This window comes from Saccopteryx leptura, chromosome 5, assembly GCF_036850995.1.
Source record: "Saccopteryx leptura isolate mSacLep1 chromosome 5, mSacLep1_pri_phased_curated, whole genome shotgun sequence".
NCBI classification, from domain to species: Eukaryota; Metazoa; Chordata; class Mammalia; order Chiroptera; family Emballonuridae; genus Saccopteryx; species Saccopteryx leptura.
The window spans coordinates 53,046,488-53,190,666 of NC_089507.1; the positions used below are offsets into that span (position 1 = coordinate 53,046,488).

At 39.2% G+C, this 144,179-nt stretch overlaps 2 protein-coding genes and 1 non-coding gene across 4 annotated transcripts; 2 read left to right on the forward strand and 1 right to left on the reverse strand.

Annotated features, from left to right (window-relative positions):
• Positions 1-20,163: 20,163 nt before the first annotated feature.
• Positions 20,164-79,820, forward strand: MOB1B (MOB kinase activator 1B). The gene is made up of 6 exons (XM_066387427.1): positions 20,164-20,495; positions 58,486-58,652; positions 63,157-63,250; positions 66,732-66,865; positions 69,458-69,621; positions 74,092-79,820. Exons 1-6 carry the CDS (start codon positions 20,482-20,484, stop codon positions 74,167-74,169), a joined length of 651 nt encoding a protein of 216 aa, XP_066243524.1. The 5' UTR covers positions 20,164-20,481; the 3' UTR covers positions 74,170-79,820.
• A 6,882-nt stretch (positions 79,821-86,702) lies between these two features.
• DCK (deoxycytidine kinase) lies at positions 86,703-115,745 on the forward strand. 2 transcript variants are annotated; one of them, XM_066385820.1, is made up of 7 exons: positions 86,703-87,066; positions 92,733-92,848; positions 107,172-107,365; positions 108,684-108,831; positions 110,672-110,787; positions 111,285-111,375; positions 114,324-115,745. In XM_066385820.1, the coding sequence occupies exons 1-7, from the start codon at positions 86,976-86,978 to the stop codon at positions 114,348-114,350; spliced, it is 783 nt and encodes a 260-aa protein (XP_066241917.1). In that variant the 5' UTR covers positions 86,703-86,975; the 3' UTR covers positions 114,351-115,745. The 2 variants fall into 2 exon arrangements, with proteins under 2 accessions (XP_066241917.1, XP_066241918.1); XM_066385821.1 differs by having other exon boundaries at positions 107,256-107,365.
• Positions 115,746-138,233: 22,488 nt separating this feature from the next.
• On the reverse strand, positions 138,234-138,342 carry LOC136407327 (U6 spliceosomal RNA). The gene has a single exon (XR_010751875.1). It is a non-coding gene; the product is annotated as a U6 spliceosomal RNA (small nuclear RNA).
• Positions 138,343-144,179: the final 5,837 nt, after the last annotated feature.

A 144,179-nucleotide genomic window follows, 5' to 3' on the forward strand; every position in this document is an offset into this window, starting at 1 on the left:
CCTAATACCCAGCATAGACAAGAAGTAGTAAATTAGTAGTAGCAAGGTGGCACTGCATGCTAACAAGAAAAACAGCACACACAAAAATGCTATAAGCACCATAAAGCATGGCCGTTAGAACCAGCAGGTTACAATGAAATTACCAGTGTAGCATAACAATTGCCCTTTTGAAGGGTTTGTTCTTTCATTGGAACACTGAGTCCATTTCAATAAACTGGTTCAAATATCAGCTTCAGCTTTACTAAATGGTGATCTGTTTCCCCACTGACACAAGGGAGAGAATAGTACTTATCACATAGTGGAAAGGATCAAATTAGATAAAGCAAGTAAGACAAAATTAAAAAAAAACATGCTTGATATTATTGCCAATTTATCTCTACAGGCAAGTGAATTAAAGGACAAAATAAACAAATGGGACTATATCAAACTAAAAAGCTTTTACACAGTAGAAGACACCACTAACAAAATAAAAAGACAACCTACACAATAAAAGAACATATTCACCAATATGTCTGATAAGGGGTTAATAACCAAAATTTATAAAGAACTTCTAAAACTCCACACCAGGAAGGTAAACAATCCAATAAAAACAAAAAAAAACAAAAAAACAACAACAAAAAAAAACAACGGGCAAAAGAACTGAATAGACAGTTCTCCAAAGAGGACATACAGATAGCCAATAGGCATATGAAAAAATGTTCAACGTCACTAATCATCAGAAAAATTCAAATTAAAACTACAATGAAATACCACCTCACACCTGTCAGAATGGGGCTCATTAACAAATCAATACAGAATAAGTGTTGGCGAGGGTGTGGAGAAAAGGGAACCCTCCTGCACTGCTGGTGGGAATGCAGACTGGTGCAGTCACTGTGTAAAACAGTATAGAGTTTCCTCAAAAAAGTAAAAATGGAAGTGCCTTTTGACTAAACTATTCCACTTTTAGGAATATATCCTAAGAATACCAAATCACTGATTCAAAAGAAAAAATGCACCCCCATGTTTATTGCAGCATTGTTTCCAACAATCTGGAAACAGCCCAAGTATCTGTCAGTGGACGAGTGGATTAAAAAGCTGTGGTACATATACACAATGGAATACTACGTGGCCATGAAAAAGAAGAAACTCTTACCTTTTGTGATGGCATGGATGGACCTGGAGATGATTATTCTAAGTGAAATAAGCCAGGCAGAGAAAGACAAATATCATATGATTTCACTTATCTGTGGAATCTAATGAACACAGTGAACTGAGGAACAGAATAGAGGCAGAGGCTGGGCCACAGGGAGCAGAGGGACAGCTGTCAGAGGGAAGGGGGATGAGGGGATGGGATCAGAGAAGGTGAAGGGATTAGTGAAATTATATATACATAACACATACATACAGATAACAGGACAGCAAATCTCGGCGTAGGGGGAAGAGAGTTATGGGGAGGGGGGTAAGGGAGTTATATTGAGTGGGACACTTGAATCCATGTTAACACAATAAATTAAAATTAATAAAAAAAATTTAAATTAGCTAAATTAAAAAAAACTATTGCTTGGATATAATAAATATTAGTTCTTTTATTAAATTTATTATTATTACCATTTATAAGTAATGTATTTATTAATTTTAGAGAGAGAGGATAGGGGAGAGAGACAGACAGAAATATCAATCTGTTCCTGTATGGGCTTTGACTAGATATTGAACCTTACATATTAGGATGACACTCTAACCAACCATGCTCTCTGGCCAGAGTTGTAGAAGCTATTTTAAAAAATATTTTATTTATTCATTTTAGAGAGAAGAGACAGAGAAAGAGGGAGGGAGAGAACAAAAGGGTGGGGGAGGAGCAGGAAGCATGGACTCGTAGTTGCTTCTTGTATCTGCCTTGACCAGGCAAGCTCCAGGTTTCAAACTGGCAACCTCAGCGTTCCTGGTCAACTCTATCCACTGTACCACCATAGGTCAGGCCTGTAGAGACTACTTTAAGCTGCCAAATATTAATTATATTTTTACAGGAACAAATCATCCTATTCCCTTTTGTAACCTCAAAGAGTTGTAGTGAAATAGACAAACAAAAAAAAAACTTGGTGGTTTTAATAATCTTGAATCATTAAAAACGCATTTAACTAATTTTATGAATTTAGTCAACTAATATTTATAAAGAAGATCTGATATTCCCTAGGACTTCCCTGTCTGATACAAAATAGTTCAAATACTTCAAACATAGTCTAATAGACCATGGAAGTAGGAAAGAAAGTACTTTGAGGAGATGAATCAGAGAAATTATAGTTGAATTAAGTGGATGTTAAAAGCTTGGAGTCATTGCCTCTCTAGATGGGGGAGAAAGCATTCTAGATGTGAGTGGAGGGGTAAATAGGCATGTCAGATCTGGGATACTGTGAGCACTCCAACCACGTGTTGGGGATTAAGTGAACAACAGAGAAGCCTACAAAAAAAAGACGGGACCCTGTGTGACTGTCTAATATTTGGAATCAGGGATTTTTTGTTGCAAGAAATAAGAAAAAAACTCATTATTATTACACAGTTTGTGGGACTCACGAAATCAGCAGGAGGCTGAAGACAAGATCTGGAAAAAAAAAGAAAACAAAAAAACAACCACAAGGAGCTCCTGCAGGTCTAAAAACACAAAGTACAGTACCTGTTTTTTAATTAGAGCAGACTAGCTGGGAGGCCGCCTCCACCCCTGTGGCACGTTTCTGCTGGTTCCTCTGGGGCCAGATCGAAGTGTCCATGGCTTTGGTGTAACCACCTCCCGAGGCAGTACCCCGGCCGGGAGGATTTCATTTCTCCTCGCTTCAGTTTCCATAGTAAAAGATGGGGCTCTGGAGCCTACCAAAACTAAACGCAGTAACAGATTCTCCCAAAATAGGAAAAGAGAGTCAGACAGGGGGAAAAAAAGCAAAAATAAGAACAAAAGCATACCAAAAAACAAATTTTTAAGCAGCAGCAAAACACACACACACACACACACACACACACACATAGAGGATATTAAACAGGCCGTCACAAGTTCAGATTCACATGTTCAATAGAATATGGCTATAAAACGACTTGCATAATGCATCAAAAAATAATTCTTCTTACTTCTGATCCCCAGGTTGCTGTTTTCCCTCCCCAGTGACGTTTCTGGTCTTTTCTTAAATCATCAAGAACGGATATATTTCTATTTATTTTATCATTTCAGTTACTAGATGGATGGGATATTGCTTTTTATGTATTAATTTTATACGCACCTACTATTCTTTTAATGCTTATATTTTTCTGTTGACTCTCTTTAGTTGATCATCCATTTGCCTGGTATGGTAGGAAGACTAATGGCTCCCCACACATGACCCTATATCACCCCTGGAACCTGTGATATTGACCAAACTTTAGCCAGGTCCCTCTAAGCCATCTTATCAACTAGCCTTTGACCTTTGGGCTTCCATGTTTGTCTTTGCACTGCCCAGTTCCAGCAACAATCCTGCTAAGTCAGTGTAGCCACAAACCCCACCCTTGATATCTAATTACTCTTAATATCTGATCAAATTCCTCAACCTCCACTATTCTCCAGGTGATATCTGATCGCCCTGGCCTGTCTTGAGCAAGAATCTTGTCAAGTCAGTTTAGCCAGAAATCCCCTTTTACGCTTGATGTTTCTTTCCTATTAGTAATTTTCCATCCACTGGCCTTCATCCTGCTCCTTGGCTGTAAATCCCCATTGTCCATGTTGTATTCAGAAGTGAGTCCAACTTTTTACTAAGGCCTCTTTTCCTCTCTTGTAACAGTCCTGAGTAAAATCTGATTTTACCTCTTCAACACAGCTCTGGTTTTTCTTTGAAATTATGTTGTTACTTTACATGGCAAAAAGGATTTTGCAGATATTATTAAATTAAGGATTTGGAATGGAGAGAGATGAGAAGCATCAATTATCAGTTTTTCACTGCAACCAACACCTTAGTTATTCATTGATTGCTTTCTCATATGTGCCTTTGCCATGGGCTACAGCAGACCGAGTAACCCCTTGCTCGAGCTAGCGACCTTGAGTCCAAGCTGGTGAGCTTTGCTCAAACCAGATGAGCCCGTGCCCAAGCTGGCGATCTCGGGGATCTGGAACCTGGGTCCTCCGCATCCCAGTCCGATGCTCTATCCACTGCACCACTGCCTGGTCAGGCAAATTAAGGATCTTGAGAAAGGAAGATTATCCTGGATTATCTGGGTGGGCCAATGTAATCACAAAGGTCCTTAAAAGGTGGAAGAGAGAGGTAGAAAAGTCAGAGAATGAGATGTGATGATAGAAGCTAAAGTGGGTGTGATACAGGGCCACTAGCCAAGGACTGTGAGTAACCCCGAAAAGCTGGAAAGGCCAGGAAATGAATTCTCCCCTACAGCCTTAGAAAAGAATGAAGCCCTGGAAACACCTTGATTTTAGCCCAGAGAAATCCATTTTGAACTTCTGAACTCCAGAACTGTAAAGTAATAAATTTGTGTTAATTTCTTAATAGCAACAATTAAAAATTAATAATCTAGTCTTTCCCTCCCCTCTTATTTTTTTTTACTAAGTTATATATTGGTTTTTTTATCTTTACTTTTATCTCTAATATAGCTGAAAGATTATTTAAAATAATTTCCTACAGATCTGCTTTAACAGCTGTAGAAAATTCTGTTTATGGCCTGACCCATGGTGGCATAGTGGATAAAGCATTGTTCTGGATGGAATGCTGAGGTCACTGGTTTGAAACCCCAGGCTTCCTTGTCAAGGCACATATGGGAGTTGATGCTTCCAGTTCCTCCAGCCCCCCATAAAATAAAGTCTTAAAAAAATATTTTAAAAAAGAAAAAAAGAAAATTCTGCTCATGTACATTTTTTTTCCTTTTTAACAAAAGCGTGCTATGGTTTTAGTGACTTACAAGAGCTATTTATAAACCAAAAAAATAAGCACTACATCTATAATATGTTCTAAATATTTCTTTCAATTTGTCAATTTTTAAATTTTATTATTAATATTTTTCATTATTGGCAATGTTTTTTATTTATCAAATTTATCAAAATCTGCTATGCATATCTGTATGGATTTGGATTCTGGAGTTATGTCACGTTTCGAAAGGCTTTGTCCCTGATAAGATTCTGAAAAAAATTCTTCAATGTTTTTTCTAAATTCAATTTTCACGTTTAGATCTTTGATACACCTGGCATTTAATTTGGTATAAGAAACTAAGGTAGGGATTCTAGATTTTTCAGATAGCTATCCAGTTGTCCCATCTTCATTTCCTAAATATGTTTTCCTTGCATTGACTTTCTTTAGATATTTTTTATCTATATCTGTTCTTTCTATTCTCTTCCATTGATCTAGCTTTCTATTCAAGCTTTTAAACCTTGTAACTTTATAATGTTTTACCATCAAGTGGGCTATTTCCCATTCACTACATTTCAGCTTCCGTGAAAAGTCTGTCTTATTTTAAAATTTCTATCCTATGGGTAATTTTACTGGGTAGAGAATTACCCAGTAAAATTAAATTTATAGTTTCATTAGGGAGCACTGATGTTTTCATAAATAGTGGTATCTTGCCATTTATTTAAGTCAACTTCTTTTTTTTGGATTTTTTTCCTGAAGTTGGAAACGGGGAGGCAGTCAGACAGACTCCCGCATGTGCCTGACCGGGATCCACCCGGCATGCCCACCAGGGGGCGATGCTCTGCCCCTCTGGGGCGTCGCTCTGTTGCAACCAAAGCCATTCTAGCGCCTGAGGCAGAGGCCACAGAGCCATCCTCAGCGCCTGGGCAAACTTTGCTCCAATGGAGCCTCCACGGTGGGAGGGGAAGAGACAGAGAGGAAGGAGAGGGGGAGGGGTGGAGAAGCAGGTGGGCGCTTCTCCTGTGTGCCCTGGCCAGGAATCGAACCCGGGACTCCTGCACACCAGGCCGACGCTCTACCACTGAGCCAACCGGCCAGGGCCTTAAGTCAACTTCTTAATTTGTGCAAGAACACATTATTTAGTGTGAAATGGCATTCATTTAGGCTTTCAAAGACATTATTAATCATGAAACTAAGAGCCTTCTTTCCACAAGCTGGTCAGTGGCATGGGTAAAAGGTTTAGTCCAAAAAATTGAGTTATTGGCTCAATCAGCATCCCCATCCTGGCAATCTGAATTACAAATGCAGAAATCATTTGCCAGTTGGGGACAGGACAAAAGAAAGTGGAAACATTTTTTATAGTCAGGCCATATCACTGCAGAATACTATAAAAGTCCATGAATTGTACTGCTATGCACTCTAATGCTGTCTTGAGTCTAGGATCACTCATCAGGTCTCCTAGAGACCTATTTGGCCCTATTAAGGTACCAGTTGGGGTTCCTTTGACATTCACTCCTCATTGTTCTATGTGTGTTTGTACAATAAACTCTACTATGAACAAACTAATTGAGTAGAACTAGCACTCTTTAGAAAAAAGAGCCTACCCAGAAAAGCTATCTTACGATTACATTTCAGTTTACAAAGTGCTGTCATTAATATTTCCATTTAATCTATCAACATCAACAACCCAGTAAACTAATGAACTTCAGAGTTGAGTTTTTCAGGCATCTAATCATTAAAAGCAAATAACTTACAAGACTGAATAACAACCTGAGGCTAAATTTTTATTAAAGGCATTTCAGAGACAAATTTCTTTCAGTGTCCTCTGAACATGTCAGATGTAAATGTCAGGTCCTGAACTGCCGTGGCCACTTCACCACCAAGGGGAGGATGAAGCTGGCACACGGAGAAAGGCAGAGTCGAGGGAACTGTAGGGAAAAGGTGATGAAGCCACTAAATAAACACCAACCTGACACCTTCACAAACTCTGAACTTCATTTCTGTGAACCATTAAATTTCCTCGTTATTTCAACCTCTGAAGAGTGTGGTTTTCTGCTATTACTAAAAATATACATATATGAACTCATAAAGCATCATTTATATTTTTATATGCATTCAAAAGAGTAGGGAATGGGGCCTTGGGGAAGAGGAGTGCACCCTGATCGGTGAGAGAGGGGTCTGAGAAGTCTGGACAAGGGATGCTGCCCAGTCAGTTTATGGGTATGTGTGCAGAGGAGAGTGCTGGGTGGCAAACTGATTGGAAGAGAAGGCATGATAAATTTCTTGTACTTACTAGCTCAGCCTCTACTAAGTTGTTTGAATAGTTTTAGCATTGATAGGGAACTTAGAACATAGTCATAAATTGCAAATTAAAATAGTAATTTCTGATTTTTAGAATTAGATTTCAAATAGCACTATTTTAGGGCAGTTATTTCCCAAACTTTAGTTTTTCTTCATAACATGTTTAGATGTTTGTCATCTCTAAGCATGGTTTTTACCTAATACTTTCCTTTAAATCAGTGATTCTCAACTAGGGGTAATTTCCCCCGGGAGGACATTTGTCAATGTCTGGAGACATTTTTGTTTGTCATAAATGGGTACTACTGGCATCTAGTGGATAGAGACAGAGATACTGGCAAACATCCTACACTATACAGCACAACCTCCCACAACAAAGAATTATCTGGCCCACAGTGTCAGTAGTGCCAGAGATAAGAAATCCTGATTTAAACCAGCCCATTTTCTTTTAAACTTCATAATAACTAAAATTTATTGAGCAACGGTGTATTATAAATATTGTCCTACATGCTTGACATGCAACATCTCACTGAATCCACACATCAACGTTTGTGGTAGATACTACCATTAAGCCTATTTTACAAGTGAGGAAACTGACGGTTAACTCACCCAAGCTCATACAGCTAGTAAGTAGCTAAATCTGGATAATATCATGCTAGAGATCTTGAGCTTAACCAAGAGGCTTGACTTTGTATCACTATTATAAATGAAAACCAATAACACATGCCTATGTCAATAAGAGAAAAATGATAGTTCATCTATTGTTGCCTGCTGAAGTCTCTGAGTCTAAAGTCTGTTCTCTCTTAAAAAAGGAGGTTGCGTTAAAGAGGTGCTAAAGACACATCAGCATCCAACAAAGACTTTCTCCTTGAAACAATCAGAAATGAGAGTGAATTTAAAAGGAAATAACTTTACTAACATGTGATTTATTATTATTATATAATGCTGTGTTTGTTAAAATCCCAACTGTTCCATAATACATAACCCTGGGATGAGCCTGCTTCTACATGAATTAGATAGACCTGCGTTCAGATCCAGGATCTTACTAGTGTTACATTAGATGTGATTTAATATCCACATCAATAGCACTGGGACAATAACATCTGCCTCATAGGGCTGTGGTGAGAATTACTATATAAGACATAAAGAGTCTTGCAACATTCCTGGCAGAAAATTACACAGCAGAAAATAAATATTAGTTCCCCTCATTTCCTGAAGATTCTGTTGTCTCTTTCCAACACTGGCTTAACTTCTCATGTGCTTTCATGATAATACAAGTGCTCTCAGAGCCATGGCAGAACAGGCAGCCAGAGTTGGCAACCGAGTATCACAGGGAACAAAGAGCTGCTTTTAGTCCTGTCCAGAGAAACCACTGAGGCCTCCTGGGAGGAACTGGCCTTTGGAGCCATGCTGTGTAGCCACCTCCCCCACCCGCACTCCCTGTGAGGTTTTTTGATGATCCAGGGAAGATTTATGGAAATTGCAAGCTAACAGCCTTGTGACAGTGACACTGATAGATGAAGCAGGTCCCTGGAGCTTGCCAGAGGGAGGAAAAGGCAGGGGAGAAAGGGAAGGCTTTCTTCCTACAGAGTTGTGGATCCATCTTAATTTCTTTACACACGCACATATACTTGCTTCAATTTTAGACCTGCCATTTGGCCATGCAGTGTTTGAGTTCATGGCTAAAGGCTGTATTTTAAATGTCCCAAGAACCTCCTATATTTTGAATATATGATTCTGTGGTATCAACGGAAGTGCATTCACAAATGAGCATTGCAACTATTGCCTGTCAGAAGACCTTTAGTCTTTATTCTGTGGTTCCAGAATTTCTTCCCTACTTGATACTTCTGTTATTTTAAAATAGCCCTTTAATAGGTTTGAGATTTCATGCCAAAATTAGGGATAATTAAAATGCAAATACAACCACAGAATTAATACACTGACTTAAACTCAGAATATCTTCTCCCTACTAGAATGTAAACTTCTTGGGGTCCACAACTGTGTCTGCTTTGAACCTTTCCTTTGCCTATACATGTATTTTTGCCATGCCTCTGGGCTTTCTCACATGCTTCACCATCTTTCTGCAATGCTTTCTCTCTGCCTCTTACTCTTCTACCCTAACTGCTAATAACCCTTTAACACTTTCTGCAATGCCTTCTCTCTGCCTCTTACTCTTCTACCCTAACTGCTAATAACCCTTTAATACTTTCTGCAATGCCTTCTCTCTGCCTCTTACTCTTCCATCCTAACTTCTAACCCTTTAATACTCACTTTTTGGATAAAACTCTTTGTCTTTTTTTTGTTCCTCAAATTAAGTGACATTCTTTCAGCTGCTGAGCTCCTGTAGCCCTCTGCATATAATCTATTATAAGAGGAAGCATTTTATACTGTAATTATTGGTTTATATGTCTCTGCCACTAGAAATGAGCTCCTTGAGGGCTGTGATGTTGAATGTCTTTTGTATCCTCACTTTTAGTGCGATAACTGGTTTGTGGTAGATCTTTCATAAATGTTACTGACTGAATTTTGCAAGTGGTCCTTTATCTTGCAGGGTTCCAAAAAGGTCTCAGATACCTTACAAGGAGTGCATTAAAGATCACTGCCTTTAAAAGCTCCATTTTGGATAGAAATTCTTCCTGCACACCATGGTTTTATTTTACTATATCCCTTTATCCTATACTCAAATGGAATGACTGGTGTGGAAATACAAAATTCAGTCTATAAATAAGGGATTTGGAAATAGCTAGTAAAATTTCATGGAAGAACTGATTATCTTGGTTGTGTCTATAATGCTCCCTGGTTGCCCTGATGGTATGCAGGCCTTAAGGACAAGTGATATTTTGGGAGGGTTGGAATAGTTCTCCAGAGGGAAAACAAATGGTTTGACTATCTGGAACCAGATTCCAGTTGGTACAGGACAGGGGAATTATACCGTGTAAAGCTGTATCTCATGTCTCTAGCTATAAGAGGATTGTAGCCTGCTCAGGTTGCTATGACTGTGACTATGACAACTATGGAAAACATGAGAAGAAGCCAAGAAGAGGGTGGGGTAATGGTCATGAGCAAGAAAGAACAAATGGCCAAGATTAGGGACTGCCTAGGGTCCCTGCCGTCCAGGACTGTATAGGCAGAGATTCAAGACCATATTAGAAGATCTGACTTCCACATTTCATTACTGACATTGAAGCAAACCCCCAACTGCTCAAATCTGCTCTCTTTCATTTATGCAATCTGCTTTAGGTTACTCTGAGGAAGGGAATGGGGAAAGCAGCAGGAGTACTTAGGGCACAGCCCAAGGGCTACAGCTCTTGAGAACAAGCACTGTTTAATTAAGCCAACTGTGATTTTGTGTGGGTGAAAGTAACAGCTGCTGAGTCTTAGGATATTTTTAAGGTGCTGCCAGTTGGGATGCTCTTTCTGTCTATATATGGTCCTTCACGCTAAAGGACCTCCCGGGAGAGGATTGGGCTAAAAACAGAATCCTTGAAACTACATCCTCATCTCTTGGTCTTTGACAGCACATCAGCAGCAAGGTTAAAAGTCAAGCTGCTCATCTGACATAATCAGTCACTCCTCCATCCTCCACCCCACTCTCCACATTGTTGCCAGGCTTTCTTGAGATTAATGGAGACTTTATTTAGTCCCCATGTACTTTCAAGCTGCTTAGTTACCACGTCTTTATGCATAACCTGCACTCCAGGCAAACAAACTTTCAAGAACACAGCAGACTGAAGCAGCAAGCAAGCCTAGTAGATTAAGCCCCGTGAGCCAGGCTATATGAAGCAAACCAAAACACAGCTGGTGGAGTTAATTTTAGGCTTGCTGACCTTGGCAGTGTCCTATCAATTTGAGAAAAGCAGCTTTGAATAGGTTCCAAAAGGACCCCGCCTCCTCCTCCTCTTCCCCTGGCAGCTGACTGGAAAAGTGGCTACATGGTTTAAGTTTTTTGGGAAAAACAAATAATTGTGGGCAATGGTAAACTTCATAGATCAAGAAATTTAACATTTACTGAGCAAGTTAAAAGGCCATGCAAGAAATATTTTATGATTTTTGTCCTATGGACTAAAAGCCTCAAAATTACATTGCAAGTAGCACCTTCTTAAAAGTTCTAGAAAACTGGCTTCTCACAAACAAACAAAAATCACTATGACATAGTGCTTCAAAACACCGCAAGTGGGTTGGTATGATGACTGGGGAAGGAGAAGTTTTATTAAGTTATGCAGTGTATAAATACAGTGTGTCTGTAAAGTCATGGTGCACTTTTGACTGGTCACAGGAAAGCAACAAAAGACAGAAATGTGAAATCTGCACCAAATAAAAGGAAAACCCTCCCAGTTTCTGTAGGATAATGTGGCAGCATGTGCGCATGCGCAGATGATGACGTAACACCGTGTATACAGCGGAGCAGCCCACGGCCATGCCAGTCGAGATGTGGACGGTACAGAGGAAAGTTCAGTGTGTTCTGTGGCTCGCTAAATTCGAATCCGTGACCAAAGTGCAACGTGAATATTGGCGCGTTTATAACGAAGCGCCACCACATAGGAATAACATTACTCGGTGGGATAAGCAGTTGAAGGAAACCGGCAGTTTGATGGAGAAACCCTGTTCTGGTAGGCCATCAGTCAGTGATGAGTCTGTAGAGGCTATATGGGATAGCTACCTAAGGAGCCCTAAAAAATCTGTGCGTGAGCCCACATTGAACTGCACTAAATAGGTATGAAACTGGGAGAGTTTTCCTTTTATTTGGTGCAGATTTCACATTTCTACCGTCTTTTGTTGCTTTCCTGTGACTGGTCAAAAGTGCACCATGACTTTACGGACACACTGTATAACAGAACTTTAAATGCAAGGAATAATTATATATTATTTACTTCTGAACGCACAGGATCCAATTCTCTGACCCCCAAATTCAGTGAGGTTCCTGTAATATACAATCATGGACACTGACTCTGATACAATTTCTAATTTTGCTTTTGTTTGGTTGCCTATATTTCCCAATAACCTATAGGATTTATTATGACAGGGACTATATCCTTGTATTTTGATCACAGAGACTCACAGTAGATAATACTTGAGTGAATATATAAATGAACAATTTGCACCTCATTCCCTTAAATTTAGCATTCTATTAAATGAACCTTGCCTTCAAAAGAATAAACAGCTTGAAGGGAGGGTACTGGGTTATGTTTGGGACCAATGGAAAATTCCTTCTTCCATTGTAATATGTTAAATAAGAAGCTTTGTGTATTGATGCTTTACCACTTTAGTGATAAATGACAGCATTGAGAGACAAGCTTCATGAATTAACCTTTTATTACACTTCTATTGTTTTCTATTGTGTCAAAATAATATGTTCTTGAGAAGCACTTATAACCATACATAGGCTTGTTTTTAATGAAGTAAGGGGTAGAATTCAAATCTAAAGAGCATCAACAAAGGTCAGATTGAATTGCTAGCTATATTAAGTAGGATTGTACAGTATGCCAAAATTAATTTAGAATATATTCATTCTAACTTAGGTCATCCCAGGAAGTGGGGAAGGGAAATGGACTTTACTGAATTTAGACTGTATTTACTAGGTACGTGATCTTGAACAAATTACATCTATAACCTTTCAGCATTAGCTTCCTTATCTATGAAAGGGAAAAAAATAACATCTAATATCAACCCCATGGGGCAGTATAAGGAATAAATGAAATAGAAATAAAATATATGAACAACTTACCAAAGTGACTCTGTTGGGTAAATGAGTTTGTAAAATTTATATTTTCTGGTTTTGCTCACTTTTATTGTTAAAATATGGCTGCTGACCACGTGATTGTGTTGCCCAGGTGATACGGCCAATTACCTTTCATGCTTGGGAAGGGAATTGGTTATGCTAATGTGTGCTGGAGGAGAGGTCTGTGTGGGCCCGGGCAGTTTTTAAAAAGTTTGTGAAGAAGGAGGAGCGAGGAAGCAATTTTTGTAGAGTGGACCACGTTGTTGCAAAGAAGGCAGGCAGCCAAGATGGCGGGGTGCTGAGGTGAAGCCAGTCTGTGCAGAGAGAAGGAGATGGGGAACAGAGGTGAATAAGACTGGTGGGGACCTTTGATTCTAAGAAAACTGGAAGAAAGTCAGTGGCTTTGGGAGCCCTGAATGGAAAGGGAAGTGTTTTCCTGCTGTGTGTACTTACTTGCCTGCCGGTGTGAGGCTAGAATAAAAGATGGCTCACCAGTTTTTGGCTCCACTGTTTCATTACTGTCTATCAGAATCTAATTTAAAACTGCTTGAGCCAGGCGGCTGTGATGGCTGCTACTACTGGCTCTACAAACTCCCATCAGAAATACCCAATAAATAGTAGCTATAAAAATAATCTTATGTAACAAACTAATTGGGTGGAATAAGTATATCAGTCTAGGTATTATATAACCAAAACACCCTGCACAGCAGAATGCATTTTATCAGGTTACTAAGGATGTGTTGCCCTGGTATACTTTTTTTCTAGCATTTGTTATTCAGAGTTAGATCACATTTCTAAATCAGAAGAGAGAAACTACTCAAGAAATTCTGAGGCCCAGAGTTAGCCACAGAGTTTTAATTCAGCATTTACCTTGCTGGCATTAATAGCATTTGCTTTTAGTTTTATAGGTACAAGAACATTTTTATACGTAGACAGAAAAAGCTAGCTGGCTAATGTGAAGGCAAGGGAAGAACTCTCTAGTCCAAAAAAATCATCTTCTTTATCAGCAGATTTTCAGTTCTCTTCATTAATAACACTTATAGGCCTTTTCAAAAGGAGATCTGCTATTTGTTTGTTTTTCTTTGTATTATGGAATATTTCAAAGCTAGCTAGCATGATATAATGATCCTCATGTACTCATCACCTGCCTTCAACAATTATCAACTCATGGCCAATCTTGTTTCGTCGGCACTCCTCCTCCCTTCCACATTATTCTGAGGCAAATCCCAGGCATATTATTTTATCTGTAAATAATTCACTTAATATTTTTTAAAAAACAAAAGCTTTTAAAAAAAATGTAATCGTGACATCATCATCTCAACTAATAATTGGTCTGTAGAATCATCAACTCCAGTGTTCAAAGTTTTCAGTTGTCTATGAAGGACATAAACACTTGTTATTGTTCTTTTTCAGATTGCTTGTTTGAACCAGATGCAAATGCGTGCACACATTACAATTGTTTGATATGTCCCTTATGTTTCTTTTCACCTCTAGATTTTCCCTTCAGATCCAGTTCTTCTTTGCAATTCGTTTCTTGAAGAAATTGGGTTCTGCATAGTTGCCCCTGATTGCATCTCTTGCTGTGATACTAGCAGCCGCTGGTGATCAGTGCCTAGCTACATCAATCTATTAGGAGTTGCAAACATGGTGAGATTTCTAATAATAGTTCAACCATTCCTACTTCATTAAAAAAATTATTAATTTTTTTAGAGAGAGGAAGGGAAGAGCAAGACAGAAACAGGAACATCAATCTGTTCCTGTATGTGCCCTGACCAGGGATCGAACCAGCAACCTCTGAACTTCAGGATGAAGCTCTAACCAACACCTGGCCAGGGCCCTACTTCATTTATTAACTAAAATACGCAGTAAAAAAAAATTTCTCTCATCTACAATTTGGAAACTTGGCTTTAGATGGTGTTATTTTATCTGGGAGGGGAATATATTAACAGGTTGGAAGTGATTAATTTATCTGATAAAAAGGTATGATGATTTTCTTTAAGGTTGTAGAAACCCTCACCTTGAGAATATAAACACAACTGAGGGAGAGGTGGTAAATGGTGACCAGAAACCTATGCTATCTGGGAAGAGAAGTAAAGGAAGAAGAAACACAGATGCATGAAGGTAACACTTTGCTAAGTCTATTCTTATTTGGCATAAAAATTCCAATATGGCCCTGGCCAGTTGGCTCAGTGGTAGAACGTCGGCCTGGTGTGTAGAAGTCCCGGGTTCGATTCCCAGCCAGGGCACACAGGAGAAGCGCCCATCTGCTTCTCCACCCCTCCCCCTCTCTTTCCTCTCTGTCTCTCTCTTCCCCTCCCGCAGCCAAGGCTCCATTGGAGCAAGGATGGCCTGGGCGCTGGGGATGGCTCCTTGGCCTCTGCCCCACGTGCTGGAGTGGCTCTGGTGCGACAGAGCTACGCCCCCTGGTGGGCAGAGCGTCGCCCCCTGGTGGGCGTGCCAGGTGGATCCCAGTCGGGCGCATGCGGGAGTCTGTCTGACTGTCTCTCCCGGTTTCCAGCTTCAGAAAAATACAAAAAAAAAAAAAAAATCCAATATGGAAGCCCATCTTATGGCTCCAAATACTATGTACTTACCCAGGACTCCTGCATTCAAACTAGTTCAGATCTCTCCCCATGCTCTTCACAGTATCAAAACTCTACCTGACATCACTATTTTGATGTTTAAAAAACATCTCAAAGTTAACATCACTAAAACGGAACTTTTATTTTTACCCCCAAATTGTGACTCCTATCTTCCCTGTTTCAATAAAATGGCAGCACCATCCACCAGTTGCTAAAGCCTCCCAAAAAACAATCAAACAAATAAACCAGGAGTAATCAATCACCAAGTACCATTGATTTTTTTCCCTTAGTATTATTATTTTTTTCTATTATTTATGACATTACCCCAAACCAAATCACAACTGTTGAGAAACACTGGATGATTACAATAATCTTCTGGCTTACCTTCTGACATGTTGGTCCCCTCTAGTCCATTTTCCACTAAGAAGAGAAGTGATCTTTCTAAAATGTTAATGTGGAATCATGAGCTGATAATCATGGAAACTGTGATGGATTCATTTAATTCATTTCTTTCCCATTGTATATTTGAATTTCTCAAATTAAAAAATGTTATTCCAATTATTTTATCTTATCCTCTTATTCCACTTCTCTAACTTTTCAATGTTCTTTAGCTTTTTAAAAAATTTATTGATTTGAGCCTGACCAGGCGGTGGTGCAGTGGATAGAGCGTTGGACTGGGATGAGGAAGGACCCAGGTTCGAGACCCCAAGGTCGCCAGCTTGAGCGCAGGCTCATCTGGCTTGAGCAAAAAGCTCACCAGCTTGGACCCAAGGTTGCTGGCTCGAGCAAGGGGTTACTTGGTCTGCTGAAGGCCCACGGTCAAGGCACATATGAGAAAGCAATCAATGAACAACTAAGGTGTCGCAACGAAAAACTGATGATTGATGCTTCTCATCTCTCCGTTCCTGTCTGTCTGTCCCTGTCCCTATCTATCCCTCTCTCTGACTCTCTCTCTCTGTCCCTGTTAAAAAAAAAAAATTATTGATTTGAGAGAAAGAGAAATCCATTTTTTGTTTCACTTAGTTGTGCATTCATTGGTTGCCTCTTGTATGTGCTTCTCTAGGAATTGAACCAGCAACTGTGGTGTAGTGGGATGATGGTCTTGAATTACTTGGCCAGGGGTCAGAGTTCGTAGAATAAAAATCAAATGTACTGCCTAGGCTGGTGAGTCCCTACATGTCCTCTGGCTACATGTCCATCCTCATCTGATGTTACTCTTCTTGCTCACTCTGCCCAGGTCATAACCTGTTGGTTCTACGAACACTATAAGCTCTCTCTTACCTTATAGCATCTGTACTTGTTATTCTCTCTACCAGAAAGTGCTCGTTCCCTAGCACTCTGCAAGGCTGGTTCTTTCTACAGGTCTCAGCAAAAGTTTTACCTCCTTAGAAAGGCCTTTCTTCTTCTTTTTTTTTTTTTTTTACAGAGATAGAGAGAGTCAGAGAGAGATGAGAAGCATCAATTATCAGCCTTTCATTGCAACACCCTAGTTGTTCATTGATTGCTTTCTCATATGTGCCCTGACCATGGGCCCTGTGCTCAAGCTGACGACCTCGGGGTCTCCAACCTGGGTCCTTCCGCATCCCAGTCCGACGCTCCATCCACTGTGCCACCGCCTGGTCAGGCAGAAAGGCCTTTCTTTTTTTTTTTTTTTAATTTTTATTTATTCATTTTAGAGAAGAGAGAGAGAGAGAAAGAAAGGGGGGAGGAGCAGGAAGCATCAACTCCCATATATGCCTTGACCAGGCAGGCCCAGGGTTTTGAACCGGCAACCTCAGCATTCCAGGTCGACGCTTTATCCACTGTGCTACCACAGGTCAGGCAGAAAGGCCTTTCTTAACCAATCTAGATTAGATCCTCTTGAGGAAACGAGCCACAAAGATGCCCCTTAAAGGGCAAAGAAATATTAAAATAAAAAATAAATTAGATCCTCTTCCGTCACCATTACTCTCTATCACATTATTGTTTTGTATCTTATCACAACTTATAATTATCTTTTTTTTTTACATTTATATAAACATACCTACTTGTTATGACAAAAAAGTAAGTCAAATGAATATTTATAGATACTTGAGAACATATACTTACTCATATTTTATTATAGTCTATTCATGTATAATTCCAATTCTTTGAAAAATTGGTGGATAGAATACAAATTTTAAGAATCCAGTCTAACCAGGCAGTGGTGCAGTGGATAGAGCATCGGACTGGGACATGGAGGGCCCAGATTAGAAACCCTGAGGTTGCGGCTTGAGCACGGGCTCACCAGCTTGAGTGTGGGGGCGTTGGGTTGAGCGTGGGATGATACACATGACCCTATGGTCGCTGGCTTGAGCCCAAGGTCATTGGCTTGAGCAAGGGGTCACTTGCTCTGTTGCAGCCCTCCTCCCCCACCCAAGGCACATATGAGAAAGCAGTCAATAACAACAACTAAGGTGCTGCAAGGAAGGATTGATGCTTCTCATCACTCCCTTCCTGTCTGTCTGCCCCTATCTGCCTCCCCCTCTGATACACACACACACACACACACACAGGAATCCTGCTTCGTAAAGATTTATAAACAAAAATATTTTTATCTTAAGATTAATTTCTAATATTGAAATTTTAGGGAGTGGTATGAAATACAGGGTGGGGCAAAAGTAGGTTTACATTTGTAAATGAAACGAGCTTATTCTTGTACCATTTATTATTGTATTACTCTTCATATGAACTGTCAACCTACTTTTGCCCTACCTTGTATAAAGTGGTAAAGGAGAAATTGGAATTAGAAATGTGTATTTAAATATACTCTCTGATTCTAGATATCACAATGTTTTTGAAATGCTAAATAATTTTAAGTGACAGCTGTTGTTTAAGTGACTAATTTCTGGAATTATATTATGTATTATTAACATGATACTGCTCTCATTTTTAAGGCCACTATATTTACGCTTATCTGCTGTTAATCTTAGGCAAACTCTCCTAATTGAAGAGCTCATCAGGCATTTTTGCAGATTTTCTCTTCTGCCAATTGTTTTGTTTGTTTGTTTTTTTTACTACAGGGACAGAGAGAGAGTCAGAGAGAGGGATAGATACGGACAGACAGGAGCGGAGAGAGATGAGAAGCATCAATCATCAGTTTTTTGTTGTGACACCTTAGTTGTTCATTGATTGCTTTCTCATATGTGCCTTGACCATGCGGGCCTTCAGCAAACTGGGTAACCCCTTGCTGGGGCCAGCGACCTTGGGTCCAAGCTGGTGAGTTTTGTTTTTTTTCTTCTCAAGCCACACTCAAGCTGGCGACCTCGGGGTCTCGAACCTGGGTTCTCCGCATCCCAGTTGGATGCTCTATCCACTGCACCACTGCCTGGTCAGGGTCCTCTGCCAATTGTTAACAATATAGTGTCATAGGATACATCTAAATCAGTGGTAGTCAACCTGGTCCCTATCACCCACTAGTGGGCATTCCAGCTTTCATGGTGGGCGGTAGCGGAGCAACCAAAGTATAAATAAAAAGATAGATTTAACTATAGTAAGTTGTTTTATAAAGATACATTCTGCCAAACTTAGTGGAAATCCGACATAAAGTACTTGGTAAGTAATTATTATTATATGCTTTAACTTGCTGTAACTCTGCTTTATAAATTTTATAAAGTAAAGTTACTTCCCTACTTTATAAATCACCATTACTGTGGAACCAGTGGGCGGTTAGAAAATCTTACTACTAACAGAGATACAAAAGTGGGTGGTAGGTATAAAAAGGTTGACTACCCCTGATCAAACCCCTGTTAGAACAAAAAGCAAGGCTACATAAGCCACCATACCAAATCAGGGAACAGATGGGAACTATCTGCCCCACAAATTCAGATTCTTTGAAAACTTACTTGTGAGTTTGAAGGGTGTTGAGCAGAGAATATGGACATCTCATATAAAATAAATAGGTACCCAAATTGATAATGCTGTGGTAGTCTGGTCGTCAGTGGCTCAATGATTAAGAATTTATGGGGCCCAAGTCTGTTGTAACCACTAGGCACTCTGATGCACCAATCATTCTAGAATCTAGAAAGGATTCAGCTCCTCTTATAGAGGCATCTGCATTTCACACAGTTTAAGGGACCAGGAGAAGTCTTGATCTGTTCAAGAATGCTCCACATACCTCATTGTGTCACCACAGCAGTTTCCACCTTTCCCCAGATGCTGCTGACAGCCTAGCTAGCCAGTTCAGACAGTGATGGATCTTGACCATCTCCTAGTTCAGGGTTTTAAAATATATACTCATAAAACGACAGGGACCTTGAAAACCCATTTCGACCCTTTCCTCTCTTCTGGCAGAACCACACCCAAATCATTCCAACCAGATGAAATTTCCACCTGTGTTTATGTAGTAGCAGGTAGACGCCATAACCTTTCATTATCGTTTGCTGAGCACTCCCAGTGAGCAAAATTCAGGCAGCAATTTCATCCCTCACTGCAGAACCCTGATATCCTCAGAGTCCAAGCCCATTCTTCCTGACGGATGAAACGCACCGAAGCCTCTCGGGGCACTCTGCCACAACCCACTAACGCGGTAGACAGGCCTCGACCTGCCTGGCCGGCGGCTTCAGCGCACTGGCCGGCCACGCTGCGAGCCAGCAAAGGAGGGGTGGGGGGGTCCAGAACAGGAAGGACCCAGACCGCACGCTGCCCGCGGGCTGGAGTGGGCGCGCGTCGCTCTCGCGAGAGTTCAAAGGGTGGGAGCAACTAGGGGCCGGGCAGGCGGAGGCCAGGGGTGGCACTTCAGCGGTCGCAGTGGCTGTTCTCCAGGGACAGGCGGGCGGCCCTTTCCCCGCCTCCCTTTCCTTCCCCTCCCATTGAGGGAGTCAAGCCGTGCGCTTCCCACTTCCGCCCCCTCTGCCTGCCGTAGGAACTAGCGAAGCCGAGCAAGTTGCGGCTGAACAGCCGGCCCTGCTCCGCTCCAGCTCTCCTCGTCCTTGTCTTCCTTCCTCTCCTTCCCCGGCCGCCGCTGCCGCCGCCCCGAGGCCTCACGACCGCCGAGCCCGCAGCCCACGCCGTGGCCGACATGAGCTTCTTGTTGTGAGTAGCCAGGCCCCCGCGCGCGCCGGCTTTGTTCGGGCGCCCTGGGCCCCGGGCCCCCGCCCGCCTCGCCCGCCTCGCCCCGCGCCGCACGCCCGGATCGCGCGGGTCTCCGGGACCTGCCCCCGGCACTGGCGCTGCCCGAGCACCGCCGCCGCCCCGGCACGCGTGGCACCCGCCAGCCCCCGGGAGCTCGGTCCCCGGACCCCAGTCCCAGCACACTCCGGTGCCTGCCTTCGCGTTTCCGTCACCCGGCCTCTCCCTTCGCGCTGCTCTCGGGTTTGTTTGCACGCTCGGGATAAATACCTCCCACTCTCCGCGTGACCCTCGTCCGACGCGTTAGTCGGTCGCCCAGCTCAGGCGCTCCTCTTCTTTGCTTTTTTAGGGGGGCTCCCAAGCACGGATGGTAGAGCGTCTCACTTTCCCTCCCAGTCACCCCAGGACCCTTTTAACTTTCCTCTTAGGTTTTAGGAGTGGGCATTTGTGTTGACAAGTCCTGTGCTTGTAACACAATTAACGAGGCTGTTTACGGGTCAGGATTCCCTGCTGACAGCCTGAAACAGCTCCTTGCTTCTCTCGGGCATGATTTCTTGGGGAATATGGGCTTTATCTTTTCAGACAACCACCAAATGGGCCTGGGTTGTGTACCCTGGGTTGATTAGGTCCACTGGGGAGTTGAAATGACAACGTCAGGCTTAGGGCTCCTTGTCATTTCCCCTACTTATCGTTCATTGCAGACGTGTTGAGGGGGTGTGTGTAGTATGGGCAGAAAGATGGGGTGGCCAAATGGGTGTATGGAGGCAACAGACAAGCCTCACGTCCTGGGAAAGGAAGATCTTGCACCCTGCAGAATTAGTCTTTTGAGGGCTTCGTTGTGATTCACCTATGCATATAATAATTTTCTGTTCTGGTGCTTGTTTTACCCCACCTCACATAATTTTTAGTCACCCTGATACCTGAATCCTGAGAATTTAACTCTTATTTTCACATACACTTATGGAGTGTATTAATCCATTTTACAAGCAAAACTGAGGGATCACAGAAGGCTAACCTGTGGGCAGACTTGCTAATATTTCTAACATGCATAGGGGGCCTGGCTTTTGTCATCCTGCCTAACACATTTGAGGTTGTGAAGCCTTTTTTTTAGGCTCATCCTAGACGTTGAGTTTGTCAGATAGGTGGTGATAAAAGCTTCATGAAAAGTATAATTTTATATGTTTTCTATTTTAGTTTGAGTCAACATATGGAAGCATCTCAGTTTGAAGCTTCTCATCTTTGAGTCTGTTTTTTTATTGATTGCTTTGAGAGAGAGAGAGAGAGAGAGAGAGAGACATTAATTTATTGTCCCACTTAGTTGTGTATTCATTAGTTGCTTTCCATTTTTGCCCTGACCCAGGATCAAGCTCACAACTTTGTTGTTTCTGAACGACGCTCTAACCAGCTGAACTAATGTTTGATTTAAGAACTTAAAAGCTGTCTTCAAAACAGTAGTGTAGATGATGTCCATGACTACTGCTGATGGATTTGAGTACCTTAGAACTCACTGTTAAACTGGTTGAAGCAGGGAAGAACCATATTTGGTGGAAACTAGGGAATGGACAAGATTTGGTGGTACTTTCTGAATACAAATACAAATCATTTTTACATGATTCAGTATTTAATAGTTACAGAAATGCAATGGATAAGTTAATTTCTCCTGAAGCATATTACCTACCGAACAAAATCCTGCCATAACTAATGTGTGTGTGTGTGTGTGTGTGTGTGTGTGTGTGTGTGTGTATATATAGCATATTAGAGGGTTTATACTATTTGGTGCACAATTTTCTAAGTTTAAATATCCTCAACATCTTTAGCCTGTGTGCTTAACAATCCAAAAAAGTAATCCAACATTTTTGGTTTTGCTTTTTGTTCATCATTAGTTTAAAATCTGAAGTGAAGACCTTGTGGATAGAAGTAATTATCAGAAGGTAAAGAATAAGGTTTTGGTCATTTCATCTGTTTGTTATTTGGTAGAATTCCCTGAATATTATTTCTGTACCAGGAGGTGAGGAGAGAAAATGAGTTGCAATTTAGGGTTTAAATAACAGATATTTACCTCCAGTTCTTAGAAGCTTCTTTGTAAGGCAACTAACTGTAAGTGGATGGACCAAGGAAATAAGGGCGATTCGATAAAGGTGGTGACTCATAACTCACGAGGGTTTTAAGATGGGAGCAGAGATTTTTAGTTAAAGAAAGAACATCATTATGCCAGACATTGATGTAGGCATTGGGGATCATTCATGAACAAAATGAGTAAAAATTCCTTCATTAGTGGAGTTTTTGTTAAGCAACCATAAAACATTAGTAAAGTAGATAGTATGGTAGGAGGTCTTAAATGCCATGGAACAAAATAGAGCAGGGTGAAGAGGTTTTTTTGGATAGGGAGGTGAGGTAGATTGGGTAATCCCCAGAGGGTGTTCAGATAATCTGCAGCAGTGGTGCCTTTTTGTAGCTTTTGTACAAATGCTTAGAATAAATTGGCACTGCATATGTGGATCTGACTGGGACAAAGCTTTGGTTGTGTTGCAAATTGGCCTCTATGTATCTTCAAATTAAGCTAAACTACCAGATGGTGCATAGGGAAACTTCATAGGAATCTAATTTAACTTTGTAAACTCAAATTTTTTAAACACAGCCTCATCATGTGCTAGGCATTGTGTAAGATACGAGACTCCAGAGATGATAGTTTATCAGTAGTCATCTGTAATAGATGCAGTACAGTCCTGAGGGCTCCAAAGAACATGAAGGAATTTGTTCTGTTTGGCCTGGGGGGAAGGTTTCGGGAAAGAAGTGATGGATATTTAATGGAAGGTGTAACAAGAGTTCTCTAAAAGGGGAGAGGGTACTGGAGATTTCCGTCAAAGGCAACATGGAGGAATTTTAAAATTGTAAGACTCTTCTGACTGATGGAATTCTACAGAAACACTTAACTTGGAACAGAGTTAAAACAAATACTGTATATTAAGTTAAAATGCAAGTCTGTAGGAAACGTGGTTTAGAGATGTGAATGAATATAAACCAGGTCTATTTCTGTATTTGAAGAAACAAAGAGGTAGGCTGAGAAGAGAAGGAAATATTGAGCATTATGCTGTATAATTTCCATTTGTCTTTTCCACAGAATAGCAGTTTAGGAAAGGAGATCCAGGATTTTGTTGTCTGTATGTGTCTGTCTCTTATGTTTCTGTCTGCTCCCCCTTCTACCTCTCTTTTTCTCTCCTTCCTATATCTTATTACCCCCATCCTATTCCCCACCCCACCCCTTCTCAGCATCTTTGTTTTTTGGCAAATGATTTTAGGACTTCAGCATCTTCACCTATAAAAGAGGATAATGATGATGATGATACTAAATAGTGAGCTAAGTACTATGTGCCAGGCACAGAGGATACCTCATTTTACAGATGAAGAAACTGGCAAAGAAAGGTTAAATAGTTTGCCCAAAATTATGTAGCTAGTCAGTGGTATAGCTGGGATTTGAATCCTGGCAATCTAAAGCCACAGATCTTGCCTCATACTGCCTCTTCTATAATTGGTAAAATTATATAAAAAGGTGATACTCAGGTGTTATTTTTGACAGAAGTGTTATGTTACTAGGTATTAATTCTCAGCCTGCTGGGACCATTTTATAAGAGTCACCAAGAATATAATGTAGAAGAGAAAATAGAAACCTTTAAATTTAAGTAATACTTTAAAATTATTTTTCACTTCCATTTTTAGTGTAAAAGTGATACACATGTTGGAGAAATGAAATACCGATAAAAAGTGAAGAAAATAAAAAATCACTCATAAACCTTCAGAGATAACTTTTTTTTTTTTTTTTTTTTTTTGGCGTGAGGGAGACAGATAGGAATGGAAGAGATGAGAATCAACTCATAGTTGTAGCAATTGATTTGTTCATTGATTGCTTCTCATATGTGCCTTGTCCAGGGGAATCCCGCTGAGCCAGTGACCCCTTGCTCAAGCCAGTGACCATGGGCTCAAGTCAGTGACCTTGGGCTTCAGATCAGGGACCTTGAGCTCAAGCCAGCAACCACGGGGTCCTGTCTATGACCCTATCCTCAAGCCAGTGCTGCTGCACTCATGTGGTGAGCTGGTGCTCTAGCCAGCGACCTTGGGGTTTTGAACCTGGGTCCTCAATGTCCCAGATCAACACTCTACCACGGTGCTACCACTTGGTCAGGCTGTTGTGTTTTTTTGATATGACTTCCTAATCTTTTCTGTTGTATTTTTGTTTGTATGTACAGTATTTAAAAATATAAAATGGACCCTTATTGTACATAGGTAAGGTTTTTCACTTGTAAATTTTTTATGTCAGTAGATAAACTTCTGCCACATTATTTTGAATGACTGTCGACCAAGTATTATCTTAATAGTTTTGTTATCTGATAGCCTGGCTTAATATATTACGCTTTTTGTGGAAAGGGTGGATGGAAGTAAGTGTGGTCATCTTTTCTGAACTATAGTTTTGGCAGTTGCAGATTCTTGGCTGCCCTTAGTTTTTCTTTTCCCATCTGGTATAGGATTGCTTTTGTTTTACGTTAATGAGTGCAAAACAATTGGTACGTGATTACTTTTATCTTTATTGACTTTTTTTTCCTTGATTTAGTTGCAGAGTTTTTGTACTTTGAGGTTTCTGATACATGAAAGCACATGTAATACTTCTCTTCAATTGTATATTTGATTAGGAGTATGGAGGCAAGATATCCATCTATGTGTTACTTCTTGAAAAATATGAAAAATGATATCTGTTAGGAATGTTAAATTAAATCCTACAGAATTTTTTTAAACTTTCCTTTTCTTCTCACATTTCTATTTTTAAATTAATTTATATATATGGAAATATATTTTACACACACACACACACACACACACACACACATTTAAGTCAGAGGAGGGGAGATAGAGGGACGGTCTCCTGCCTGTGACCCTACTGGGATCCACCCAGCAACCCCCATCTCGGGCTGATGCTTGAATCAACCAGCTATCCTTAGTGTCTGGGGCTGACACATGAACCAGTTGAGCCACTGGGTGAATGAGGTGAAGAGAGAGAGAAGCAGGAGAGGGAGGGGGAAGAGGCAGATGAAGCAGATGGTCGCTTCTCCTGTGTGCCCTGACCAGAGATGGAACCTGGGACGTCCGTGCTCCAGTCCGACGCTCTATCCACTGAGCTAACTGGCCAGGGCTTCTATTTTTAAAAATTTTTAGATGTAATTCGTGTAACATTGTATTAGTTTTAGGTGTATAACTTTCATTTTTGTGTTTTGTATCAAAACAAGGCCATATTTTACAGCATGTTTGATTAAATTTTAAGTGTAGCTGTGAAACTTCATTTGTAGAATGATATTCAAATTTTATTTTAAACATTTTCAAATACTTAGAAATTTGCAGAGAATAGTACAAAGAACTCCTACTTATACTTTATCCAGAGGCCCCATTTAGTTTTATTAGTTACTCTAATGACGTCACATCAGCAAAAGGATCCAGTCATGAATCATGTATAGCATGTAACCAGTTTTGTGCCTGTAGCTTTCTTCAAACTGAAATATTTATATTTCTAGTGTTTCAGGACCTTTACATTTTTGAGAAATATAGGCCAGACATTTTGTAGATTATCCTTCAGTTTGAGTTTGTGTGACACTTCCTTGTGGTTAGACCTGATTATATATTTGCAGTAGAAATGTCACAGAGGTGATGTATGCTTTTCTTATATTATATTATTAAGGTGCATATAATGTATGCTTCTTAATCCTGGAGGTTGTCCTTTGATTAAAGTATCTACCAAGATTCCCCAGTGTAAAGTTATATCTTTTTTTTTTTTGTAATTAATATTTTGTGGGGAGGTATTTTGGACCTACATTACTATCTCATTTCTCATGTCATTTTGTGTGTGTGTGTGTGTGTGAGAGAGAGAGATAGAGAGACAGACAGACAGATAGGGGCAGACAGACAAGAAGGGTGAGCGATGAGAAGCATCAGTTCTTCGTTGCAGCACCTTAGTTGTTCATTGATTGCTTTCTCATATGTGCCTTGACTGGGGGACTATAGCAGACTGAGTAACCCCCTTGCTCAAGCCAGCGACCTTGGGTCCAAGCTGGTGAGCTTGGCTCAAACTAGATGAGCCCGCGCTCAAGCTGGCGGCCTCAGGATTTCGAACCTGGGTCCTCCGCATCCCAGTCCGAAGCTCTATCCACTGTGCCACCGCCTGGTCAGGCTCTTGTCATTTTTACCCACTGGTTTTAGTGCCCATTGATGTTTTTTGTTTAAATTATGTGGTGGTTGCCAGTGCCCTGATTCTGTCATTGCTTTCGCATTTGTCATTTGACGTTTTGTATGGAAAAACTTCCTCTTCCTATTTATTTGTTTATAATTTATATCAATGTGGGCACATGTATTTCTATTTTATTTAATGAATTATCATCTATACCTACCATTAGTTATTTTGGTGCTCAAATTGTCTGTTTTGGCTAGTGGGAGTACTATTCAGTTTGGCTTCTGTGTCCCTTTGACTTGTTCCTGTCTTTGAGTACTTACTGACACAACCAGATGTTCCAGGTTTATCTTATACTTTCTCTGCCCCAGTCCTGGAACTAACCATTTCTTTAAGTGCTTTCGATCTGTTCGGTGAAGAAGAGTATCTGGAAACAATGCAGGTGATAGATGTGCTCAGTACCTAGATGTGTTGTTGCTTCTGGGCCCTCTCACTGGACAGTGCTAGAAAATGCATATCCACATATATTATATATCGTGTATACTGTGTGTTTTCACCAAACTGCACTTCTGAGCCAGTAGCAGCACAGGAGTCATTCTAGCCTTCTTCCTGTGCATGTTTTTTACTTCCTTCTTTGTCAATGAGACACCTGGTTTCTATTATCCTCAATATACTTAATTAGCCCAGACCTTTGTGTATAGCCATTGTTCTAACCTACTTGGCTGCCCTCCTAGTGGCTCTAGAACAGCAGCCACTGTTATCCTGCAGAACTTGTCTGGGCCCCGGCTTCCGCCATAGTAAGGATGAAACAGCCTGTAACTTCACTGGGTATGAAGTTGTGTGTGACACTAATCTAATTGTTTTCCTGTTAATTCTATTAATTCAGAGATATTGAGAGAATTAGAGATAGGGAATATAAAAGACTTAATTCAGTACATTGTAATTATGTGTAGCAGTGGTGGTATCTAGTTCATGGTCAATATCTCAACAGTGTGATGATTGATTATAGCTGTTAATTTTTATAAACATTCATCATTTCTGATTACTTAACCCTTTGAGTAGTAAGTTTTTTTCATGCTCATTGACCCCTGGGAGTATTTTTTTCAAAAAATGAAATTAATTCCAGTTCCAGTTTTATTAACTTAAAATCATGTTTGTTTGATAACCAATTTATGGAAACAAGAAGAACATGCATTTGCCTTTTTTAAATGTTGCCTTACACATGTAAAGTTGTACTCTGGATGGTCAGGAGGTACATGAACGTTCGTACTACTCAAAGGGTTAATCAAAGACAATTTCTGTGCGTTGATTATCATGTATCAGTGCTACTTTGATTCTCTGAGATTTTGAAGCAAAAATGCCCCAAACAAGCAGGAGTTTGAAGTTAAGCAAATATTATTTGGGTAGTAGTTTAAGAACCTCATAGCCAAGTAGCCTGCTATTTTTATTTGTAATGAAAGGTTGAATTTTATTCTTATTGCTACTATTGTTGTATTTTTCTGCCTAAGTCCTTTTATTGTTCTCAAAATAAAATTTGATGAGAATAGTTCAATAGTTGTACTGAGTATTAGAATATTTTTTGTGTGTTTTTTTGTAGAAAGAGATAATAGTACGATTTAAATACTTTCTTAGTAGTCAGTGTAAACATAGAATAATGAAGTAGAAGCACTGGGGGTGAAAGTCTTCGGTGGCAACTTTTCTGGTATCTTGGTGCCCAGATCATGTTCCAGACACAGAGCCACAGTATGACTTTCCTGCTCTTCAGAGAATCCTTTGCTAGCACCCTGCAGCATTAGATTTAACTACTGAAGTAGCTCTTTGTTTAAATACTCCCTGAGGGTAAGACTTTTACCCCATAAACCTGATTCCAATCTCCCTAACGTTTCCCGCACCCTGCCAAGTATTCAACTGGCTTTCTTATCTTTAACTCTTAAAAATTTGCACTTTTGAGTCAGGTGAACGACAAACCATTTTGTCCATTATAAAGTCTCCTAACCAGAGCACAGAATCATTTTGAGGATGGATGCTTGTGTCTCCACACTCTTGTTAAAGACTCCCAAAGAAGTTTTATTAGTCAGATCCTTTAATCCTTTGTCATCATTGTCAGTTTTTAATTTGGGAAATGGCAAGTTATCAAGAATCAAAATAAACTATTTTTCAAATTATAGTTAGAGCCAAAGTATGCCACATTGTCTAGTTCTAAGTGGTTAGACATATGGGAACCAAAATTTGCCTCAGTTGAAGAGTATTTATTGTATCTTTTGCTCAAGTAGGAAGATATTTGTAAGGTGTCAGAACTCTATTGTCTAGTGATAACTATAGGTTCTAGAGGTATCTTTACCTTTCACTATTTTTTTGTCACTCAACATTTAGGAAAAAGTACCACTGCCTGACCAGGCAGTAGCGCAGTGGATAGAGAGTCGGACTGAGACGTGGAGGACCCAGGTTCTAAACCCCAAGGTTGCCGGCTTGTGTGTGTGCTCATCTGGTTTGAGTGTGGGGTCGCTGGCTTGAGTGTGGGATCACAGAAATGACCCTGTGGTCGCTGGCTTGAGCCCAAAAGTAGCTGGCTTGAAGCCCAAGTCACTGGCTTGAAGCCCAAGGTCGCTGGCTTGAGTCCAGGGTCACTGGCTTGAGCAAGGAGTCACTCGCTTTGCTGTAAACACCCCCTCCCCCCATCAAGGCACATATGAGAAAGCAATCAATAAACAACTAAGGTGCTGCAAGGAAGAATTGATGCTTCTCATCTCCCGTCCTGTCTGTCCCTTTCTCTCCCTCTCTCTGACTCTCTCTCTCTGTCTCTGTCAAAAAAAAAAAAAAAAAAAAAAAGAATAAAGAAAAAAAAGTACCACTAGCATTTTATCTAGCACCATTGGGAAAGAAGGCCACTCATGGTCCTCTGGTGATGGCCAACCTTAGGACTGAGAGAAAGTCAATATCTGTACATGACCATAATTTTTTTTTTTTTTTTGTGGCAGAGACAGAGGGAGTCAAAGAGAGGGACAGATAGGAACAGACAGGAAGGGAGAGAGATGAGAAACATCAACTCTTCGTTGCGGTTCCTTAGTTATTCATTGATTGATTTCTCATATGTGCCTTGATGGGAGGGGGGCTACAGCAGACCAAATGACCCCTTGCTCGAGCCAGCGACCTTGGACCTTGAGCCTTGCTCAAACCAGGTCCTCCACATCCTAGTCCAACGCTCTATCCACTGCGCTACCGCCTGGTCAGGCACATGACCATAACTTTTGAGAAGTCCGCTTTAGCACCTTAAAGTGTAGAATTTCGTCCTCACCTAGGAGCATGTAAAGCCTCAATCTTTGAATTAGAATGCATTTCACATCCCTATGTGAAAAGCACCTCCAAGTCTGAGAAACTTTAGACAATAGTAAGTAGAAGATGTCTGCATGTTGAGTTAAATGATTAAAAATAAGATAAAAAAGAAAAATCCTTGGAATTCAGCATAATACTACCTTTGTCCTTAAGAAACTCTGGGAGGCCCCAAGATTCTTTGCTTTACCAAACTTAAGTCAGGCTCTTAGGACCTTGTAGGCCTACCTGTGCACTTCCTTGTAAAGTCTAGTTTTAGCAAGAACCATGTTAAGTCAGTGTAAAGCCAGCAGGCAGGGCTATCAGGGCTGCCATCATAGCCGCCCAGCCCATGCAGGTTCGCATTGGATTCGGACAGTCGGTAAAGAAACCATGGAGCCAAAAACTGGTGGGCCATAACCTTTAATCCTACCTTGCACCCGGCGGGCAAGTAAAAATACACACTGGGCTCCAAAACCCAGTCACACTCAGTGCTCACAAAGCCACTGACTTATCCGAGTTTCCTAGAATCAAAGGTTTCTAGCTCACCAACCTTATTCTCCTCAGTTCCCCATCTCCTTCCTTATCCCAGATACAAACTCTACACAGACTGGCATCTCACTCAGTACTCCGCCATCTTGGCTGCTTCTCCTGGCCTCCTCCACGTGGCCTCCTTCCGCTGCTGGCTCTACTTTCTCTGCTCTCTCATGCTAACCTCAGGAACCAAGAGCACAAGCTCCCGCTCCATCCCATTTTATAGTGTAGATTCAAACCCTTAATCCAATATACAAAACAGGGAAGTCTCTAATACAAAGTCACTTCTCTGAGGCATGATTGGATTGTACCACCCCACATCAAACAGGGTGGGAAAGGCTTAATCCCAAAACCAAGCCCCAGGCTAAAGGATTCTGCCTGCCTTCAGCCCACCCCAACACACATTAATATCACCTGGGCGACGGCCTCCTCCTGTTATCTTTAACAAAGTGAGCATAATACATTTTATCTGCCCAACAGTCAGTTTGTCCAGAAGTCTCCCACCCTTAATATCTGAGCAGCGTCTTCTTCCTCCACCCTCCCCTCAGGTGACTGATGTCTGATCACCCTGGCCTGTCTTCAGTGAGAATCCTGTTAGGCCAGTTTAGCCAGAATCCCCCTTATCCTCATGGTTTCCTCTTAGAGAATTTTAATCACTCACCCCTCACTCTTCTCCTTGGCTGTGAATCCCCACTTTCCCCTGATGTTTTTGGAGTTGACCCCAGTTTCTCTCCCCTTCACTGTAAAATGCCACTGCAGTGGTACCTATAGCTGTCTTAATTGTTCCTGAATAAAGTGTGCCTTTGCCATTTATAATCATATGGCAGTGAATATATTTTGTTAACAGCCCTGAAGGAGGTTAGGTGACCTGATTGTCTTTGCATACTTGTAATTATTTATAATTATTATTTATTATTCGCTCTCTTTCTGTACTGTAAATTTCATAGATTTTGTTCACAATTTTATTTACTAGCATGTTAGTATATTGTTGGGCAAGTATGTCCTCAGTGTATGTGTGTATTTTTTAATTCAGTGAGAGAAGGGGAGGCAGAGAGACAGTCTCCTGTGTGCATCTTGACCGGATCCACCCAGCAAACCCCCTGTGGAGTGATGCTCTACCCATCTGGGGGCTGCTCTGTTGCTCAGCAACCAGGCTCTTAGCTTCTGAGGCGGAGGCCATGGAGCCATCCTCAGCGCCTGGGGCCAACTCACGTGGCCAACTTGCTCCAGTCTAACCATGACTGCAGGAGGGGAAGAAAGAGAGAGAAAAGTGAGAGGAGGAGGGGTGGAGAAGCAGATGGGCGCTTCTCCTTTGGGCCCTGACTGGTCAGGAACCGTACCCGGGACATCCACATGCCCGGCTGATTCTCTGCCAGTGAGTCAACCAGCCAGGCCTAGATATATTTTTGATTGAAGGTTATTATAGAAATGACAGTGGCCTATGAGTGAGGAGACCTGGATTTCAGAGTCTTTCCTGTCACAACCATGCGACCTTAGTTGGGCACATCACTTAATTTCTTAGCTTCTGTTTTCTTTGCCTACTGGGGGAAAGGAATGCCTCTTTCATTGGGTCCGTTTATGAATTGAAGGGCCAAATGGTGATGGAAATTTTCATGAACCAGACAGGTCTGTGCAAACACTGTTACGGTCTTTCCACATGTGATTTCAAGCCCAGTATATAAACTCTTTCTACATTCCATATTGTGCTTAGTTGTCTTATAAATACATGATATTAATGAATAATGCAATAAATACTTATCTCTCCTGTGTATAAAGTGTTAGGTGCTGGTGGTGGGAGGAGAAAAGTGGGGTTTGGAAATAAATAAGATGTGATGATATATACAGACAGCAGGGTAGCAATAGCCAGAGGGAAAGGAGGGATGCAGTAGGTGGAGGGAGAAATGGGAGTGGAAAGAGACTGAATGAGGGGCAAGTGGGTCACAATGCAGAGTGTAGATGGTGTTATATTGAGAGGGATGCTTAAACCATGTCAACACAATATATTAAAAAAGAAATAAGACGTGGTCCTGCCTTCAAGACTGTTAAAATTAGAGACTAGTGTGTGACATGAATATGCTCCTTAATAATTGCTTTTAATTCATTAGTTTGGGCTAATGAAGATTATTATGTTGTATTATATACAAACTACTTTGGGTGTAGGTATGAAATAGTCTCATGAAGATTATTATGTTGTATTATATACAAACTACTTTGGGTGTAGGTATGAAATAGTCTCATTTGGCATTTATAGAAGTTATAAAGCATACCTAGTATGTTCATGTATTCGAAACAGCAGGAATTTTGCAGATGTGTGCCTCTGTCTTTTTCTGCAGGGGCTGCTTCTATTGGATGGATTTGTGGGCCTGCCGTGCTTGGTTTTGGCACTGCTTACCACTATCTCTCCACTTAGCTCTGCGTTGTTGTTTTTTGTTTGTTTTTTTTTAAACTTTAATTTCTTTTAATTTTTTTAAATCTATTCATTCATTTTAGAGGGGGCGGGAGAGAAAGAGAGAGAGAAGGGGGAGGAGCAGGAAGCATCAACTCCCATATGTGCCTTGACCAGGCAAGCCAGGGTTTTGAACTGGCAACCTCAGTGTTCCAGGTTGACGCTTTATCCACTGCACCACCACAGGTCAGGCCAGCTCTGCGTTTTTAAATAGGGAAAGGAAGCAGCTGGAATCCTTTGGTCCACTTTCTTCCTGCAGTGCACTTTGGCTTTTTAGGTACAGATTGGAATGGGTTGGAAGTGGATGGCAAAGTCCTAAGACATAGGAAGCCTCCATGATACGGTATTTGCTTACCATTCCAACCTCATCTGCCCCTCCTGCCTTGTCTTTTTATCTGTATTTCTTTCAACATGGATTTCACCCACATGTCTCCTTTTGTAAATGCTGTTCTTGTTATTCTGGCTGGACTGCCATTCTCTTCCCCACCTCTGTTTCTTTAGTTCTGGAGCCAACTCCTTCCCTGACTGGTGCCCTCTTTCCGGTTTGTTATATATCATTTCACTGTCCTCTGTAATCTTTATAGCCCTTATTGAGAGATACTGTATTTGTCAGTTTTCAGGCCTTTCTTCCTCATCAGAGTCTGTCACCTCTTTGAAGATAGATGCAGCTGTTTCAAAAACGGTTTTAAAATCTCTACCACCTAGTATAGTGCCTAGTATATATTACACACAATTTTTAAAAAAACAAATCAATGAGATTTTCAAGTGTTTTCACAGTGATAGGTGGAGGTCTGAGGGATTCTTTTTATCCTGCTCTAATTTTCCTTTTCCAAAGACATCTGGGGAAGTATAAATGGGTGGTTCTGTGTGCAGAAAGGTTTGGGACACCTGTTTATTGCATCTCTATTTCACGATTTTGTAGAAACCTCGTTTACCCTTCTTTCAAGGATGCCACGTGCCTGGCATGTGTTCGTTTCTGCCTGTCATTGTGAACTGTATACCAGTAAAGGAGAGTGACATTTCCCTGCCCTCCCCCCCCCCCCCAGTACTAGTAAGAATAACAATCATGAAAGCTTCTTGGCTTCTTGGACTTTTGGTATTAACACCAATTAAACAGTTAACAATAAGAATTCTTCCAGAGAATTTCTGTCCTTTGGCATAGTTAGGCTGCTCGCTTTCGTTGCCATCAACCCTTTTTTCTCTAATGTTCTCTAGAATGGTGCTTTTTGTTAATAAATTAAATTTAAAAATTAACAGCTGATAAGTAATGGTAGAATATAATTTAAAAATTCTTTGGGAATAAATATGTTTACAGTTACAGTTTTAAAATACTAATAACTTACTAGGAAAATATTTTTCTGCAAGATGAGAACAGATTGTAGTCAGTAAAGGGGGATTTTACAAAATGAGATTTTGTAACTCCAATCAAAATTTTTGTTTCTTAGTTATCTGTCTGAATTTTAATTCAGATATCAATGTGGTAAATTAATGCAAATAATAAAACACACAGTATTTGGGAAGCATCTGGCACACATGGAGCTGTCAAGATGACGTATAGATTCTGAAGGTAGATTTAAAGCTGCATTTTACTTATTACTCTTAATGAATTTATTGCTTTTCTCATGAAGATTGAGAACTATGTAGAAAGGATTTTTTCTTGTTTTAATCCTATTTTTATTGATTGATTTTAGAGAGACAGAACGGAAGGAGAGAGAGAGGGAGAGAGAAGCATTCATCTGTTGTTCCACTTAGTTGTGCGTTCATTGGTCTCTTCTCGTGTGTGCCGTGACTAGGGATTGAACCCACAACCTTGGTGTTTTGGGATGACATGCTAACCAACTGAGCGGACCAGCCAGGGCTCAGAAAGGGGTTTTTCTTTCTGGATTATTTCAAGGTGGAGAGTTTTTCCCAAAGTAAGTGTAAATAGTAGAGTACAAATGCTAGTGAATCTGAAGAATATGCCTTTATGATATGGTCATTGTTTTTGAGCATTTATAGGTCAAACTGTTGTAAGCATGAGTAAGGTATATGCTACGATAATGCAGAACATTCTTTATCATTTTATCAGTGACTACTTTGTATAATTGTATGTGTGAGAAGCCCTGCTAACCTTAATGACTGTATTCCCTTTTTTTAATGGCATTTCTGATACTTACATTTCACTTTGTTTAAAAAGAAAGTGGGGTGAGAAGGGGAGGATTTTTGCATTAATATATGCATTTTTCTTTTATTTCTTCTCTTTGATGTTTTTCACTCATTTGTGTTACTCTTAGTTTTTTGCAGATTTTTATTTTTTATTACTATTTTAAAATTTCCTTTTATTTGAACAAAATTGTTTTTATTTATTGAGTTGAGAGAGGAAGAAAAGAGAGAGAAATATTGCCTGACCAGATGGTGGGCGCAGTGGATAGAGCATCAACCTGAGCCGCTGAGGACGCTCAGGTTCGAAACCCTGAGGTCGCCAGCTTGAGCATGGGCTCATCTGGCTTGAGCGTGGAATCATAGACTTGACCCTATGGTTGCTTTCTTGAGCCCAGAGGTCACTGGCTTGAGCAAGGGGTTACTAGCTTGGCTGGAGCCCCCAGGTCAAGGCACATATGAGAAGCAATCGGTGAACAACTAAGAGTGCTGTAACTACGAGCTGATGCTTCTCATCTTCTCATCTCTCTCCCTTCCTGTATGTCTCTGTCTCTCTTGGTAAGAAAAAAATATATAGAGAGAGAAACACTGATTTGTTGTTTCACATAGTTGTTGCATTCATTGGGTTGGTTCTTACATGTATCCTGATCAGTGATTGAACCTGTGACCTTGGTGTATAGGGACGACACTCTAACCAACTAAGCAAACCACCCAAGGCCTTATTTTTCAATTAGAGTTGACATACATTATTATATATTTCAGGTTTACAATACAGTGATTAGACATTACATAACTTACTAAGTGATCTTCCCAATAAATCTTGTACCCATCTGACAACATACAGAGTTATCAGAATATTATTGACTATATCCCCTATGCTGTATTTTATATCCCCATGACTACTCTGTAACTACCAATTTGTACTTCTTAATCCCTTTGCATTTTTCTTTCATCCCCTAATCCCCCTCCCATTTGACAACTGTCAAATGTTCTCTGTATCTGAGTCTCTTTCTGTTCTGCTTGTTTGTTCATTTTGTTTTTCAGAGTATTTATTGCCATTTTATTTTTCATATTTTTGATCTTTTTTTTTTCTTGAAGACCGTTTCATACAATACTGGTTTGGTGATGATGAACTTCTTTAGCTTTTTCTTGTCTGGGAAGCTCTTGATCTGTCTTTCACTTCTAAATGATAGCTTTGCCTAGGTAACGTGATCTTGGTTGTAGGCCCTTGCTTTTTATCACTTTGAATATGTCTTGCCATTCAAAGTTTCTGTTGAGAATTCAGATGACAGTTTTATGGGAGCTCCCATAGAGGTAACTAACTGCTTTTCTCCTGCTGCTTTTAAGATTCTCTTTGTCTTTAACCTTTTGCCTTTTAATTATGATATGTCTTGGTGTAGGCCTCTTTGGGTTCACCTTGTTTGGGACTCTTTATACTTCCTGGACTTGTATGTCTTATTTCCTTCACTAAATTAGGGAAGTTTCTTGTCATTTTTTCAAGTAGGTTTTCAATTTATTGCTCTCTTTTCTTCTTCTGACACTTCCATGTTGTGAATTATAGTATGCTTGATGCCACTTACACTATCCAAATTTTTTTGGATTCTTTTTTATTTTTGCTGTACTGATTGGGTGTTTTTTGCTTCCTATCTTCCAAATCTCTGATTTGATTTTTTGCTTCGTCTACTCTGCTACCTGTAATGTATTTTTTTTAGAGAGAGAGAGAGACAGAGTCACAGACAGGGACAGACAGACAAGAAGGGAGAGAGATGAGAAGCATCAACTCATAGTTGCAACTCTTAGTTAGTTGTTCACTGATTGTTTTTCCCATATGTGCCATGACCAGGGGGAGCTCCAGCTGAGCCAGTGACCCCTTGTGTAAGCAGGTGACCTTGGGCTTCAAGCCAGCAACCTTGGGCTTCAAGCCAGCGACCGTTGGGCTCAAGGCAGTGATCTTGGGCTTCAAGCCAGTGACCTTTGGGCTCAAGCCAGCTACCATAGGGTAATGTCTGTGATCCCGTGCTCAAGGTGGTGACCCTGCACTTAAGCTGGATGAGCTCATGCTCAAACCCATGACCTTGGGGTTTCAAACCTGGGTCCTCAGTGTCCCAGGCTGCTTCTCTATCCACTGTGACACTGCCTGGTCAGGCTAGTTGTAATTTTTGATGTGGTTGTGGGAAGAGGCTAGTACCCCATTTATCTATGCTGCCATCTTGAATGGAAAAGCTACTCATTCTTAGTTTTAAATGGTTTGATCCAGGTATTGGGGAGTATTGCTGAATCCCAGGTAATGTGAAATGTCACTTTTGCAATTCATTGTAGTTGATTGTATTAGAATTAAAGGGGCTTTATTTTTATCTTTTAACTGAACCTCTCCTGGAGTTTTATATATCCCTTCCACTGCCTTGTATTCTCAGGTTTGACTTCATCTCTGTATTTTCACAGGGTCTTTGATGACATCACACTGATAACCACAAGCTGTTCTTGTTAGCCCTTCATTTGCAGGAATGATGATAGTCCTTTGCTTGGGTAGCATAGGCTCATGGTTAGATTAAACCATTGGTGAACTGAGAGAACCTTTGCTTCTAAACAGAAAGGGAGAATGGGAAAAGGAAGCAAACTTGAATCAAAGAAGTATTTTGTCTTAATTTCTCTATAGAAGAATTCATTGTTCTTGTGATCTGCAGTTGTCCTCTAAAAGAGTAAGTCTGTAACATATTTTGGCCCCTGGAAGTCAGGCTTAAAGAGGTGGGACTTCGAATTTCAGTGGTGATTGTACAGAATTTAGGTAAATTGGGTAAAATTATATGTTTGTGCCTCTTTTTCATATGTAAGAGCAGTTTGGTATTTGACAGCATGTCTTTCTTTTAATGGAGTTTGAGAAGATTTATGGTGACTTGTGGAATTGGTAACAATGAAACCAAATCTCTGGATAAATAATTTACATTTAGAGATTTTTTTTTTTTAGGATTGAAAAAGATTTTAGTCAAAACTTATTTTTAGGTGAACCAGTTGAGACTCTTACACTTCATCAGTTATATAAACAAATTCTAATGAGACAAATCTTGATTATACTAAGAATTCCAAGTGTCTTACTATTTTAGTTGTATTTTTGGACAGTACATGTTCCATTCTTTTTATAGTTGCTTATTTAAATGTACAATGTGTATGTATAACTCAGCTTATGTCTATGGACAGGCCTTCATTACAAAGGATAGAGAGATGGTACAAATATATTTAACTGGTATCAATTATTGAGTACTGACTCTGCACGAAGTGGTGCTTTATATTTCTGTACATATCATTTGGCTTTCAGAACCATCCTACATGGAGCAGGTTTGTGTGTGTGTATGTGTGTGTTTTTTTTAAGTTAGAGAAACAGAGGGATAGGTAGGGACAGTCAGGAAGGGAAAGAGATGAGAAGCATCAATTCTTGTTGCAACACCTTAGTTGTTCATTGATTGCTTTCTCATGTGTGCCTTGACTGTGGTGGGGGGACTTCAGCTGGGCCGGTGACCCCTTGCTCAAGCAAGCGACCATGGGGTCATGTCTTGGATCCCATGCTCAAGCCAGAGACCCTGCACTCAAGGCGACCTGGGGTTTCGAACCTGGGTCCTCTGCATCCCATCTTGTCACACTATCCACTGCGCCATCACCTGGCCTGGTGAGGAGGCTGTGTGTGTGTGTGTGTGTGTGTATTTTTTTGCTATCAGAATGATTAAGTAGCTTGCCTGAAATCCATAATTTATAGAACGCAAATCAGGGATTCCAGCCCAGAATACCCCACTGCAAAAACCAAGTTTTCATTTCATATGAAGTAGATAAAGCCTGAGTTAAATAATAACAGTAACTGGCTTTCATTGGTTGTTGTGCCAGCCATTGCATCAGTATTTTACTTTTTAGTTTCTAATCCTTGAAGCTACTCTGTAGCATACTGCTTTCCCCATTTTGTACCTGAGGTAAATAAGGCTCTGGAGAGGCTAGGAAACGAAGTCAAGGTCTCTAAGTAACGGAGGTGCAGTGTGAATCCAGGGCCATAGGATTGGTCAGCAGCAGTCAGCATTTCCCCATTACTGCATATTGCTTTTACAAATTTCAATTTGGTTTATATTTAATTGATATCTTCTGTTTTCCTTGGGAGCTATAGGTATATCAGATTGGTTGAATCTGACAGTTGCTAGATGAATGAATGTTTTTGAAACAGGTTTTTTCTTTTTATAAGAGAGAGATAGGAAGGGAGAGAGATGAAAAGCATCAATCAACCTTAGTTGTTCATTGATTGATTGATTTTTTTTTTTTACAAAAACAGAGTCAGAGAGAGGGATAGACAGGGACAGATACACAGGAATGGAGAGAGATGAGAAGCATCAGTCATCAGTTTTTCGTTGTGGCACTTTAGTTGTTCATTGATTGCTTTCTCATAAGTGCCTTAACTGGGGGGCTACAGCAGACCAAGTAACCCCTTGCTCAAGCGAGTGACCTTGGGTCCAAGCTAATGAGCTTTTTGCTCAAACCAGATGAGCCCGCACTCAAGCTGGCGACCTCGGGGTCTCGAACCTGGTCTTCCGCATCCCAGTCTGATGCTCTATCCACTGCGCCACCGCCTGGTCAGGTGATTGCTTTCTAATATGTGCCTTGACCCAGAGGATACAGCTGAGTCAGTGACCCCTTGCTCAAGTCCTCAGCATTCCAGGTTGACGCTCTATACTGCGTCATCATCTGGTCAGATGGAACAGATTTGATAATAGAGATATGAAGATAGCAGTACAAGCTACCAGGTAATAAACCATTAGGATAAGAAGTCTTCCTATACAGGGTGGGACAAAAGTAGGTTCACAGCTGTTGTATGGAAAATAATGCAATAATTAATAAAAAATAATAGAAGAATAAACTGTTTCATGTGCTCATGATTGTAAACTACTTTTGCCCTACCTTGTATATTTAGTTGATTTTGGCTTATCTATGGTGGTACTATAAATATGCTGGGTCATAAGTGTATTGTACAACATGGTTAAATTTTAAAGTTAGAGCAGTTTATTAACATTTCTGTAAATAATCCATTTTATTACCATGTTTTGATAAGCATTCAAACTGTATTTTTATTAAGTTTTCAAGCTTTTTTAAACTTAGTTTTTATTTTTGTCAGATTTATGCATGTGCATGGTTTAGAGTCTAATAGTTCTATAAGGCTTGCCATAAAAAAACCAAAAATACTTCCTTTCCTGTTTTTAAATACAGCTACTTGAACTCTTACCTGATTGTTTTGATTTTTAATTTCTTATCTCTAATTTTTTATTGTTACTCATTAATTTTTTTCATTGGTAGGCATGAACTATTGAATTCTTGTTATGGAAGAAGAGGATATCACGTCCTCTCCTCGTTCTTAGCATCCCTCCAACTTCTGAGTATAGTTAATATTACTTAAACACGGTTGAGTTGAGCCAAATACATACTATAGTTTTATATTTCTTTTCCTGAACAACTTTATGCTGTCTCTGGACAGCATTTTCTATGTACTCATTATTCTTTTATCCCCAAACACTCCCCCGGTTAACTTCAAATACATTCAGATTCTTTCACTTCACCTTTTTGAATAAGTGTCTACATTGGTGTTATTTTTGGAATCTCCCTTCACCTTCATTCTAGGGGATTCCCTTTGCATGGCTCTTGGGTTGGATTTCTTGTTTCTGGGATCTCATGTTTTTCTCTTGGTTTAGTTCCTTATTTTGGTGGGGCAGAGATTCTCTAAATGATCCCAAGAAACAGTATGAGGAGTGTAAAGATTTTGAGAGCTTATGTATCTTGAAATATATTGTCTTCATCTTGATTGTTGTTATGTTAGAGTAGAGTTCTAGGTTGTAAATAACTTCCCACAGAATTTTAATTTCAGTTTATAGGGGTTCCAAGCTCTAGTTGTTGAGAAGTCCCAGTGTCTTTTTGATTCCTAATTCTTTGAATGAAACCTGTTCTTCCCCCTCCCCAGACTATTTGTGTGTATTGTTCTGGAATTCCTTAATGACAGCTTTTGGTGTGGGCCTGTTTTCATTCACTGAGTTGGTGGTCTCTCTTTCTAAAAAGATTTCGATTCTGGGAAAATGTCCATATTTTTCTATTGTCTGTTGTATCTTTTTGGAATTCCTTTTACTTGGATATTGGACCTTAGCTAAACTGGATATGGATTGGTCCTTAACTTTCTTTTTGTCCTTGTCCATCTCTTTGTTTTTTTATGCTTTGTGTTCTAAGAGATTACTTCTGTTTTATTTTCTATTCTTTCTACTATGTTTTTCATTTCTGGGAAATTTAAAAATTTTTATTTTTATTTTTAAATTTAAAATTTAAATTTATTTTAAGAGTCCTGTTTAGTGTTTAGTTTACTTTTTTATGTAGTGTCTTGTTCTTTTTTCATGAAACAATATTTTTCCCCATCACTGAAAACATTAATAGTTTTGCATTATTTATCCTCTATGTTTTTTTTTTCTCCAATTTTAGTGTTTTCTTTCATGTTAGAGGCTTTCCTCATGTGCCTGATGATCCTTTGCTTTCTGCTTTTATTTACAAAAGGACAGCTGAAAAGCTAATTGTAATCTCTGTGCATATGTGTGGAGGGCATGTCACCCGTGGTTTTGCTGAAGGGTGATTATGACTAGGCTGTTTACTTGAAGAACTCCTGGAATAAGTATCTTTCTAGGTCTTTAAATATGGTGTTGTCAGATGTGCCTGAAAAAACTGTTCTGGATTTTGCTTGGAGATATTTTTCTGACTGCAGGGTTTTGGGATCCTGCTGGGGGGAAAAGGCGAGGAGTCTCAAAGTCATTTAATCTAAAGTGTTAAGTAATCTGTTTGCAACTGTGCCTGGATCTGCCGATTAGCCACCCTTTCTGTTTTGCTCTCTTCGTAGAATAAACCTTCACCTTCTAATCGTTTCTTAGGCTGGACTACTACAGGAGCCCTTTGTTGGGGTGTATATCTCTTAAATACACTAGGAAAGTTCTGTGTTCACCCCCACTCCATAGTATGCTACTTCGATGAATCCTGAACCTCTGTGTGATCTGTGGTGTAAATGGGGTTGCTGTAGGAGTAGGTTTCTGTAGGTATGTTATTATTCAGTTATTTATTTACTTCCTAGTGTATTTACTTCCTAATTTTCAAAATTTTGTTATTGTCTCCTCTTCATTCTCTTTGTCCTTTAGAGATTTTTTTTTAAGTTCACCTTGAGTAGGAAGTGAAAGCTAATGTGTATTTTCAGCTCACCATCTCAATTACCACTCTTTAAAATAGTCTTGTAAGTACTAATCTATTTTATTGCCTTTCTCTTAAACATCCACAGTTGTGTAGTGCTCTTAGTGAAAGGAAATGATGTTACTGGTTAAGCTACCCTATTTCCCATGTATAAGATGCTCTCTTGTATAAGACGTACCTTAAAATAAATATTACATAAAGTTATTGAACTCAAGTTTTGTTCATCATAAAATTCATACAACTCCTCATCGTGTGAAAAAAAGCGGGAAATGCAAGTAAAAAAAACTACAGCCACTGTATTAGATGTACCTAGTTTTTAGACCCCAAATTTTTCGAAAAAGCATGTGTCTTTTACAAGGGGAAATACGGTACTTTATGTTTTTTGAGTTGTCTTTGTTACTGCAACATGTTAGTATATAGTGAGTCCAAAAGTTCTTTTCCAGTGAGTTCAATAACTCATTTTTACAAGGAAACAGATTAATCCAAATTTAAGCTGCAGGAACTCTTATTCATTGTTTATTATGAGTTTTTACTGATATTCCAGATTATTCAGTTTATGGTTCTGATACTTTAGCAGATCTCATTTAAATCTTTAATGTCTTTGACCTTAATTAGTATTAGTAAAATTCCTCTAAATCAAGAATTATTTTTGTTTTATTAAGAAAAAAGGTACATTTGAAATTAGATTTGTAGGAGAAAAAGATTAACTTTTATATTTATGTTTCTAATCTTTTTATCTGATTCTAAATAAAGACATTAAGGCTTTCTCATTTTCCAGGACATTTTATAGGCATCAACATGGACTTTTTTATTTTCTTAAAGAATATTAATTTAACTCATTGACTTTCTTACAAATGTCATGGTTTTGAACTTTAGTGTAAAGTATTCTACAAATACGATCAAAGCTTTCTCTTAGAGTCACTGTTTAATAGAAAAGAATAAACCATAGAGTGTAGTCAATAGATCTTTTTTAATTGAATAAAAGACCTGTACTTATTCATCTTAAATGTCTGTGTGGTTTTATCCAAAAGAATACATCTGTAGGATTAGAAAGTAAATGTGGGGCTCAGAAGATTTTAGAAAGGGAATGTTGCCATGCCAGCTTGAGAGAAAGGAGACAGAGGGGGCAGGAGCTCTTTATCTGGGTTTATGAACAGGTTACAACACCTCCCTGAATTTCTGCATGTAAAATATTATGTCTCTAAACAGAAGGTTATTAGAGGCTCAAAATAGATTAAGAACTAGAGGCAAAAAGTTAAAAATTGTATAAATGTTTAAGAACTTCATGGGAGGTATTTCCATACTATATAGCTCAGAGATAAAGCTTAGTAGACTTAATTGCTTTATTTTTGTTCTTGTTTTATTGAAGTATGATTTGCAAACAGTGAAATGCCCAGATTGTAAGTATATAGTTAAATTATTTTAGACAAATGTGCACATACTTGAGTAATCCACACTCCTTTCGACACCCAAAACATTTTCATCATCACAGAAGCTACTATAACTTCTTAAAGTAAAATCAAATACTACTGTTTATGGGTCTCTGATATAAGTACATACTTCCACTTCACATAGTTCTAGAGATTGCAGTAGCTAAATGAAAAGCTTGGCTTTTATGGAGGAGGAACAAAGAGGCTCCTATTGCCTACTGTTTGTACAAGCTTCTAATTTTTACGTATTAGACAACACAGCTTTTTTCTTTCAAATTTTAGTGAGAGGAGGGGAGACAGAGACAGACTTCCGCATGCGCCCTGACCAGGATCCACCCAGCAAGCCCACTAGTGCTCTGATAGAACTGGAGCCATTTTTCAGCATCTGAGACGGAGGCCATCGAGCCATCCTCAGTGCCCAGGGCCAACTCGCTCCAATCAAGCCATGGCTGCAGGAGGGGAGCTACAAGAGGGGAGGAGAAGAAAGAGAGAGAGAAAAGTAAGAGAGGTGGGAGGGGAGAAGCAGATGGGTACTTCTCCTGTGTGCCATGGCCAGGAGTTAAACCCAGGACATCCATACACTGGGTGGACGCTTTAACACTGAGCCAACCAGACAGGGCCCTAGACAGTACAGCTTTTTAAACTAGGATGATCCTTTAGGTGAGCAAGGCACTAGGACAGGGGTCCCCAAACTTTTTACACAGGGGGCCAGTTCACTGTCCCTCAGACAGTTGGAGGGCTGGACTATAAAAAAAACTATGAACAAATCCCTATGCACAGTGCACATATCTTATTTTAAAGTAAAAAAACAAAATGGGAACAAATACAATATTTAAAATAAAGAACAAGTAAATTTAAATCAACAAACCTGGCCCTGGCCGGTTGGCTCAGCGGTAGAGCGTCGGCCTAGCGTGCGGAGGACCCGGGTTCGATTCCCGGCCAGGGCACACAGGAGAAGCGTCCATTTGCTTCTCCACCCCTCCGCCGTGCTTTCCTCTCTGTCTCTCTCTTCCCCTCCCGCAGCCAAGGCTCCATTGGAGCAAAAGATGGCCCGGGCGCTGGGGATGGCTCTGTGGCCTCTGCCCCAGGCGCTAGAGTGGCTCTGGTCGCAATATGGTGACGCCCAGGATGGGCAGAGCATCGCCCCCTGGTGGGCAGAGCGTCGCCCCCTGGTGGGCGTGCCGGGTGGATCCCGGTCGGGCGCATGCGGGAGTCTGTCTGACTGTCTCTCCCTGTTTCCAGCTTCAGAAAAATGAAAAAAAAAAAAAAAAATCAACAAACTGACCAGAATTTCAATGGGAACTATGCTCCTCTCACTGACCACCAATGAAAGAGGTGCCCCTTCCGGAAGTGCGGCGGGGGCCGGATAAATGGCCTCAGGGGGCCGTATGCGGCCCATAGGCTGTAGTTTGGGGACCCCTGCACTGGGATAACAGTACTACAACTCCTAGGTCCTTTAAGAAATTAGCTCATGTCAGGTCTTATAGTTAATCCTATTTCTCACTTATCCACAGTGGTGAATCAACATCTGATACAAGTTAAAGAGCTTAATAAACTTTTCTAAACATAGTAGTTCAAGGAATAACAACCATTTTTAAAAATCCATTTAAAAAATTTTTATTTATTGATTGCTTTTAGAGAGAGAGGAAGGGGGACAAAGAGAGGGAGGGTAAGAGAAACATTGATTTGTTGTTCCACATAGTCTTGCATTTATTGTTTGATTCTTGTATGTACCCTGACCAGGGATCTGATCACAATATTGGCATGTAGGGATGATGTTATAATCAACTGAGCTACTCAGCCAGGGCAAGGAGTAACACTTTTAAAAAGATCAACAATTATCAATCAGTTATTGCATTGCAAAGTAGCTTCTGAAAAAAGACCCACATGAATAAGTGAGATACCGGCTTCTAAATTGCACATGGTAAGAGGGGGTTCAGACAAGTCACCACAATTTTCAGTTTGGTAAATGCAGTAAGTAATAGAAGACTAGAGTCCAGTGGTACATGGAAAAAGGCTTGGGTAATTCTTTAGGGGTTGGGCAAAGAGCAGTTTCTCTGAGGTTAGACTTAAATAGATTCATAGGCGGATAATTGAGAGAATCAGTTATATCAGGCTGTAACTAATTTTTCAGTTTTAGTACTTTTAGTGAGCCTTCAGGTGGGTAGAGTCTAATCCAGATTTTGGGACCCTCCTTGATAAAAAAAAAATTATGAATACAAAATTAGCAAAATAAATATTAAGACTGAGAAAAAAATCACAATTTACAAATTTAATAAAGCAGACAAAGTCAATATTACAAAATTAGAAAAATAACATTTTTATTAACTGCCTGATAGCCCTTAGTACTTTCTTACATTTTTGTCTGCATACTTTTTGATAACTTCTTATACCAATATTTGTAAGAAAATAGCGTTACTGTATTCTGTAGAGAGAGTAGAAAGATTACTTACTTTTTCCTCTAATATGGGTGATCAAAATGTGTTTATTATCGATAACTTAGGTTTCAGATTCACAATTCACTTTATTGGTAATGTCATGTAATATTTTAAGATGAGGAAATCTTTACCAAGTATAAAGTATTGTACAGTGTTCTCATAACTGTGCCAGTAGCCTATGGCACTCACATCCAGATGACTCGGGTCCAGCACATTAGTGTAAATGATACCAGATAAGGCAGTGCTTGGGTGGTGGGAAAGTTCTTGGAAGTCACCCTATATTTAGATGAGCAATAATCTAATCATACATGGACATGATTATGAACTATATACATATATAAAACCTAAAGTAAATATATCCCCTACTCAACTTTCCTTTAGCCAAATACTCAAAATACCACATTAACAAAGGAGGAAGTATGATGGTGGGAGGAGTCAGAGACAGCAGTCTTAATTGCAGTTAGATTACTTTTGCAAATTTTTTTTTTTTTTTTTTTCACAGAGACAGAGAGAGAGAGGGATAGACAGGGACAGACAGGAACGGAGAGATGAGAAGCATTAATCATTAGTTTTTCTTTGTGCGTTGAAACACCTTAATTGTTCATTGATTGCTTTCTCATATGTGCCTTGACCGCAGGCCTTCAGCAGACTGAGTAACCCCTTGCTTGAGCCAGCGACCTTGGGCTCAAGCTGATGAGCTTTTGCTCAAAGCAGATGAGCCTGCGCTCAAGCTGGCGACCTCGGGGTCTCGAACCTGGGTCATTCGCATCCCAGTCCGATGCTCTATCCACTGCGCGTCAGGCACTTTTGCAATTTTTATGACCATGGGAACATATTGTTAGTATTCCTGCTAGCTCCTTGGAAGGGTGCTGCCATTGAAGATCCCTAAAGTTTATAATGTTGGCGTCATGTCATGCTGAATCCAATTCTACAGTCTTGTACTGTAATTTTGTGTTTGGAGAATTCCATTTGTTCACTTGTACTACTAAAGATGTATAGTGCTATGCATGTGTAGTATGTACTGTGCTCTTGTATTTACTATAACTGAGCCTATTTGTATAAACTGAAAGTATAAATTTAGTAAATGTTGCCAGGATATTTGCTTTACCTACCATTTTGACCTGGAGTCCTTTATCAGTTTTGCTCTTGAGTCCTTTATTATCAATTTAGCTCAACAAACAGTTATTAAAGCTCTGTTCTGACCTAGACCTTCCGCTAGGCTCAGGTAAAGCAGCAATGACTTAGAAACAGCCCTTGCTTTTGAGAGACTCATCATGGTGCATTATGAAATAGAGACACATGATAGTGCTGTGTATGAACACAGAGAAGGTGTCCTTAACCCAGCTTAGGCAGAGAGCATCGCCCCCTGGTGGGCATGCCAGGTGGATCCCGGTTGGGCGCATGCAGGAGTCTGTCTGACTGCCTCCCTGTTTCCAGCTTCAGAAAAATACAAAAAAAAAAAAGAGAGAGAGAGAGAAAAGGACCATTTTAACTTTGTGTGTTTTTTTTTCTAGTCAAGCTTGCTTTATTATAAAATTTTAATTTCAGCCTGACCTGTGGCGGCGCATTGGTAAACCCATTGGTATCAGGAAGCTATCTGAGGAAAATGATCCCTGAATTAATTCTCTAGGGATGACTAGACATAAGTGAAAAAAGAAAATCCAGTTAAAAGTATATGAGACGCCTGACCAGGCAGTGGTGCAGTGGATAGAGCATCGGCCTAGGACGCTAGGTACCCAGGTTTGAAATCCGAGGTCACCGGCTTGAACACAGGCTCGCCAATTTGAGCATGGATAGAGTGTGGGCACATAGACATGATCCTATGGTTGCTGGCTTGAGCCCAAGATTGCTGGAGAGGTGCCCCCCCCCCCCAGCGAAGCACATATGAGAAATTAATAAACAACCAAGGTTGATGCTTGATAAACAGCTGCAAGTTGTTGCTTCTCATCTCTCTCCCTTCCTGTCTGTCCTGTCTGTCTCTCTTGTTAAAACAAATATGAGATGCCTCGGGCGCTAGAATGGCTCTGGTTGAAACAGAGCATCGCCCCAGATAGGCAGAGCATCGCCCCCTGGTGGGCATGCTAGGTGGATCCCGGTTGGGCGCATGCGGGAGTCTGTCTGACTGCCTCCCTGTTTCCAGCTTCAGAAAAATACCAAAAAAAAAAAAAAAAAAAAAAAGAGAGAGAGAAAAGGACCATTTTAACTTTGTGGTTTTTTTTTTCTAGTCAAGCTTGCTTTATTATAAAATTTTAATTTCAGCCTGACCTGTGGCGGTGCATTGGTAAATTTGTTGATCTGGAACGCTGAGGTTGTCAGTTTGAAACCCCAAACTTGCCCAGTCAAGGCACATAAGGGGAAGCAACTACAAGTTGATGCTTCCTGCTCCTCCCATCTCCCTTTCTCTCTCTCTTTTCTCTCTCTCCTCTCTCTAAAATGAATAAATGAAAATTAAAAAAAAATTTAATTTCAAAGTATTTAGACCACATAACTGCTATGTCACTGAATGCATTGAATGCCTATTGTGTTACCGCTTCATATTTGTAGGCAAGTAATGGATTATAGGAATCGTAGGTGAAATCTTTAACCAAGTATTGACATCTGTATCTGATGTAAAAATTTTTCCAGTTACAGTCAAGGGACTTGATCTTTCATTGCACACTTTATAATAGGCTATGGTTTTAGATTTAATGCTAGGAGAAATTCTGCTCTTTGAAAAAAAAAGTAATTCTGTTAACAAGGAAGTGCATATTAGTTATAATAAAAACACTGCCTCTTTTCTTTCTCTTCCCTCCCATATTGGGAGGGGTAGGCTTGCTTAGAATTGCTGAGATGTCTTGCTTAGATTTTTTTCTTTCAGTGAAGGTTTAAGTAGGGCAGGATTTTAAGGGACCTAAAATGGAAACTGATATTTTGGTGTCAGGGTTAGGAAATATCCCCAAATTATCTTTTACTTCTCTTTCTGCAGTTAAAATCTTTTACATTTGTTACGTCAAACAAAGCTGATGGATCAGTTCCTTCCTTTAATATTGAGAACACTTTCTCCTTGCAATAAGAACAAGATTTTTGGCCCTGGCGGGTTGGCTCAGCGGTGGAGCGTCGGCCTGGCGTGCGGGGAACCCGGGTTCGGTTCCCGGCCAGGGTACATGGGAGAGGCACCCATTTGCTTCTCCACCACCCCCCTCCTTCCTCTCTGTCTCTCTCTTCCCCTCCCGCTACCAGGGCTCCATTGGAGCGGAGATGGCCCGGGCACTGGGGATGGCTCCTTGGCCTCTGCCCCAGGCGCTGGAGTGGCTCTGGTCGCGGCGGGGCGACGCCCCGGAGGGGCAGAGAGACACCCCGGAGGGGCAGAGCATCGCCCCCTAGTGGTTAGAGCGTCGCCCCTGGTGGGCGTGCCGGGTGGATCCCAGTCGGGCGCATGCGGGAGTCTGTCTGGCTGTCTCTCCCCGTTTCCAGCTTCAGAGAAATACAAAAAAAAAAAAAAAAAAAAGAACAAGATTTTTCTCCTCTTTCAATACCATTTAAAGGAGTAAACACTTATTAGGTATCTGTTAGGTCCCAGGTTCTGTGTTAGGTACTGCAGATCAAGGATGACTAAGACATCATCCATATTCTTGAGTAACTCACAATCTAGTGAGAAGGTAAAATATAAGCAAATAAGCATGAGGATATAATGTTTTAAATTAATCCTTTATGAATTAGTAGAAGGATAGTGGGAGGATTTGTGGTGAATGTGACCCCCCAAATTCATATGTTGAAATCCTAATACCCATAATGGTATTAGGATGTGGGGCTTTTGGGAGGTGATTATGTCATGAGGGCTTTACCTTCACGATTGGGGTTAGTGTCTTTATATAAAAAAAGACCCCACAGAGTTTCACAGATTCATAACCCCTTCCATCATATGAGGATACAGTGAGGAGAGGGCAGCCAATAACCTGGATGAAGGTCTTCATTAGTACCCAATAGTGCAGGCACTCTGATCTTAAACTTCTATCCCCCAAACTCTGAGAAGTAAATTATTTTTTTCTTTTTTTGATTTTTAAATTGATTTTATTTCTCTATTTTTAACTTTTTGATATATCTTTAAAGATGTTTATTTAATTTGGAGACGGGAGGGAGGGAGGGAGGGAGGGAGAGAGAGAGAGAAGAGAAGAGGAAGGAAAGAAAGAAAGGGGAGATGAGTAGGAAGCATCAACTCATAGTAGTTTCCCTGTATGTGCCTTGACCTGGCGAGCCTGGGGTCTTGAACCAGCAACCTCAGCATTCCAGGTTGACACTTGATTCACTGGGACAGTGAAGGGACACAGGTGATGAGAGAAGTTTCTGAGGTCCTCCCACCCTCCCAGAGCAGTCTGCCTTCTTCTTCTTTCTCTTCCTCTTCTTCTTCCTCTTCCTCTTCCTCTTCCCCTTCTCCTTCTCCTTCTTCCTTCCTCTTCTCCTCCTTCTCCTCCTCCTCCTCCTCCTCCTCCTCCTTCTTTTAAGCAAGAGAGACAGAAAGGGAGAGGGATGAGAAGCATCAACTTGTAGTTGCATCACTTGAGTTGTTCACTGATTTCTTCTCATAGGTGCCTTGACTTGGGCAGGGGGTCAGGGGGAGCTCTAGCGAGGCAATGACCCCTTGCTCAAGCCAGTGACCTTGGGCTTCAAGCCAGCGACCTTTGGGCTCAAGCCAGCCACCCCTCACTCAAGCTGGCAAGCTGGCGCTCAAGTGGATGAACTTGTGTGCAAGCCAGTGACCTCAGGTTTTCGAACCTGGGACCTCAGCATCCAAGGTCGATGTTCTACGCCACTGTGCCACCACTGGTCAGACAAAAATAAATTTCTATTGTTTATAAGCCACCTGGGCTGTAATATTTTTGTTATAGCAGTTTGAATGAATGAAGACAGGGATAAAGTGAGTATTGTTGCTTTATTTATACATATATATGCATGTAAAAGTACATATATGTATAGTCATTCATTCATTGGTTATAATGTTAGTATATTTGGAACTACACCAGTTCAATTGCTAGGTTCATGTTCATTCTGAGCTCTGCATATGGAAATTTTGGGTTCCTCCTTTTAACACTCTAGCACCCTGGTCAGCAAACTGCGGCTCGTGAGCCACATGCGGCTCTTTGGCCCCTTGACTGTGGCTCTTCCACAAAATACCACATGCGGGCGCTACCTCGATAAGGAATGTACCTACCTATATAGTTTAAGTTCAAAAAATTTGGCTCTCAAAAGAAATTTCAATTGTTGTACTGTTGATATTTGGCTCTGTTGACTAATTAGTTTGCCGACCACTGCTAGCACATTGATAGGATTTTGAAAATGAAGTTGTTGCTGTTGCATGGAAATCACCCAAACATTTGACTCTGGGCACTTCCTAAAATCTCCTGTGCTTTCAGTTCTTATTTACTTATTACTTATTTACTAGAATAATGGATTTAGTGGGCAAAGTAAACTGCAGCCTATACATGACTCAAAAGCTTAAGGGGTGATTGTAGATGATTGATTAAACTTTATTGCCTTTATCTATAGCTGAGATAATACTTCAGATAACTTCACAGAAATAAAAACTGATTGGTCTTTGCATGTGAAGTGCTTCATTATTTTCTAAGGATTGTATTATAAAATTTTATGAGTTATTAAATAAATAGGGAATTGGCTAACCCTCTACTTGTTCTTGTGTAAAGTCACTGAGTTACACTTGATAACATTGAAGTGTTAGGAACAGACTGTAAATTGAGAGGCATCGCAGTTAGCAGTTTGATGTTCTAGAGCAGCAGTTTTCAACTGGTGTGCGCAAGAATTTTTAAAACATGCAGTACCTACCATATTTAGTCAAGGGCACTGACCTCTTTATCCTTAGGATGTAAAATATAAAAAATGACAACAAGCCCTGTCTGGCTGGCACAGTGGTAGAGCGTGTGGATGTCCTGGGTTCGATTCCCAGTCAGGGCACACAGGAGAAGTGACCATCTGGTTCTCTACCCCTACCTTTTCTTTCTCTCTTTCTCTCTCTCTCCTCCTCTTCTCTTGCAGCCATGGTTCGATTGGTTTGAGCTCAATACCCTGGGTGCTGAGGATGGCTCCATAGAGCCTCCACCTCAGGTGTTAAAAATAGCTTGGTTGCAAGCATGGCCCCGGATGGGCAGAGCATTGGCCCCAGACGGGGGTTGTTTGGTGGATCCCACTTGGGGTGTATGCGGGAGTCTGTCTCTCTATCTCCCCTCCTTTCACTTGGAAAAGAAAAAAAAATGACAGCAGCAAATTCAACAATAGCTGTCCAGTGTGAATGAATCAAAATTATACCTAGACCCTACCTGGTTGGCCCAGTGTTAGAGCATCAGCCCCATGTGTGCATGTCCTGGGTCTGATTCCCAGTCAGGGCACTCAGGAGAAGCAACCATCTGCTTCTTCACCCTCTCCCCCTTTCTCTCTTCCCCTCCCGCAGCCATGGCTCAATTGGTTGTTACTGGAATGAGCTGTTTGGGGCAGCTTATCGCATTCAGTCAATCAAAAGAGACAAACTGGACTGAGTATATAAGAGTGTCTTGAATTCAGAAATACCAGTACCCTGGAAGGCAGGAGAGTCCTGTCCACAAAGCAGCCTTAACACTCTCCTGGTATTGGCAGTTTTTATAGGGTTCAGGGGAAAAGAAAAAAAGTAAAAAGCCCATGCAGCTAGTCATGTAACAATGTGAAGGAGGTGGGAGTTCAGCTGCAGAAACATCTCTGCAAGTTCTCATAGCACAGGCATTAATCTTATCTGGTGGCTCCTATCTGGTGTCCTTGGTTAATCTTCAAGACAGTGAGGGGTGTGTGTGTGTGTGGGGGGGGTGTCAGGTGTCTCCCAGGAACAGTTGGGACCTGGCACTTCTGGAACGATTTGCCACGGGGACTCCCTGTTTTCTTAGGATACAAAGTAAAGATTTAAGATTGGTGAACTAAGTTTTAATTAATTTATAGAACTTAACTTTTCATAGTGAATCCTGTGGCTAGGCTTTTGCAAACAACTATTGTTATTTAAACCCCTAACTGTCAGGTCCCTCCCTAATATAAGCTTTTTCCTTGACATTCCTGCAATAGTAAACTTTTTGCTACATTTCAGAGTAAGACCAGGAAGTCATGAAGAGAGACTAGCAAACAGATTAACTATTTCCTAACTCTTACATATCTCCTATTCATTACAACTAAAAGGCTACTTATTACTGAAGCCAAATTTCTCACTTTTCGGCTACCAGGCATCGGGAACCTGTTTGGCTGAGAGAGCCATGAAGGCCACATATTTAAAATGTAATTCCATGAGAGCCATACAACAACCTGTGTATATTACGCATTATCCAATAAAAATTTGGTGTTGTCCCAGAGGACAGCTGTGATTGGCTCCAGCCACGCGCAACCATGAACATGAGCAGTAGGAAATGAATGGATTGTAATACATGAGAATGTTTTATATTTTTAACATTATTTTTTTATTAAAGATTTGTCTGCAAGCCAGATGCAGCCATCAAAAGAGCCACATCTGGCTCGTGAGCCATAGGTTCCCGACCCCTGGTACCCTATCAGTTCCAGTGAGTTGCCCCCAGGTGCTGAGGATGGCTCCTGGCCTCCACCTCATTCTTGGTTGCTGAGCAACAGAGCAATGGCCCAGATGGGCAGAGCATCGCCCCCTAGTGTGCTTGCCAGGTGGATCCTGGTCAGGGCATATGTGGAAGTCTGTCTCTCTGTCTCCCTGCTCTCACTTAATAAAAAAAAAAATTATACCTGTTTTTTTGTCAGATTGGCAAAAAACTATATATATTTGTTGTGCCACAGAATTTTCATAATTAGTTTGTGTGCTATGGGATGAAAAATGTTGAAAATTGTGCTGCCATAGTGTGAAAAATAATCTTTTATTTGAATTAGATAGCACTGTGATGATATAGCAAGAAAATTATTACAAATAATTGAATAGAAGGTAAAGATAAACATCGTGTAATGTTGGGGAATGGATAAGATTTAAATTCTACATTTAAATTCTGGCTTCTTAATTTACCGCTTTTCTAATCTTGAGCAAATTATATAAGTACTTTAAGTCTTATTTTTATTACTCATAAAATAATAGAATGTACATTGTAGAGTTATGAGGACTAAATGAGATATTGCGTGTAAAATACTTCTGAGCACAAACCCTATAGTAAATATTAGTTAATCATTATCATTACTCTCCTGATTAGGAATTCTCAGCTTCAAGTTGACAGAAACTGTCAATTAATAAATATTTATCAAATACCTGATCTCTAGTATTGTACTTCAGACCTGGAAGGGGAGCTACTGATTTGAATAACAGGTTGATACCTAGAAGTGGAGCAAAGACAACTAGTATGAGTTGAGTTCTTGCCCCAGGTTTAGTAGTAAGGTAGCTGCTATTATTCCTATTTTATAAATGAGGAAGCTGAGACTTGGTAACATTAAGTAACTTGTTCAAGATAATGGACTGTTTGTTGAATTCCTCTTCTGCCCTTTAACTAGTTGTGTGATCAGAGTAATATCTATTTTACTAACCCTTATAAGTGCCCCTTTTTGAGTTCTCTATAAATCTCCCCCACCCTAATTCCTTCAACCTTGAGATTTCCTAGTCCACCTTAGAAAATCCCAACTTTGTTGGTAGTTTGACAATAAGGGTTAAAAGTAAGGGTAATGACGGATGTGACAGTGTTGAGATATTAAGAACCAGTTTTTGGGAGTTAACCCAGGTGTCACCATGGGGCTTATTCTGTAGGATTTTAAAAAGGAAATAATCACTGCTGTTGAAATTTACAAAGTAGATTACATTGGATGGCTAATTATAAGGGATGTGTGTTCAGAGTTTTCCGGTAAGGCTCAGTTACTTACCTGCCAAACTACCCGATCTTGCTCTAGAATTTGGCCTCTTTTCCTTTAGGTTGTCAAATAAAAAAATGACAACAGCCAACAGAACAATAGCTCTTGGGTATGAATGCCCTGATTTGAACCATAAATATATAGGTCGTATAAAAGAGTGGCATCACACAATAAGATTGCATCTGATTGGTTAATTCTTAAAAATAAAATAAAATAAAAGACTGACCAGGCAGTGCTGCAGTGGATAGAGTGTGGACTGGAACGCGGAGGGCCGAGGTTCAAAACCCTGAGGTTGCTGGCTTGAGCGCAGGGTTGCTGGTGTGAGCATGGAATCATAGACTTGACCCTATGGTCGCTGGCTTGAGCCCAAAGGTCGCTGGCTTGAGCCCAAAGGTTGCTGGTGTAAGCCCAAGGTCTCTGGTGTAAGCCCAGGGTCACTGGCTTGAGCAAGAGGTCACTTGCTTTGCTGTAGCCCCCCCCCCCCCCCCCCCCGTCAAGGCACATAAGAGAAAGCAATTAGTGAACAACTAAGGTGCTGCAGCAAAGAATTGATGCTTCTCATCTCTCTTTCTGTCTCTCCTTATGTGTTCCTCTCTCTGACTCTGTCTCTGACCCCCCCCCCAAAAAAAAAAAAACAATTCTTGGTACCAGAAATCCTCATATATAAAAGTATAGGCACTTGATTTTTTAAAAAGCTGCATTGGAGGCCCTGGCCGGTTGGCTCAGCGGTAGAGCGTCGGCCTGGCGTGCGGGGGACCCAGGTTTGATTCCTGGCCAGGGCACACAGGAGAAGTGCCCATTTGCTTCTCCACCCCCCCCCCCCTCCTTCCTCTCTGTCTCTCTCTTCCCCTCCCACAGCCAAGGCTCCATTGGAGCAAAGATGGCCCGGGCGCTGGGGATGGCTCCTTGGCCTCTGCCCCAGGCGCTGGAGTGGCTCTGGTCGCAACAGAGGGATGCCCTGGAGGGGCAGAGCATCAACCCCTGGTGGGCAGAGCGTCGCCCCTGGTGGGCGTGCCGGGTGGATCCCGGTCGGGCGCATGCGGGAGTCTGTCTGTCTCTCCCCGTTTCCAGCAAAAAAAAAGAATTAAAATATATTAAAAAAAGAAAAAGCTGCATTGGAGCAAAAAGGGTAGATTGTTACTAATATGTATATTTATATATATAGTTTAAATCAAAATTATGCCTATTTTTTTGTCTGATTGACAAAAAATATATTTTTGGGTGTGCCACAGAATTTTAGTAATTTATGCATGCCATGACATGAAAGAGGTTAAACATTGCTACCTTGAGTGAAAAATACTTGTCATTTGAATTAGATACTTGGATTGACTGGTATATTCTTAGTTTATTTCAGATCCTCAAAACTTTCTAACAGCTTTTCCTCAGGTGATTGTAATATATAGCCAGGGCTGACCTACCACTTTCTGTTGGGGAATAAGGGAGAGAGCTTGGGGTAAAGTTTGAGAGAAGAAAGTAAGTGAAATGCTATGTAGAGAGCTTGGAAAGTTCTAACTATTGTCCTTTTTGAAATTCCCCTTTCATTATGTCCAAATGCCTAATGTTTTGGTGGTATGAATTTAGTAACATTAAACTTTTTTTTAATTATTATTTAGCGAGAAGAGACAGAGAGAGGGACAAGCAGGAAGGAGAGAGATGACAAGCTGAGAAGCATCAATTATTTTTTGCAGCAACTTAGTTGTTCATTGATTGCTTTCTCATATGTGCCTTGACCCAGGGGGTACAGCAGAGTGACCCCTTGCTCAAGCCAGTGACCTTGGGTTCAAGCCAGCAACCTTTTGACTCAAACCAGTGACCATAGGGTCACGTCTGCGACCCTGTGCTCAAGCTGGTGAGCCTGTGCTCAAGCCAGATGAGCCTATGCTCAAGCTAGCAACCTCAGGGTTTCAAACCTGGGTCCTCTGTGTCCCAGTCTGATACTCTATCCACTGTACGGCTCAGTGACATTAAAGTTTATGGAGTTCTCATCAATTTATTCTTTCCTTTCTGATCCTTTTCATTTGAAGAAAGAAAAGGGAATATTGAGGAGGGATGACTAGAATATTTTACAATTTGATAAGAATTTGCCAACATTAACAGAAGAATCCATATCTTAAAAAACTCAGGGCCCTGGCCGGTTGGCTCAGTGGTAGAGCGTCGGCCTGGCGTGCAGGAGTCCCGAGTTCGATTCCCAGCCAGGGCACACAGGAGAAGCGCCCATCTGCTTCTCCACCCCTCCCCCTCTCCTTCCTCTCTGTCTCTCTCTTCCCCTCCCACAGCCAAGGCTCCACTGGAGCAAAGTTTGCCCAGGCGCTGAGGATGGCTCTGTGGCCTCTGCCTCAGGTGCTAGAATGGCTCTGGTTGCAACAGAGCGACGCCCCAGATGGGCAGAGCATCGCCCCCTGGTGGACATGCCGGGTGGATCCCGGTCGGGCACATGCGGGAGTCTGTCTGACTGCCTCCCGTTTCCAGCTTCGGAAAAATACAAAAAAAAAAAAAAAAAAGGAAAAAAACATCATCATTTCTAAGACTAGTTTCATTTAATCTGTTTTTTAAAAATACATGAAATTTGAGCAGATCAATCATATTAATGTTTAGCTACTTATCTGCATAAGATTAGGAAATACACACCTGGGGGAGAGGGAGAAGAGAAGGAAGAACGGAAGGGGAAACGAGAGGATGAAGGGGAAAGCCTGGGCATGCTCTTTGAAGGAAGAGCACTGAACATGTTGCTTTTCCTTCTTGCTGTAGGATTTTTGGTTTTATTGATATTAAATTGTATCTTTATGATTTTTATATGAAGGAAAAAATATTTACATAAGATGAGAGATTTAGAGTAGGGGTGAAAAGGAATAAAACAAGTAGATTATCAAAGAAGTACTTTTTTTATAGATTATAATCTGTAATTTTGAGTCATTAGTTTACTGTGAAGAACTGGATAGTTACAATTAAAAAAATTTTAAATTGATTTTTAGAGAGAGAAACATCAATTTGTTGTTCCACTTATTATGCATTCATTAGTTGATTCTTGTATTTGCCCCGACCGGGGATTGAATTCACAACCTTGGTGTATCGGGATGATGCTCTAACCAACTGAGCTACCCAGCCAGGGTCAAAGAATTTTTTTTCTCCTAGGAAGTTGCAGTAGGGAGGATACAGTAGGTTAGTAGGAGTTTTTGGGTATCAAACACAGTAGTTACAGCAATTATATTGCTGGGATTTAATATTGCCAGTACAATTTAGGGCTGTTTATTTATGGACACAGGATTACCTGTGTGTTATTTTATCCAGTAATACAGTGTAGTTGACTCTGTTGAAAAGTCATATCTTAAATATTGAAATGCTTTTTTTTCTTCTCTATTCACAGTGGTAGTCGTTCCTCTAAAACCTTTAAACCGAAGAAGAACATACCAGAGGGCTCTCACCAGTATGAGCTCCTAAAGCATGCAGAAGCCACACTCGGCAGTGGCAACCTCCGGATGGCTGTCATGCTTCCTGAGGGAGAAGATCTGAATGAGTGGGTTGCAGTGAACAGTAAGTAGCCTTTCTGTTTCTCAGATTCTAAATTAGGTGAGTGGCATTGCTGTAGGTGAATTTTGTAGTGCTGTCTGTTCTAAGATCTAGTTAGCAACCAAATATCACAATAAAGTGATACCCAATCCACTTTTTATTTCTGAATATGCAGTTTTGTGCAATTCTCGTCTCCTGTTATAATGACATACAAAGCATAGATTTACCATCTTTAGTGGGCAAATAATACTAACAGCAGTTAATATTTATGGAACACTAGTTATATGTCTGGAACTCTGCTATCCTTTTATTTTTTTTGGTTTTTTGTTTTGTTTTGTTTTTGAGTTTGAGAGAGAGAGAAAGTGAGGAAGGAAAATAGATTGAATTATTTTTCTACTTATTTATGCATTCATTGGTTGATTCTTGTATGTGCCCTGAGCAGGGATCGAACCTGCAACCTTGGCATATTGGATGATGCTCTAACCAACTGAGCTACTTGGCCTGGGCTTCTGCTAATCCTTTCTACATGAATTATTTTATTTCATATTTACAACCTCATGATGTAGGTACTATTATTATCCCAGTTTAAGACAGATAAGGAAGGTGAGACAAAATGATTTTACTAAAATGATTTTTGCCTAGGTCATAGCTTGGGCTCTAATATGGAGCTATAAAATTTTAGGGACTGTACTTTAATCACTATGCTAAATTGCCTCTTTCATTAGTATACTCAGTTGTCTAAATTATGCCCCCCCCATCATCCCCAGAGAGAGAGAGACAAGAAGCATGAACTTGTAATTGTGGTACTTTAGTTATTTATTGATTGCTTCTCATACATGTCTGTGCCTTGATGGGAGTGTGGTGTGGGGGATGGGATGCTCCAGCCAAGCCAGTGACCCCTTGCTGAAGCCAGGGACCCCGTGCTCAAGCCAGTGTCCTCGGGTTTCGAACCTAGGTCCTCAGCGTCCCAGGTCAGTGCCCTCTTCACTGTGCCACCACCTGGTCAGGCTAAATCTTACTATTTTTAAAAAAAGATAATTCATTAGTAATTTATGAAATTAATAAAATATGTTTATGGGATATTTTTAGCACCTAGGAAGAAAAACAAATAAGTAAAAAGTAGATATAGTCTTGGGAAGTAAACCAGAGAAAGTTGGGGAATAAAAGTTGTACTTTTAATATTCGGGGGTTTTCAGCATTGGTGAAGAAACTAGTATAATTTTATAATTGGAGGAATTTTATATGAATCTAATAAAAAGAAAATGAAATTTAATTGAAAACATACAGTATATGTCAAGTCTTTGATTAAGGAAAAACAAAACAATATTTTTCTTGTAATATTTGATGGTATCTTATTATAATTTGAAATATATCATGGGATTTATAAATTGAGCTGCCTCCCGCTAATAACTTTTAGGAACCTAAAGGATTTTACTGATATGCCTGAAAACCTTACTGTTACGGCATTTGCATCCAGTCAGTATTTATTATAATGTGGTTATCTTCCTGGGTCCTGAGAGTTTAGTTGCTAAAGAAATAAAGTGATTTTTGTTTTATTGGTGAGACCCATCTTACCTATATATAATAAGATGGTTCTGTGACACTTCAAAGACAATATTCAGAATAAGTTTCCAATTTGCCTTTTTTGTACCATTTACTTGAGAACTCACTAATTTAAAAAATCTAAGGAAGGCAGCATAGAGTTTCTATATTACATGAGATTCTTACTTGTATGTATAAAAGCTGATTATCATTTTCTGTTTTTATTCTCATTGTCTCAACTGCCACAACAAAGTGTCTGTACTACTGAAATGCCTAGAACTTAAGGAACTTCTGAAATTTTACAGGCATTTAGCAATTATAGCTAGACAAAAATTACTTTGAATTGGAGCATCAGAACATGTCCTTGGAACAGATAATTCTGCCTTGAAATTAAAGCATTTGACTGAAGTATTGGATTCTAAGATTTTCCTTACTTACAGTAATCTTCCCAAATGACACTTGATGAGGTGCATAGGGTTTGAGAATAGATATTTCCACTCACTGACATCGTGATTAAATAAACGTTTTGGGCACATAAAAGAGGGAGGGAATTTGTTGGTAAGATTGGCATTTTAGCCTGACCTGGTGGTGGCGCAGTGGATAGAGCGTCGGACTAGGATGCAGAAGGACTCAGGTTCGAGACCCCAAGGTCGCCAGCTTGAGTGCGGGCTCATCTGGTTTGAGTGAGGCTCACCAGTTTGGACCCAAGGTCGCTGGCTCCAGCAAGGGATTGCTCGGCCTGCTGAAGGCCCGCGGTCAAGGCACATATGAGAAAGCAATCAATGAACAACTAAGGTGTTGCAATGCGCAATGAAAAACTAATGATTGATGTTTCTCATCTCTCTCTGTTCCTGTCTATCCCTCTCTCTGACTCACTCTCTGTCTCTGTAAAAAATAAATAAATAAAATTAAAAAAAAAAAAAAGATTGGCATTTTAATGGCTTTTTGGCTTTAGTTCACTTGCCAGATGAAGATAAATGGTAAAAGGTGGGAAATCTTTACAAACTCAACAACTAGTCTCATAGCCAGAAAACAGACCTGGTTTTGAACGTTCTGCTGCTAGAAAGAGTGATAACATGAAGAAGGTAGAGGCCCCGGCTGGTTGGCTCAGTGGATAGAGTGTCAGCCCGTGGTGTGGATGTCCAGGTTTGATTCCTGGTCAGGGCACACAGAAAAAGGGACCATCTGCCTCTTTCCTCTTCTCTTTCCCCCTTCTCTCCCTGTTCTCTTCCACAACCAGAGGCTCAGTTGGTTTGAGCGTGGCCTTGGGCGCTGAGGATAGCTCTTGATTGATTTGAGCATTGGCCCCAGACAGGTTACTGAGTGGATTCTGGTCAAGGTGTATGTGGGAGTCTATCTCCCCTCCTCTCACTTAAAAACAAAAAGAAGATAGAAAGAAGGTTCAGGGTTTTGAAAAAAACTGGATGGATGCCTTATAAATAATTTATGTGGCCATATCTGAATCCTGAGGCCATATCTTGGTTAGTTGAAGGAAACAAATATTTATTAAATGCCCACATAATGATAGACATATTTTTTGTTGCTCCATACTAAACCCAATTTTATAGGTAGGAAACTGAGGTTCAGGGAGATTAAGTAATTCACCTGGTAAATCTAGGAGTTGGGATTCAGACTTGTCTTATTTTGAAGCCATAAGCTGTCCTCTGCTCTTGTGGAGGACGATTTAAAAATTATGAAGTTGCAGAGTCATTACTGAAAGGCAGAAACTGCAGGATGAACTGGATGAATTGAAAACACAAGGCTACTGTGTTCCCAAAGGAAAGTTTATTTCACAAGCTCCTGGATCCTGGATACAAGCGGACTGAGACCAGAAAAGGGTGTCAGCCGAAATAGCTGCAGGAGAGAGAGCGTAGACACAGGGGTTACTGTAGGCACTCGGACACGTTAAGATTGGCATATCGGGGTTTGTTGCCTTGGTTACAGACTGTCTCCTTTTCCCAACCTTCAGGCCCTGCATGATGGCTGTCTCAGATAGTTTTCAGAACCTTTGGGAGTGAGGGGGGGAGTTGCTTAAGGGGATGGGGAGGTAGGGCCAGGGAAATATTTACTGAAAAAGTTGTCTTAGTGGAAGTTGGGTGAGGGGAATTTGAGTTTTATAGGAGCCAATTTAACTCTAACAACTACTTAGTTAATCTTGGCTCTTTGTGAAGAGAGCAGAGGAAAATGTGTGCAATTAAATTTAGTATAATGCTTATTAATTACTGTTCTACTTTCATCAGCAGTTATGAGTCCTTTTAAAGTTAATTTTTTTCCTTTGCTCTAGAAAGTCTGAATTAAAGCAGAGTGCTGGTCATGGGTAATTAACAGATAAAAAGGGATTTTAGGATTATAAATAATGAGGGAACAGGGGTTGAGCTCAAAGTCACCTTAGGTAGTGTTTGTCCTTAAATGGTGGTGGGGCAAACGTAGTGGAACTAAAAAGTTGAACACTAATTTAAAGAAAGCTGATATATTATGTTAATATCAGATAACTTAGACTCTTCAGGGCAAAAATGTAAAGAGGAAGATTTAAAAATGATAAGTGGTTCCGTTCACAAAGAATATATGACGTTCTGAATTTGTCTTTAATAAAAGCTCAAAAATAAAATCAATTGACTGAACTAACAGGAGAAATAGAGAAATCCACAGTCCCAATTTAAACACTCATCTTTTATTAATGGATGGAGTGCAGGGAAAAATATCAACAAGGAATTAGAAAAATTTGAGCAACATGATTAATAGACTTGACTTGAGGGACACCTGGCCTAAGCACCTCAGATTATACACATACACTCAAAAATTGAAGTGAGAAATCATATAACATAGTGGAATTTGTTATACAATATAATAGTGGAATTTAGCTAGATATCAGTAACAAAAAACTAGGACATCTATATATGTTTGGAATGAACACTGATAAATCTAGGTTCTGCTTGAATAAAATTAAAATTTAATATTTTACTTATAACTGATATTTGCTTTGCAGCTGTGGATTTTTTCAATCAGATCAACATGCTTTATGGAACAATCACTGATTTCTGTACAGAGGAAAGCTGTCCAGTGATGTCAGCTGGTCCGAAGTAAGACATGGTTCATGATCAGTTCTCATTTTTATTTTATTTTACAGTTCTTAAATAAGAAGAAAGTTTCCGAACATATAATTTCTGTACTTAGCATTTTCTTCACTGGTTTACCAATTAGTAATATATAAAGTTCAGATTCATTAGCCTGAACTTTCTGACCCTTCCTGTATTTTCCTCTGTCTTACCTTTCCTCCTTGAATTTATTCATCTCCTCTGGTCTGTCCAAACCAGGTTAATGGGAATGCCTTGCTTGCTATTCTCTCCATTACTTATACTTGCTTATTCTGTTCTTCTCATCTCTCTCTAACCATCTTCTGCTAATATTTCCAAAAATCATACCCTTCTTCAAGACCCACATCAAATGCTTCCTTCATGACACCTGATTTCTTTAGACTAGCTGGGATCTTTCTATTTAATTTTTTTGTCTATATGATTATATAATACTATAACATTATAATTGATAGATATATGAATTTACCAGAAATTCCAACTGCCCTTTGGTTGTCCCACCTGGCTGCCTGACCTCACCCTTACTTACTGGACAATCACCCCTGAGGCAGAAGAGTTCCAGGAAGCTGATCAACCTGCCCCAAGAGGGAGCGTTCCAGAAAGCTGAAATCTTAAAACCATAAAAGGGAACATACCAGAACTTTTGACTCAGTACCCCCACAGGCTCTCCCAAATGCTATAAAATTTGCCCCTAGTCTGTGACCAGGCGTCCCCAAGCTATGGGCTGTGGGCCGCATGCGCCCCCCCCCCCCCCCCCGCCACACTTCTGGAAGGGGCACCTCTTTCACTGGTGGTCAGTGAGAGGAGCGTGGTGTGTGGTCGCCTCCAACGGTCTGAGGGACAGTGAACTGGCCCCCTGTGTAAAAAGTTTGGGGACCCCTGCGAGTTAACAACCGGTGCCCTTCTCCCCGAGGAGTGCCCGGCAGGGTTCCTTCCTTCCTTTCAATAAAGCCTGTTACTCTGGTCTTTTTGGACTCCCATGGATTCCAACAATAATTATGTTGCTTATACATCTTATTTAACCTGTTAGATTTATTCTTTTAAATTCCTTTTGGTATAAGAACAGTGCTTGCCATCTAATTAACACTCAGTAAATGTTGCTTGGATTAATAAATTTTGAAACTGGCTTTTATTATTACAATGACTGTAATAACAATGCCAACAACCCTTTTTTCAGTGTTACCTTTATACAGCAAACCTATAAAGTAAGAAAACTATTGTTATCTTAATTTGACAGGAAAAGAAATTGAATCTGAGTAAAGTTAAGTAACATGCCCAAGGTTATTATTCAGAAACAGAATCAGGATTGAAATCCAGGTCTCTGTGACACTAGTGTGTGCACTCTTAACTGCTATATTGTATCATTTTCCTATAAGAAATACTAATTGATATTTATAAACTATATACAGAGGTTTTATTTTTAGTGCTAACTTTTTATAAAGTATGTTCTTTCCTACCAATTATAAACAAGGCATAAATATCAAAATAAAGCAAATAAAACTGTCCAAACTTCACTAGTGCTTAGAAACGTTATCATTATAAGTAATGACCTTAAATTGCCCGTCACTCATGGGCAAAATGCTTTTATTGGCCAGATTATTTTTGGTAACTTTTAAATTACAATGTCAGTTGGATCACTACCCAAGCGATTCAATTTTATGACATCATAGTCATAATTTATGTATTGACCAAATTTACATATTTTTTTCTGGGCCTTTTGAGCAAGTTGTAGACATTATGTCCCTTTACCCCCACATATTTAACCATGTATTTTCCAAAAACAAGGATGCTCTTCTGCATAAGCAGCATATAAACCCTCCAAACCACTTCTTCCAGTTCACAGACACCATTCGGATTGCGTTAGCTGTCTCAATTATGTCTCAGTTTTTCATTTCTGGTCCAGGATTCTGTCTATGAGTATGCATTGCATTTATTTGATTTATCTCTTTAGGTACCTACAATCTGGAATTGTTTTTCAGTCTTTCTCTTTATTGATCTTTGTACATAAAAGAGTTAACATACCAGGCCTGACTGCATTCTCTTGAAAGGTCTGCCTCCAAGGTTGGCCCTTGGATGACATCTGGCAACTTATATTTCTGAAGGGTTCCTACTATCCTAACAGTTAAGAAGCTTACTTGCCTAAACTGTATAAATGATATGGCTCATGCTTTCCTTCTGGGAGTCTGGAATTTTAGTATGTGTTAGTATGTGTCATGCAGAGGGTGCTTACTTGACTATCCCCCAATAAAAACCCTGGACACTAAGTCTCTCATGAGCTTCCCTGGTAGATGGTATTTCTAAAGCATGTGTTATCACAACTTAACCCTGGGGGAATTAAGGGTGGCTGGGTGACTCCATTGGGAGAGGAATCATGGAAGCTTGCTCCTGGTTTCCTCCAGACGTTGCTCTATTTGCCTTTTCCCTTTGCTGATGTTGCTTTGTGCTTTTTCTCAGTAATAACTTATACCTGTGAATATAGCTGTGTGCTGAGTTCTGTAAATCCTCTTAGCAAATCATTGACTGTGCAGGTGGTGCTGGGGACCCCTGACACATCCTGCCTGATGTTTCCTTATACTACATTCAGGCCATGCATTCTTGGAAAGAACTCATAGAAATTATAATTTATTTTTCTCACTGGGTCATATCAGGAGACATACAATGTCAACCATGCCATCACTGGGGATGTCAGCCCTGATTACCTTACCGTGTTAGTGTCTACAAGGTGTATTTCACCTCACATTTCTCTTTTTCTTATCCTTTGTAATTGACCAACATTTAATTGGGAGGTTTTCTGATATTACACTGATACTCTGTTCCTGTGAATGAGGGAGAATTACTGCCACTTAGAATACTGCTCTGATCACTTTTCCCTCAGAAACCTTATGTAAATACCTGCTATAGGAAAAGTGTATGTTAATTCTTAAAACATAACAGGCACAGGCTCTCTATAAAGAAACTACAGGAATGAAAAATGATTTTTTTCCCTTCCTCCCTCCCTCCCCCTCATCCTTGACCCAAAATTTAAAGTCCCAAGTTGTAGAGAATTGTAGTACATGAAGAGAAATATTTTTCAAGGAAAAACAACCATAAAAATTAAGGATGGTCATCATAGAAGTGGGAAATAAGCGAGGTTTTCTGCTGTGGTAACATATGATTCTAAAATATAAATTCTGTATATGAAGGAAAGCTGTGAAATAAAACATGTGAGGAGAGCACAGAATCAATCACAGAAAATGAGTTTGGTGGCATCTGCGTAGTTTGGATTGTGATAAATGCAAAATAGTGCAGAAGCCATTTAAAAACATTAAATTTAAATTCCAAATGCAAAAATCTTTATTTGGAGGAACAGATTGTTTAAATCATGTCTTGTATATATTCATGATACACATACATGTAGAATATAAAAGATGTACACACTGCGTATAGGTATATGCTAATATTCTGTGTGCTTTTTATTTTTCCAATACAGATATGAGTATCATTGGGCAGATGGAACAAACATAAAGAAGCCTATTAAGTGCTCTGCACCAAAGTATATTGATTACTTAATGACTTGGGTTCAGGACCAGTTGGATGATGAGACATTATTTCCCTCCAAAATAGGTATAATTATTTTGTATAATTGGAATCCATCATGATTTATCTTAATTTTATATGTTTCTATAGCTTATTTTCTCCCTATTCCAGGAACCATACTAGATTACCTTATTTATCAAAATATTTCTAATCTTACACATTTAAAGTATCCTGTCTTTTTCATACCAGTTTATCATGATAATTAAGGTAAACCTCACTATACTTAAAACAATGAGAAGATCAGCATATCTCAGACAGTAACAACATCTGGCCTGTGTTATGGAAAAAAAAGAGACTGGGTATTGGGTAGATAGTCAGTATCATCTTCAACAGTCATATCCATATCTTTTTTAGGGAAGGAGTTTATATGACTATATCCAGTTTTACATTATATTTGTGACAAATAGGGCACTTGAACTTGTGACTCACTTGTGAATTTTACAGACTGTAAAATAAGCTAGGTGAAAAGAAAACAAGATTTGAAGGGTTGACCTGTTATCAGCTAAGTGACTTTTTCATATTTATTTTTCATATTTGCTTTTTCATATTTATTTTTAAGGGCTGGCCTTTCAGGTGGAAATTGTTCACATCTTGACAGTTCGTGAGATTTACCTTTTCTAGCTTCTTACAGCTATGTTTTCTGAAAAAATTAAGAATTTGCTCTTCTAACAATAAATGACTTTTTGACTGTATTTTATGTTTTTAGTTTTTGGAAGGTGGGTATGGTGGAGGGGATAGTAATGTTAATAGTTGTTATTATGGATTGTTTTAAACACATTTATTGAATGCTTTCACTACTGTGGAGAATTTTTAATTAAAGTCCTGTTTTTCAAGGCTGCTTTATTCACATACATTGTAATGATTTTTGATAAATGCCCTCACTTTATCATATATGTATTTCTTTTTTTTGAGAGAGAGAGAGAGAGAGAGAGAGAGAGAGAGAGGTAGTGGGGGGGTAGAGCATCAACTCATTGTTCCCCATACTTGTGCATCCATTGATTGCTTTTCATACGTGCCCTGACCAGGGCTCCAACCAGTGACCTTGGGGTCCAGCTGGTACCTTCAGGGTCAAGTCCTGATAGGTACTCAAGCCGACACCCTTGGGATCGAGCCAGTGATGCCAGGCTCAAACCAGTGACATTGGCACTCTGGATGGTGCTCTAGCTACTGTGCTACTGGCCAGGTCCTGCATAATATATTTTTTAACTTTTAATTTTGACCCAATTTTAGACTTTTAGAAAATCTGCAAGAAATAATGCAAAGAATCCTTATATACCTTCTTCCAGGTTCTTTAGTTGCTGTTTTACCACATTTGCTTTCTCTCTCTTGCCCAACCCCCAACATTTTCTTTCTTTTGAGCTTTTTGCGTTTAAGTTACGCTATGATGTTCTATTTTCCATATGTGCTTCAATGTATATTTCCTTAGGTAATCACAGTATAACTATCAAAACAGGGAATTAACAGTATACAGTTGTTTAATTTATAGGTAGTATTCAGATTTTTCCAATTTTTCCAATAATACCCTTTATAGCAAAAGAAAATTTTAAACATTTTTTCATTCAGTTGTCACAGTTGTCATGTCTCATTAGCCTTCTTTAATGTCGAATCTGTGTACATCAGCCTTTTGTGGACTTTATGACACTGATATTTTTGAAGAGTATAAGCATACTATTTTATTTAATGTCCCTTTATTTTGACTTGTGCTGTTTCCTTGTGACCTATATAATATTTTTAAATGAGCGGTAAGAAATATGATGACATTGAACCCAGTAGTATCATTGTTTGTCTCGTGTGTGTCTGTGTGTGTCTGTGTGTGTGTATGTGTGTGTGTGTGTGTGAAGATTTTATCGATTTTAGAGAGAGGAGATAGGGAAAGGGGGCAGGAGTGGGAAGCATCAACTCGCAGTAGCTGCTGCTTGTATGTGCCTTGACCGGGCAAGCTTGGGGTTTTGAACTGGCAACCTCAGCATTCCAGGTCGATGCTTTATCTCCTGGGACCCACAAGGCAGGCTGGCTTGTGTTTTACCAATCTGGATTATTTAGCTAGGGTGACAGAGTTTATGGAATTTGTATCATTCTAATTTTCTATTTGTTTAATGCTGTAAAAGTGCTATAATTCATTACAGTGAACCTCATTGAGCGGAGATTGCAGCTTTTTTTTTTAGGATAAATGTAGACTGGGGTGGTAATAAAGTATTTCTCATAGAAAACAAAATATATTGCAAGCATTTTTTAAAAATGAGCATGATTAATACATTATTTGTGTTCAGCATATATTTGTATTAAGACATGATGTTACGGAATCTGAGGGTATGAGTGTGAGTTTTAGCTCCATTACCATCTTAGGCATTCATTTGTTTCATTTTAGTAAAATGTTGGGATATAAGAAGCTTAAAGGGCTATACTGAAGATTAGTTCTTATTCCATAGAAGCTTTGAAATTTATTTTCATTATGATATGTTGAAAACTCCTGAAAAGTACAGTGGGTATATTAAGTGGTAATTCATAAAGACTTTTTGCAGCCTTGTCTTGGTAATTTATGTTGCCATTTGTTGACGAACTCATATGGTCTTGTTCCTGTCTCTTATTAATAGATGGGGTTGTTTATCTGATTACTAGGTGTCCCATTCCCGAAGAACTTCATGTCTGTGGCAAAAACTATACTCAAGCGCCTCTTTAGGGTTTATGCTCACATTTACCATCAGCATTTTGACCCTGTGATCCAGCTTCAGGAGGAAGCACATCTGAATACATCTTTCAAGCACTTTATCTTTTTTGTCCAGGTAAGTTGTATTAGGCGACCTTCCTCCCCGCCCTCCCCCAAGTAAAAGCAGTTATCTACAGGGTTCTGAGGTGAAGACTGCATTCACACTGTTAAGGATAAAATTTGCTCTATCTGTCTAGTCTTCCTCCTCTCCTATACTTTCAATGATGATAAAGACTGGCTTTTTGTTTCTGAATTCCATCCATCTCCAGACTGGTGGCATGCAAGTCTAAATGAGATGGCTCTTGAGAATTCTTGCCTTGGATTTGTTTCAGTTAATGGGCTAATATGGCAGCACTGCATAAGGAACCTGGGTAGTTTGGCAGAGCTATAGATGAACTTGAGCTCTTGAGTTTTTTTAGCACTTCTCCTATTCCTCTTAACCCTCAATTCCTTGTTACCTTGAAACTTTTTTAGCATACTCTGTCCTGGAAATCGGTTTTGAATATCACATCATTTTACTCCCTTTTTAAAAAAGCATTCTGAATAATTTTAAAGCTAATTTCTGTCCATTATGTCAAAAGAGGGGACAGTGTCTCAGAGTGTTGCGATTCCAGGAGGTCCGTTAGTCTTTGATCCGACTCCTTAGTTGACCTCTTTTTCTTTCTCTTTTTATTTGTCAGAGAGCTGGCTTTAGGGATGAGATTAAGAGAAATGAAGATAATCTCACCCTGCTATAACAATTAGAGAACTAACAGCCAGGAGTGAAAAATAGGTGGGGAAGATAAACTGATCAGCTTTTTTTTTTTTTTTTTTTTTGGGTGCATGAGAGGAAGGCTTGAATTTGTGCTAGTGTATCTTTGTGCATACACTTATAAATGCTTTTCCCATTACCCAGTTTACACTAAAGAAAAGAGAAAAGTGTGGCCTGTCCGGTGGTGGCGCAGTGGAGAAAGTGTTGTTGACTCAGAGTGCTGAGGTCCCTGTTCTGGCTTTGGGGACAGGCTTGTCAGCATGGCATCGCTGGCTTGAGCCGGGGAATTGTCCACACAATCCCAGAAGCTTGCCAGCTTAAGACCAAAAGTTGCTGGCCTCAAGAGCCAAGGTTGCTGGCTTGAATAAGGGGACTCTGGCGCACCCCAGTCAAGGCATATGCGAGAAGCGGTCAATGCACAACTCAGGTGAAAGCAACCCGAATTGATGCTTCTCACCCTTTCTCTCCCTTTCTGTCTTACTTTCTCTCAAAAAGAAAAAGAAACGTAAAATGTGTCTGTTTTCCTTCTATACACACTCCTCACACTGAAGGCACATATTTTGTGTCTCAATTTCACCTATATAAACATTTTAGGAGACAGTGACATGCCAAAACTGTTTTTTTTTTTAAATTGAGAGGCAAGGAGGCAGAGACAGATTCCCTCATGTGCCCCAACCAGGATCCACCTGCAGAGCCCCCTACTGGGCCAAGTTCTGCCCATCTGGGGCCGCTGTTCTGGTGCTTGGCGACCGAGTTATTTTACTGCCTGAGGCAAGGCCACTGAGCCATCCTCAGCGCCCAGGGCCAACTTGCTCAAACTATTTGAGCCATGCTGTGGAAGAAGAAGAGAGAGAGAGAAGGGGGAGGGGTGAAGAAGCAGGTGGTCTCCTCTCCTGTGTGCCCTGACCAAGAATTGAACCCAGGACTTCCACATGCCAGGCCAATGCTCTACTGCTGAGCCAGCCGGCCAGGGGTAATTACTGTGGTATTCCATCTACAGATCCCCATAGAAACAAAAATGTTATCCCAAAGTTTGTATCTGTGCTTTGGTTTAGGCAGATGTGGTTGCTGAAGTTCAGGTTTTAATAGTTTAGGAGAGGATATTCTCCCACCAGAAGAGTTAGTTTTACCTTACTGTATGATCTTAAAGTACACTAAATCTTACAGCTCTTAGCAAATTGTAAGGGATAGATGCATGGCATTTAGCATATCTGAGCCTGTTTACATCTCAGGACACTGTGACCTTAAAGGTAAGTGAATCAGTTATATACCAGCCCTTGATTGAATAAGCCCTTGGCCATTACAATTTAGAAAATCCCGCTCTGGCCCATGTCCAGCTGCACGCCTCCCCACAGAGTGAGGAATCCACAGGGCCAATGGTATACCTACCCAGATCCCTTCTGGGGTGTGCTTCTACCTCAGAATTCCCTGCCCACATGGTTCTAAGTGTATTTCTAGGGTCTGCCATGGATCTTTTCCTTGAGTCTGTTCTTTTGAGGGAAGGTCGTGTCTCTGATATGTATACCTCTAGATTTAAGGGGCAACCAGATGGCAGCTGTTGGTGAGGGTGTGGGACGTTGCCTGTGTAAGCCAGACAAGGTGTCTGCACTCATGCACGTGAAGCTGCTTGAAGAGCAGGTTTGCCGAGTGTCAGGCACCAGCTCTCCTCGTGTCACTACTTTCAAGTGCAGAATTATGAGGAGTCTTAGAATTCTAAATATGAATTAACTCTAATGGTAACTGTGAAGCTATATATTTGTCAGAGCTGGAGAACAGAATATGTTTTATTTAACAATATTAGCTTAATGTAAAATTTAATAATTTAATCATACAGTATACATCCATATGTGTTCTTGGTTCAGACTCCACAAATCTTTTTTTTTTTTTTTACAAGGACAGAGGGAGAGTCAGAGAGAGGGATAGATAGGGACAGACAGACAGGAATGGAGAGAGATGAGAAGCATCAATCATCAGTTTTTCGTTGTGACACCTTAGTTGTTAATTGATTGCTTTCTCATATGTGCCTTGACCGCGGCCTTCAGCAGACTGAGTAATCCCTTGCTCGAGCCAGCGACCTGGGGTCCAAGCTGGTGAGCTTTTTTTGCTCAAGCCAGATGAGCCCATGCTCAAGCTAGTGACCTCAGGATCTCGAACCTGGGTCCTTCCACATCCCAGTCCGACGCCCTATCCACTGTGCCACTGACTTGTCAGGCCAGACTCCACAAATCTTAATGATAGGCTTGTTATTAAATGTCCCCTAATTCTTCTCCTCAGTACTTACCGTGGTGGTTGGCACATGACAGATGCTAATAAATGAATCAAATTGGGAGTTCAGAATGCTCCACCATGGTAGAAGATCAGAAGTATAGACAACTTCTATTTATTATGGTTTAGAGGAAATCTATTCAGACTTGAACTTAAGCATCTCATGATAGCTTGCAGATATATTAGTTTATACCATAAACTAATCCTTTTATTCTGAAATATGCCTCATATATCAGAACAATATCAGAAGTGGTAAGTGACTTGCCTAAGACAGCTAGAGAATAGAAACTTTTTAAAATTGACTTGGTTTCACCTGACCTGTGGTGGTGCAGTGGCTAAAGCGTTGGCCTGGAATGCTGAGGTTGCCGGTTCAAAACCTGCACTTGTCTGGTCAAGGCACATATGGGAGTTGATGCTTCTTGCTCCTCCCCCCTTTCTCTCTTTCTTTCCTCTCTAAAATGAATAAATTAAAAAAAATTGACTTGGTTTTCATTTCACTTTTTCTTTAATTAATTTTTGAAACATTTTTTTTTTCCGAGAGAGAGAGAGAGAGAGAGAGAGGGAGGGAGGGAGGAAGGGAGAGGAAGGCGAAGCAACAACTCATAGTTGTAGCACTTTAGTTGTTCATTGATGCTTCTCATATGTGCCTCGACCGGGGAAGGGGGAAGCTCCACCTGAGCCAGTGACCCCTTGCTTAAGACAGAGACCTTGGGCTTCAAGGCAGTGTGACCTTTGGACTCAAGCCTGTGAGCCTGCGCTTCTAACCTGGGATCTCAGTTTCCCAGGACGATGCTCTATCGCCACACCGGTCAGGCTAATTAATTTTTCAAAAAGCTTTTATTTATTGATGTTATGGGGGGGGCGGAGCAAGAAGTATCAACTCATAGTCATTTCACTTTCGTTGTTTATTGATTGTATGTTGTGCGTGCCTTGACCTAGCAAGCCCAGGGTTTTCCGTTTGTGACCTCAGCATTCCAGGTTGGTGCTTTATACATAGCATCACCACAGGCCAGGTGACTTTTATTTACTTTAGAAGCTAATTTTCAGGCCCTGGCCGGTTGGCTCAGTGGTAGAGTGTCGGCCTGGCATACAGGAGTCCTGTGTTCGATTCCCGGCCAGGGCACACAGAAGAAGTGCCCATCTGCTTCTCCACCCTTCCCCCTCTCCTTCCTCTCTGTCTCTCTCTTTCCCTCCCACAGCCAAGGCTCCATTGGAGCAAAAAAGTTGGCCCGGGCGCTGAGGATGGTTCTGTGGCCTCTGCCTCAGGCGCTAGAATGGCTCTGCTTGCAACAGAGTGACGCCCCAGATGGGCAGAGCATTGCCCCCTGGTGGGCGTGCTGGGTGGATCCTGGTCAGATGCATGCGGGAGTCTGTCTGCCTCCCCGTTTCCAACTTCAGAAAAATACAAACAAAACAAAACAAAACAAAAAAAAGCTAATTTTCAACAAGTAAGTATTAATGGAAATCTGCTTTGGAGTGAGATGTAAATAATAAGTTTTTTGCTATTCTGCATTTTTTTACCATGCATAGGAATTCAACCTGGTTGATAGAAGAGAACTTGCACCACTCCAAGAACTGATTGAAAAACTCACCTCAAAGGACAGATAAAGGATGCAGAACTGTGTCAATTGTTCCTGAAGTGAAGTTTTGTGGAGTGTATTTTGATATTGTATTTTATTTTTATCTCAGTTGTTTTTGTCTTTGGTTTGAGGGGCTCATTTGGGTTCTTTTTCCTTTATTCTGAATAAATGAAACCATATTCTATTGCTAGAGGAAGCCAAGAACCATTCTCTATACATTTGATAGGCATAACTTTTGTCTTAGTGGTATATGGTATTTTTTTAACTTGTTTTTGGTTACTTGTAGAATTTTTGATAATATTGTATATTGAAAGAAAGTGCTTATTGATTGGACTGCTGATGGATGGGGTTCTGTGTTGTGTAAATTGTGGCCAATTTTTGAAGTCCCAAAAGACTTATGTTTTTAAGTGCCTTGACAGGCTCACTTCTTAGGTGCAAAGCACAGACACAGAACCAAACAGAGCTTGAAACAATATTAGGATGATTACCCAGGGCACTTACTGATGCATGTTTTAAGATATCTATGATAAAAGCCATAGTTCACCTAAATTGATGATATCCAGCTTTTACTACATTGAAGAAACAATTTGTAAAGGTGTGCATGTAGAACATAGAAAATTAGTATTTCCTAATTATTTTTTATATTGATGGTAATTCTGTTCAACAAATGCTTAAAGTTCTACAACCAGATCTTTTTCCATCTCTTGATATTTGTGATACTGAAACTTGAGGATGTTGAAATGCAGTACCTCTTGCATTTAGGCTTTTTTCTACATGCTGACTGCACTGTAGGTATGAATATTCAGGTCATAGACAGGTTTGCCATCTTCAGAAGTGATGCTGAACTGAGAGGATTTTTAGCAATTGCCAAATGAGCCATAAGTCAGCAGAATCCCCTTCTACTTTGAAGAAGTGGTAATAGGAGCGTGTGTTTTGTGGTGAGGGGTTAGTTTGTATAGGGAGTTAGGGATGAAATTAAGTATGAGGAGTAAAGGTCAAGAAGGTCCTGTCTTAAAACCCTTGAATAGAATGGCATGATTTTAATCAATTTCTTATAAGCAGAGTCTTAGAGACTTCTTTTTAGGAATCAACTTCTATAGGAAGTTAAAAATAAGTTATTAATTTTAGGTATAGATGTTAAATAAGGAATTCAAGGACTGTTTAGGGAAATTGACCACTTTCCAGCATTTTCATTCAGTGAATGGAGCTGGTGTTTGCCTGTCATTTTTAAATGATACAATACATTCTTTGCTTATTATAGGCCCAATTTGAAGCATTCTGACTTCTGATTTTCCACTGTGAAATATTTTTCTTTGGGGTTATATCAAATAATGAAAGTGCTAATTCAGTAGTTACTAACTTTTACATTTTAATTTTTATGACTTTCTAGTGAATTACTTTCATAAGTTCTGAAAATAAATTTTTAAAATAAATATTAACTTTTTCACTTCAGTTTTATTCTTGAGATATACTTTTCAGAATTTAATTTTGTCATTTATGGTAAATCTGTTTCTGCAGTTAGAAATATATACTCTTTCTTCAGTTACCCTTTTCCTTGTAGAATAGAAATCTTGCTCTGAAATTGTATAGACTAAAAATGCTTAGAAAAGACTCTAAAAAGAACTATTTGTTTTTGCTATTAACAAGTAGAGCAGTGATACAGTTTAATGCCATGACAATTATGATCACTGGGAACTGCCTTTACCTCCATTTTATTTAGAGCAATCATTCTCCAAGTACACACAGTAGAAGTCCCAGGAGAGCCTGTCAGGGACAAATATACTGCTCACAAAAATTAGGGGATATTTCAAAATGAATATGAAGCTATAAAATATCCCCTAATTTTTGTGAGCAGTATATATTAGACATTCATTGGTAATGCTTAGTTATAAACTGCAGTGAGAACTAACTGACTTCCTTAAATCTTTTGGTATCCAAATATGTAATATCAGCCATTTTGTGTTGATTCAGAAATAAAATTCAGCATCAAGTGATTTGAGGGCCCTATCTATTTAGGAAAATGAAGCACATGGTCACTCAAGTAGTCTTCCGTACTGCACTTGACTTCGTAGCAACCTAGTAACAGAGGGGTTGCAATAGCCAAGTGTAGAGAGAATAGTGAAAAATTATTCTTGCTCTTTTTAAGCCTTATACAGTAGTATACTGTAAAAAATGGGAAATGTTTCTATAAATTAATATTTAGTAGTAGGACCTACTTTCCCACTGTATGTATATAGCAGTTAGTTGTCAGTCACTGTGCCAGAATCTCAGGTGCCTGCTTCTGAGTATTCCTTAAAACAGAGTTACTGGGAAATAGAGAGTCATATAGGTCTGTAGGTGGTAACAAAGTAGAGAAGTCCTCCCAGGGAGAGGCCAGCATTGTACATGGTGTGTAACATAGCTACGGGTAGGGAAACATTCACCAGAGCATGTGGAAATACGTGATTTGATTAAAAATTACCTTTATTTGGTTGGTTCCCATGAGCATTAGTGAGATGCCCTTTATAAATAAGGTTCAAATCTTGGCTTTGCTGCAGATCTTGCTTATGAATGTCTGTTGGATTCTTTCCAGGTCACTTTATTACATTTATAAATAACCAAGATAAAGATTTTCATCCTTGTTCTTTAGACAGAGATGCAAAACAGAAGTTGTTGTTCTCATCTGCTGATAAAGGCATAAAATATAATGTAGTAAGTTACAGTGTTATTTTCACAATGCTTGGTTAAATGATGTGAAGCAAGTTTTAGGAATTATTTTAAATGATGGAGTAATGGTGTTGGAGATAATATATACTAGAAAGCGTGAAAATCTTTCTAGTTAGCAGTAGATGGTGCTTCTGGCTTTCATTTGCGGACTTGATTATTGTGTCCCATAAAACCCATTGCATTAAACTGCACTAAAACAGTAAGCATGTATTAGTTAGGTGGTAGAAGTTTTGGAGGTCAGTTTACCTTCAATTGAAAGATTTCAGATTGCTATCGCTTTTTACCTTTGTCATTTGTAAATTCTAAAAGGTCAGAATAAAATGTATTTGGTAGGAGAAGACATGTTTAGTGTGTAATATATCTCAGACTGAGTTACTGCCTGTTTTGTCAGGAAAGATAAAGACTACAATCACTTATATTCAGGAAGAACAGATGATGTGGATATTTATATTTTACATATAATCACCAGACTCCATTTTATGTATTTAGCATTTTCCTCACTCATGGGAAAATAGCAAATGACAGATTTCTTTTATACCTTTGTCAACACCCTCTCTGAGAGAGGTTTTGATAACCACTGAAATGGTAAAATATGTGAGATGCAATTACTGAGTTGTAGGACTTTCTTTTAAAATAAATATGTTATAACTTAAACATCCAAATGAGAGTTGATCTTCAGGGTGGTTCCTTTGGGAGCACTATGTATTCCAGCTATGCTGCAAAGGTTTAAGTTTTTGGAATCTTTCAGAGATGCCTTTAAGAATCAGTTTATGACTATGCAAGAAAATCTATTTTATCATTTTAGTTGCACACCAAAAAGTGTATTTGGCAACTTAATATGACCTATCTCATTCACCAAACCAACTCTGCTATGCTGTTTTTTTTTAGGACTAAACCATTAAGGAAGTTCAAAAGAATGTGCCATAGGTTCTGAATTTGCAGAAGAGGATGTTTTGAGCATACGTAGCATCATTCAATAAAGGAATAGTTTCCTGTTGTCACTGCTTTGAAGTAGACAGTATCATTTGGATGTACAGCTTTTTTAAAATTTAGTTTATCTTACAGTTATATATAATAATAAAAAAATCAAAGTCTTTATTTTGTTTTCTATTCTTTATTTCTTTCCCTGATAAGTCTTGAATTCAATCTTGACTACTGTAAGATGGTTTTGATTGAAGGGACAGTAAGGAAAAAAAAATGGATCCAATATTTAAGAGAGAAGTAGCTTAAGAAAACAACAGCCTTTACCTCCATCCCTTAAAAAAATTTTTTTCACTCAATTGAACAATTTGAATTTAAAGACGAGATTATTTTACAGAGAAATAGGAATAAATTTTATATACAAATTAGGCAAAGTTTTAAACCTACATACCACAGATAATATATTTAAAATTGTGTAACCGTTTCATATATCACTTATAACTTTAAAAATTGTGCATGTCTTTTTTAAAAATAGGGGACCAGAAGTCTATTTGTAATTTGAAAATGTGTCTGCATAACAAGAGGAAAACTTTACTTATTTTGAAATTTATCTGGGATATTAAAGAATATATCAATTCTTAGAAATGCTATTCTAGATCTATATTTTAAGGACCATGACTAAAATAATTTAAATATTAAGAATTTTGTCATAAAGATTCACCATCAGAATTCCTGTTGTTCAGCTGTCAGTTTAATGGTGCATGAGATAAATATTTAATGGTAAAGGTATCTCAAGATTTAATGGAAAAGTTTAATTTTGAGACACAATAACAATTCTGACTGCAGACAATTTGAATTTTTATGGCTTTCCTAATGAGCCAACTCATTTTGAAGGTATAAAACTGCTCCATGTCTGCTACTTGTAGCTGAAGCGATACATAAATTTTGACAAAAGATACAAATTAAAATATTGAGTACTCTCAGTTTTGCTAGTGTGATGCAGATTTCTTTTTCTACATATAATATTATACAACAGGTAATTCTGGATTATAGTTCTCAAAGATAGGTAGTGAAATCACTGGCGTTTTTTCAGCTGTATGGTTTACCCAGCATCCCCTTCTCTTTGGAGGTAAATTACTTCCTTACTGTTATTGACCATCCATACCTCTCACCCGCCCAAACACCCAAACTTCGAAAACAAAACGGATACTTTGTGCAGGTACTCGTTGTTAGTGCTTTTGAAGTACTTGCTGTCAATACACAGCTTTCAGCTGAAGTGTTGAAAGATACTACATACATAGGCATTTTTGGTTTTTTGTTTGTTTTGTTTTTGGTTGACAGCTTTCTTTAAATATGTCACTGAAGCTGAGATCATTAGCAATATAAATTAAACATTTTGTGAATATTTAACTTCTCTTTTATATATTTTTATCTGTGGGTGTTACTTGTTTGCACATGTTTTTCTTTTTACTTTGTTTCTGTAATATTCAATCTGCAGGTTGTAAAATAAATTAGTACATTTTCATTGTAAGAACACTCTTCTCCTTACACTGTTCTGCTGAGATAACTATTTTTAGGGGAAATAGTTTTTTAAAGCCACTAAATTGTATTTGTTATTTTTGTACATGCATAAGTAGAGTGCTAAAGGGCACTAATCTTGTAGGGGAACACTTAAGTTTTGTTCTAGTTGAACTTTTATTATGCATTATTACTTAAAATGATTTAGAAACAGTGTCATGAAATCTAGGTTGAGAGAGAATATAGTACACATGGAAACCCTTAAAAGTCATTTGTGGGGACAAAAGCAGAAAAATACAGCCAGTGTCATATAATGGGGCAAGCATAGGGGCAGCATTCACATTGTACAAGTATTGCAGAGAATGTGTCAAGACAGCGGTGCTGCTATTGGGGATAGACAGTTTCTCTCTCTAGCAAAGAAGCTGGAAGGGGGAAAATGGTCTAAAATATGGGATGTAACACAGGCACTATACTGTAAACTGTGCCAAGATGACTCAAATTGTAGTTATTGATCAAAGTTTAGTTGCTTCTTCATTTTTATTTTAAAAGAAGATACTGAATGTCAGCAAATCTGTGTTTTAATTGAGAGATGTAAATAATGTATACAGACTTGTATGTGATGGGATGAGAAGAAGTATTTAAATTCTAGGTTTTTTAAAGGAAGAAATTGAATGTTTATTACAAAAATAAATAAATAGTTATGTTTGGCCATGAATCTTGACTTTATATTACTGTTTATTTTTGCTATAGATATTTTCACACTGAACACATTTTTAGAGAAATATTGAAGATATTTGGAAGATGTTGAACATTTAAAATTTGTTATGTATTTACAACCCTGGAAGATAGTATCTTAATCATACATACTAGAAAACGAAAGCTCAGAAATTGTATAAGTCACTGATTAAGAGTAGGGTTTAAAAACTCATATTTGCTTTGACTTTAAAGCCTATACTTTTGTTTTCTTTAAATATACAGTAGTCCTCTTTTATCCCCAGCTATCCATGGTCAACTGTGTCTGAAAATATTATTCAGAGATACACAATTCCAGAGATACACAATTCATAAGTTTTAAATTGCACACCATTCTGAGTAGCATGATGAAATCTTGTGCCATCTGTTTCATCCTGCCCCCTGCTGCCCAGGACGTGAATCATTCCTTTGTCCAATGTATCCATGCTGTATATGCTTCCCACCTGTTAGTCAATAAATATGTCAGTTATTTAATCAACTGTGGAGGTATGGCAGTACTTGTGTTCAGCTAACCCTTATTTTACTTAATAATGGTCCCAAAGTGTGAAAGTAGTGATGCTGGCTGTTCAGAAATACCAGAGAAGCTATAACATGTATGCATAGGAAAAAATATAGCATATATAGTGTTAGGTATAATGCAAGGTTTCAGGCATCGACTGGGGGTTTTGGAACATACTCCCTGAGGATAAGGTAGGACTCCTGTACTATTTTGTACTATTACTATGAGAACAGTTAGCAAAATATTTAATTATTTTGACCTTTCTATCAAACTAAGATTTTATCAAATTTTATCTTCATTATGGACCATTTAAAAATGAATAGTATTAGAAGAATTTAATTTTACCCATTTCCAAAAAGAAGTGTGTATTTTAAACTTTTTTTTTTAACAGAGTCAGAAAGAGAGTCAAAGAGAGGGATAGACAGGGACAGACAGAAACGGAGAGATGAGAAACATCAATCATTAGTTTTTCGTTGCACGTTGTGACACCTTAGTTGCTCATTGATTGCTTTCTCATATGTGCCTTGACCGTGGGCCTTCAGCAGACCGAGTAACCCCTTGCTAGAGTCAGCGACCTTGGGTCCAAGCTGGTGAGCTTTGCTCAAACCAGATGAGCCTGTGCTCAAGCTGGTGACCTCAGGATCTCAAACCTGGTCCTCTGCATCCCAGTCCGATGCTCTATCCACTGCGCCATCGCCTGGTCAGGCAAGAAGTGTGTATTTTAGAGTAATTTCAGAGTATCATTATTTTAGAGGCATTTGTGCTTGGGCCGTCAGGTTGAAAATATTTTGATGGTAGTAGCCATAGTTGCCCAATGTCACTAATTGGTATTTGTGCAAAAGACGAAGTAGAAATATTAATCCATAGTGATGTGGACTGTCTTCCATGTTTTAATAAAAAAATACTTAAGAAAATTAACTATTTTGATAATTTTATTTGTCTCAGTAATTTAAATAATTATATAATGTCTGGAATGATGCATTTTGATAACAGTTTCTAAATAATTCTTTAAGACTGAACCATGTTTATACAGAAGTCAATAGCCTTTCTATATGCCAACAATGAAACAACTGAGAACGAACTCAAAAGAATAATCCCCTTCACAATTGCAACAACAAAAAATTAAAATACTTAGGAATAAACATAACAAAGAATGTAAAGGACTTATATAATGAAAACTATAAACCATTGTTAAGAGAAATCGAAAAAGATAATGAGATGGAAGAATATTCCTTGTTCTTGGTTAGGAAGAATAAATATAATCAAGATGGCCATATTTCCCAAAGCAATATACAAATTTAATGCAATTCCCATCAAAATTCCAATGACATTTTTTAAAGAAATAGAGCAAAAAATCATCAGATTTATATGGAACTATAAAAAACCCTGAATAGCCAAAGCAATCCTAAAGAAAAAGAATGAAGCTGGGGGCATTACAATACCTGACTTCAAACTATATTATAGAGCCACGACAATCAAAACAGCATGGTATTGGCAGAAAAATAGACACTCAGACCAATGGAACAGAATAGAAAGTCCAGAAATAAAACCACATATATATGGTCAAATAATTTTTGATAAAGGGGCCAACAACACACAATGGAGAAAAGAAAGCCTCTTCAATAAATGGTGCTGGGAAAACTGGAAAGCCATATGCAAAAGAATGAAACTGGACTACAGTTTGTCCCCCTGTACTAAAATTAACTCAAAATGGATCAAAGATCTAAACATAAGACCTGAAACAATAAAGTACATAGAAGAAGACATAGGTACTAAACTCATGGACCTGGGTTTTAAAGAGCATTTTATGAATTTGACTGCAATGGCAAGAGAAATGAAGGCAAAAATTAATGAATGGGACTACATCAGACTAAGAAGTTTTTGCTCAGCAAGAGAAACTGATAACAAACAGAAAGCCAACTAAATGGGAAATGATATTTTCAAACAACAGCTCAGATAAGGGCCTAATATCCAAAATATACAAAGATCTCATAAAACTCAACAACAAACAAACAATCCAATAGAAAAATGGGAAGAGGACATGAACAGACACTTCTCCCAGGAGGAAGTACAAATGGCCAACAGATATATGAAAAGATGCTCATCTTCATTAGTTATTAGAGAAATGCAAATCAAAACTGCAATGAGATACCACCTCACACCTGTTAGATTAGCTATTATTAACAAGACGGGTAATAGCTAATGTTGGAGAGGCTGTGGAGAAAAAGGAACCCTCATATACACTGTTGGTGGGAATGTAAAGTAGTACAACCATTATGGAAGAAAGTATGGTGGTTCCTCAAAAAACTGAAAATAGAACTACCTTATGACCCAGCAATCCCTCTACTGGGTATATACCCCAAAAACTCAGAAACATTGCTACGTAAAGACACATGCAGCCCCATGTTCATTGCAGCATTATTCACAGTGGCCAGGACATGGAAACAACCAAAAAGCCTGTCAATAGATGACTGGATAAAGAAGATGTGGCACATATATACTATGGAATACTACTCAGCCATAAGAAATGATGACATTGGATCATTTACAGCAAAATGGTGGGATCTTGATAACATTATACGAAGTGAAATAAGTAAATCAGAAAAAACCAGGAACTGCATTATTCCATACGTAGGTGGGACATAAAAGTGCGACTAAGAGACATTGATAAGAGTGTGGTGGTTACGGGGGGAGGGGGGAGAGGGAGAGGGAAAGGGGGAGGGAGAGGGGCACAAAGAAAACTAGATAGAAGGTGACAGAGGACAATCTGACTTTGGGTGATGGGTATGCAACATAATTGAAAGACAAGATAACCTGGACTTGTTATCTTTGAATATATGTATCCTGATTTATTGATGTCGCCCCATTAAAAAAAATAAAATTATTATAAAAAAAAAGACTGAACCATGTTTAATAGATGTTTTATACTCTCTTGAGTTTTAAGCAGCATAATGAATACAGTGTCACATTTTTATTATTTAGAAAATTAAATTTAAGAGGGTGACATTGATCACAATGTCACATTTTTTGATGATCTAACTTCCTTTTCTAAGGAGCTATATAGGCCTCCTTTGCCCTTCTAGTATGTAATTTTGCCATCACACTTCCGATTTGCTGGAAGTACCCTGGCTGTTCACTCCTGCTTTTATGATGGCTTCTATATCCTTCTATTTTCTAGGCCATAATGAAGATTGCAAGGAGGAACTTATAACCAAGTGTATTAAGTTGATAAACATCATTTTATTTTTTTAAATTTTTTTCTTTTTATTCATTTTAGAGAGGGGAGAGAGAGAGAGAGAGAGAGAGAGAGAGAAGGGGGGAGGAGCAGGAAGCATCAACTCCCATATGTGCCTTGACCAGGCAAGTGAAGGGTTTCGAACTGGTGACCTCAGCGTTCCAGGTGGATGCTTTATCCACTGCGCCACCGCAGGTCAGGCGATAAACATCATTTTACATAGGTTGGTATACATGAATGCATGGGCTGTGTAATCACTACCTATCAATGTTCAGGATGCCTTTGTTCTCATTCCTTCAGTTGGCTTTGAGTTTTCTTAAAAATTATCTATGTCATTAGTCAGGACCCTGTCTTATTCACCAGCATTACCACAGGAGAAAAGGAATTCTGAAATTGAAGGACTAGTAAAATTTCTGTCAAGGAAATGTTAAGATAGTTGCATGCTCAGGGGACAGCCTGGATGCTCCAATCCCTTGTCTTTTATCTGGAATTCCAAAGTCTGAAAAGCTGAGGAAACAAAGTACAGTATTTTGATTCAGTACAAACTTAACCTAATCTGAGGTTAATGATCTTTATTTCAATTATTGTGAAACCTCAAGTTCACTGCCAAATATTAGTGTATTTAACACCTTTGTGTGAGGGTTAGGGAAGGTGACATGTATAGTAGATAACTATATTTTCTAAAGTCCAAAAATCTTTGAATTTTAAAACATCTGGCTACACTGCTTTCAGATAACGGATTGTGGACAATAATCATGAACACACTTTTAAGAGTGCTCTTCTCTGGTCTCTTCCTTGTGTTATCCACAAGTTTTGTAGGAAAATGGAAAATTATGCTGCACTTGGTGCCAAGAGAGCTAGGTTTTCTGTGAGTCCCCCCCACACCCTTTTTTCCCCTCCCTCCCTCCCTCCTTCCTTCTTTCTCTCCCTCCCTCCCTTCCTTTCTTTCTTCCCTTTTTTGAGGTATATACTCTTAAGCTTGGAAGAGCTTAAATTCTCACAAACAGAAACTGGCAGAGCTGGGATTTGAAAGCAATCTTTAATTTTTCAACTCTTAAACTGTTACTACACTTCTTTTGTGTATGTATGTATGTGTGGGGTTTTTTTGTGTTGTGTGGAAATCACATTTGGGGGTTTCTATTCCGCAACCCCAAACATATTTAACAGATCTGCATGGGATCGTACTTTCCTCCTGTTTGAAGGTCTCAAGAGATTCACGCTGCCTTACTCCTTACTCAGTAGCTGCCAGTACCCTTATCATTTCATGGGTTTCCCCCTAACCTTAGGTGTGGAATAGAACACCTAGTAGCGTCCCCAGCTTCCTTGCCATCCTTGATGATAAGCATTCAGGCCTTTTTCATTTCAACTATCCTGCTGCTAATCACTATGGGGATAAACAAAAGTAATATAAAATAATAGTATAACAAAATAACAGGGAAACTAGAAATTTTTTGCTGTTTTTTTTTCTAGAGTCCCCTATGGAATCATATTTTGATTTCTGCCCTTAATTTCTGAGAATAGTTCACCATTTACCTACCTTCTGAACACCTGTAGGTGCATTTTAGATGTGATGATAGTTGCAAAGTATAAAAGAATAACAGGACCTTTGGTTTCTGTAAATAGTTTGAACTCAGAAACTTCTAGACTGAGTAGTGTCTGGTTTCCTAGTTATTTTGCCATGATTATAAATGAGCTCCTGTGGGCAACTTTACACTGTATTTGTCCCCAGCTAGCTGAGCGTTCTAGCAGAGTAAATGGCACATAAGTACTCTGTTTAATTAACAAATTCAACATATATTTGTTGACTATGTACTAGGTATAGGGCATGCAAAGTTAAATAAGTTATAGTCATGCTGAACAAAAATACACTCAGTATATTAACTTCCACATAGCATTGTAGGGATAGAAATTTTTTCCTTATTCCCTTCTAGGTTCTTTGGCTGGTCTAATAAAATTGACATAAGACATTAACAAGAGAAGAACAATTTTACTTCATTTGTACAGGAGCCCCATTAAAATATGAGACTCGAAGTGAGCAGTGCAGGAAGCTCTCATATCTTTTAGATGAATACATTTGTGAAGAATTGACAAGGCAGAGAATTTGGGCTTTGGATAGTAAATTGACGAAGAAATAACAAAGTTTGTTTATGCAGCCTGCTTTGCCCTAAATTTTCTATCTCTGGTTATAAGAATGTCTTCTACCCTCCTGGTGCAGAGAGGGTACATTTCACGTGGGAGATTTATCTCCTTTCAGTGAAGGACAAAGGAGGGACAGTGTCCTTGCAATAGTTGTCTTCCAAATACCTTTAATTTCAAAATCATCAATATACAAAGTGTGTTGGCACACACTTTGCTCCCCTTCAACATAACCCGGCAAACAAATCCAATGAAGAGAGGTATGAGACATCAGGAAAGGCTTTCTGTGGAGCGGCATCTTACTACCTAAATTCCTACCGCAGTTCCTAGTTTACAGACTTTGAACAACAGCCTCTCAGTGCCTGTTTCCCTCACTGATAAATGGGACTAACTGTGAGATCTTAGCACTGGATTGCTAGTTAATTCACGGAGAGAGCTGGAAACAGTGGTTGGCTGTGTTGGCCACCAGGCAGAGAACAGGGTAATCTGATGTTTCTATTACACTTGCTTCTCCCGGGACAAGCTCAAAGTTTCAAGTCTAACCAATTCTGTCCACGCGGTCTGTTTATCTCCACAAGCGCCACCGGACAGGCGAGTTCTCCAAAACCCAGCCCACTGCAGGTGACGACAGCGGGCGACAGCCTCTGCCCTCAGGCGCCCTCCGACCTAGGGCGTCTGCCGGGGGTTCCCACGCCACCCGGGAACCACCTTGCCCGCCCCTAGCGGCCCCGGAAGAGGCATGTCATCGCGCGCGCGGCCCCGCCCCTGCTTCCGCGTGACCCGACGTGCGGAGCGCGCACGCAGCGGCCCCTGCCTTGGCGGGGCGAAAGCCGAGGGGCCCGAGGGGGTATCGCGGACGGCGGCAGGGAGGGGCGTGGCTTCCCCGCTGGGCGGGTGGCTCTGCTGCGGGCCCGCCTCCGCGCGCCAAAATCAAACCGGACACCCGCCGGCGGGAGAGCCTCGGCCGAGCCCGAGTCCAGCCTGCGCGGCGGCGGCGGCGCGAGCACCTGTGGCCACTGTCCAGCCGTCTTTGCGCGACGCGCTCGGGGACGACACCACACGGGGAATGGCCACCCCACCCAAGAGGAGCTTCCCGTCACCCGCCACCAGCTCTGAGGGAACCCGCATCAAGAAGATTTCCATCGAGGGGAACATCGGTAAGGAGCCCGCGGGAGTCGCGGCGGGGCGGAGCGCCCTGTGCTGCATCTGGGCTGCTCCTCCCCGAGGACGTGCCCCGGGTCTGGCTGTGCGGTCGCGGCGCCGCCCGCAGCCTCTGCTCGGCCTCCTCGGCCTCCCCAGCCTCCCTGTCCCCGGGGTGGCGGCGGCCTCCCGGGCGCCAGGCTGCGCCGAGACCCGCGTGCCAGGGAGGGGCGCTGGGGGCCAGTTTCAGCCTCTTTGTTGGGTCTTTTTAGGGGGAAGAGGAATGTCAGTTCTTGGGGGTGTCATTCACATACGTTAAATTACCCCTTCTTAGGTGTCCTCTTCTAGGAGGCTTGCCAAACATGATGCCATTTTACTTCCACCAGGAGCAAGATTAAGAACATTTCCATCACCTCAAAAGTTGCCTTGAGCTCCTTTGTAGTCAACCCCCTCGCTCTTCCTATCCTTGGGCAACCACTGATCTGATGATGTTTATCCCTGTAAGTTTTGCCTTTTCCAGAATGTCACAGAAACGGAAACAGTGTGTATGTAGCCTTTGGTGTCTTGCGTCTTTAATTTAGCATAATGCTTTTAGATTCATTCACCTGGCTTGTTTTGGTAGTTCTTTATTGCTGAGTAGTATTCCTTTGCATGCTATCCAGTTTATCTCTTTCCTCGTTGTGGACATTTGATGTTTTTTTTTTTATTTTTATTTTTAGAGATTATGAATAATAGTGCTATAAACTCTTGAGTACAAGGAAAGAGGTTTCCTCACTGCCTGCCCTACATCAAGTAAAGGCAGGGTTACATAACCATCACTGTTTCTGGTTTTTCTCTAAATGGATACAGATAACACCATTAATGCATTTTGCAAGATGCATTTAAACTTCCTATTCTTATACATTTCCTAACACAAGATATCTGCCTGATGTTTCCTGTTTTTGAAAGAATTATTTTTGTCTCCACATTAGGTACTAGCCATTCATGCATACAGCAAATGTTTTTAAATTCATACCACATTCAAAACACTTGGACTTTTAAAAAGCAAGATATGGACATGCTTTAGCAGCATACCAAGGAATAGAAAAAACCTGAGCATACCCTCAGTGAGGACATCTTGTTTCATTGCTCCAGTATTAAGGCATCAGAAGAAAAGGCCCATATACAGGTGGCTCCTTGAACAACGTGCGTTTGAATTGCGCAGTTCCACCTATATGTGGATTTCCCCTCCTCCCCAGTAAATACCTGTACTGTTTTACATATGTGGTTTGTTGATTGTGGATGCTGAAGGCTATACTATACATTGATCTACACCATCTTATATAGAGGACTAGAGTTTGTATAGATTATAGTATCCTTGGGATCCTGGAACTGATCCCTCTGGATACCAAGGGACAACTTAAGTTTTTGGAGAGTCAAAAGTTTTATGCAGATTTTTGACTGAGGAGGTGGCTGAGCACCCTTAACCCTGTGTTGTTCATGGATCAGCTGTATGTATAGGATGCCACAGGCTTCAGGCATCCACTCAGGGTCTTGGAAATATCCCCTGCGGATAAGGGGGAACTACTGTAATTGTGTTACCCCCTTAAAATTCTTCTGTGACTTCCCCTTTACCTACACTTGGAAGTATTTGCAAACTGATGGCCTGCAGCACTTGTGCAATATTGGCCTGCACTAATTTGAAAAAATTTCGATTACTTGCTAGCCTTAAATTTTATATCCTGTAAATTCTAGATCTTAACTTTTCTTGAAAAATCTGAATATCTGGTGACACTGAGCCTATATTTCTTTCTGTAAGACTACAATTGCTGTTTAGATGGGCTATGTTCCTCCCCACTTACTGTCTTTTCTGACACTGAAGCTTTGCTGGTTGCTGTTTGTTATTGCTTTTGCACTGTTATTCATGTCCCCTCCAATTTATCAGACGCAAATATGCTATAAATGTACACATTGCTAATCTGTGTGTAGAAAACCATTTATTTTGTGATTCTTCTTCGTAGAATTTGGAATTTAACTGAGCATTTTAGTTTTATACTCATACACCCATCTTACGTTCTCTGTTTCTAAAATGCTCCCTTATATTAGATTTATGGAGGTCTTACCTATTTCTTATCTTAATAGTCTGTACAGAATGAATTTTGGCATCATAATGTCTGCTTGGCATTAGTAAATGTTTGGTCCTACGAATTTATAAAGTATTAACATCATTGTTTTCTCTTTTTTTTTCTGAAGTTGGAAACGGGGAGGCAGAGTAACAGGCTCCCTCATGTGCCCGATTGGGATCCATCGGCCTGCCCACCAGGGGGCAATGCTCTGCCCTGTCTGGGGTGTTGCCCCATTGCAACCTGAGCCATTCTCATGCCTGAGGCCGAGGCCATGGAGCCATCCTCAGGGCCCGGGCCAACTTTGCTCCAGTGGAGTCTTGGCTACAGGAGGGGAAGAGATGGATAGAGAGAAAGGAGAAGGAAGGGTCAAGTAACAGATGGGCGTTTCTCCTGTGTGCCCTGGCTAGGAATTGTACCCGGTACATCCACAAACTGGGCTGACGCTCTACCGCTGAGCCAACTGGCCAGGGCTGACGTTCTTGGTTCTTGTTCTTCTTTGCATTCATAGAATATTAATTTATTAATTAGCTTATTTTCTAGCTTCTCCCCCACACCAAAGTTAATGAACGGTATATTAGTACAGTTGGGAACTACAAATAATTAATGTTTGGATTAAATGTAACTTTTATTGCTCTTAAACTTTCAAATTATAACCACATAAACTTTCTGTTTGTAGGCAGTGTTGGAAGAAAGCTGAACTCTAGACTAAGTGCTTTCAGACTCTACCTGATTTATGCCTCATTTTTTTAGATGTGTTCTTTGGTGTTTTTTCTGAACATGCTTTCCTTTTCATCTTCATCTAGCTCAGTGAATGTCTGGTGATCATTTTATGTGTTTCCACTTATTCTTCTAAATGCCTTACAGTGCCTATGCTTACCCTCTCCACACAAAATTTGTGGTCACCAGTGGTTTTCCCATGATTAGATCTAATAGTCATCTAATTTATCCTTGAAAGTTTTCCTCCCATGTATTACCTTTTTATTGACCCTCCTTTTTCTTTTTTTCTGTGTGATCTTTTAAAGTTTTTCCAGTTTTTTCTTTTTTCCTATTGCCCTATTTAATGTCCTGTATTTGAATATGGTTATGTAAGTCAAAGGTAAGTTCTTTTTGCCCTTTTTGGATCCAGTTTATAAGGAAGAGGAGGCTTTTTTAAAAAAGCATACTGAAATTGCTTTTTATATTTGTTTGTGTATGTGTACATGTATATATATATATATATATATATATATATATATATATATAGAGAGAGAGAGAGAGAGAGAGAGAGAGAGAAAGAGAAACACAATGTGCTGACTAAAGATGTCTAATATAACCACATTTGGTGACTTCAGATAGGACGGGTGTGGTGATCACTAATAGCACTGCTATACCTTGTTAAATTCTGGATCAAGACTTTTCCTACTATTAAGTGGAATTTATTCCGGGGTAATTTTGAAAATGCATATTACATGTTCTGATTACACCTGAATATCCCTTTCTTTCCCCCTCCAATATCTCAGAAAGTAGTGAATGATCAGATGATATTTTAAGGATTGGGCAGAGTACATACTGCACAGAACTTTGAAAGTGAAGCAGAGAAAACATGGTTATTGTTTGTAGGAATTACCGTACTTTGCAAGAATTTTTATAATTTATGGTAACTGTAGTGCCATATGATAATTACTGTCATATAATACCATTTTCCATCCTAGAACTATAGGCATTGGATGCATCTTTATATTGATTTTATAGTTTATTTGGTTGTTACTGAATTAGTTTTAGATAGGAAAGACCTGAGCTTGTTTGCAAACTGAGAGAAGGGAGCCAATAGAGAGGGAAATTTTGGAAATTGAGAGCCTAGAATGACTGTCACTGTAGTGATCGTTTACTTGCTTATCACAGCAATTTCCATGAAGAGGGTATTATGTATTATTATCTCCACTGTTTAACAGGGAAACTGGCTCAGAGATTCAGTGACTTATCCAAAATCATATACCTAATAAAGTGGGAGAATAAATAGCCTTAATCACTTCCCACAAAGTTATTGCTCATTGTTTGGTTAAGGAGAGTGACTCCAACAGGGAGGGAGAGAGATGAGAAGCATCAATTCTTTGTTGCGGCACCTTAGTTGTTCACTGATTGCATTCTCATACGTGCCTTGACGGGTGGGAGGGGGTTACAGCAGAGCAAGTGACCCCTTGCTCAAGCCAGCAACCTTGGGCTCAAGCCAGCAACCTGGGTTTCAAGCCAGTGACCCCGTGCTCAAGCTGGTGAACCCTCACTCAAGCCGGATGAGCCCACACTCAAGCCGGTGACTTTAGGGTTTTGAACCTGGGTCCTCCGAGTCCCAGTCTGATGCTCTATCTGCCACTGCCCAGATAGGCTCACCAGGTTTTTAATTCTTTTCTTTCATATTTTTGGTAAACTAAAAACAATTGACAAATGTGTTTAATACAAGAGGACAGGAACCCTTTTAGTTTTCCTCAAAAAAAAGTCTACAATGAGGGAAAGTAGAAGAGGTTAAATTTATGATAAATGGTGATGAAAGTAGACTTGACTTGGGGTGTCTGAACAATGTACGGATGATATACGTATTATAGAATTGTACACCTGAAACCTATATAAATTAACAAATGTCACCCCGGTCAAGTCAATAAAACTTTTTTAAAAATTAAAAAAGAAAGTTTAGGGAATGAAGTGTTTTTGTTTTGCCTATGTATTGTTTGCTCTTACAGTCATGCACTGCTTAATGATGGAGGTGCATTCTGAGAAATGTGTCTTTAGGTAGGTTTGTCTTGTTGAGAGTATCATAGAGTGCAGTTACACAGGTCTAGATGGTGCAGCCTACTACACACCTGGGCTAGACGGTATAGTCTGTATAGTCTAGTGCTCCTAGGCTTCAGCCTATACAGCACATTAACTATACAAAACAACATAAGATTAAATCAAGCGGAAGAGAAGACAATGCAATCAAAAGACATGGTAACCACAGGACATGTGAGGCTGCTCCCAGAGTAACATGGCTTACTGTTTTACAGTGAACTTTTTTTTTAGTAAACAGAAAGAGCAAACTAACAATAAAAATTATATATAATAAATATGTAAACCAATAAATAGTTTATTATCATTATTCAGTATTGTACATTGTACATAATTGCGTGTGCTATACTTTTATACAACTGGCAGCACAACAGTTTTGTTTTACACCAACATCACCACAAACATGTGAGTAATGCATTGTGATAAGACAGTTGGACAACTACATGACAAGGTGATAGTAATAATATTTCATCTCCATTGTAGTCTTTCTATATATTTCATTTATTGATTTTTTTTAGAGAGAGGGTAGGGGTGAGGGGCGTGGGAAGCATCAACTCTCCCATATAAGCCCTGACCCGGCAAGCCTGGGGCCTCGAACCAGCAGCCTCAGCATTCCAGGCCGACGTTCGTTATGAAACCACCTTAGTATATGTGGTTCACCACAGACCAAAATGTTTATGCTGTGCATGACTAGAAATTTTGAAAAGCTGATGACTATTGTGCCTTTTTTTTCTTCCGGTAAGTTTTCTTCTTCAGTTTTACTTTTTCTTTCACAATAGCTGCAGGGAAGTCAACGTTTGTGAATATCCTTAAACAAGTCTGTGAAGACTGGGAAGTGGTTCCTGAACCTGTTGCCAGATGGTGCAATGTTCATAGTACTCAGGATGAATTTCAGGTATGAAAATAAAATTTAACTAAATAAAATAAAAACCTTTTGCTTAGAGGAACAAAAGTATTTAATCTCATGGGTATTTACTTGTTTTTTCTTTTTCCAATAAAACTTTCAAATCTGGCTTTAAATCTTTATGTTCATCTGGGCATTAGTTACAGGGATGTTTATCTACATAAACACCGACTATGTGCACCTAAGTTGCATGTACTTTATTGTAATTAAGTAAAATGTTTAAAGTTTGCAAAAATTAATTTAAAAAATTTTAAAAATGGAATTGCATGTTAAATTTCTTGAGTGGCTTTTTACATTTTACTTAAAACAAAAACCATTTATTCAGTAATTGAATTTTATTAGTTTATCTTTCAAGCCTTTTGTCTTAGAACCAATTATCTTTGTACAGTACTGTCATTTTTGCCAGATTTCATCCTGGACACAGGTTTGACATCACTCATCATTTTTGTCCTGTGTTGCAAATGAGGAAGAAGGAATAATAGTTGAATTTCATTTTTTATAGCAGATTTTTTTATTATATGTGTATGAAGGAGATGTCTAATTGCTAAGATTTTCATTCCTGGAGAAATAAGAATTAAGATTGAAAGCAGCATTACTATATAGTAGAAACCTCCAAATAGAAATGTGTGCTAGAAACTTTGTTAGAGCTGAGGGAGACAGGATTGAAAAGTCTGTGTTTTAGAGTTTAGCTGTTGGTGTGAGGAATCTGGAAATAATAGAGTACTTAAAATGTAAATTATACATGCAAGGAGGAACCATTAGCAAGATAATCTGTAAACTTTGAGGATATATGGTTTGAATAACCAAAAATATTTTCTCACACACTTATTTGCCAAGCATAGTTAACTTTAGGTTTGGGGTCCCTCTCAGTACACCCAAGTCCTTGGAATAATTGGGACTAAAGTTTGAAGGGACTTCTTTTCCATATGGACTTTCTTTCTTCTTTAAATTTTTTTAGTGAGAGCGAGAGAGAGGGACAGACAGACAGAAAGGGAGAGAGAGAAGCATAAACTCATAGTTGCCATGCCTTTGAGTGCTTTCTCATTTGTGCCCTAACTGGGGGCTTCAGTTGAGCCAGTGACCCCTTGCTCATGCCAGCGACCTTGGGCTCAAGCCAGTGACCATGGGGTCATGTCTATGATCCCACACTCAAACTGATGACTCCGCGCTCAAGCTGGTGAGTCCAAGCTCAAGCCAGAAGAGCCCACACTCAAGCTGGGGACCTCGTGGTTTCGAACCTGGGTCCTCAGCATCACAGGTTGACATTCTATTCACTGCCCCACCGCCTGGTCAGGCTGGAATTTATTTTAAGAAATTGATATTTCTGTTGGGGAAGGGTACAGTTAGCCAAAAGTAGAATTTTAAAATGGGTAAATTTGTTTATTTGCTTCTCTCAACACTTTTTATTGGCATATAATGTAATTATAGAAAAGCATATAGAAAAATAAGGTTTGAGGAATAATTGTAAGGGTGACATCTTTATAACCATCATCCAGGTCAAGAAAGAGAACATTGCTATCATTCTAGAAGTCCTTCTCAGGTTACAATATTTCTTTGCCCTAGGCCCAATGCCTCTGCTGCGATAATCACTCATAAAATAACTCTTGTGGTAATAATTTTCCTGCTTTTTAAAAACAATTTGACCATACATTAACATGTCTATAAGAACTATAGCATAATGTCTGTTTTTAAATGTAATATAAGTGAAATAAACTGTTTACACCCTTTTTCCTCTCATATCTTTCTGCTCAATAAGTTTATAAAAATTGTTCATATTGTTACATGCCCCTATAGCTTGTTCATTTTGATTGCCATATAGTGTTTCTTTGTATTTATATGTCACTGTCTGTCCATTCTATACCTGTGATCAGCTTTTGCGTGGTTTCAGTTCCAGAGAGGTCAGTTGACTCTGGAATGTTATCAGGATGCTGTTTTTCTGCTTTCTGACTTTTGTATGTAAGAACCCCGTGAAACTGGGCAACATGAGAACTAAATCTACCTCCCACTACTGTGGAATGAACTCAGAATTATGGCAGTATGACAAGTTCCACCACATCACTTCTCATTAAGATTTTCAAAGGAAATGCATGTTTAGGAGCATTCAACTTGGCTAACTAATATGTTTGCTGAAGGGTCCTTGGCTTGTTATGCTTGCCACAAAATATGTCTGGGTCAACAGTAAAAATAAAAAGCTTTGGTTTTTTGTTTGTTTGTTTGTTTTTGTATTTTTCTGAAGTTGGAAACGGGGAGGCAGTCAGACAGACTCCCACATGCGCCCGACCGGGATCCACCCGGCATGCCCACCAGGGGGCGATGCTCTGCCCATCTGGGATGTCGCTCTGTTGCAACCAGAGCCATTCTAGTGCCTGAGGCAGAGGCCACAGAGCCATCCTCAGCGCCTGGGCCAACTTTGCTCCAGTGGAGCCTTGGCTGCGGGAGGGGAAGAGAGAGACAGAGAGGAAGGAGAGGGGGAGGGGTGGAGAAGCAGATGGTCGTTTCTCCTGTGTGCCCTGGCCGGGAATCAAACACGGGACTCCTGCACGCCAGGCCAACAACGCTGTACCACTGAGCCAACCGGCCAGGGCCATGGTTTCTAGCTTAGTTGCTGTGAAAACAGCTCTGCTGTGAACATGAATCCTGGTGCATGCACACAAGATTTTCTCTAGGAATAAAGTAAAATTATTGGGTGGTGGGTAACATGTGTGATACATGTTTCCCCAAGTGTTTTTACCAGTGTACATTCCCCAGTGTACTCAAGCTGTTATTACTCCATATCTTTGCCAATATTTAGTATTTGTTCAGCTTCCTAATTTTTGTCATTATGCCGAATGTTTAATATCTTTTATGTTTTTAATTGGTATTTCCCTGATTGCTAATGAGATTGTGCTCCTTTATTTATTTAATTAATTTGTCTTTTGTTTTAGTTTCTTTTGTGATATCTCTGTTCAGGCCCTTTGCCATTTTTCCTTTGGGTCTTCTGTCTTCTCCCACCTGGCATTTTTACCTCCCAAAGTATGTCTCATGGCCTCTTTTCTAAAAGCGCCCTACTTAAGTTTGCTTACCTTCACAAATGAGACTTGTGTTCTAAAAATACCTATTTCCCCCCATTTCTGGGATCACCTTCGTGCAGTTTTTCTCAGGTGTTAGGTAGAAAGTAGCCAAATTAAACCAATGTCAGAAATAGAGAGGAGATTCCTTCACTGGGGCAGTGTTAGAGTAGATTGGATTAGGTCATCTCCACTTAAGGTCCATTCTAGTTTTAGCATCATAAGCTTCTAACTCATATTAAATACATATGACTGATTGGTGGGCACATTAAATGTTTCTGTCTCTCAGAATACCTTACATTAACCAAGAACCCAGAAATTGGTATATAAAAACCAAAATGCCCAAATTTTGATTTACAGAGAGAAAGGTAATGATCAGATTCACTGAATTAGGTCAATCAATTCTCTGTGTAGGCCCATAATTCCCAACTAGTAAAAAAAGGGAGTCTTAAGAATCTCAAGGATTTGGGGTACTTTTAAAAATAAACAGTTCCTTGGGAATTTAAATATGTGGATGCCTCCTGGTAGTGTTGGGAATATAGCAAACCCTTTAGTTAATATTGGAAAAGAGAGGTTGAAAACATTGCTGTAATATACATGGGAAGACCATTTATAATAAGAAGGTTGACTGTTAAGTTTAGAATCGGAGCCCAGGGAATTAGTTATATTATCTTAATGATTAATGTCATCAGAGTGACACACTGATGCATCTGCCTCCGTTTTGAGAATCTTTTGGCTTCATGGGTCTGATGCTCATCTTTATGGGCTGGGGTATATTCTTCATGTGTAGTAGAGTCAAAATTCCAGACTGACCTTTAAAGCTACCATGGAGATGCTCCTATTATTATTAACATATATTTTTATTAGACAGTTCACTGTAATCCAATCATGTCTCCATGCTGTTCCAATTTTGATTACCTTCTTTGGGTTTTGGTGCACATTCTCTGAGGATAGCTTTATTTTTTGTGTCTATCGAGGGCGACTATGTTGTTAGTCCTCTGTACTTCCAGATGGAGTTTCAGACTGTAAGTGATGCTGGGTGGCACCCAGGGAGGCCAAGGGAGGCCTCAGCCTGGTCCAGGTTCTTGTCATGGGACAAGAAAGGATTCAAGAGCATGACAGAAGGATTTATCAAAACAGGAAATTTATTAAAGCGATAGTGCACACTTGAGACATGAGAGTGGGCAACCTTGGAGAATGAGATGTCCTGATGGAGTCTGGGTGGAAGGTTTTATTAAACATGGGCAAGGAGGGGGTAAGGTGGTCCTCTGCTTTTAAGGCTAGTGGGGTAACTGCTGACGTGGCTCATCCTGTCTCTCCTCTTCAGGTAGTGATTTTTTATTTTTTAGCAAGAGAGACAGGGAGAGAGATGAGAAACACCAACTCTTAGTTGCAGCACATTAGTCATTCACTGATTGTTTCTCATATGTGCTTTGACCAGGGGCTCCAGCTGAGCCAGTGACCCCTTGCTCAAGCCAGTGACCTTGGGCTTCAAGCCAGCGACCTTTGGGCTCAAGCTGGCAACCCCGTACTATAAAAGCTGGTGAGCTTGCGCTCAAGCCAGCGACCTCAAGGTTTTGAATCCGGTCCTCAGCGTCTTAGGTCTACTCTATTCACTCGGCCACCTTTGGTTAGGCAAGGTAGTGATTTCTTTTTGTCCTCCCAATTACAGGAGATTGGGAAGGGGAGCAGGTGGTCAGTGAAGGTCATATCTATGATGTTACAGCCAACATGGGGAAGGGGAGACGTAAAGTTTGAGGACTTCAGTCTCTATTTTAACTTTCCTGCCTCATGAGGATAGTATTTTGGGGTTCAAGATTGTGGAGTATGAAGGTGGTGGTGGGCAGGTGGGTTTTCTGTATCTGGATACCTTTTTTCTTTTCTGGCCCTCCACTAAACTCAAAAAACGGGATTTTCTTTTTCATCCTAGATCCCTTCTTTAGACCCATCCCTGATGTAATCCTTGGGGTTTAGTGTGGATCACCACTGTCCAAAGCAGCTTTCTTAGAATATCCTTGGTAATGAAAAGCAGACTGTCTTCAGACCCAGCCCTTGCCAGGCCAGTCATACTTTGGATGTTCTTCATATAATCACACTTCTTTTTTTTTCCTTTTTCTTTTCTTTCTTTCTTTCTTTCTTTTTTTTCTTTCCTTTTTTTTTTTCTTTTCTTTCTTTTTTTTTTTTTTTCTGAAGCTGGAAACGGGGAGAGACAGTCAGACAGACTCCCGCATGCACCCGACCGGGATCCACCCAGCACGCCCACCAGGGGCAACGCTCTGCCCACCAGGGGGCGATGCTCTGCCCCTCCGGGGCGTCGCTCTGCCGCGACCAGAGCCACTCTAGCACCTGGGGCAGAGGCCAAGGAGCCATCCCCAGCGCCTGGGCCATCTTTGTTCCAATGGAGCCTTGGCTGCGGGAGGGGAAGAGAGAGACAGAGAGGAAGGAGGGGGTGGGGGTGGAAAAGCAAATGGGCGCTTCTCCTGTGTGCCCTGGCCGGGAATCGAACCCTGGTCCCCCGCACGCCAGGCCAACGCTCTACCGCTGAGCCAACCGGCCAGGGCCTAATCACACTTCTTGTCAGTTGGTGTAGAATTGAAAGAGTTGGGCTATTGGTTCTTTGGCTATATTCCCCTATCTATAACTAAATTTGGATTTGCATGCTTAGCCTGCCTTTTTTTTTTAACCTGCCACCTAGTGGCTGTCATGTTGCTATACTATTGGTAAGCTGCCACAGATACTAGCAAAATAATAAGGCTAAGTCCATAAAATGATGTATTTCCCCTCCTTCCCCTTCTCATCCCATGATAAGATTGTCTTTAGCCTGACCAGGTGGTGGCGCAGTGGATAGAGCATCGGACTGGGATGCAGAAGGACCCAGGTTCGAGACCCCGAGGTCGCCAGCTTGAGCGCGGGCTCATCTGGCTTGAGCAAAAAGCTCACCAGCTTGGACCCAAGGTCGCTGGCTCCAACAAGGGGTTACTCGGTCTGCTGAAAGCCCACGGTCAAGGCACATATGAGAAAGCAATCAATGAACAACTAAGAAGTCGCAATGCACAACGAAAAACTAATGATTGATGCTTCTCATCTCTCTCGGTTCCTATCTGTCTGTCCCTGTCTATCTCTGCCTCTGTTAAAAAAAACAAAAAACAAAAAAAAAGATTGTCTTTAAAATATACCACCTATATAATTATCAATTTTTATATTGAAGGTTTCTTTCAAATACCATTGTGCTTGAATTGGTGATTTAGGTTATTTTTTAGACCCAATGCTTTGATTTGACTGCTTCTTTTTGTCTTATTTTTGAGATATACTAACTGTAGGGAGATATCCCTGCTCTGTCCTGTTTTCTCATTGAGCTGAATGGAGATCTTTGTTATTAATCATGAAGTACTAGTTTACTTTCATCCAACACTTCTTACCACTAAGAAGCCACTGAAAAATTAGTAACTGAGAGAAAGAAGAGATAAAATAATACTCACCTGTGAAAAAACAGCATATTTTTGGATAAGCCATTTTGGAAATTAAATAAGAGTGCTTGATAAAGTACTTTCACTTCTGAAATCATTTGGTAACTTTTGTTGGCTATTTTATTATCTTGTTTGGTGGACTCTGAGTCTTTTTGATTGAACTTAATTCAGTTCTTTTGCAATGTTTACAACTGTTAGAGGAGAGTTAAAATATAGATACTTTTTTATTTTTGCTTGATATTTTTGGTTTTTACTTATATTCAATAAACTGTGTTTTTTGTAAAGTACTGTGTATTATCATGAAGTGAATTACAGAATGACACATATGAATTACAGAAACAATATTATCTATAATTCTACCACCCTGTATGTTTGGGCAAGAGAGATTACATTTATTGGGAAATCCAAATTAAAGGAGATGTATGAGACACTTCTCCAAAGAGGACATACAGATGGCCAGTAGATATATGAAAAGATGCTCAACATCACTAATCAGAGAAAGGCAAATTAAATCCACAATGAGCTGTCACCTTACACTTGTCAGAATGGCCGTCATCAGTAAATCAATAAACAAGTGCTGGCAAGGATGTGGAGAAAAGGGAATCTTTGTGCATTGTTGATGGGAATGGAAATTGGTGTAGCCACTATGGGCAACAGTGTGGAGTTTCCTCAAAAAAATTTTAAAAATGGAACTGCCTTATGACCCAGCAATTCCACTTCTGCATATATATCCAACGAAACCCAAAACACTAATTTAAAAGAATATATGCACACTATGTTCATTATAGCATTATTTATAATAGCCAAGAAATGGAAGCAACCTAAGTGCCCATCAGTAGACAAGTGAATAAAAAGCTGTGGTATGTATACACAATGGATTATTACTTGGCCATTAAAAAAACAAAAAAAGAGTGAAACCTTATCATTTGCAACAGCATGAATGGACCTGGAGGGGATTATCCTAAGTCTGAAATAAGTTAGAGAAAGACAAGTACCATATGATTTTACTTACTGTATATGTGAAATCTAAAGAGCAAATTAAACAATATAATAGATACAGAGAACAGACGGATGGGTGTCTGGGAGGGGAGTTGGGGGACTAGGTGAAGAAAGTGAAGGAATTAGTAACTACAGATGGTAGTCACAAAATAGTTCCAGGTATATAAAGTACAACATAGGGAATATAGTTAATAATATTGTAATAACTATGTATAGTGCCCAGGTCGGTACTTGAATATCGGGGGACCACTTTGTAAAGTATGTGCTTGTTTTAACTACTATGCTGTACACCTGAAACCAATACAAAATAATACTGGGTGTACTGTCACTGAAAAATAAGTTTTGTTTTAAAGAAGATAAAAATATATGATCTTTTTTTGCACAATTAACTTTTTTATTATGGCAAAAAAACATAAATTTTATCATCTTAGCCATTGTTATGTGTGTGGTTCAGTAGTGTTGAGTATACTTAACAGTGTTGTGCAACATGTCTGGAACTTTTTCAGCTTATAGAACTGAAACTGCTTATTAAACAAAGCTCTTTGCCCTTCCTCCCAGCCCTTTATAACACACCATTCTGCTTTCTATGTCTATGAGTCTGACTATGTTAGATACCTCACTGATGTGGAATCGTACATATTTGTCCTTTTGTGCCTGGCTTATATCACTTAGTATGCTGTCCTCAAGTTTCTTCAGAAAAAGTTTTGAACTTCTCTTCACTAGCTACATAAAGAAACCCATTTAAAGCCTATTTTATCTCAGTATTCACAGTGAATACAAATTGATCACAAGTATTTTTCAAATGAACCAAGTTTACTTCTGATAGACTTTATTGAAAGTATCAGGCCCTGGCTAGGTGGTTCAGTGGATAGAGCATCATCCCAGCATGCCAATTTCGCAGGTCTGATCCTTGGACACATATGCGAAGCAATCATTGAGTGCACAACTAAATGGAATAACTAAGTGGAAGTGGCAAGTTGATGCTTCTCTCTCTGTGTCTCCCTCCCTCTCTTTTTGAGCCCCATTTTTTCTTAGGGTCAGTAATGACTGTTTCACAGGGTTGAGATAATAGATGTAAAACTTTTCATACAGCTCCTGGGGTAAAACACACAATAAACGGTAAGTATTATAATTACCACTAAAATTGAAGTGTATCTTTTTCTTTTTCTCTTTTGATTTTAGAGAGACAGAGAGGGGAAGGGAGGGAGAGAGAAAGGAACCGTTCATTTGTTGTTCCATCTAGTTGTGCATTCATTGGTCACTTCCTGTATGTGCCCTGACTGGGAATTAAACCCACAACTTTGGTGTTTCGGGATGATGCTCTAACCCGGTGTTTTTCAACATCAAACAAACAAAACCCCTTATTTTCTGATTAAGGGGCCATCAATGCAGGGCCTTTAAAGAGGCAACTATGTTGACAACCTGATATCAAAGGAGGAAATAAAAAAAAAAAAACACTGAAAAAAGCAGACAAGAAGTAAAAAGGAATACCAGTTTGGACTCATTTAGTATAAGATCAAATAGCAACTTAAATGATTTGTGCTTGATACCTTTGTGTATAGAATGGAAGCTTGTGCTCTAATGCTCATTTCTTTCATACACCCAACATTCAGTGTTCTTAAGTTGTCTCTGTTACTAAGAGTAATTTTCATATGTTTACTAGGGTAGAAAACCAAATGCCTAGTGCCCTCTCCCTATGAAAATTAAAGTTTTGGTTGAGTTGACAACTTTCATTTAGCTGGGATAATTCACTTGTATGAAACATTTTCTCCCCGGATAATGGGGAATGAGAGAAAAGTCAACTTTAATTAAGTTGACAAAGGCTGTAATGGAATTGCTCATACAAGTCAATTATTCTTGAGGCAGTCTGGGAAGGCAGCTACACCCTTATTTCAGTTCAGCTGCTCAGAGTGTTTTCTAAACATACTTATTGTGGATTATGCTAATACTACTCTTGCCGTTTTATACTTTTTTTTTTTTTCAAATTTGGAAGGAAGATTCAGTTAATTATGTGGTGTGTGGTATGTAATTTAAATTCTGCCTCAAAGTGCCATATGTTTGTGTGGTTTTTAGTTCTTAACTGAAACTTTGAGGTCAGTTGTAATATTTACACTTCTGGATTTTTTTGCAGAGGAAAACCACATACTTTGAGCATGGATTTCCAGGAGACATTCAGGGGTATTTATTTGGACTAGGATTGAGAATAAGAATTAAGACATCATATTTTATTCCTTGAAAGTTAGTATACAAAATCAAGGACTTTACATAACTTTATATGGAAACTTTATATAGCTTGACATTACAGAAAAGGCTGATGAAGCATTCCTTATTCACCATAGAGACCTGTGAAGAGAGCTCTCTATTTCTTTTAAGATTATAGATAAATATTTGATCTTACAATGCAGGTGGTGGGTAAACTGTTTTTCTTCTAAAAACCATAGAGTTCAAAATAGCCAGCTGTTAGGGCAGAGCTTGGTCTTGGTTTTCTGACAGACCAGGAAATGATCATTCCTAGACCACAAAGGGAGGACTTACCTCTTAGGATGTTTTACCTTCTGCTTCTTTGGGCTGTGAGTAAAAAAGAGCTTTTTGCTAAAGCAGTTGAAGCTGAACTATGAATAGTGGGGTATGTGTTCCTGTAAATGGAGGCATTAGTTTTATAGGTTTGATTGGATATGTATAAATCCTTTTAGGAATTACTGTTGGGTCTTTGGAATTTAGAGAGAGAGTATTAGGAAGTGAGAGTGACTGACCTATTAAAGGTACATGGGGGATATGTCCTCTGTATTGATAAAATGGGAAATGGTTTTGTTCTTCTTCCTAAAATGGGATTTTGTCTAAAAAGGAGAGCATATGTGCCAGTGGTGCAGAGGATAGTGCATTGAGCTTGGATATTGAGGTCCCAAGGTTCAAAGCTCGAAGTTCCCAGTTTGAGCGTGGGATCATCTGGCTTGATTGTGCGACCGTTGACATAATCCAGTGGTTGCTCGCTGCTCGCTTGAGCAAGGGGTCACTGACTCACCTGGAGCCCCCTAGCTAGGGCATGGAATGAGAAGCAATCAATGAACAACTAAAGTGCCACAACTATGAGTTGATGCTTCTCATCTCTCTCCCTTTCTGTGTCTCTCTCTATATTTCACTTTAAAAATAAAAAGAAGGAAAGCATATACCTAATAAGGATGTAGGTGAAATTTCAGTTACATCATGTGCTATAGCAATAAAATTTTTCTATACAATCTGAGTATTTTTAAGCTCTACTTCTACTATATGTTAGCCATGCAATTATAGTTAGCAAGCACCTTAATTTTTCTAAAATTTGTTTTCCTTATCAGTAAAATGGGAATGATAATAGGATAAAGCAAGCTTGTGTGAAAATTAAAGGAAAAGGAAAGTACATTCTATTGGAAAGACTTATAAAGTAAGATGTTATATATTAAGTAAGGCTGCCAGTTAAAACACATGATATTTGGAAAATATACTGAAAAGTTATTATTTTTTATCTGAAATTCAAATTTAACTGGGTCCTAGATTTTGTTTTTTCTTTCTTAATCTGATGACTCTAATATTAAATGTATTCTAATATAGTATATCACAGTGCAACCAACTTTATTTTAAAATAAAGACAACAATGACATGCAAAGAAAGAAATTTCAGTGGCTTCTTTCTCTTTGCCCCCTTATTTTGATTTGGAAAGCCTGGATACTCAAAATTATTTTTGTATATTTTACAAATTAGAAATTCATTTAGAATACTACGGTTTTAAAAAAAAATCCATGTATTAAGTCACGTAACCCTCAGCACAAACTACTTTGATCAGACTATATAAAAATCTAACAAAAAATTAGGTATATAAAATGTTAGTGAGGCCCTGGCCTGGCCAGTTGGCTCAGTGGTAGAGTGTTGGTGCAGCGTGTGCAAGTGCTGGGTCCGATTCCTGGTCAGGGCACAGAGGAGAAGCAACCATCTGCTTCTCCACCACTCTCACTTAAAAAAAAAAATTAGTGAAGGCTGTGGCTAAAGAGAGATTAGCAAATAGATACTACCTACATATCTGGCATGACATTGATCCATAAGAATACGTTTTAGGGAAGCATTTCTATAGCATTTGAACTGTTGATTGTTATGTGCCCATAACCCAAAGTCAAATCATTTTCCATCACTATATATTTGTCCTTCTTTACTTCTCTCCCCCAACTCTTCCCCCTGGTAATCACTTTACTTTTATCCATGTCCATTAGTCTCATTTTTATATTCCACTTACGTGTGAAATCATATAACTCTTTTTTCCTTAAGTGAGAAGCAGCCATTAGAGAGACAAACTTCTGCATGTCCCCTGACAAGAATCCATCTGGCAAGCCATTTACTAGGCGATGCTCTGCCCATTTGGGAATATTGTTCTATTGCTCAGCAAACAAGCTATTTTAGCGCCTGAGGCGAGGCCATGGAGCCATCCTCAGTGCCAGGGGCCAACTTATTCCAACTGAGCCATGGCTGTGGGAGCGGAAGAGAGAGAGAGAGAAGGGAAAGGGGGAGGGGTGAAGAAGCAGATGGTTCCTTTTCCTGAGTGCCCTGACTGGGAATCTAACCCAGGACATTCACACATAGGGTGGATGCTCTATTGTGGAGCCAACCAGCCAGGGCTATAAAAATAGTTTTTGGGGCCCTGGCCGGTCAGCTTAGCTGTAGAGCATCGGTCTGGCGTGTGGAAGTCCCGAGTTCGATTCCCGGTCAGGGCACACTGGAGAAGCGCCCATTTTCTTCTCTACCCTTCCCCCTCTCCTTGCTCTTTTATCTCTTTCCCCCTCTGCAGCCAAGGCTCCGTTGGAGCAAAGTTGGCCTGGGCGCTGAGGATGGCTCCATGGCCTCTGCCTCAGGTGCTAGAATGGCTCCGGCAGCAACAGAGCAACGTGCCAGATGGGCAGAGCATCACCCCCTGGTGGGCATGCCGGGTAGATCCTGGTCAGGAGCATGCGGGATGCTGTCTGTCTGCCTCCCTGCTTCTCACTTAGGAAAAAAAGAAAAATTGGTTTGTTTTTTCTTGTGGACTTCCTGTTAGGATCTCAAGGATTCTCGAGGGGTTCTCCTACTATACTTTGAGAACCTCTGTTTTAGAAAATAAATTACTTTATCTGTAAAAATTAAGGGCTCAATAAAAAGAGTCCTAGAAATAAAGATTCTGTTTTAAAATAGCATCTAAAAGATTATTAATTCTTTTGTGTTGTGTGCAGTCTGTGTTAGTGTTTCCCTGTTGTCTCATAAACTTTTTTTTAATATTTTTTGGTAAGAAGAGTCAAAAAAGCTTCATATGTTGTATTTGTATAATATATCTTAAATTTTAACTTATTGGTTCCTCTTCTATTTTTCCTTTGCAATTTTAGTTGAAGAAACTGGTTCACTTGTCTACATAATTTTCCTCATTCTGGTTTTGGCTGAGCATGGTCTCTGTGGTATAATTTAACGTATTTCTCAATTCTCTGTATAGCTTGAATTTCTAGTTACAGCTTTATAGACTTGATTATAGTTATCTTCAATTCATATTTGGCAAGTCTTCGTAGATGGTGATGTGTATTTTTATCCACATTACATCAGGAGAATGTCTTGTGATATCGAAATTCACTGGTCCATTCAGATTTTGTCATTATAAAATTCCTTACAATGTCTTCTTTTCTTTAAATAGCTTTAGCATCTATTGCTAATTGTTGCCCCAGTCCAAGATATCATTAGATGGTGCAAAACGTGATATTCTAATTTTTGAGCCTTCTGAATGTATTACTTGGGATTTTTTAGTAAAGCAGACATTTTCCTTATTCACGAACCTGAAATAGAATTTGTACAGAAATAGCCAAAGTAAAATGTTTAATTTTTTTCCCTTTATTTACAAATTTCCAGAATAATTAATGGGTGCCTTAGCAACTTCCAGGGATGAGACTGGAGAGTTTGGTTTTGCTTTCTGGTTTTCTTCAGTGGTAAGAACTTACAGATTTTTGCCTTCCATTTATTATTCCTTTGGTGCCTAATTTTTGGCCAGTGGAAGCTCCTTCCTGTTAGCTTCTTTGCTCTTGGCACAACCTCAGTAGTCTTTGATAGTCATGAGTTCTTGATGCTATTTCCAGTTCAGATATAAGAGTACAGAGATTTTACTAGATTTTTTATTTTACATTTACTTTTTTTCTAATAACATTGAAAATACTGGTTTTAACATGATTATTGAGTCAAATTTGGGTGAGGATCTATTCTGTTTCTTTAGAAGACTGGGGTCACAAATTCAAACACTGAACGGGGCTAGACATCCAAACAAAGAAATTGGGCCTTTTGTGAGTCACAACAGAGAATGGTTGGGTTTAAAACTGGAGAGCATGTGTCCCACCTAGTGGAGCCTGTGTGACTTTGCTCCAGCTGGTTTTTACCAAGAGGAAGTACAGACACAGTATTACTTGGTTTTCCATTTTTAAGAAAAAGATATACATCCAGATATATTATGTAAAATCCAGCTTTTAGATATTGACAACTAATTTAAGTTTCTAGAGTTCCCTTTGGGCCAAACAAATAACTTCTGCTTGTAGGCTGTTTGTGACTTTTTGTGTAAAAGGTCTGAGGAATTGGTAGTTAAACTCGCTTTTCAAATTCTTCCACTGAAAAATACAGTGAAAAAGAGAAGGAAGAAGCGGACTTAATCATTTTGGTTTTGCTAATCATGATGCATTTATTTATTTAACTTCTTTTTTTGAGCTTTTAAAAAATTAAAATAGGCCTATTAATCATTAGCTTTGCTTTTTGTTTCTTTTTTCATATTCAAAATAGGAACTGACAACATCTCAGGAAAGTGGTGGGAATGTTCTTAAGATGATGTATGAGAAACCTGAACGATGGTCTTTTACATTCCAGTCATATGCCTGCCTCAGTCGAATACGAGCTCAGCTTGCCTCTCTCAATGGCAAGCTCAAAGATGTGGAGAAACCTGTATTATTTTTTGAACGATCTGTGTATAGTGACAGGTATATATAAATGACTTGTACTTATTTGGAACCTTGACTTAGAACTAGAATTCTTTTTTTTCCATTTCCTGGGAATCAGAGTAATTAGAGAGGCTGAGCTGGAGAATTGAGAATGGAAAATGACATTTAATACTTTCAACAGTTTGGTACTAATGGCATTAGGGGAGTTGTAGCATTTGTAATTTCTAGATTCCATGGAAACTGTAGGGAATATGGTGGTCATCTCGTTCAAATTTGAAGAGAAATTTTTTTTCTTCCACTCCTCTTAAAATTCTCATCTGCTCTAGTTAAATCTGAACAAGGATATCAAAAATCTCTCAGAGGGCCTTGGAATAACCCTGCTTATGAAAGGATTCCTTTAACCCAGGGGTCCCCAAACTTTTTACACAGGGGGCCAGTTCACTGTCCCTCAGACCATTGGAGGGCCGGACTATAAAAAAAACTATGAACAAATCCCTATGCACACTGCACATATCTTATTTTAAAAGTAAAAAAACAAAACGGGAACAAATATAACATTTAAGATAAAGAACAAGTAAATTTAAATCAACAAACTGACCAGTATTTCAATGGGAACTATGCTCCTCTCACTGACCACCAATGAAAGAGGTGCCCCTTCCGGAAGTGCGATGGGGGCCGGATAAATGGCCTCAGGGGGCCGCATGTGGCCCGCAGGCCGTAGTTTGGGGACCCCTGCTTTAACCTCTAGAGTTAGCTCAGAACAGAGAGTCCTAAACTTTGGTTCTCAGGTTACCTTTCCATTCTTAATAATTATTGAGTTTCCAAAACACTTTGTCTTACTCATATTTATATTATTAGAAATTAAGCTTGAGAAAGCATTTTATTTAAAATTAGTAATAAATCTATTACATATAAAAATAATATAATAGTAAAAATTGTATTTTTCAAAACAAAAAAAATAGTGAGAAGAGCAGTAGTTTATGTTTTTGTGAATCTCTTTAATATCTAATTTAATAGAAGACAACTGGGTTCTCATTTATGCTGCTATATTAAATATATTGTAATATATTGTAAATATTTTTTTGGTTGAACTATAGTATATAAAGTAATCTGGCCTCTCACAGAACCCCTGGAAGTTTATTGGGGCCTACCAGGGATCCTCACAACACATTTTTGAGAACCACTGGCCAAGAACGTAATTTCCTATAGTTGGAGACACTATTTTTTTCAGCTGTTCAAGGCATTATCTGCCACAGGTTTTAAAAGAGTATTCCATATCAGTAAATCAATTTTTTTCTTTTCTATTTTTCTCTGTTTTTTGGAAAGGATTTATGTATTGATGTAGACTCTCTTTCAGGTATATTTTTGCATCTAATTTGTATGAATCTGACTGTATGAATGAAACAGAGTGGACGATTTATCAAGACTGGCATGACTGGTTGAATAAACAGTTTGGCCAAAGTCTTGAACTGGATGGGATCATTTATCTTCGAGCCACTCCAGAGGTGAGAATCAATAAATATTTGTTTGTTCCTTTGAAAATTTAAAGTAATACTTAAAAATCCTTTCAGTGTTATGCAGTGAAGGCAATTTAGTTGCATTTTACTCCCCACCCTCTAGCTCCCTACCTCTGAGTTAGAAACTCAGAACTGTGTGGATAGAAGTATTATATTTTCTCAGCAAACTAGAAGCCCACATGTGGCGAGTTGCTCTTTTAGGTCCTTCTCTGTTCTTCAGTTCTGTTCTTTATTATTTAACTTTTGCAAGGTCTCTTAACACAGCAAGATAAAGAAACTTGCTCAAGTAAATCCTAGAATATAGGCTTCATGAGGTGGAACTTTGGGTATTTTAATTACTGTTGAATTTCCATTGCCCAGGGTAAGGCTTCAGTACATAGTAGGAGCTTGGTAAATGTTTGCTGAATGAATGGCAAAATTGATGAAGGAAATCTTTCGTGGTTTTGGCTGCAATGGGTGGGTAGTAGCAGCTCAAGCTGAGAAGAGACTTAACGGACCCTTGCCATTTTAAATTAAGGGAGCTTACTTGAAAGTGTGCCTTCCATGATAGGTTGTAACATAGCTATTGTTAACATAGGAACTTATGTGATGCCTTTCATAAAACATAGGAAGACCCATGTGGATGCCTTTCATAAAACTAACCCAAATGGGAGTTTACATTTATTAAGAAATCTTTGGTTTTGGTACTTACATTTCTCATTTTTTGCTGTTTTTTTATTTCCACTTCTTCCCATCAAAGGCTCTGATGAATGTAAATGTAGCCTGAAGGCCTGCTATATAGCCTGAGTTTTATTGAAGCTGAATTTTTGAAGACACTAGGTTTCTAATTCCAAGTGATGATTTTTTGTTCTTATAATATCAAGTAAACCAGGATTTAAAACAGTAATAATTTTGAAATTTACTCTTGTTTTTGAAAAGAATATTCTTGCTTTTAATTACAAAAATAGTAAATGCAAGCAAGTATAGGAAAAAAGAACATAAAGAATACTAATGATTTCATTGTTAGAAACATTCATAGTCAATATCTTAAAGTCTAATAAAAAGCTATTTTATTTTATTAATATTGTTTATGATATCTTTTGATTAGAGGATCATTTAAATATTTAAAAAGAGAATTTATAATAGATTTATTTGTTATAATAGATTTAGAAGCACTGTTTTATGCTTCACTTTTTTACCAAACTTATTTTAGACAGTATATTTCAAATATGGATGCCAAAAGTTTATAGACTTATTTTTAAAAGTACTATTTGGTTCAGCCTGACAAGGAGGTGGCACAGTAGTGGACAAAGAGTCAAACTGGGACACAGAGGACCTGGGTTTGAAATCCCCTAGGTCGCTGGCTTGAACGTAGGCTCATCTGGCTTGAGTGCAGGCTCACCAGCTTGAGCGCGGGGTCGCTGGCTTGAGCGTGGGATCATAGACATGACCCTTAAGGTTGCTAGCTTGAGCCCAAGGTCACTGGCTTGAGCAAGGGGTCATTTGCTCTGCTATAGCACCCCAGTCAAGGCACATATGAAAAAACAATCAGTGAACAACTAGGGTGCTGCAGCAAAGAGCTGATGCTTCTCATTAGTCTGCCTTCCTGTCCGTCTGACCCTATCTGTTCCTCTCTCTGTCTCTTTGTCTCTGTTACACACACAAAAAATACTACTTGCTTCAGAGCCACCAAATGGTTGAAAAGTACAGGGAAGGAAAAGGAACTATTTCAACTTTGAGAAAGAGTAGAGATTTTGGTTAGCATGCCAATCAGACACTAGAGAAGAAAATTTTAATGGCATCAGACAAGAAAAATTGTCCCCCCTCTTTTCTTACTATTTGCTTTTAGAAATGCTTGAGTAGAATATATTTACGGGGAAGAAATGAAGAACAAGGTATTCCTCTTGAATATTTAGAGAAGCTTCACTTCAAGCATGAAAGCTGGCTCCTGCATAGAACACTGAAGTAAGACTTCCTTATTCTTATTTACTACTAAGTTTTAATACCTTTATTAAGTTTTAATTAAAAATGTACAATATGTGCAATTTTGAACTTTCAGCCATTTTACTTATTAGTACTGTAAGCTCTCTTAGAATTAGGTGTGGATTTTTGATTCATTTTATTTTAATGAGATTCATTTTTTTGATAGTTTTTTAGCTGATCTCCCCTCGTGGTATTGACAGCATAATATATAGAATTTCACATTAAGTGATAAAGTAGGAAACATATATCTTTTAGAGAGTACCTAAATATTATATATTTTACACCAGAGATTTTTAGATGTGTTAAGTAAATAAATCTAGGTGAGAAAGAAGGGGCTGTCAGATGAAGTACATACTTGTGGAATAGCTTTAATATAAAATGGGTGACATTTTGATTTTTCAGTGATAAAATAATGAGTTTTTAGTGTTTCTCTTATTTATTGCTTTTTCTAATTATTTTGTTCATCTCTCTTTAAACAGAACCAACTTTGATTATCTACAAGAAGTGCCTATCTTAACATTGGATGTTAATGAAGACTTTAAAGACAAACATGATAGTCTGGTTGAAAAGGTAGATTTATACAAAGACTATCAACTGACATTTATTTTGTCTTGTCTAGAAAAGTGTTCTAACTTGTGAGAAAACAGGTTTCTAACAAAAGATTACATAAAGGGGACAGTTACATTAAGGGACAGTTAAGAGCTATAGAGGGATTTAGAATGTTTAGATTCTAATCCTAACTTGAAATTCTAGCTTTGTGGCCTTACCTAAAATGAGTTTCTTAATCCTTTTGTTCCTTTATCTGTGATATGGGAATAATCACAAAAGTTTTTGCTCACCTGCTTTTCTGCTTTTCCTCCTTCTTTCCCTCTTCCCTATCTTTAGACATATTAATAATAAACTACATGTTTAGTTTTGAAATTTGGGACCTTGACAATGATGAATTGTCATTGTCTAATCATTGAGTCATTGTCCTCACAGAACAGAAATGGTATGTATCAATGAACACTAGAAAGTAGATCTTTTACAAATTAATATTTTCTTGACCTTTTTGGACCTTTTTTTTGGGGGGGGGGAGAAGGCTATAATGTCAAGAACTGTAATCCCCCCCCCCCAAATAATAAAGCTTCTTTATTACCCTGATGTTCATGGTAGCATGTTTGCTGCTAAATGTCAATGTGGAATTGACCATGTTTTTAGTGGACTGTGCTCTTCCCTCAGAATCCCAGGTCACCCTGTAAAGATGCAGATATTCTTTTCCAAAAATAATTTTTACAAAGAAATTAGGTGTACATGTATAATTTAGTGTGCTTTGTTTTTCTCCAGACTAATATCAATTACACTACTGATGTTTATAAATTAAACAGATATTTACTGCAAAAAAAGAAAAAGTCATTGTCTTAATCAGAGCTACTCTGTCCCCCAGATATTTGGTATATTCTGTTAAGTGAGTGGTGTCTGTGTTGGTAAAAGAGACGGGGAGAGAACCTATTGATGAATGCTTGAGAGAGAACAATGGAATTATATAGCAGATATCTCCTTATTCATGTTAATTAACTTAGTGATATAAGATCTAAAGAAGCCACACTTTTTTTGTTGGTTTAGTTTTGAGATAAATTTGATTTTTTCTTTCTCCTGTCACAAGATTCTGCTATTTACTATAACAGTTACTTGACATTCATAAGGGATATATCTCAGGAATTTTGAAAATCTCAACATTTATAGATAACTATCGCAAATTGTTTTTCTCATAGTGTAAAGCACTAAACAGGTCATGTTTCCTTTTCCTTATTATAAATGATGTTTAAGATGTAGGATAGAATTCAGTTAAATGATACTATTAGAATAAATTAAGTCAACCATTGCAGTATTAACAGCTGACCATCATTTTATATTGATTGATTAATTTTTTTATTATAGAGAGAGAGGAAGGGAGAGAGACAGAGGAAAGGAAAGGGGGGAAGGGAGAGAAACATCAATTTGTCCCACTTATTTATGCATTTATTGGTTGATTCTCGTATGTGCCTTGACTGTGGGGGGTCAAACCTGCAAACCTGTGTATCAGGATGATGCTCTAAAAAGCTGAGTTACCTGGCCATCGCCCAACCATCATTTTAACAATGAATTTGTAAAAGCATTTAAAAATTTTTTTTCTTAACATTTCTGTGTTTTGACTAAAGAATCATCATCTTGGCCCTGGCAGGTTGGTTCAGTGGATAAAGCGACTTCCTGGGTTCCGTCCGTCAGGGCACGCATGAGAAGTGACCCTCTACTTTCCTTCCCTATCCTCTCCCCCTTCTTTTTTTCTTCTCCTCTTGCAGCCAGTGGCTTGATTGGTTTGAGCATTGGCCCCGGGTGCTGAGTATAGCTCAGTTGATTCAAGCATCGACTTCAGATGGGGGTTGCCAGGAGGATCTTGGTCAGGGTGCATGTGGGAGTCTGTCTCTCTATCCCCCCTCCTCTCACTTAAAAAAGAAAAAAAGAGAATTGTCATTTTGTATTATTTATTTTTATTTTCATTAATAATTTTAGCATTAGGCTTTCTTTTTCAGGTATTTTTATGCAGCAGTCGTCATTGTCTGTTCCAGAGAATTACTGTGTAGTCTAGAATATGTACAGAACAGAATCTGATGCTGTGATGTTGGTTATTTATTTTTATTTTTTTTTCTTTACAGAGACAGAGAGAGAGAGAGAGAGGGATAGATAGGGACAGACAGGAAGGGAGAGAGATGAGAAGCATCAATCATCAGTTTTTCGTTGCAACACCTTAGTTGTTCATTGATTGCTTTCTCATATGTGCCTTGACCGTGGGCCTTCAGCAGACCGAGTAACCCCTTGCTGGAGCCAGCGACCTTGGGTCCAAGCTGGTAAGCTTTGCTCAAACCAGATGAGCCCGTGCTCAAGCTGGCGACCTCGGGGTCTTGAACCTGGGTCCTCCACATCCCAGTCCGACACTCTATCCACTGCACCACCGCCTGGTCAGGCTGGTTATTTAGCTAGATTTAGACACTGCTTATATGACCTTTCCTCATACATTAACATTACAGAGTATATACAAGATTCAAATTTGTATTTCAGAAAAATTATAGAAAACTAACTGGGGGTGGAGTATATTGCAAAAAAATTAAAAGGAAGAAAAATTACAGCTCTGTTAGGTCTCCAAACGTTCAGATTTGTTTAAACCATTGCAATTATTAATGTTATCAGTGTTAAAGCTGCATGTCAGTGGTCTATGGTATTATAAAGAGATAATAAAATTCAAGGTAAAATTTGAGATTATGGCTGTTATAGAACTATATCAGTCTTAGGCTAAATTTAATAACTTCTGTAATTACAGTTTAGATCATCTTTTACTACTCAAGTATTAATACATCTTTTGAAAGTAAATGCTATGGCTTTGTAATAGAGTTACTAATACAGTTGGGCTCTTCAATTGTTATATACTTTTAAATGAAGATTAATATTTGATATCTCAAATTAGTCACATAATTATATTAATATATTTTTCCTCCCTTCAGGTCAAAGAATTTTTGAGCACCTTGTGATCTTTCTGAAGACTACAGGCAGTGACATGATTCCAGTTACTCCAGCTTGATGTATCTTCATAGCTTCATGTTCATACCAGTCTGTTTAGAAAACCGAAGTTTGTAACCATTTCTGTTACAAGAAAAATATTTTTTTTTTATTTTTTAATTGATTTTATTGGGATGACACTGGTTAACATAATTATACAGGTTTCAGGTGCCCTAAAGAATTATTTTTAAATGAATCCTGTGTAAAAGTTTAAGACCAGTTACTTTTGTTTCTTTCTTTTCTTTTCTCTTTGTTTTTTGTTTTTTTGGGGTTTTTTTTTGTTTAAAAAAATCAAACAATTATCTCCTGTCAAGAAGCCTGGAGCCACTAGAGTGGCTAAACCCTGCTTTGTCTTTCCCCTGTTATCTTCCTCAGCGGCTTGGCTTTTTTCCTGGAGCTTCCCATCTCACTCGTTTTAACTGGATTTCTTAGCTGGAAACCATGTTACATAGAAAATGATAATGTGTCCTGTGTAAATTAGTGCAAAAAGTTGACAGTGAAATTTAAGGAACCTCTGGAAAAAGAGAAAGTTTTATTTTAAGTACTTTTGATCCAGTACCTACCCTTTCACCTCAGTTTATGTGGAAGATAAGATCAGGTTTAGTTTTTAATCAATTTATTGATATTTATTTATGTGTTTATAACATATACATAGAGGAGTAAGTTAGACTGCATGAGTAAATGATTTAATTTTGTGGAGCTTAAAATAGCTAGCTACCTGCTTTCTTTCCTTCAGACGATTCTTTTAGAATGGAATATTACTATTGTAGTTAAAACATGGGGTTTTTACAATTATTTGAGGTAAAAGTATAGTTTTCCCTACACTTCTTCTCATTTTTATAGGTAAAACATTAGTGAACATATTGAGGGATAAGTTTTTTCATTTTATTCTTTATTGACTCTTCACTGGGAATGAGTAATCTTTTATTACCTTTATACTTTGTAAGAAGTCAGAAGGGAAACTGAAGACGAGGCGGATTATCTTCTTAGCAGTTTAGTCTGTTTAGTCTCACATATTATTTCCTGCCTTGTCTTGGTTTCCCTACTCTGAATCAATTAGGCAGCCTGCTACTTTAAAGTCAATAGTTTCTATTTTGAGGACATCGTGATTTTTTTCTTTGCTTCGTAATTGGCTTTGCTTCTCTGTAGGTTTATAACTTAAGTTTTTCCCCCCCTCCTTTAAGAGAAATTACTGATAAAAATAAGCCTCCTATATATGTTATGTATCTTGAAAACATTACCAATTTTTTAAAATATATAGTAGAAAATATTAAAGAAAATAAAGGGTAATATACTTGTAATTTAAAAAACATCTGCTTGGATTCATTTTAGTTCTGTGTATCATTAAAGATTTTTTTTCAAGTTTAGTTAAAGTGTGAAGTGTTTTTTCTATGTATTAACCCTTAGTACTTGACATTTAAGAAAAATTCTGTTTTTGAAATGAGGGGAAGAGTCACTTTTACTTTGAAACTTTCATTTTCTTTTAAAAAAATATCTTTTCTGCTTCTTGAGATAATTTAGTGGGTTAAACAGTCTAGAAGTACTCAACTTTGAAAGGGAAATTACATTTCAGATCTGTAATTACCATGAGTATTTACACTATCATGAGATTGTGGTTTTTGATAAGCATCGATTTGTTTACTAAATTAAACATTTGCTTAATAAATAAGTGTAAATCTCATGAGCTACCCTCATTGAAATGATTATTTTAGAATTAAAACTTACTCTACTTTGAAGAAAAAATATGAATATAAAAAGGTGATGATGGGGCCCTGGCTGGTTGGCTCAGTGGTAGAGTGTCGGCCTGGCGTGCGGAGGTCCCGGGTTCGATTCCCGGACAGGGCACACAGGAGAAGCGCCCATCTGCTTCTCCACCCCTCCCCCTCTCCTTCCTCTCTGTCTCTCTCTTCCCCTCCCGCAGCCAAGGCTCCATTGGAGCAAAGATGGCCCGGGCGCTGGGGATGGCTCCATGGCCTCTGCCTTAGGCACTGGACTGGCTCTGGTCACAGCAGAGCATCGCCCCCTGGTGAGCATGCTGGGTGGATCCCGGTCAGGCGCATGCGGGAGTCTGTCTGACTGCCTCCCCGTTTCCAGTTTCCAGTTTCGGAAAAATACAAAAAAAAAAAAAGGTGATGATGGTTTATATAAATTATATTGATTCTATTTTATGCAAAAACAGTTGAGAGATTTTTCAGTAACCTTTAAAAATATATAGTGACTTTCTAAATCTGTAGAATTGAAAAAAAGCTTAAACATTTGTTATTTTTCATGACTCAAAAGCTGGACCATTGGATAGGCACAGGAGTATTAAGCTTAAGAGGTCTGCATTATCTCTTGGATTCTATTTTTCATATCAGATCATCTTCCAGCAGAGTATATATACTACTTTTTCTAATATGCTCTTCTGAGAAGTTAGTTGTGTAATACTTACTTCCTCATTCAGAATTTATCTTCTAAGCCTGAAACTTACAGCACTCTATACTGAGCCCCTAGAAATTAGGTCTGTAATATTTTTTAGGACAAGGAGAACCAAAGTGTTTTTTACACAGAGATGTAATTCTTATTACCACCAGAAAAATGCTAGATTACTTACTTAAGGTGTTTCCAAATCCTTAGATAAATAACAGCCTTCCACATTTAATGTCTTTCCTTTAAAATGTTTTTTAAATTTTTAAAGAGTTTTTGACTCAGAAAAGGTTGCAAAATTCTTAAGAATTCCTATATACCCAGTTTCCCCCAGTGATAGCATTTTACTTAACCTCAGTTACATATAGTATCAAGACTTAGAAATTGACTTGGTTATACCATTAACTGAACTATACAGGTCTTACTTGAATTTTACCAGTCTTATCTTTTTTTTTTAAACTTTTAATAGACTTTATTTAGACTTACTTACAATATAGTTTATACTCAACCTGTATTGTTTATTGCAGTTTTAGGATCATAGCAATATTAGTGGGAAGTACAGTTTCCATGTCGTCTCTGCCCCTGTACTTGCACAGCGTTCTCCACCAGAGTGGTACGTTCAGTGAACCTGCATTGACACATTATCACTCAATGTCCATAATTTACATGAGGATTTACTCAGTGTTGTGCATTCTGTGGGTTTTGGCGAATGACCTGTAGTCACCATATAAAATAATTTCACTACCCTTAAAATCCTCTGTGCTTTGTTCATCACTCCACCCCAACTTCTGGCAACCACCAATCCTTCTATTGTCTCCATAGTTGGCTTTTCCAGAGCGTCATACAGTTGGGATTATTTAGTATGTAGACTTTGCAGACTGGCAAAATTCTTCATTTGGAATTTGCATTTAGCTTGTCCCTGTGTTTTCATGGCTTGATAGCTTATTTCATTTAGTGCTGAATAAAATAGTACATGGGCTGAATGTTCGTAGTATCCACTCAGCTACTGAAGGACATGGTTGTTTCCAGGTTTTGGTGATTTTGAATAAAGCTGCTAAATACATCTGTGTGCACGTTTCTGTGTGAACATAGTTTTCAATTCATTTGGGTAATATCAAGGAGTGCAGTTGCTGGATCATATGGTAAGAGTGTGTTTAGGTTTCAAAGAAACTGTCTCCCAAAATGGTTGTACCAGCCTTCCTACCAGCAATAAATGAAAGTTCCTGGATCTCATCCTTGCCAGCATTTGGGTGGTGGTGTCAGTGGTTTGAATTTGCTCCATTCTAAATAGGTATGTGGTGGCACCTCATATTAATTTGCAATTCCCTAATGACATGTAATAAACACCTTTTCATATATTTAACATCTGTATATCTTGGGTGTGGCGTCTTAAAATCCATTGTCATTTTTCAGCTGGGTTCATTTTCTTATTGAGTTTTTTTTCTCTTCTTTTTTTTTTCTTTCCTGTATTTTTCCGAGGTTGGAAACGGGGAGGCAGTCAGACAGACTCCCGCATGCGCCCGACCGGGATCCACCTGGCATGCCCTAGGGGGTGATGCTCTGCCCATCTGGGGTGTGGCTCTGCCGCAATCAGAGCCATTCTAGCGCCTGGGCAAACTTTGCTCCAATGGAGCCTTGGCTGCGAGAGGGGAAGAGAGAGACAGAGAGGAAGGAGGGGGGGGGAAGGGGTGGAGAAGCAGATGGGCGCTTCTCCTGTGTGCCCTGGCTGGGAATCGAACTTGGGACTCCCACACACCAGGCCAACGCTCTACCACTGAGCAAACCGGCCAGGGCCTCTTGAGTTTTTAAGAGGTCTGGATATTTAGATAACAGTCCTTATCAAATGGGTCTTTTGCAAATATTTCTCCCAGTTCGTGGTTTGTCTTATTTTCTTGACATTGTTCTTTGCAGAGCAGAACTTCTTAATTTTAATGAAGTCCAGCTTATCAGTTTATTTTATTTTATTTATTTGGAAATTAAATTTAATGGGGTGACATTGATCAATAAGAGTACGAAAGATTCAGGTGAACATCTCTGTGGCATTTGAACTGTTGATTGTGATGTGTGCCCATCACCCAAAGTCAAATCATTTTCTGTCACCATATATTTGTCCCTCTTTACTCCCCTCCCCCATTCCCTCATACTGGCAACCACTTTTATCTATGTCCATGAGTCTCAGCCACTGAGCCAACCGGCCCGGGCTGCTGAGGGTTTTTATCATGAATGGGTGCTGGATTTTATCAAATGCTTTTCCTGCGTCTATTGAAATTATTATGTGGTTTTTCTCCTTCCTTTTGTTTATGTGATGAATCACATTGATTGATTTGCGAATACTGTACCAGCCTTGCCTCCCCAGAATAAATCCCACTTGATCATGATATATGATTTTTTTATATTGCTGGATCTGGTTTGCTAATATTTTGTTGAGGATTTTAGCATCTAAATTCATCAGGGATATTGGCCTATAATTTTCTTTCTTGTGTTGTCTTTGCCTGGTTTTGGAAACAGAATTATGCTTGCCTCATAAAAGAAGGCTGGAAGTCTTCCTTCCTCTTAAATTTTTTTTTTATAAATAAATTTTTATTTTAATGGGGTGACATCAATAAATCAGGATACATATATTCAAAGAAAACATTTCCAGATTATCTTGTCATTTAGTTCTGTTGCATACCCATCACCCAAAGAGAGATCGTCCTCCGTCACCCTCTATCCAGTTTTCTTTGTACCCCTCCCCCTCCCCCTCCCCTTTTTCTCCTTCCCTCCCCCCACCCCCCTTAACCACCACACTCCTGTCCATGTCTCTTAGTCTCGCTTTTATGTCCCACCAATGTATGGAATCCTGCAGTTCTTGTTTTTTTCTGATTCGCTTATTTCACTCCGCATAATGTTATCAGGATTCCACCATTCTGCTGTAAGTGATCCGATGTCATCACTTCTTCTAGCTGAATAGTATACCATGGTGTGTATGTGCCCCATCTTCTTTATCCAGTCTTCTATTTTTTTTTTACAGTGATTAAAAGCCTTTAAGCAAACGCTTGGCCAATACAGCAAGAATCCATAAAAGAGTAGTGTCCTTAACATGTTCACCAAGTCCAAGTTGGCCCCATCATCATGCCAAATCCCTGAAAAATGCAACCCAACCACAGTTCAGTCTGTTAGGAGCTGTCACAGGGAGCAGGAGTTCAGGAAAAGTCCACATCCAGAAAAATTCCGCATGGCACTGGAATTGTTGTCACCATTCTATACTTTGCAGCTCATGTCCAAGTCCCAATGACCGCTGCTTCTAGCTGTTAGTGATTCAGGTAGACTGGAAAAGCCATTTGCAGCATGCGTGGATATGGAGCTTCTGTTCTCCTCTGCCTGGAGAGATGAGACCAGGTTGCTTTTCCCTGGAGCTCTGCGCCTGTGGTATGGTAAAGAGAACCTTGGGATACACTAAGCTGGGTGGCAAAGGTAGATTCATAATGGAAGTTGGCAAAAGGGGGAAAGAGAGCTCTAAATTAGGAGTAGGTCCCAGCCTGAAATATGAGTGGGGCATTGAGGTAGGAGGGATAAAGGAAACACTATATATTAAGCAAAGCAGCAGAAAATAGGACTATCAACACCCACAACAGAGATCTTTGAGGGATGAATAAAAAACCTGACTATTCAGGCAAAACATAGTTAAGTGGCCCTTGTGCAAATGAGATCAGTTTACCTGCTTCTTGGAAGAAATACCCTAGGCTCGTCCACAGTGTCGTAAATGGGGCCGATGGCCCTGGGCACCTTCAGCCTTCAGTGGCAAACCCCAGCTTTCTGGGCAAGGTTAGGTCATAGGTGGCTGGAGCAGGGCTGGAAGAGACTGAACCCTCCCTTAGAGGAGCGAGGGGGAAGCCTATCTTCCAGTGTCCCTGTTTTCGCACAGCAGAGGCATGTAAGCCTGGCAGGCTTTAGCTCAATGACCTTCCTTTCCACTATTGAAGCAGGACCCAGATGGCATCCTATGAGACCCCTTTGGGGTGTTGGAGCCTTTAAGGGTGTATCCTAAAAGCTGGTAGTTCCCCTGATCTCTATTGGGCTTTTTCTGCCTCTAGGTATCTTAAAAGCCATGCTCAGAAGATCTCGCTAGGGGTTTGAGGATCCCCATCCGCCTATATAAATCTTTTCCATATATCTGGAGCTATTTGGAAAAAGACAAAACAGTGTTATTAGCTGGATTTAATAAAGAAGGTAGTAGTTTGTAGGCAAAAAAGATTTGGTGTCTCCTGTTCATCAGCATTCAAAAGAAATATAAATTTTTTTTTAAGTAAAAAGCATGATATGGTAGACCTGTAGGAGTTCCAGGACATGACTACCCTCTTAAAAAAATTTTTTTTTAAATTGACCTTAAAATGTTTGCTGAGTACACTTTAATAATACCTTAACTTTAAAGATTGTAAGCATGACAAAATACAGTAAATGCTTTTGCTCCATATGCAGGAGCATTTTCAGTTTAGCCAGTTTAGGAAATCCAATAATAGAACAATGCATACAGACCATGAGCTATAACATGCTTAGCAGCCTCTCCTGTTCTGACAGAGGTTACTATAGATCCGGAATATGTTTCCACTGTAATGTGGACATATGACTGTTTGCCAAATGAAGGTATATGAGTAACATCCATCTGCCAAAGTTGTCCTGGTAGGGGTCCTTGAGGGTTAACTCCAAATGAAGGGGCAGTATAGTACCCCTTGGACAGGATTTCCCAATCTGCTGTGCTGCTTCCCGAGAAAATTGAAACTGTTTATACCGGGCTGCAGCGTTCTGGTGTTGAATAGTATGAGACTGACTTGCTCGGTCTGTCATGGTTGCTCCATATAATTTTCTTTTGGGCAGCTTGATCAACAAGGGCATTCCTAGGCCCTGGCTGGTTGGCTCAGTGGTAGAGCATTGGCCTGGTGTGCAGGATTCCCGGGTTTGATTCCCGGCCAGAGCACACAAAAGAAGCGCCCATCTACTTCTCCACCCCTCCCCCTCTTCTTCCTCTCTGTCTCTCTCTTCCTCTCCCACAGCCAAGGCTCCACCGGAGCAAAGGCACCCCGGGCACTAAGGTTGGCCCCATGGCCTCTGCCTCAGTCGCTAGAATGGCTCTGGTTGCAACAGAGCAACACCCCAGATGGGCAGAGCATTCCACCCTGGTAGGCATGTCAGGTGGATCCCGGTCAGGCGCATGTGGGAGTCTGTCTGACTGCCTCCCCATTTCCATCTTCAGAAAAATACAAAAAATAAATAAAAGAAAAAATACAACAACAACAAAAAGGGCATTCCCTTGTGCTAAAGCTCCAGGGAGCATGGAATGAGCTTGAGTATGTCCTATGAAACATGGAGCTCTATGTTGACATATAAGTCTTTGAAGAAGGAGGAACTGCTGAAATAGTTCATCAGCATTTGTCCCTAAGACAGCAGTCTTTATAGTGGGAACACCATAGGTAAATATTTGCTGTCTGTCTATAGATTAAAGGGGGAATATGGCAAATGCTGAAAAGCCATGATCTTTGTGCCCCTCCCCTCCCCCAACCCCCTCCCTCTCCTCCCCCCACCCTGTAACCCCAACACTGTTGTCCATGTCTCTGAGTCTCATCTTTATGTCCCACCTATGTATGGAATCATATAGTTCTTAGTTTTTTCTGATTTACTTCTTTCACTCAGTATAATGTTATCAAGGCCCATCCATGTTGTTGTAAAAGATCCTATGTCATCATTTCTTATGTCTGAGTAGTATTCCATACGATATATATACCAAAGCTTTTTAATCCACTCGTCCTCTGATGGACACTTGGGCTGTTTCCAGATCTTTGCTATTGTGAACAACGCTGCCATAATCATGGGGGTGCATTTCTTCTTTTCAAACAGTGCTATGGTGTTCTTGGGGTATATTCCTAACAATGGTATAGCTGGGTCAAAAGGCAGTTCGATTTTTAATTTCTTGAGGAATCTCCATACTGTTTTCCACAGTGGCTGCACCAGTCTGCATTCCCACCAGCAGTGCAGGAGGGTTCCCTTTTCTCCACATCCTCGCCAGCACTTATTCTGTGTTTTTTTTTTCAATTTTTTAAATTTATTTATTCATTTTAGAGAGGAGAGAGAGAGGGAGAGAGAGAGAGAAAGAGAGAGAGAGAGAAGGGGAGAGGAGCTGGAAGCATCAACTCCCATATGTGCTTTGACCAGGCAAGCCGAGGGTTTCGAACCAGCGACCTCAGCATTCCAGGTCGATGCTTTATCCACTGCGCCACCACAGGTCAGGCTGTGTTGTTTTATTGATGAGCGCCATTCTGACTGGTGTGAGGTGATATCTCATTGTGGTTTTAATTTGCATTACTCTAATCATTAGTGATGTTGAACATTTTTTCATATGCCTATTGGCCATCTGTGTGTCCTCTTTGGAGAAGTGTCTATTCATTTCTTTTGCCCATTTTTTGATTGGATTGTTTGTCTTCCTGGTATTAAGTTTTACAAGTTCTTTATAAATTTTGGTTATTAACCCCTTATCAGATGCAATGTCAAATATATCCTCCCATTGTGTAGTTTGTCTTTTTATTCTGTTCTTATTGTCTTTAGCTGTGCAGAAGCTTTTTAGTTTGATAAAGTCCCATTTGTTTATTCTGTCTTTTATTTCACTTGCCTGTGGAGACAAATCAGCAAATATATTGCTGCGAGAGATGTCAGAGAGCTTACTGCCTATGTTTTCTTCTAAGATGCTTATGGTTTCACGGCTTACATTTAAGTCTTTTATCCATTTTGAGTTTATTTTTGTGAGTGGTGTAAGTTGGTGGTCTAGTTTCATTTTTTTGCAGGTAGCAGTCCAATTTTCCCAACACCATTTGTTGAAGAGGCTATCTTTACTCCATTGTATTTTCTTACCTCCTTTGTCAAAAATCAGTTGTCCATAGAGCTGTGGGTTTATTTCTGGGTTCTCTGTTTTGTTCCATTGATCTATGTGCCTGTTCTTATGCCAGTACCATGCTGTTTTGAGTACAATGGTCTTATAATATAACTTGATATCCGGAAGTGTGATCCCTCCTGCTTTATTCTTCCTTTTCAAGATTGCTGAGGCTATTCGTGTTCTCTTTTGGTTCCATATAAATTTTTGGAATATGTGTTCTATATCTTTGAAGTAAGTCATTGGTACTTTAATCAGTATTGCATTGAATTTATAAATTGCTTTGGGTATTATAGACATTTTAATGATGTTTATTTTTCCTAACCATGAGCACGGTATATGCCTCTACTTATTCGTATCTTCCCTGATTTCTTTTATCAATGTTTTATAATTTTCTGAGTACAAGTCTTTAATCTCCTTGGTTAGATTTATTCCTAGGTACTTAATTTTTTTGGTTGCAATGGTAAAGGGGATTGATTCCTTGATTTCTCTTTCTGACAGTTCATTATTAGTGTATAAAAATGCCTCTGATTTCTGAGTATTGATTTTATATCCTGCCACCTTGTCGAATTCATTTATCAGGTCTAGTAGTTTTTTGACTGAGACTTTAGGGTTTTCTACATACAATATCATATCATCTGCAAATAATGATAGTTTTACTTCTTCTTTTCCAATTTGGATGCCTTTTATTTCTTCTTCTTGTGTGATTGCCGTGGCTAGGACTTCCAGAACTATGTTGAATAAGAGTGGTGAAAGGGGGCACCCCTGCCTTGTTCCTGATCTTAAGGGATTGCTTTTAATTTTTTCCCATTGAGTATGATGTTGGCTGTGGGTTTGTCATAGATGGACTTTATGATGTTGAGGTCTGTTCCCTGTATTCCCACTTTGCTGAGAGTTTTGATCATGAATGGGTGCTGGATTTTATCAAATGCTTTTTCTGCATCTATTGAAATTATCATGTGGCTTTTCTCCTTTCTTTTGTTTATGTGATGAATCACATTGATTGATTTGCGAATATTGTACCAGCCTTGCCTCCCAAGAATAAATCCAACTTGATCATGGTGTATGATTTTTTTCATATATTGCTGGATCCGGTTTGCTAATATTTTGTTGAGGATTTTTGCATCTAAGTTCATCAGGGATATTGGCCTACAATTTTCTTTCTTTGTGTTGTCTTTGCCTGGTTTTGGAATCAGAATTATGCTTGCCTTATAAAAGGAGTTTGGAAGTCTTCCTTCCTCTTGAATTTTTTGAAATAGCTTGAGAAGGATAGGAGTTAGTTCTTCTTTGAATATTTGGTAGAATTCACTTGTGAAGCCATCAGGCCCAGGACTTTTCTTTTTTGGGAGTTTTTTTGATAGCTGTTTCAATCTCATTTGTTGTAATTGGTCTGTTTAGGTTTTCTGATTCTTCCAGATTGATTTTTGGAAGATTATAGGATTCAAGGAATTAGTCCATTTCATCTAGGTTGTCTAGTTTTTTGGCGTACAGTTCTTCATAGTATTTTCTTACAATATTTTGTATTTCTGTTGTGTCAGTTGTTATTTCTCCACTCTCGTTTCTAATTTTATTTATTTGAGTCCTCTCTCTTTTTTTATTGGTGAGTCTCGTTAAAGGTTCATCAATCTTGTTTACCTTTTCAAAGAACCAGCTCCTGGTTTCATTTATCCTCTGTATTGTTTCTTTAGCCTCTATGTCATTTATTTCTGCTCTGTTCTTTTTCTAGTTCTTTTAGATGCAGGGTCAAGTTGTTTATTTGAGCTTTTTCTAGCTTCTTAAGGCATGCCTGTAATGCTATGAACTTCCCTCTCAGAACTGCTTTTGCTGTGTCCCATTAATTTTGAGTTGATGTATGCTCATTATCATTTGTTTCTAGGAATTTTTTTATTTCTTCTTTGATTTCATTGTTAACCCATTCGTTATTTAGTAACATGCTATTTATTATCCAAGTGTTTGAGTATTTTTCAGTTTTTCTGTTGTGGTTGATTTCTAGTTTCATTGCCATTGTGTTAAGAGAAAATGCTTGATATAATTTCAATCTTCTTAAATTTGTTGAGATCACTTTTTTGCCATAACATGTGATCTGTCCTAGAGAATGTACCATGAGCACTTGAAAAGAATGTATATTCTGCTGCTTTAGTGTGAAAGGTTCTGAAGATATCTGTTAAATCCAGTTGATCTAGTGCAGGGGTCCCCAAACTTTTTACACAGGGGGACAGTTCACTATCCCTTAGACCGTTGGAGGGCCAGACTATAAAGAAACTATGAACAAATCCCTATGCACACTGCACATATCTTATTTTAAAGTAAAAAAACAAAATGGGAACAAATACAATATTTAAAATAAAGAATAAGTAAATTTAAATCAACAAACTGACCAGTATTTCAATGGGAACTATGCTTCTCTCCTCTCACTGACCACCAATGAAAGAGGTGCCCTTTCTGGAAGTGCGGCGAGGGCCGGATAAATGGCCTCAGGGGGCCGCATGCGGCCTGCGGGCTGTAGTTTGGGGACCCCTGATCTAGTGTGTTCTTTAAGTCTGCTGTTTCTTTGTTAATTTTCTTTCTTGAGGATCTATCTAGTGATGTTAGGGGGGTATTGAAATCCCCTACTATTATAGTATTGCTGTTGATCTCACCCTTTATATCCATCAAAGTCTTCTTTATATATTTAGGTGCTCCTATATTTGGTGTATAGATATTTATAATGGTTGTATCTTCCTGTTGGATTGCTCCCTTTATCATTATGTAGTGGCCTTCTTTATCTCTTATTATAGCCTTTGTTTTAAAGTCCATTTTGTCTGATATAACTATTGCTACCCCAGCTTTTTTTTTCATTTCCATTTGCATGAAAAATTTTTTTCCATCCTTTTACCTTCAGTCTATATGCATCTTTTGTTTTAAGGTGTGTCTTTTGTAGACAGCATATGTACAGGCCCTGTTTTCTTAACCATGCAGCTACCTATGTCTTTTGATTGGATCATTTAATTCCTTTACGTGTAAGGTTATTATTGATATGTAGTTGTTTATTGCCATTTTATTCTTTAAAGTTGTATTCCTCTTTTGCTATATTCTTTTTCCCCTTTGATCAGTTTACAGCAGGCCCCTAAGCATTTCTTGCAGCATTGGGTTGATTGTAGTGAATTCCTTGAGTTTTTTTTTTTTTTTTTGGTCTGGGAAGCTTTTTATTTCTCCTTCAATTTTAAATGATAGCCTTGCTGGATAAAGTAGTCTTGGTTGTAGGCTCTTGTTCTGCATTACTTTGAATATTTCTTGCCATTCCCTTCTGGCCTCACGTGTTTCTGTTGAGAAGTCAGATGTCATCCTAATTGGAGCTCCTTTATAGGTGATAACCTTTTTTTCTCTAGCAGCTTTTCATATTTTCTCTTTATCACTTAGCTTTGATTTTTTAATTATGATGTGTCTTGGTATAGATTTCTTTGGGTTTCTCTTTAATGGAGTTCTCTGTGCTTCTTGAACTTGTGAGATGTTTTCCTGCATTAATTTAGGAAAGTTTTCAGCTATGATATGGTTGAACAAAGTCTCTATCCCTTGTTCTTTCTCTTCTTCTTCAGGAACCCCTATGATGTGGATGTTATTTCTCTTTATGTTGTCACAGAGCTCTCTTAGAGTTTTCTCAGACTTTTTGAGTCTCTTTTTTTTTCTGCTCTGCTTCTGTGCCTTCATTTATCTTGTCCTCTAACTAGCTGATTCAATCCTCAGCTTCATCCATCGTAATGACCATCTATTGTTGTTCTAAGATCTTTGAGCGTCCTAACAATCGTTATTTTAAACTCTGCATCCAGTAATTTGGTTATATCTGATTCATTCAGGTCCTTTTCTGGGGATTTCTCTTGATTCATTTGTGTTGCATTTCTCTGCCTTCCCATTTTGTCTGTGTATAAGAAGGATGTGGCCACTGTTGTCCAATGGGTGTGGCCTCTGTGATCCCTAGGTGTGGTCTGTCTGCAGGCCCTCTAGCCCCTCTGCTGCTGCTGCCTAGGGTATTGGGGTATAGGCGTTGCAGGTGCCAGCTGCTGGGGCTGTCACTGCAGTTTCCACCTCTCCTCCATGGGAGGAACTGTGATCATGTGCCCGGGTCTACAAGCCTCAGTGGCCTTGGCCTTTGCCTCGCCTGCACGGGTCCGGTTATGCACCATGCTCCAGCTGCAAGCCTTGGCACTGCAGGCAGGAGTGAGCACCATTGCTCAGCTGTGGGTCTCCACCTGTTTCTGGGTTTTCACCCCGCCCCTGCAGGAGAGCTGCAAGCTTTGGCTCCACAGCCTGGCTGGGCTGTGCACCCATGCTCAGTCCCAGTTCTCTGCCTTTTCTGGGCTTTTTCCCCACCCTCCATGGGAGGAGCCTGCCCTTGTCAGCTGTAAACCTCAGCTCTGCAGGCTGGGTAGGGCTGCGTGCCCATGCTCAGTTGCAGGACTCTGCCTGTTCTGGGCTTTCTTCCCACCCTGCTGGAGGAGCCAGCTCCTGTGTCCCGCTGCAAGCCTTGGTTCCACAGGCCAGGCGAGGCTGCGTTCCTGTGAGCCCTTGCTCAGAGGCAGGTCTCCACCCCTTCCGGGGCTCCTGTCTTTACCCTGCAGGCGGGGTTGCAGGTGGGCCCGCAGCTGGGCCTGACCATGTTCAAGCTTCCCCTCCACCCTCCTGGGCAAGACTGAGCTCACACCGGGGCCTCAGTGGTGGCCAGCCATCCTTGGGGGAGCCCTCAGCCGTGTAGGTGGGGGCACTGCAGCTCAGACCCTAACACTCCATACTGTAGTCCCGAAAGCTCCCTCCTTCTAAGCGACTCTGCTCTGAGTGCTGCGGGAGAGCTTGTTTGGCTGGTGTCCTGCTTCTCTTTGCTGGTATTGCTTTTCCAGGAAAAATATTCACTTCAGATTTAGGGAGTGACTTGTCCCAGGGGTTAGGGTGGCTGTCCCTCAAAGTGTTTCTCCCTGTGTCTCTTAGATTACACTCTCTTCCCACTGCTCTGGTCCTCTCCTCTCTCCCATCCCCTGGAGCTCCGGGTGGGTGGTTGTGAGAGAGGTTTACTGCGTGGTCCCTTTAAGAAGAATCCTGGGTCTGAGAAATCAGTCTCTTTCTCACAAACAGTATCCTGACTTGTTTCGCAACTAAATACTGTCCGTATGCCTCTTCTAGAATCTGGGTCTGCAGGCTGGGGCTTTGTTCCTGGGGCTCAGGACCCTCCCCTCTCTCCAGGGAGCAGGGCAACCCTCTCTGCATTTCCACTTTTCCTACCAGTCTCAATGTGGCTTCTTCGGTGTTCCTTGGTTAAAGAGTCCTCTTAGTTTAGTCCAAAGTTGGTTTTTCCAGATGATGGTTCTTATAATTAAGTTGTAATACACTTTGGTTCTGGGAGGTGGAAGTTGGTACGTCCGCCTACTCCATCGCCATCTTGCCACCCCTATCCATTAATCTCCATTTCATTCTTTTGCATGTGGCTTTCCAATTTTCCCAGCACCATTGATTGAAGAGGCGTTTTTTTTTATCCATTGTGTGTTTTTGGCTCCTCTATCAAAGATAATTTGTCCATATATATGTGGTTTTATTTCTGTTCTCTTGATTCTGTTCCATTGGTTTGTATGTCTGTTTTTCTGCCAGTACCATGCTGTTTTGATTATTGTCGCTGTGTAGTATAATTTGAAATGAGGTAGTGTGATACCTCTGACAGGTAGTGTGATACCTCTGTCTTCATTCTTTTTTTCTCAGGATTGCGCTGACTATTTTTGTTTTGTTTTGTTTTTTATGGTTCCATACAAATCTGATGATTTTTTGTTCTATTTCTTTAGAAAATGACATTGGGATTTTAATGAGGATTACATTAAATTTGTGTATTGCTTTGGATAATATGGCCATTTTAACTATGTTGATGTTTCTGATTCATGAACACGGAATATTTTTTCATTTCATTGTCTTTTTCAATATGCTTTGTAGCTTACAGTATATAAGTCCTTTACATACTTTGTTAAGTTTATTCCTAGGTGTTTTTGTTGTTGTTGCAATTGTAAAAGGAATTGTTTTGAGTTCATTTTCTGAAGTTTCATTGTTGGCATTTAGGAAAGCAGTAGACTATTGTATATTGATTTTGTATCCTGTGACTTTACTGTATTTGTTTATTGTTTCTAATAGTTTTTTGATGGAGTCTTTGGGGCATATACAGGATCATGATATCTGCAAAAAGTGATACCTTGACTTCTTTCCCAATATAGATTCATTTTATTTCTTTCTCTTGGTTGATTGTTATGGCTAAGATTTCTAATACTTTGTTGAATAAAAGTGAAGAGAGTGGGCATCCTTGCCTTGTTCCTGATGCTAGAGGAAAAGCCTTCAGATTTTCACCATTTAGTATGACATTGGCTAAGAGTTTCAGATATATGGCCTTTATTATGTTGAGGTACTTTCCTATTATACCCAGTTTTTTAGTGTTTTAAACATAAATGGATGTTGTATCTTATCAAATGCCTTTTCTGCATCTATTGATAGAATCATGTGATTTTTGTCCTTTGTTTTATTGATGTGGTGTATTACATTGATCAATTTCTGTATATTGAACCATCCTTGTGCTCCTGGAATGAATCCCACATGACCATGATGCATTATTTTTAAAATTTTTTTGTATTCAATTTGCTAGTATTTTGTTGAAGATTTTTGCATCTATATTTATTAGAGATATTAGTCTGTAGTTTTCTTTTTTTGTGTCATTTTTGCCAGGTTTTGGTATCAGGGTTATGTTGGCCTCATAAAATGTGTTAGGGAGCATTGCTTCTTCTATTTTTTGGAAGACTTTGAAAATGATAGGTACCAAATCCTCTTTAAAAGTTTGGTAGCCATCTGGTTCTGGAGTTTTAGTTTGGGGGAGGTTTTTGATAGTTGTTTCTATTTTTCTCCCTGCTTATGGATTTATTTAGGTTTTCCACTTCTTTATGGCTCAGTCTAGGAAGATTATTCTAGGAAGAAATTCTAGAAACATCCATTTTTTCTAGATTGTTGAATATGGTGGCGTCTAATCTTTTAAAGTATTCTAGTATGATCCTTTGTATATTTATGATGTCTGTGATAATTTCTCCTCTTTTATTTCGGATTTAGTTCATATGACTCATTTCTTTTTTCCTTAGTGAGTCTGGCCAGACGTTTGTCAATATATTAATCTTTTCAAAGAATGATCTCTTTGTTGTATTAAATTTTTTTCTATATGTTTTTTGTTCTCTATTTCATTTAGTTCTCTAATTTTTACTATTTCCTTTCTTCTGCTGACTTTGGGTTGCCTTTGCTCTTCTTTTTCTAGTTCTTTCAGATGTAATGTTAGGTTGTTTATTCGGATCTCTCTTGTTTTTTTCTTTTTTGTTTTTTTAACAGAGACAAGGAGAGAGTCAGAGAGAGGGATAGATAGGGACAGACAGACAGGAATGGAGAGAGCTGAAAAGCACCAATCATCAGTTTTTCTTTGCGACACCTTAGTTGTTTATTGACTGCTTTCTCATATGTGCCTTGACTGTGGGGCTATAGCAGACTGAGTAACCCCTTGCTCAAGTCAGCGACCTTGGGTCCAAGCTGGTGAGCTTCGCTCAAACCATATGAGCCCCACGCTCAAGCTGTCAACCATGGGGTCTCGAACCTGGGTCCTCTGCATCCCAGTTCGACACTCTATCCACTGAGCCACCGCCTGGTCAGATTCTCTTGTTTCTTAATATAAGCCTATAATGACATAAACTTCTCTCTTAATTCTGCTTTCACTGCATCCCAGAAGTTTTGATATGTTGTGTTGTCATTCTCTTTTGTCTATATATATCTTTTGAGCTCTGCTTTTATTTCGACTTTGACCCAGTCATATTTTAGAAATATGTTGTATCTTTTTTTTTTTTTTTAAGTGAGAGGAAGGGAGATAGACTCCAGCATGATTTCCAACTGGGATCCACCCAGCAATTCTTGTCTGAGGCCAATGCTAGAATCAGCCAAGCTATCCTCAGTTTCTGAGGCTGATGCTCAATCCAACTGGGCTATTGTTTTGAACCAATTGAGCCACTGATTGTGAGAGGGAGAGAGAAAGAGAAGGGAGAGAGCAATGGAAGAGAAGGAGATGGTTGCTTCTGATGTGTGCCTTGACTGGGGATCGATCCCAAGATGTTCATACACTGGGCTGATGCTCTATCCACCAAGCTAACTGGCCAGGGCCTAGAAGTATGTTGTTTAATTTCCACATTTTTGTGAGTTTTTAAAACTTTTTTAAAAAAAGATTTTATTTATTGATTTTAGAGAGAGGGAGAGAGACAGAGAGAAGGGGGGTTGGGAGCAGGAAGCATCAACTCATAGTTGTTGCTTCTTATATGTGCCTTGACCAGGCAAACTTGGGTTTTAAACTGGCATCCTCAGCATTCCAGGTTGATATTTTATCCACTGAGCCACCACAGGTCAGGCTAAACTTCTTTTTTTCAGTTGAATTATAATTTCAGAGCCTTATGGTCAGAGAATATGCTTGATATAATTTTAATCTTCTTGACTTTGTTGAGGTTTGCTTTGTGACTCAAAATATGGTCTATGTTTGAGAATGTTTCATGCACACTGGAAAAGAATGTGTAATCTGATGTTCTGGGATGAGATGTTTTATAAACGTCTATTGTGTTCATTTGGTCTATTGTGTCAGTTAAGGCTGGTATTTCTTTGTTTTCTGTTTGGATGATCTATCTAAAGATGCCAATAGTGCATTGAGATCTCCAGCTATGATTGTTTTGTCCGTTTCTATATTTTAGTCTGTTAGCAGATGTTATTACAGTATATATTTTGGTGCTTCCTGATTCTGTGCACCAAATGTAGGATCTAACTTCTTCCATAGGCTTGAGAAGTTCTCATCAATTATTTGTTTGAATGGGCTTTCCATTTCATTCTCCCTCTCTTCTTCTACTATTCTCATTATTCTTATATTGATCTTTCTGATAGAGTCAGACAATTCTCATAGAGCTCTATCATTTTTTTTAATTGGTAAATCTCTCTCTTTTGTCTGTAGCATCATTGGTTGCCTGTCTTCATTGTTACTAATTCTCTTCTCTATCTGGCCTGTTCTATTTAGCTAACCTTGCTAGCTCATTTTTTCGTTCATGTATTGAATTTTTCATCTCTGTTTTTAAAGTTTCAAGTTCCCTGGTGAAGTACTTATTTTGTTCATTTATTTGTTTTTTTTTTGGCTCATTAAATTGCCTATCAATGTGTTCTTGCATCTCATTGAGTATTTTCAGAACTTCAGTTTCAAATTCTCTATTGTCTAACTGCAAGTTTTCCATGTGATTGAGATTGCTTTCTAGAGATTTTTCATTTTCTTTCTAAACTGCATTGCTCTTGGGTAGCCATGGTATTATTTTTGTTTTTTTGTTTTTTGCTTTGATGGCATTTGAGAGTGGTATTGTTAACAAATCAAACAAAATCAACTACAAATAAAAAAAACAAACAAAAATAAATAAAATACAAAATTTTAAAAAATAAAAAGTAAAAGAAAATTTACAAAACATAAGCACCATAAAACAATAATAAAAAAGCCACAAAATTTAAAATAAATAAAAAAATTCAAAAGAAAATACTGTACTTCTGAAAAGTTTTTCTTTTCTTTTTTCCAGTAGGTGGCACTGGATTACAAGTTGTAGTTCTGTGAAATTCCTGGGGTGACCTCCATAGAGATGTTGCTGTTATAATGATGTAGGCAGGACTGCAGTAACTATGATGGATGGGGCATGTTGTGAGGGTTTTTACAGCTTTAGCAACGATTATCTTGGGCTTCAGGGTGCTCCTCCCCATGTCCCAACAGACCAGGGGACCAAACACAGAGCATCTCTGTTCTTCAGGGGAAAGAGTGGCCCTGTAGAACTAGGTATGGGGCATTTCTATGTCATTATTCATACCCCATGAGTGGAGGGAGATGGGATCTAGGAGTTTGGGGGTTGCACTTTGTGTTTCTCTGTTCTGAGTGCGAGCTGCTGGCTGACCATGAGAGTGCTGGCAATGACCGTTCTGCCATGGCTTTAGTTTAGAATCTCTCCAACTCCCTCCCAATCTCTCTATTCCTCCCAGCAGAAAACTCAGTCCCTCTAGCTTTCTCCCCTCTCTGGAGCTCTGGAAGACAAAACCCAGATAGTTCAAGTTTCTCTCCTCTCTGGAGCCCCACTGCAAGTACATCTTATCTTCTGCCCCCCTTTTCAAGCCTTCCCACCTTTATTCAATTCCACATGCAGATCTTTTTAGGCAAGCCTGTGGCCCAGCTGGGGTTCTTTCACTGCTTTATAGCTTTTCAATTTGTTGAAGTTTTAAGGGGGAGATCAAGCTTATCTCTCGTACCACCATTATTCTGAATCAATTTGTTTTATAGATCATACCTTGTGTTGTATCTAAAGTCGTACCCAAGGTCATACCTTAAGTCAGTGGTCGGCAAACTGTGGCTCACGAGTCACATGTGGCTCTTTGGTCCTTGAGTTTTTAGCAAAGGTGTCTTAGGAGTACCCTAATTAAGTTAATAACAATGTACCTCTACCTGAATCATTACCAGTTAGAAGCAGCGGTCATTGGGACTTGGACATGAACTGCAAAGTATAGAATTGTGACAACAATTCCAGTGCCATGCGGACTTTTCCTGGATGTGGACTTTTCATGGAATCTTGCTCCTTGTGACAGCTCCTAATGGACTGAACTGGGGTTGGGTTGCATTTGCAGGGATCTGGAATGGTGTTGGTGCCAACTTGGACTTGGTGAACATGTTAAGGACACTACTCTTTTATGGATTGTTGTTGTATTGGCCAAGAGTTTGCTTAAAGGATTTAATCACTGTAAAAAAAATAGAAGACTGGATAAAGAAGATGTGGCACATATACACTAGGGTATGCTACTCAGCCACAAGAAATGATGACATCGGATCATTTACAACAAAATGGTGGGATCTTGATAACATTATACGGAGTGAACTAAGTAAATCAGAAAAAACCAAGAACTGCATGATTCCATACATTGGTGGGACATAAAAACGAGACTAAGAGACATGGACAAGAGTGTGGTGGTTATAGGGGCAGGGAGGGAAGGAGGAAGAGGAGGAGGGGGAGGAGGAGGGGCACAAAGAAAACTAGATAGAAGGTGACGGAGGACAATCTGACTTTGGGTGATGGGTATGTAACATGAAGGACAAGATAACGTGGACATGTTTTCTTTGAATATATGTACCCTGATTTATTGATGTCACCCCATTAAAATTAATAAAAATTTATTTATAAATTTAAAAAAAACCCCAAAAAACCCCAATGTACCTACCTATATAGTTTAAGTTTAAAAAATTTGGCTCTCAAAATAAATTTCAATCATTGTACTGTTGGTATTTGGCTCTATTGACTAATGAGTTTGCCAACCACTGCCTTAAGTCATCTAGGTTTTCTCTTAAGTTATCTTCTAGGCATTTTACAATTATGTGTTATATTTAGGCCTATGACCCATTTTGAGTTAATTTTTGTGAAGGTTGGTGTCTAGATTCATTGTTTTGCTTTTGGATGTCCAGTTGTTCCAGCACCATTTGTTGAAAAGACTATTTTTACTTTACTGTACTGCCTTTGGTCCTCTGTTGAACATCAGTTAACTATGTGGGTCTATTTCTCTGCTCTATTCTGTTTCACTGATCTATTTGTCTCTCTCTCTCTTTTTTTTTTTTTTTTTGTCAATACCATATTGTCTTAATTACTGTAGCTTTGTATATATTGTCTTGAAGTTGGGTAATTTTGTGTTTCCTAAAGGCATGAGCTATGCTAGGTTTAATAATACAATGGAGGCTTTGTGAGGCTATCATAGTAGGTTTTTTTTTTTTATAAAGAATTTATATGTAGAATGAAAAATTTTTTCTTATCTTTAGAATATTGAAAAATTGAGGCAACTTTGATAAAATTTGTTTCCCCTCCTATTGTGTGTCTTGCCTTGGGATGTTTTCGTCAATTATAAAATGTAGTAGTACTGAGATCAGTAATACCCCAAATGTTTAAATATAGACTTCACCCATAGAAATTGTTTAGTTAATAAGTTCTTGCCTTAGCAGTTTTGAAGTTATATCACTTTTCAGATAATCATTGTTTTTTTCCTTTTGTATAAAGACTTTTCTTACTCTAAAATACACTAAACAAGTATGCAATAAACAACAATATAAACATTACCATCTCAGACAAAAACATAGTTTACTTGATGCTTTCTATACAGAGATTATAATTTCAAACACATTTGAATTGTGCATCAGTTTATTTTGCTTTCATGTGTCAAGGGAGAGAAGTGAAGAGGTTGCATCTTCTGGGACTCTAGTCTGTTATGTAGAGATGTCATTTCTTTGTGTTTTGAAGTTCCCTGATGGTGTATTATAACTTAATTTTAAATACCACTTGAATGCAAGATAACCCTTAGTACCCCAAAGGCTGGAAAATTGGTAGGGGAAAATGTTGTAGAAAGCAGAATTTACCTTCCAAAGAATGATTCCTTTATTCCTCTCCTCTACCAAACCACCACCCACTCTAAAGTTTAGTGAATATTTATAATATATATGTATATATATATAATATATATTTTTAATTCAGTGAGAGGAAGGGAAACAGACTCCTGCATGCGCCCCAACTGGAATCCACCTGGTAAGCCCATTAGGGGAAGATGCTATGCCCATCTCTGCATTATTTTGTTGCTCAGCAACTCTTCTTAGCATCTGAAGCAGAAGCCATGGAGCCATTCTCAGTGCCTGGGGCCAACTTGCTCCAATTGAGCCATGGCTGCAGGAGCGGTAGAAAGGGAGAGAAAAGTGAGAAGGGGAGGGGTGGAGAAGCAGATGGGCACTTCTCCTGTGTGCCCTGACCATGAATCGAACCCAGTACATTCACATGCCAACCCAATGCTCTACCACTGAGCCAACCGGCCAGGGCCTGTAATAGATTTTATGGACAGTCTATATTGCTTATTTCCTATAAGCTTGTTCTTATTATTAGGTTGATACTGTTTTGGGGATCTGGGAATGGAATATAATGTACCCTACTAAAATTAATGGAAAAGATTTTTATTTAAAGCCTTTTACTTAGTTACACTGCTTTTAAGAATAAATTACAGACATTGAATGAGGAATAGATATATAATTTGAATATGATTCAGTTTTACTTCTTTTTCTCACCTTTTTTTGATTGTTGTGGCTACAGCTCTCTGATTGTATGTTTTATGAGTTATAATTCTTAATATGACATTGCCTGACCTGTGGTAGCCCAGTGGATTAAGCATTGATCTGGAATGCTGACGTTTCTGGTTTGAAATCCTAGGCTTGCCCAGTCAGGGCACATACAAGAAGCAACTACTATAAGTTGATATTTCCTGCTCCTACCTACTTTTCCTCTCGCTCTCCTTTCTCCAAAATGAAAAAATCATAAATTTTTTTTTTAAAATTCCTAATACGATATTGATGCTCTCAGAATATTTTCTATCAATGAGGATTTGGATTTGGTTCAGGGATTTCATAAAAGATTAATGTCCAGTTCTGTTTTGTCAGATTTTAAATTGATAAATAATGAAACATTTTAAGAATTAAGACTATCTTCCACCTGAAATTAATACAAAATAATATTGAATGTAAACTGTAACTAAAAAAAAAATAAGACTATCCTCAGAGAAGTTTATTAGCAATATGGCTACTCTTTGAATCAATTTAATTTTAGTTTTATGCCTAGAATAAAGTAGGTACTATACCAATCAATGTCTAGGTGACAATTAGAAATCAAACTAGGTAACAATACTTTAGCTTTTGGTTCAGGTTTTATGATGAGCTTAAAAATGTTTTAGTTATAGAATTATAAATACCATAAATGGGATAAAGGTATCATAAATACAAGATATAAAGTTCACATAACCATCTTTTAACCTTAAAAGTCTGTGGTAAAAAAGCTTTATCAGCATTTTATAGATGTGAGAAACTAAGGGATTTTTCAAGATCCCACAAAAATGAACAAAACTGAAACAAGAACCCAAATATTTTGACTATAGCATGGCGGTTCCTTTTATTTTAGTGAATAAATGACTCTTTTACCTCTGCTTTTTTTATTCTTTTTTTTCTTAACTCTTGGTGGTATTTAATGCTTATTTAAAAAGCAATTTGAAAATAAAAATTTGATAACAAAAGTTATTTAAGCCCATGTTTATTTCATGGACTTCAATCAGTAGTTACAGCTGTTTGCCACAGGAGGTCGCACTTGGTTCTTTCCTCTGCTCTGGCTAAAATCCAAGCATTATTTTGATGGTGAGTGGTTGGAAAAAGACGGGAGCTAATGAGAGGTCTTTTGCATTGCCAGAGCAAAAGCACTAATTGATTAATAAATACTTTACTGAGATTTTATACGTGCAGATGTGGGAAGGGGGAGAAAATGAGCTGTTGGAGTAAATATAGGCAATCAAAAAGGCAGCTGCTTTTCTCACTATTAGATTTAATAAAGCCAATTTTTTTTTTTATGGGATAGTACTTGGTTAAATAATTATGCTTAAAAAATTGCCAGGAAATTTGATTTTCTTTTATATATATATGGAAAGCTTCACAAATTTGCATGTCATCCTTGCACAGGGCCATGCTAATCTTTTCTATTATTTTTTTTAAAAAATTATTTATTTATTTTAGTGAGGAGAGAGAGAGAGAGAGAGAGAGAGAGAGAGAGAGAGAGAGAGGGAGGGAGGGAGAAGGGTGGAAGGAAGGAGCAGGGTTCATCAACTCCTATATGTGCCTTGACCAGGCAAGCCCAGGGTTTTGAACTGGTCACCTCAGTGTTCCAGGTTGTGTATCATTCTAATTTTTAGTATATGTGCTGCCAAAGTAGCATGAAATTTGGATTTTCTAATGTTCACTTGCTAAACTTTATATTAAGGGTTGTCTTATAAGACTTTATTATTTACTTAACAATTATGTATCATATATAAAGACGCTTATAGTTATTTTTACTATTCTATGGAACTACGTGAAGCTCAGATAATTATTTTTCCAAGAAGAAAGGTTTACTTAACAAAACCATGGTCTAGAAAGTGATTCAGTGACAGAGTGGATGGAACCTGATCTTGCATTGACCTATCTTCTGAAATATCACTTTTTTTTAAAAAAAACATCACCTTATAATGTTGTTCGGCATCACTTCAATACAGTGGTAATCATGCTGCTTTGGTGATATTGAATATACTTATATGTTTATGTATGCACTGTTTTTACTGTTACCCCTTGTTTAATAAGATTCAGTCAAAGGTAAAGCATTTCCTCAAGCTGCCATTTATGTCCCTGTTATTACTGTCAGCTAAAGCAGAATCACACTATGTTAAAGAGTAAATTAGGAAATTGGCTAATGTTTTTAAAACAATTTATGCTCCATTTGGCTCAGCCACACTATTTTGATATGATATACAGTGTTTAGAATACTAGTTATCAAATCACTGGCTTGGGAACAGAATAGTCAATATAGACATCAGCTGTTATTTTGCTGATGGTTTATTTTCATGACAGTTGAGATAAACTAGTTGCTGGATTAGCAAATGAAATAAACCTGTTAAGTATAGTAACTAACTTCTAGCAGACTGACTATAAACAGAAAATTAAATTTTATCCTCTTCATAATTAATTAGTTTGAGAGACTATATGTTTTTTCCAATGATTCTGCCGTTATTCAAAAAACCCTTGCATCTGAGTTTAGAGTCAGAGTCACATATTTAAAAATGTGATTCAGTTTCTTTTTGTGTGTGTGACTGGATATAGTTATTTTCTCTAATACCATGAATCATTTAGTGACGAGTCTGGTGAATAAAATGAATGGTAAAACTTGAAACAGCCTGACCAGGCGGTTGCACAGTGGATAGAACATTAGACTGGGATACGGAGGACCCAGGTTTGAAACCCTTAGGTCGCCAGCTTGAGCGCGGGCTCATCTAGTTTGAGCAAAGCTCACCAGCTTGTGCCCAAGGTCTCTGGCTTGAGCAAGGGGTCACTTGCTCTGCTGTAACCCCCTGGTCAAGGCACATATGAGAAAGCAATCAATGAACAACTAAGGTGCCACAACGAAGAATTAATGCTTCTCATCTCTCTTCCTTCCTGTCTCTCTCTGTCCCTATCTGTCCCTCTCTCTGTCTCTGTGACAAAGAGAGAGAGAGAGAGAGAGTCACAAAGAAATTGGGGTTTCAGTTACTGTCACGATCTCACAATCCCAGGTATATATGCCCACCTGACAACCATTCCCCCCACCTGATTCACTCCCCATTGCTGTAAGACCTGGACCAACTTACACTTCTCGTTTAGTAACATGATATACCTGTGAGCATTCCAGGTGGTCACTCTGAGGCAGTTAGCCGGACGAAGATTAGATTTTAGAATTAATCAGGTAGTTGAGGCAACTGATTTCTTTTCCATTCTTTGTTTCCATGTTTCTAAATCAAATAATCATTTATCTCATTATATTTATCTCCCTTTAATTTTTCTCATGTAAAGCTCAATAAGAGTTGAGTTTTGAGTCTGTTTTGTTCACTCCTAAATCCAGCACTTAGAATAGTGCCTGGGATGTAGTAAAGGCTTAATAAACATATTTGAATGAATGAAAATGAGATCCTCCAATCAAAGAGGTCATACATGGCAGTGTGCTTCTTTTCCCTCTTTCCTTAGACAGATGGTATCCACCAAATTGGCTCCCTTTCTAAAACATTCCTTGGTCCCATGCTTCAAATTTTTGCCTCAAATGAGTTCACCAAGGAAAATTAGCCATCACTAGGATATCAAGAAAGCTGGGGCCTGACCAGGCAGTGGCGCAGTGGATAGAGCATCGGACTGGGATGCAGAGGACCCAGGTTCGAGACCCCGAGGTCGCCAGCTTGAGCGCGGGCTCATCTGGTTTGAGCAAAGCTCACCAGCTTGAACCCAAGGTCACTGGCTCAAGCAAGGGGTCACTTGCTCTGCTGTAACCCCCTGGTCAAGGCACATATGAAAAAGCAATCAATGAACAACTAAGGTGCTGCAACAAAGAATTGATGCTTCTCATCTCTCTCCCTTCCTGTCTGTTTGTCCCTATCTGTCCCTCTCTCTGTCTCTGTCACAAAACAACAGCAAAAAATAAAAAATAAAAAAAAACCGACAAAACTTGAAACAAATTGCTTTTGGCCACAAAAGAAGGTAAAATGAGGGGAGGGACACAAAGAAAACCAGTTAGAAGGTGATGGAAGACAATTGGACTTTGGATGATGGGAATGCAGCATAATCAAATGTCAAAATAACCTAGAGATGTTTTCTCTGAACATATGTACCCTGATTTATCAATGTCACCTCATTAAAATTAATTTAAGAAAAAAAAAGACCAAGAAAAAAAAAGAAGGTAAAAGTAAGGCACTTAGATTGCTTTTCCTGTTCAGCTTACAAAATATATGTGAAGAAAACTCCTATGTTTTTTACTGAATATATAATCTCTTGATATGGTTACTCTGAAAGCATTATAAACTATAGAAGATTCTGGTATAGTCAGAAAACCAAAACATTTGTTCTATTTAAATCCTGGCCCTACCACTTACTGTTCAACTTTGGGCAAGTCATTATAATTTTGGGCAAGTAATATATTTCAATTTCTTTATCTGTAAGAGGGCCCTAAGTAATTGCACCTACCAATAAAGTTATGGAATTTTAATCTGAGATAGATATTAATTAAAATATATATATGACATATATATATATGACATTTGGAACAATGCTCCATAAATGTTAGCCTTTACTATTAGTACTATTATTTTCTTTAAATAAATGTGTTGGCCCTGGATGGTTGACTCAGTGGTAGAGCATTGACCTGGTGTGTGGAAGTCCCGGGTTCAATTCCTGGTCAGGGCACACAGGAGAAGCACCCATCTGCTTCTCTACCCTTCCCCCTCTCCTTCTTCTCTATCTCTCTCTTCCCCTCCTGCAGCCAGGGCTCCATTGGAGCAAAGTTGGCCTGGACGCTGAGGACAGCTCCATGGCCTCTGCCTCAGGCGCTAGAATGGCTCCTGCCGCAATGGAGCAACACCCCAGGTGGGCAGAGCATCATGCCCTGGTGGGTATGCCAGTAGATCCAGGTCGGGCGCATGTGGGAATATGTCTGATTGCCTCTCTGCTCCTAACTGCAGGAAAAAAGAAATAAACATAAATAAATAAATAAATAAATAAATAAATAAATAAATAAATGTGTTGGTTGCTAATAGCATCTGGAAAATTGTTAAGTTTGTACAGTTATTAAAGAAGAATGAATTTTGTAGAACTGTAGTAGGCTATCCACTTTATTTTTTATTTTTATTTAAAATTTTTAAAAATTTTATTTATTTAATTTAGAGAGATGGGGATAGGGGATAGACAGAAAGAAAGAAGGGCCAGGGGAGGAGCAGGAAGCATCAACTCCCATATGTGCCTTGACTGGGCAAGCCCAGGGTTTCAAACTGGCAACCTCAGCATTCCAGGTCGATGCTTTACTTACTATGCCACCACAGGTCAGTCTATTTTAAAGTAAAAATAGTTATAGTATGATAGCTCTCTTGTCTCCCCTGTCCTCTCCTCCCTCCCCTCCCCTCCCCTCGCCTCTCCTCTCCTCCCTTGCCCTCTTCTCCCTCTCCTCCCTTCTCCACTCCTTACCTCTTCTCTCCTCTCCTTTCCTTTGTGTATAGAGAGATTCATCAAACCATTCATGTGGTTACTTCTGGTGAGCGGGATTGGAGTGGTGGTTAAGATTCTCAAGATATCTTTGGTGTAAAAATAAAAAAATTAGGCAACTTATTTAATACTAAATTTATTCATTCAGCAAATAGTTTTTGATCCACTGCATGGCAAGACTGGTGAAGGAATATCTAAGGTGTTAAGAATTACTCTTCCTTTTGAGAAAGTATGAAGCTACATGTAAAAGAAAGTAGATTACTACCCAAGTTCTTAGCATTTTCCTTAATTTTTATTTTCTGTACTTATATATTTTGAATGGTGCTGAATACAAACATCTGTGGTATCTCCATTTATAGTATGTTTCAGAAAATTATATTTTATTTGTGAATTTGAAAGTTCTATTAATTTTAAAATGTAAGAGTAGCTTTATTGTTTTCAGATTGTAAAAATAATAAATATTTGTTATGGAAAACTCTCAGGAGAATTTGATGCTTGATACTCCAAACACCAAGAGACTTTCCTTCTCTTGGGAAGTAGACTCATTTTAATAGGCTACGGTTTTAATCTGTTGTTTTAAAGCAAACTACATAGGGATCTTTGTACCCCTTGCTAGAAGATAGTTTACAACAAAGAATTCTCAATGTCTGAAAATACTCTTTAAAGCTTGTTTCTTTAGAAATTGCCCTTGCTCTTTCTATTTTTGTAAAAGTTAAAGAGAAGCCTATTACTATTCTCTTACTTGAGTAAAATATTATAATTAGTGTTATGAGTCCAATATTTCTGCCCTGGGGAAATGATATCAAGTGCAAGATGCTCTGTTCCCAACCCCACCGGAAACAGTTACCCAGATGTTTCTTCAAAGGCATGGTTGTAGGCTGCAGCAGGCAGAAGTCCTGCCTTGGCTTCGTGCTTGGTCAGGCCCTCTGGACCGTTCAGACCATTAAGGAATTCTGCATTTTCTGGAACAGTGCAGGTAATACCTGAGTAATACTTGATATTATTTAAAAGTGATGAAAAGGAAAGTGAGTAAAAGCCTTGACTGGAATCTATGTCTTGGTGTTCTGCAACTTCTATTTTATTGCAAAGAAACTAATCAATATAAATGAGATACGGAGGCATTCTTAATTTCATGGGCACTAGAGTAATATTTAATACAGAAAATTAATTTTTAAAATTACAAAAAAATGTATTGTCTACTGGAAATCCCACCACATCCTTGCATTTTACTGTGTATATGTCCTCATGTGTATGTACATATTCACGTCATAGACCTATTTTCTATAATTGTATATATTTATGATCTTTAGAGGGCTTTTGTTTACATCCAGAAACAAAAATCCTGAATTCTATTATGAAAATGTAATAATACAGGGTTTTTTGTTTGTTTGTTTTTTCTCTGAAGCTGGAAACGGGGAGGCAGTCAGACAGACTCCCGCATGCGCCCGACCGGGATCCACCCGGCACGCCCACCAGGGGGCGATGCTCTGCCCACCAGGGGGCGATGCTCTGCCCATCCAGGGCGTCGCTCTGTCATGACCAGAGCCACTCTAGCGCCTGGGGCAGAGGCCAAGGAGCTATCCCCAGCGCCCGGGCCATCTTTTTGCTCCAATGGAGCCTCGGCTGCGGGAGGGGAAGAGAGAGACAGAGAGGAAGGAGGGTGTGTGTGTGTTTTTTTTTAATACAGGGTTTTTAAAACAGATTTGATTGTCAAGGGATACCTGTACCTAATTTAATGGACATAAAGCTGAAAATTTTATAAATTGGGATTTAGGAATATTAATATTTTCCCACTGATTTATAATAGGAGATGATTTTTTTTCTTCCATGTGATCC

Excerpts from the sequence above, each read along its gene's own strand:
- DCK (XM_066385820.1), top strand. The coding sequence starts at position 86,976 with ATGGCCACCCCACCCAAGAGGAGCTTCCCGTCACCCGCCACCAGCTCT. Across the intron at positions 87,067-92,732 it reads TTCCATCGAGGGGAACATCG|CTGCAGGGAAGTCAACGTTT; the intron begins GTAAGGAGCCCG and ends CTTTCACAATAG. Across the intron at positions 92,849-107,171 it reads GTACTCAGGATGAATTTCAG|GAACTGACAACATCTCAGGA; the intron begins GTATGAAAATAA and ends TATTCAAAATAG.
- MOB1B (XM_066387427.1), top strand. Across the intron at positions 58,653-63,156 it reads TGAGTGGGTTGCAGTGAACA|CTGTGGATTTTTTCAATCAG; the intron begins GTAAGTAGCCTT and ends TTTGCTTTGCAG. Across the intron at positions 66,866-69,457 it reads ATTATTTCCCTCCAAAATAG|GTGTCCCATTCCCGAAGAAC; the intron begins GTATAATTATTT and ends TCTGATTACTAG.